We start from the raw sequence: 144,179 nt of genomic DNA, 5'->3' as shown, positions 1-144,179 counted from the left end.
CGTCAGGGGATGCCTGGGGAGGCCCCCAAGTGTCTGCCAAGCAAAGAAACCAGCACAATCCACAACTCCAACAGAAAACTCACAGCCCCAGCGAGACACGCCTTGAAGAGATTAATGCTGAATCAGGTCAAAGTTCCCAGGTTGATGCAGGCTGGGGGAGGTCCCAAAATGTCTGCCGGGCCTAGGGGTCCAGCAGTCAGCCTGATCTGCAACTCCGGCCCCCAAACACTCACCTCAGCCGAGGCAAGCCGTCAGGGGATGCCTGGGGAGGCCCCCAAGTGTCTGCCAAGCAAAGAAACCAGCACAATCCACAACTCCAACAGAAAACTCACAGCCCCAGCGAGACACGCCTTGAAGAGATTAATGCTGAATCAGGTCAAAGTTCCCAGGTTGATGCAGGCTGGGGGAGGTCCCAAAATGTCTGCCGGGCCTAGGGGTCCAGCAGTCAGCCTGATCTGCAACTCCGGCCCCCAAACACTCACCTCAGCCGAGGCAAGCCGTCAGGGGATGCCTGGGGAGGCCCCCAAGTGTCTGCCAAGCAAAGAAACCAGCACAATCCACAACTCCAACAGAAAACTCACAGCCCCAGCGAGACACGCCTTGAAGAGATTAATGCTGAATCAGGTCAAAGTTCCCAGGTTGATGCAGGCTGGGGGAGGTCCCAAAATGTCTGCCGGGCCTAGGGGTCCAGCAGTCAGCCTGATCTGCAACTCCGGCCCCCAAACACTCACCTCAGCCGAGGCAAGCCGTCAGGGGATGCCTGGGGAGGCCCCCAAGTGTCTGCCAAGCAAAGAAACCAGCACAATCCACAACTCCAACAGAAAACTCACAGCCCCAGCGAGACACGCCTTGAAGAGATTAATGCTGAATCAGGTCAAAGTTCCCAGGTTGATGCAGGCTGGGGGAGGTCCCAAAATGTCTGCCGGGCCTAGGGGTCCAGCAGTCAGCCTGATCTGCAACTCCGGCCCCCAAACACTCACCTCAGCCGAGGCAAGCCGTCAGGGGATGCCTGGGGAGGCCCCCAAGTGTCTGCCAAGCAAAGAAACCAGCACAATCCACAACTCCAACAGAAAACTCACAGCCCCAGCGAGACACGCCTTGAAGAGATTAATGCTGAATCAGGTCAAAGTTCCCAGGTTGATGCAGGCTGGGGGAGGTCCCAAAATGTCTGCCGGGCCTAGGGGTCCAGCAGTCAGCCTGATCTGCAACTCCGGCCCCCAAACACTCACCTCAGCCGAGGCAAGCCGTCAGGGGATGCCTGGGGAGGCCCCCAAGTGTCTGCCAAGCAAAGAAACCAGCACAATCCACAACTCCAACAGAAAACTCACAGCCCCAGCGAGACACGCCTTGAAGAGATTAATGCTGAATCAGGTCAAAGTTCCCAGGTTGATGCAGGCTGGGGGAGGTCCCAAAATGTCTGCCGGGCCTAGGGGTCCAGCAGTCAGCCTGATCTGCAACTCCGGCCCCCAAACACTCACCTCAGCCGAGGCAAGCCGTCAGGGGATGCCTGGGGAGGCCCCCAAGTGTCTGCCAAGCAAAGAAACCAGCACAATCCACAACTCCAACAGAAAACTCACAGCCCCAGCGAGACACGCCTTGAAGAGATTAATGCTGAATCAGGTCAAAGTTCCCAGGTTGATGCAGGCTGGGGGAGGTCCCAAAATGTCTGCCGGGCCTAGGGGTCCAGCAGTCAGCCTGATCTGCAACTCCGGCCCCCAAACACTCACCTCAGCCGAGGCAAGCCGTCAGGGGATGCCTGGGGAGGCCCCCAAGTGTCTGCCAAGCAAAGAAACCAGCACAATCCACAACTCCAACAGAAAACTCACAGCCCCAGCGAGACACGCCTTGAAGAGATTAATGCTGAATCAGGTCAAAGTTCCCAGGTTGATGCAGGCTGGGGGAGGTCCCAAAATGTCTGCCGGGCCTAGGGGTCCAGCAGTCAGCCTGATCTGCAACTCCGGCCCCCAAACACTCACCTCAGCCGAGGCAAGCCGTCAGGGGATGCCTGGGGAGGCCCCCAAGTGTCTGCCAAGCAAAGAAACCAGCACAATCCACAACTCCAACAGAAAACTCACAGCCCCAGCGAGACACGCCTTGAAGAGATTAATGCTGAATCAGGTCAAAGTTCCCAGGTTGATGCAGGCTGGGGGAGGTCCCAAAATGTCTGCCGGGCCTAGGGGTCCAGCAGTCAGCCTGATCTGCAACTCCGGCCCCCAAACACTCACCTCAGCCGAGGCAAGCCGTCAGGGGATGCCTGGGGAGGCCCCCAAGTGTCTGCCAAGCAAAGAAACCAGCACAATCCACAACTCCAACAGAAAACTCACAGCCCCAGCGAGACACGCCTTGAAGAGATTAATGCTGAATCAGGTCAAAGTTCCCAGGTTGATGCAGGCTGGGGGAGGTCCCAAAATGTCTGCCGGGCCTAGGGGTCCAGCAGTCAGCCTGATCTGCAACTCCGGCCCCCAAACACTCACCTCAGCCGAGGCAAGCCGTCAGGGGATGCCTGGGGAGGCCCCCAAGTGTCTGCCAAGCAAAGAAACCAGCACAATCCACAACTCCAACAGAAAACTCACAGCCCCAGCGAGACACGCCTTGAAGAGATTAATGCTGAATCAGGTCAAAGTTCCCAGGTTGATGCAGGCTGGGGGAGGTCCCAAAATGTCTGCCGGGCCTAGGGGTCCAGCAGTCAGCCTGATCTGCAACTCCGGCCCCCAAACACTCACCTCAGCCGAGGCAAGCCGTCAGGGGATGCCTGGGGAGGCCCCCAAGTGTCTGCCAAGCAAAGAAACCAGCACAATCCACAACTCCAACAGAAAACTCACAGCCCCAGCGAGACACGCCTTGAAGAGATTAATGCTGAATCAGGTCAAAGTTCCCAGGTTGATGCAGGCTGGGGGAGGTCCCAAAATGTCTGCCGGGCCTAGGGGTCCAGCAGTCAGCCTGATCTGCAACTCCGGCCCCCAAACACTCACCTCAGCCGAGGCAAGCCGTCAGGGGATGCCTGGGGAGGCCCCCAAGTGTCTGCCAAGCAAAGAAACCAGCACAATCCACAACTCCAACAGAAAACTCACAGCCCCAGCGAGACACGCCTTGAAGAGATTAATGCTGAATCAGGTCAAAGTTCCCAGGTTGATGCAGGCTGGGGGAGGTCCCAAAATGTCTGCCGGGCCTAGGGGTCCAGCAGTCAGCCTGATCTGCAACTCCGGCCCCCAAACACTCACCTCAGCCGAGGCAAGCCGTCAGGGGATGCCTGGGGAGGCCCCCAAGTGTCTGCCAAGCAAAGAAACCAGCACAATCCACAACTCCAACAGAAAACTCACAGCCCCAGCGAGACACGCCTTGAAGAGATTAATGCTGAATCAGGTCAAAGTTCCCAGGTTGATGCAGGCTGGGGGAGGTCCCAAAATGTCTGCCGGGCCTAGGGGTCCAGCAGTCAGCCTGATCTGCAACTCCGGCCCCCAAACACTCACCTCAGCCGAGGCAAGCCGTCAGGGGATGCCTGGGGAGGCCCCCAAGTGTCTGCCAAGCAAAGAAACCAGCACAATCCACAACTCCAACAGAAAACTCACAGCCCCAGCGAGACACGCCTTGAAGAGATTAATGCTGAATCAGGTCAAAGTTCCCAGGTTGATGCAGGCTGGGGGAGGTCCCAAAATGTCTGCCGGGCCTAGGGGTCCAGCAGTCAGCCTGATCTGCAACTCCGGCCCCCAAACACTCACCTCAGCCGAGGCAAGCCGTCAGGGGATGCCTGGGGAGGCCCCCAAGTGTCTGCCAAGCAAAGAAACCAGCACAATCCACAACTCCAACAGAAAACTCACAGCCCCAGCGAGACACGCCTTGAAGAGATTAATGCTGAATCAGGTCAAAGTTCCCAGGTTGATGCAGGCTGGGGGAGGTCCCAAAATGTCTGCCGGGCCTAGGGGTCCAGCAGTCAGCCTGATCTGCAACTCCGGCCCCCAAACACTCACCTCAGCCGAGGCAAGCCGTCAGGGGATGCCTGGGGAGGCCCCCAAGTGTCTGCCAAGCAAAGAAACCAGCACAATCCACAACTCCAACAGAAAACTCACAGCCCCAGCGAGACACGCCTTGAAGAGATTAATGCTGAATCAGGTCAAAGTTCCCAGGTTGATGCAGGCTGGGGGAGGTCCCAAAATGTCTGCCGGGCCTAGGGGTCCAGCAGTCAGCCTGATCTGCAACTCCGGCCCCCAAACACTCACCACAGCCGAGGCAAGCCGTCAGGGGATGCCTGGGGAGGCCCCCAAGTGTCTGCCAAGCAAAGAAACCAGCACAATCCACAACTCCAACAGAAAACTCACAGCCCCAGCGAGACACGCCTTGAAGAGATTAATGCTGAATCAGGTCAAAGTTCCCAGGTTGATGCAGGCTGGGGGAGGTCCCAAAATGTCTGCCGGGCCTAGGGGTCCAGCAGTCAGCCTGATCTGCAACTCCGGCCCCCAAACACTCACCTCAGCCGAGGCAAGCCGTCAGGGGATGCCTGGGGAGGCCCCCAAGTGTCTGCCAAGCAAAGAAACCAGCACAATCCACAACTCCAACAGAAAACTCACAGCCCCAGCGAGACACGCCTTGAAGAGATTAATGCTGAATCAGGTCAAAGTTCCCAGGTTGATGCAGGCTGGGGGAGGTCCCAAAATGTCTGCCGGGCCTAGGGGTCCAGCAGTCAGCCTGATCTGCAACTCCGGCCCCCAAACACTCACCTCAGCCGAGGCAAGCCGTCAGGGGATGCCTGGGGAGGCCCCCAAGTGTCTGCCAAGCAAAGAAACCAGCACAATCCACAACTCCAACAGAAAACTCACAGCCCCAGCGAGACACGCCTTGAAGAGATTAATGCTGAATCAGGTCAAAGTTCCCAGGTTGATGCAGGCTGGGGGAGGTCCCAAAATGTCTGCCGGGCCTAGGGGTCCAGCAGTCAGCCTGATCTGCAACTCCGGCCCCCAAACACTCACCTCAGCCGAGGCAAGCCGTCAGGGGATGCCTGGGGAGGCCCCCAAGTGTCTGCCAAGCAAAGAAACCAGCACAATCCACAACTCCAACAGAAAACTCACAGCCCCAGCGAGACACGCCTTGAAGAGATTAATGCTGAATCAGGTCAAAGTTCCCAGGTTGATGCAGGCTGGGGGAGGTCCCAAAATGTCTGCCGGGCCTAGGGGTCCAGCAGTCAGCCTGATCTGCAACTCCGGCCCCCAAACACTCACCTCAGCCGAGGCAAGCCGTCAGGGGATGCCTGGGGAGGCCCCCAAGTGTCTGCCAAGCAAAGAAACCAGCACAATCCACAACTCCAACAGAAAACTCACAGCCCCAGCGAGACACGCCTCAGCCGAGGCAAGCCGTCAGGGGATGCCTGGGGAGGCCCCCAAGTGTCTGCCAAGCAAAGAAACCAGCACAATCCACAACTCCAACAGAAAACTCACAGCCCCAGCGAGACACGCCTCAGCCGAGGCAAGCCGTCAGGGGATGCCTGGGGAGGCCCCCAAGTGTCTGCCAAGCAAAGAAACCAGCCTGCCAAGCAAAGAAACCAGCCTTATACCATCTTTTCATCCTCTCATCTCACAGCCATGATCTTACTGGCTGTTAGAATATAGCAATTGAAGGTTGACAGTTATGCAGAACCATCTTTTGGACCTTCATTCTTCAGGTTCTCAGAGTGGCACATGAGACTCTAGTAGCACCCCAGTTGCTTCAACTGAGATTTGCATGCCTCTGTCACAGAAGGCATTTGAATTATTTTCTTACTTGTAGTCAAAGTCTCCCAGATGTCAATTAAAAGGTATTTGACAGGTACATATGACCTCCTGATGGCTGTTCTTGGTCTCACAGCCCCCTTCTACCATCCTGCTTCCAGAACACTCTTTCAAAAGACTCACTTTGATTTTTTTTTTACTTAAATTAAAAAGAATTATTTTATTTAGTTGCTACTTAATCCCAGGTCCTCCTTAAAAAAAAACGTTATAATTAACTATAAGTGTTATTGAATTGTAACTTTCCCCAAATCATGATTCCAAAGGCAACATCCAGACACTGCTGAGTAGCTAGTCTATGTATGGCCTTTCCTGTTTCAATCTCAAACGTTCCACACCTCAATGGAGAAAAACATTTTCTCTGAAGTTTTCAGTAGTATTCTTTTAGAGCTCAATTTATGGCCTGTTACTGAGAAGGGTCTTCTAACAGGTACACAGCTTGTAAGTGGACAGAATGATGGCAGTGCTGGGGAATCTACCAGATGAGCTGGGCAGTCTTTGCTAGAAGGCCAGGGAGCCTTTCTCCTGGGACACCAGCCATATGGTATGAACAAAGGACTTGCACTTGGCACCCTCCTCTGAGAGCTGCATCCTGATTGATGTCTTTGTGTAGGTTGATTTCATCATTCTGGGTTTTTAGGCTTACTTTGGTTCAAAGTGATGTCAGTGGCTTGGGCTTTGGTTGAAGGATTCTGGATTATCCTCATTCAAATTGATGTAATAATCAAGGCTTTCCTTGATTTTTTTTTTCATTTTGAACATATCATGAAAATCAAAGGATATGGGCTAAATTCTCTAATCTCACACTAAAATTTGCTGAAGCACTTTCTAATATTTCTGAAAGGCCTGTAAAGCCAAATATTAGAAAGGCATTTCCAGTGATCACACATACTCAAGCCCAAAGCCCTGAGGTTGGTGTTCTGCCACCTCCTACTGGAGCTAGGACAGTAGAGCTAATTAAAGCCTGCCATCCAGGAAGCTGCGGTTTAGCTATTCCTTATCTGAAGGACTTGACAGTCCTTCAGCTCAATGCCCTTATAAGATTAGGACTGATATAATAAGGCCACTCCCTCAAGGGATTAAGGAGATGATTTTAGAAAGAAGCAGTTTAACACTCAAAGGAATAGTAATTCACCTGGGGATTATAGATTCTGATCACATAGGGGAAATAATACTTCTTGTTTCAGTACCCACAATCTGAACCTTTAAAAAAGGTGAAAACAGGGGCCAGAGAGATAGCACAGCAGTAGGACATTTGCCTTGCATGTAGAAGGAAGGTGGTTTGAATCCTGGCATCTCATATTGTCCCCTGAGTCTGTCGGGGGTCGATTTCTGAGCATAGAGCCAGGAGTAGCCCCTGAGCGCTGCTGGGTGTGACCAAAAAAAAAAAAAAAAAGGTGAAAACATAGCTCAAATTTTATTACTACCTTATGTTATTCCTGGAAAATCAGAATGCATCAGGCAAAAAAGCTTCATAAGTACTAACCTGAGTCTTCTGCTAATGCATTCATAGTTTTTACTGCTAAGATTAAAGAAGAAAATCCAGTGTTAACTCTTGAAATTCAGAGCAGAAAATTTGAAGGGATGTTTGATGCTGGTGCAGCAGTATCTGTCATTTCTTTAAGAGATTGGCCCCAAAATTGGGCCCTACAAAAAATTCAAAACAGTTTGGAAAAGATAGGAATGGTCTTGCCTCCAAATTGTGCTTTCCAGAGCGCTATGTTTTTGAAGTGCATAGAACTGGAAAAATCAATAGGCGATATTTATGCCTTATGTTGCTCCCATTTCTTTGAACCTATGAGGACATGATTTGCATAAAACATGAGGAGCAGAATATCACATCCCTCGCCAAAACACCTCCCAGTATGTTAATTCAGAGGTTTTGCCTTTTGTAAATTGGGGACACTGGGTTAAAGTTCCCAGAAACCATTCCCATTGAATAGAAATTTGATGTTCCAATCTGAATTCCCCAGTGGCCCATCCACAGCACAAAATTAGAGGCTCTTAAAAACTTAGTCGATGAAATGTTGAAACCGGGACACATTGAAACCTCTTTTTCTAATAGAAATTTCCAGTTTTTATTATTAAGAAGCCATCAGGAAGTTGGAGACTTTTAACTGATTTAAGGTCTGTAAATTCTCAGATAGTTTCAATGGGCAAAATACAGAATGGCTTACCTCCACTAGTTGCCATTCAAAGAGACTGAATTTTGATAGTGATTGATTCAAAGGACTGGTTTTGTTTGTTTGTTTGTTTGTTCAGTTACTTCTCTTAATAACAGGGCCCCTATGTAGCAAGTTCAACGGACAGTTTTGCCCCAGGGCATGACCACCATGTGTCATTATTTTGTCCATGTCATTTTAGGTCCAGCTCATAAACAATTTCCCCATGTATATTTGGTAAATTACATGATAGCATTTCACTGTTAGTTCAGACTCACAAGGACTTGCAATTAATTGCAATGAATGCTGGTTTAATAATAACCACAGAAAAAATCCAGAGTTTATCTCCATTTCAATACTTGGGCTTCGTATTGGAGCTTACTGTAGTGCATTTCCCCCAAATTTCTATTTATCAGAAAAATCTAAGGACTCTTAATGACTTTCAAAATTTTTTTTTTTTTTTTTTTTTTTTTTTTTTTTTTTTTTTTTTTTTTTTTTTGGTTTTTGGGCCACACCCGGTAACGCTCAGGGGTTACTCCTGGCTATGCGCTCAGAAGTTGCTCCTGGCTTGGGGGACCATATGGGACGCCGGGGGATCGAACTGTGGTCCGTCCAAGGCTAGCGCAGGCAAGGCAGGCACCTTACCTCTTGCGCCACCGCCCGGCCCCGTGACTTTCAAAATTTTTTAGGTGATATAAATTGGATCCACCCCTCTTTTGGGATTCTAAACTCAGAAACTTATTTGGTACTTTAGAAGGAAATCCGAGTTTAAAGAGCCCCAGGTGTTTAACACAAAAACCCAACAGGTGTCCTCATTGCTCTCTAATCGTGAGGCAAAACTAGAGGATGATCCACATCTTCCTGACTTTGATGTAGGAGATGCACAGATTTCAGGATCTTTAACTACAGAAAACTGACACCAACAACAGTGACTGTGTGGGGAAAAAATGTTTATTGGCACTATAGACAATGACTTGGATTGGACAGCCTAGTATGCCTGGAGCCTAGAGTTGATCTTATGCCAGAAAACTTCAGGGGTAAGGAGACATTTTCCTTGTATTTAAGCCAAAGCTTTTCCTTTCCATATTCCCCATATTTTGCTGTGCCTATGCAAACAACAATTGCCACTCTAAAAAAAAAAAACCCAACAGGAATTAGATTTTTTTATGAGCCAGCTCCGAAAGTCCTATCTTTCCAGGTTCATACCTGGAGAGAAGGTGGGGCTTTTATTTTTTGCAACCCCTCATTCCCTTATAGGTGCTATTGCTTAGTTGTCAGAGGCTCTAGAATAGGTTTACTTACAACAAGCAACCTTCCACACTTGTGTTCTATTTGTAATTGATCTCTGCTCTTATCATCAAGACAAGTCTCAGAACAATTTTCTAATTAGGTTTTGATCCTGAAATAATAGTTCTACCAATTCAAAAAAATAAAAAAAAATATAATGTATATTACCCTTCAGTGAGCCCTTTAAATAAGCCCTATCTCATTTTGCAGAAATTTCCTCCCATTATCCTGCTGGAAAGGCCTGGGACTTCTTAAAGAGGACACTTTTTTTTTTAATCTCATCCACTTTTCCCTGATATACACAGTTACAAAGTTGTTCATGACTGAGTTTTAGTCTCACAATGTCAATACCTATCCCTTCACTAATGCACATTTCCTGCCACCAATGTCCCCAGTTTCCCTCCCATTTTTCCCCCTCTGCCTGCCTCTGTGGCAGAAATTTCTCTCTCTCTCTCTCTGTCTCTCTGTCTCTCTCTCTCTCTCTCTCTCTCTCTCTCTCTCTCTCTCTCTATATATATATATATATATATATATATATACACACACACATATATATACATACCTATATATGTATACATGGACACATATATATTAGACACTGTGGTTTACAATATTGTTATAATATTATTACATGATATGATATTGTATCATGCATATCACTTCACTAGGTTTATTTTCAGAATGATGGAAAGGTTCTAAAATTGATGGTAGTGACGGTTACACAATATGAATATATTAAAACACTGACTTGTCAAAACATGTTCTGTCTCACAAATTGAGGAGGGTACCAAGACCAAACAGTAGTATGAACAATGAGTAGAAATAAAAAATGATCAGACTTAAACACCAAACCCAAAGTCAACAACAGAATTGATACCCAATCTACAACAAGCTGGACACAGAGGGGAACACTTATACTAGCAGCCCGGGGGACAAAGTAGGGGGAGATGGTATGCATGCTGGAAACAAGGGTGGAGGGAGGACAACATTGGTGGTGGGAATGCCCCTGATTCAATATCACTTTGTACCTAAAATATTACTGTGAAAGATTTGTAATTCACTTTGGTCAAAATAAAAATTATTAAAAAAAACCCACAAAAACAACACTGAGTTGTCCACTTGAAATTTGTGACATATGTGGTATGTGGATTGCATCTCAATAAAGCTGTTAGAAAAATTAAGCTTTCAGGTTGATCCATCTCAGAGAAATGAAGTACAAGTTTATTTCTTTATTATTATTATCTAGCAAGTGGATATTAGATCCCTGTTTGGCATTTGAGGCTTTCTATCCTTGAGGATATTGCCATCTAGTTTAATCCTAATTGTTCACTTAGAATTTTGTTTGCCTTCACTCCTTTAATCCTTTGTTCTGGAACAACCTTTCTATCATCTTGGTCTCTCACAATGTAACTTGGCTTCAAGGTCCAATTCAAATGTTCTCCTCAATTTACCCAAGCAGAACTATTCCTTACACTTTAGAATTCAGAGACTTCAATATGCTAACAGGGTATTTAATCTTGTCCTCTTTTACAGATTTAAGTTATTGGCTGTTTCAGTCTTCACAGTTTTGCAATCCAAAGTTGGGTGATACAGATGTCAGTAAAAAAAAAAAAGTATATCTCAAATCAAGACCATTTTAGAAGCTAGACTTATGTGATTGTGCTATTGCTTTTCCAGTTAAGCACCTGCTCTGTGTTGGATTACATTGATGTGTCCAGTTGCCTCTCCTAGTGTTCTCACCACTGTGTCTGCAATGGATGAAAGAGTTTAACTATCCCTTTTCTCATGGACAATGCAGGTATTAACTTCAAAGGATATTTCATTAGATGCTAAATAAATAATAAGTAGGATGATGGCACAAATATTTTTAAAAACTATGACAGTGCCAGAAAAAAAATCTTTTTTATGAGATGGAAATGCTTGAGATTTACTGTTGGCTCTGCATTGAGGGACCACTCCTACTGGGGTTCAGAGGCTTGTATATGGTGCTGGGCATCAAGTCAGGGTTGGCTAATGTGCAAGGCAAACATTTTTATGGTTCAATAAAAGTTTAGTAAAAAATACCATTATTGATGATATATAAAAGAAACCTGAAATCCTTTCTTGCCCAATCCCAAGCTAAGCAATTTATATAAAAGACTTTGTTTTTGTTTTTGTTTTTAGGCCACACCTGGTGGTTCTCAGGGGTTGCTCCTGGCAGGCTTCGGGGACCATATGGGATACTAGGAATCGAACCCAGGTCTGTCCCTGGGGCATAGGCAAGTCAAATGCCCTACAGCCATGCTATCTCACCAGCCCCTATAAAATACACTTTTAAAGATCATTTGGAATTGCTTATAATACCAAATAAAAAAGCCTAGAAGTTGGAATGGCCTTTGAAAGTCCTACTCTAACTCTTCGAAGGAGGGCATTTGCCTTGCATACTGATGACCCAGGTTCAACCTGGGTTCGATTCTTGGCATCCCATATAGTCCCCCAAGCCTGCCAGGAGCAGTTTCTGAGTGGAGAGCCAGGGGTAACTCCTGAGTAACACTGGGTTTGGCCCCAACACCCCACCAAAAAAAAAAAAAAAAGATGAGACTGTATTGAAAAAAATTCACCACCCTCGCCAAGCTGACCAGGAGGCAGGGGGCAGATGTAGGCACTCCAAGCCTTGGGCATCTCCTGCAACAGCCCTTCTCACACCAGCCCTGGTTCTGCTACATCATAGCAAACTCTGCAACATTCCCTCTTAGCTAGTGGTCGCAGGACACAAGGATGCCTGCTCCAGTCAGTTTTGTAGACAGGGGCTCAGGTTTTCCCATCAGAGCATCTCCTTCTGAGCTGCCCTTTGACATTTGATTAGGATCCCCATCACCTTTCCTACTGTTGTTAACCACCCCAAATACACGCACACAGATGCAAGTAAGCATGATCATGGGCACACAATATGCACATGTGCATTTACACACTAATGCAAGCACACACATGTACAAAGCATGCACATGCAAGCATACATGGACACACACTAATATACCCCATCAGGCTCAGCATTCACTCACAAGAAAACAATGGAGAAGTTTACCCTTACACTTCTGTGATCTTATTAGTGAAAAAGAATAAGCCAATTTTCTTCTTGGCTTTCAATGTGAAGTTTTGAGCTTCTCTTTCTTAGGGGAAATGAAACAGTCCTTTTGTCTATTCATCCAAAATTTAAAACAAATTTTTAAGCTCCAAGAGAAGGCTGAGAAACTCAGTCCTTGGTTGGAAAGCTAGATTCTTTTTACTTAAAAAAATAATAATAATTATAATTATTATTATTATTACTATAGTACTATTACTTTTGTTTTGGGGCCCTACCTGGCAGCATTTGAGGGATCTTTCTCAGCAGTGTGCTGGTGACCTGAAGTGCTGGGGATTGAACCCAGGCTAACCCTTGCTAAGCCTGTACTCCAGCCCTTTGAGTGGTCTCCCCAGACAGCCCAAGAAAGATAGACTTACTAAATGAATTATTCTGGAAGGCTGAGACAGCGACTGTGAAAATATGGAATAGAGAAAAGGAGGAAAAGAGAGGAAAAGGTAGAGTGGTCTACTGCTGGTGCTCCTGAAGCAGGGGTGATAGAGACACATGTTCGAGAGGCCCATGACATGGATGTGAGTGACAGCCTACTCGAAAGCCAGGGGAGGGGTAGAAGCCATAGTTCAGAGGAAAAGGCACTTGCTTGTCCTTCACACAATCTGGGTTCCGTCCTTGCATTCCATTTATTTGTCTTAGCACTGCCAGGAATGATCCCTATTAGGTATGGCCTCAAATCCAATAAATACAAAAATAAAACTAAGTAGAAAGCCAGTGGAGGCAAAAAGCTGTACATTCCTGCTCTAAAGCCTGGGTGAGGTCTGGGTGGGCCTTCCTGGATAATCCTGGCTGAAGAAGTACCTGGTCTGAAAGCCCTTTCCTGGTGCTCTCATGCCCTCCCTGACAAGCAGGCAGCCAAGTAACACAAGCTTACGCAATAACAAAAGTATCATGGTACCCCTAATACCAGCCTCCGTCTGTGAGTGGGACCCTACTTTCGCATTGTCCAGGAGGATGAAAGCCTGGGAATGAAAGGCAGGCCAGGGAAGCATGCTGATGGATCTTGCTCCAGGTGAGGGACTTACAGCAAGTTTCATTTGACTCTGGAGAAACAGTCATGTATGGGGCAGTGTAGAGCCATTTGTATGCTTTTTATTCCTTCCTCTCAAGACACTCTTCCTCTCTGAGAATTCTCACATGTTTAAACAACATGTATATAGTTTAGTTGACAATATGCATGTGTCTTATAATTTTTTTTGGGGGGGGACACACCCAGAGGTCCACAGGAGCCACTCCTGGGAAAACTAGAGGTGGTGCTAGCCACATGCAAGGCAAGTAAGTGCCTTACCCCGTGTACTATTTTTGTGCCCCCAAGTTAGTGGAAATTAGCAGTCTTAGGCTCCTCCTCCTCATTCCACTCTCCATTTCAAACTGAAACAAAAAAACATGGAAACAAGATCTCTGGGTCCTGAAAAGGAGGCAGTGTCTGATAAGGACCCATTAGATGTGGAGGAGATATCTGGAGGTGCAGAGACATCAGAATGGAATGGGAGGTGGAGGGTGTTCTTCTGTAAAGACGAAACCAGAGAGCACTGACTTGGCCATGAAAACACAGCAGGCGGGCCCGGAGAGATAGCACAGTGGCGTTTGCCTTGCAAGCAGCCGATCCAGGACCAAAGGTGGTTGGTTCGAATCCTGGTGTCCCATATGGTCCCCCGTGCCTGCCAGGAGCTATTTCTGAGCAGACAGCCAGGAGTAACCCCTGAGCACTGCCAGGCGTGACCCAAAAACCAAAAACCAAAAAAAAAAAAAAGAAAAAAAAGAAAACACAGCAGGCACAGAGAGGTGCTGAGTGCATCCCAGAAGCAGGGAGTCAACAGCACCCCTACCTAGGGCACTGGGGAAAAAAAACATGTCCTTCCATTTCCTGGGAGAGAAAGGAGGGAGGGGAAAAGAAGGTTCTAGGGACTCAGCGTGAGAAGGGAGATGCAGGATTGAGTACTGGGGGAATTGTGCCAGGCAGGTTGGTGGTTAGCTTTCAAGATTGATCTGGAGAGTACAGAGCAGAGTTGGCACTGTGAGAATCACCTGCTAAGAGTGTTGCTCACAGAAGATGGCAGGTAGACCCTAAGGGACATCCCCAGCAATAGAGATCTCTGGGCTCAGCAATATCGTCTTTGTGAATAAAGCTTCTAGTCTCCTTGAAAAGTCAACTTCAAGACGTTAACATTGGGGGAAATACATGCACAGAACTTACAAAATAACTTATACATTGGTACAATTTATTCCAGCTTGTGAGTATGGGAAAGTGAAGGGACTATTGATAGAGACATGGAAGAGATGGAGCACGAGGAGGTCGGGTGAAAGAGACTGAGTTGTTGGTGTGGGAACAGGCTGCCCAAAGTTGACATCCTGAGGTGTTTGAGAAACAGCAAGTTTGGCTGGTGACCACAGGGTCACTTGCAGAAGAAACAACTGGCTTGTCTCTGAAGACTTTGATGACATCCAAGACAGCTCTGAAGAAGCCAATCTGGATGTCGGTACATGATGTTATTATGGCTGACTCACTGAGCCTGGGTCTTATTTTGCATACTAACTTGTTCGTTGCTTCAAATATACACTTTGATTCATGCCATTTGTTTATTTTGGGGGTGGGGCACGTTTGTGTTCTGGGCTGATTTATGGATCTGCATTCAGAAATCATTTTGTGAAGGGTTCAGGAGACTATATGAAGTGCTAGGGACGGAACCTGGGTCAGCCATGTGCCAGGCAAGCACCTTTCACACTCTTTTCTCTCTGGCACTTATTCATATCTTTAGACCTACCAACAGGCCTACTCAGCAGCCATGTGTGACCAATCCTCTGGAACTCGGGGACAGATAGAGGTGTATGAATGGTGATAATGCAGAGTCACCGTCTCCCTTTCATTCTTCCACTTTCCATCTGAGGAAAACAAAAAATTTGCTGTCTTTGGTAGTTGGCTGAGTTCACTGTCAATTTCCCAGCAGTAGTTCCAGGGTCAGTGTTTTGGCTTTTCTTTTTCTGAGAGAAGTTTCTCAAATTTCTTTAATTTTCATTCCCTTTTTTCTTCTTCGGGAGTGTGGGTTGAGATTTCTTTACAGGTTGGCATTTGCAATGAATATGTCTCTTTAAAATATTGTGACTTGTATATCAGGAGAATTCATGAACTATAAAGAAAAGTCATTGTATTTATAAAGGATAAATATAAAGAAACAAGTGGTGGGGCCAAAGAGATAGTACAGTGGTTAAGGCCTTGCACACGGCCAACTACTAAACTTTGTGTTAGTTTTTGGTCATACACCCAATAGATTTACTCCTGGCTCTGGTAGATCACAGGGTATCATATAGGGTTCAAACCTGGGTGTGCAGCGCACAAAATGAGCAAGCATTCTACCTCGGTTGTTTCTTTTCGGTTGCTGTTGGAGCTTGTCTGTATCTGCAGGTGCTAACTGGGAGTTTCTTTCTCTCCTTCTGCTTCCTGCTCCTTCTCCTGGGTCACTCTTGTGTTTATTTTTATCTTTCAGGCAGTGACCTTTCTTTAAATATCTGGTTGTCTCTACTTTAGAATGACATAAGATGCTCTGCCTCTCTCCGCCTTTCCCCTGCCCTTTGCATCTCTTTCCAGCTGAGCCGTTAACTTTATGGCGTTGTGTCTCAGCCAGCTACTTGCTGTGGCATACATTGGGCCACTCTGAGTGTCTCTTTCAAGAGTTGTTGCAAATAATATATGAATTAGCCAGGAGAGAGAGAGAGAGAGAGAGAGAGAGAGAGAGAGAGAGAGAGAGAGAGAGAGAGAGAGAGAGAGAGAGAGAGAGAGAGAGAGAGAGAGAGAGAGAGAGAGAGAGAATACAGCAGGTTTGGTGTTTGCCTTGCATGCAACCAATCTGGTTCAATTCCCAACACCCTATATATTCTCCTAAGCACTGTCAGAAGTGATCCCTGGGTATGGAGCCTGAGCATTGCTGCATATGACCCTAAAACCAAAATAAATTAACCTAGAATACAATCGGTACAAAGAAGCCTAATTGCCACTTCTATTAGTGTCATGCTGGTTTCTTGACAAAACTATGGATTTAACTGTAAAACTCCTAACTGCCAACAAGTCAGAGGGTCCATTACATCCTGAAAAAATTGGGGCAAGTGGGGAGTAAGTGAAAGTTGGGAAGAGGAGCAGTGAGGCATCAATTCCTCCTTTGTGCTTCATCCATCCCCATAGCTCACTGACCCCACCATCACTGGATCAACTGACATTTATGAATTGTCTGGTGTCCCCAGTTCTGCTTTGCAAAAGATCTCCTGGGCCCCTCCAGTCTCCCATTCACATAATTTATGGCAGCTTCTTTTTCTCATTCTCCTTTTCCTTGCCACACTTCCAGTCCTGCACACTGGAAATTCTCTAAGACCTCTTACTTTACAGTAGCCCAGTCATCACTGGGTATTTATTACTTTTGAAGCACCTTCATAGCTTTTGAGTGAGAACTAGGGGAGAAGAAAATCTGATACACGAATCTAGCATATTTCAAGAAATACCACTGACAAACTCGCAGGACCAGGGTCCATCTTTGATATATGGGCCCTTAGACAGGACAAGATTGAGAGGGGAGAGAATAAGGGGAGGCCAAATGACTTGCTTTCAGGCCCCTAGAAGCTTGTTGTGCTAATATATTCCTTACCCGGGGAAAACACTGCCCATCTGAATTTGCAGGCAACTGGGCGAGGGTTTTAGGCAAGGGTTCAGAAAAGACACTGCAAGTAAAGATAAAAATAAATCACTTAAAGAGAAAGATATGAATTACCTCCAAGTCCCAAGGTGACAATGAGGTTCTCTCATCTCTTTGTAGCTACTATGAGTTATGCTGGCTGTGAGTCTGCATATGCACAAGAACAAATGCAGGCAATTTCTGCAAAATACAGACATCACTCTATTATGAATAGCAAGCCTGCATCGGCTTATGATTCACCGTTTCCATTCTGTTTATCACATGAACATGCCGAGTAAAATTAGGTCGCAGCTTTGAAGATGATGAGCATTTATATGGGAAGTGCCTAGAAAATGCACTAAGCAAGTAATAACAACTTCGATGGCTTAAACCGCCCTTTATACAAATAACCGTGGCTAATCACGAATTAGTGGCCCCAATCCTAATTAAGGAACTTGTTCAACCCGAATGGATGCACATCTAAGGAAAATGTCTCTGAACCGTGACACGTTTCCTACTGCACGTTTTGCCTGAACAATAGAAACCAGGAAGCACATTTATAACGAAGGAAGTTGAATGGAAGGCTCCTCTGCATGGGCAGCAGAGGATCTGAATTCATAGCTTGCCTCTCCTAATCCTGGGTGCTGGGAGCCAATGTGCTGGGTCCTCCTAGCAGGGCTAGAGCCTCAACTAGAAAAACTTTCGAAGGCCAAGAGACCAAGACATCTGGCCCTTTCCTTCCTTTCACTCTTGTGCTTTTCACTGGCCCAGCCTGCCAGAATTCAGGTGACCTGGGAACTCACCTAGAGTGATGGGTCCTCCTAGAAGCAGGCAATGGGGGAGGCATGGGTGGACCCAGGTCCTACGCAGCGTTTGTGTATATGATGAACACACTTGGCATTCCTCGGGATAAGACTATGACAAGGATCTTTGAATAATGAAAACATGTGTATGGATATCTCTGTGCTTTCTGGGTACCTGATTAAATGAGACTCAGTCTTGGCCTGTTGAGATGGAACTCTGTGTGTATGTGTGTGTGTGTGTGTGTGTGTGTGTGTGTGTGTGTGTGTTGGCAGGAGGGCTAAGGGAGCTCATGGTTCACTTCTGGCTATACTGGCCTAATTGTCTGCCAGATGGTTTGATGCTCAGATCAGCACACTGCTGCTGAGCTCAGACCCAGCAGTGCTGTGGTAGGACCATGCAGGTAGTTCCTGAAAGCTATACCCAGGCCAAGAAAGGCTCGAACTCCTCCAGATCTCCACATTCCAGGCACACATGCTGGCCTTTCAAACTCCAGCCCCAGGGTCAGAACTACCTGATAATGTGCAGATCCAAGTGAGATACAAAGTGTTGTTGATCTGGCTATCAACTAGCAGTTATCAATTAAACCATATTTAATCTTTTTTTTAAATCAGGGGGCACACTTGGTAGAGTTCAAAGGCTCAAGGCCTTCTACATGCTAGGCATGCACTCTATCATGTGAACTCTCTGCAATCCAAACATTAAAAAACAATTGTTTTGGTCACACACAGTGATGCTCAGCTCTTTCTCCTGACTGTACACAGTCACTCCTGGGGATGCTTAGAGGACCATATGGGATGCTGAGGATTGAATCCAGGCTGGCCGTGTACAAGGCTGGAACTCTACTCACTATACTGTTGCTCCCATCAGACATTTTAAATATTCTGAACCAAGAAACTCTAAGCACCTCCTTAGGCCATAAAAGACAATCCTTGACTCTAGTTTGAGCCTTGGTCACGAAGCAGGCCTCATCTAAGATACACTCTGAGCCCCAGGATACACAAAGACTGCATGGACCTCAGACTGGCTGGCTTCAGAGACCAAAGACAGGACAGGGTAAGTCTCTGGAACATTTCACAAGACCATAAAAGAATAATGCGCTGACACCAGGCTTCCGAAGCACTGAAGAATGGCTCTGATATTCTTCCTTCTGAAAGCTGACTGCGGAAGTGCTGAACAGTCTGTCTTCTCTCTCTCATTTTCTCCTGGCAGCAGGCAGACACAGACAGGGAGAACAAACAGAGCTTCTTTTAGATGCAACAATCATGGGGCCTGGGAAGAGCTGCGTGTCTTGGTCTCAGAAACACTTTAGGAAAGCTGAAAGCTGGAGGCTGAAACATAATGTCAGTTTGTGCTTTCAAGAAAGTCTGGTTGGCTGAATGGACAGGGCCAGGTGAACAGGTGGTGATGTCCCTTACTTTCTTATTTATTCTGAACCCAGATGTCTCATTGCTTCTCTATAATCCAAGAGGAATTGCACCTGGCCTTCTGCAAAACTATTCAGAGCTTTCACAAATAAACCCGAAAGGTCCAAAAAAATTCTCCTAGTTATCATGAAAAATAGTTATCATAAAAGAAGGAAGATCAGGAGAAAAAGTAGAATAACTGGGGGTTGGAGGGAAGAGATAAGGAAGAAACGACCTCGACCCAGGAGAAGCCAGCCGTGGTGAGCTTTAAGCTGCTCTCCCTCATTCCAGTCCAGCTCAAGGTCATTTTAATCATCCCAAATATTTCTGTAGTTGAAAGAGCTGGAGTAAGAATGTGCAGGCCCCAAGTTGCTGAGTGAGAGGTTCTGAGCCTCTCCATTACCATCCCAGAGATGGTCAGTAATGAAGCCCTTCCAGTTCCCCTGTAGGGCTGTGAATACAACCTACCCAGTAGCTGGATTCTCTACTTCAGAAGGTAGTTTGAGTGTAACCACAGAGGGAAGTCGAAGCTCATGTTCACTACTTATAGCTCCTCAAAATCCTGGGGGATTTGAGGAGAGGGGAAGCATGGTGGCAAGCCCCTGTTACTAATAAAGTGGCTGTAAAGGAGTTCACCTGGCTGATTTTTTGTTTTGTTTTGTTTTGTTTTGCTTGTCTTGTTTGTCTTCTGAGGCCTAATCTGAAGAGATTATTTTCCAAGGCACCCCAGGAAAAAGCAGGGCTGGAACTCAATCCTTTTTTGAATGATCAGCCCCAGGGTGTGAGGATGGTATCAGACTATAAAATATATAAGCAGCCCACCACTTTCTCCTCTCCACCCCAAAGTCCTGAATAGTTGTATTTGGCTCAGGGTGTCATCCTTGTCACTGCGGGTCCGTTGTGTGGGACTTGTTTGGTGCACACTAAGATACCTGCGATTCCAGGGTGCAGATCACCCCTGTAAGCCCCTGCTGACTGCCTCAGTCTGCCAGATGGCACAGTCACTGCTCTGAGCAGTGACTCTAAGCACACATACATACAGGGTGTTCATCACAGTGACCTAGGTAGAAATCCTGACACTGAGCAAAGTTCTCCATGTATGGGGGGTGATCTTGTCCCCAGAATCAAGATCTGGAACTCTGGGGTACCAGGGTGGGGACAAGATTTGCAATGACTGCAATTGTAGCGAGGGAGGGCTTGTGGGGAAGTTCAGATATTTGTGTGTGGGAGAGAGAGAGGGAGGCAAAAAGGCCTGGGAACTTTGAGAGCTTGAGGGAGGAGCGGGCGCACCCGGGACACACATATAGGCCCTCACTCCCAACAACACTTCTGAGTCTGCAGAGACACGAGGAGTCACTGCGGGTGACAAGGGGGAGACAGGGCCCAGGGAAAAGGCACATAAATGGGGCCAGAGAGTTAGTACATGTGAAATGTACTAAGGGTCAAAGCTGATGGCACAAATGAACCCTGGGCAGCTGGGCAGGTGTAGTCTCTTCATGGCTGGAACTACCACCACCACCACTGAACACCATCCTCAGCATAGGATGTCCTGATGCTGCCCAGAGCAGCTTTGGTTTGTCTGGGGATCACACCCAGCAGGGCTCAGGGCTTACTATTGGTTCTGGGCTCAGGGGTTACTTCTGGAGGGCTTGGTGGATTCTAAATGGGGAGATCAAACTAGGATCTGCTCAGACAAGGCAGGTATCTTACCTGCTGTATTATCTCTGCTTGCTATGCTCCACCCCCCCAACTCCCCCCCCCCCAAATCTTTCAGCTGTCCTGCTGAGGAGAAACAAAACTCTTCCAGTAACACAGCAAATATTAGCGATTCATTCCCAGAGCCAAACCTACCACGGTCCTGTCTACACAGGCCTTTTTTGTTTTGTTTTGTTTGCTTGTTTGTTTGTTTTTTCATTGCAAAAATGTCCTTTATTTTTCTTAAAACCCATAGATGACTGAGACTATTCTGCATCTATCTCTCTCCCTCTGACTTATTTCACTCAGTATAATAGATTCCAGGTACATCCATGTATAGGAAAATTTCATGACTTTATCTCTCCTGATGGCTTCATAATATTCCATTGTGTATATGTACCAGAGTTTCTTTAGCCATTTATCTGTTGAAGGGCATCTTGGTTGTTTCCAGAGTCTGGGTATAAATAGCGCTGCAATGAATATAGGTGTGAGGAAGGAATTTTTGTATTGTATTCTTGTGCTCCTAGGGTATATCCCTAGGAGTGGTATAGCTGGATCGTATGGGAGCTCAATTTCCAGCTTTTGGAGGAATCTCCATATCGTTTTCCATAAAGGTTGGACTAGACGGCATTCCCACCAGCAGTGAATAAGAGTTTCTTTCTCTCCATATCCCCGCCAGCACTGCTTATTGCCATGCTTTGTGATGTGTGCCATTCTCTGTGGTGTGAGGTGGTATCTCATTGTTGTTTTGATTTGCATCTCTCTGATGATTAGTGATGTGGAGCATTTCTTCATGTGTCTTTTGGCCATTTGTATTTCTTCTTTGTCAAAGTGTCTGTTCATTTCTTCTCCCCATTTTTTGATGGAATTAGATGTTTTTTTCTTGTAAAGTTCTGTCAGTGCCTTGTATATTTTGGATATTATCCCCTTATCTGATAGGTATGGGTGAATAGTTTCTCCCACTCAGTGGGTGGCTATTGAATCCTGGGCACTATTTCCATTGAAGTGTAGAAGCTTCTCAGCTTAATAATATAGTCCCATTTGTTTATCTCTGCTTCCACTTGTTTGGGGAGTGCTGTTTCTTCCTTAAAGATGCCTTTAGACTCAATGTCATGGAGTGTTTTACCTACGTGTTGTTCTATATACCTTATGGTTTCAGGTCTGATATCGAGGTCTTTAATCATTTTACCTTCGTACATGGTGTTAGCTGGGGGTCTGAGTTTTGGCCTTTCTTTAATAAATGTTCTAGGTGGCACCCCTGGGGCGCTGCTCCGTAACAACCCAGGAAAGTGAACTTCCTCCTCTTCAAGGCAAGGAGTGTTTAGATGCTGGTGAGGTCGCCTACTCTCTTGCAAGGGCAGGAAATGACCTTTACAGCGAACAGAGGGACTCCCCCTTCCCCCCAACACTCAGAAGGTCTACATCCTAATTCCCAGAACCCATGGTAAGGGGTTTTACGAAGGGCTTAAGCATGTGATGAAGGACATGATTTTCAGATGGGGACATGAGGCTGAGCTACTTGGTGAAAAGGAGGCCACCTGGAGGCTTTTTTCTAGCTACAGTGAGAGTGGAAATGAGGGCTGTGAGGAAGAATGGCCTAGGCATGGAATGAGGTAAGCTTTGAAGACCAAGGAGATAGCTATGAGTCTAGGAACAGAACAGGCCCTACAAACTGAGGAGAGCAAGAAAATGGCTTTGGCCCTGGAATGAACACAGCCTTGTCCAAACTTTAATCTCCCTCAGACTGACCTTGAAAACTGTAAGATTTTCTTTTCTTTTCTTTTATCTAAACTTTATTTTTTGATTAATTGGTTGTTGGGCCACACCCAGCGGTGCTCAGGGGTCGCTCCTGGTTCTGCACTCAGAAATAGCCCCTGTCAGGCTGGGGGACCACATGGATGCCAGGAATTGAACCAGTCTCTCCCAGGTTGGCCGCGTGCAAGGCGAATGCCCTACTTCTGTGCTATCTCTCCAGAAAGCTGTAAGATTTTCTATCTGTGTTTAAGCCACCAACTAGGTGGTGACTTGTCAGAAACTCCATGGAAATATAATCCAGTACTGACAAGGGCAGAGTCAATGCTGGCTCTCTTCATGCCTGCTGGAATAATGTGTAGAAGGACACATCTGGGTTCTGAGGTAGGAGGGGCACTTGGGATCCATTTTGTGTCTCAGATATAAGGTTAGACCTATGTCCCCCACAAGTCACACTTCTTTGTGACTTGCTCTTCTGCATTGATGAATGACAGCGCTCTCCATTCTCAGCCAACACTCCAACCACTTCCAATGCACCATCCTTTGCTATGTTTCTTTCTCTGTCATGTTTTATTTGTTCACTTGTCAGTGGAGGGACCTTTGAGTTATTTTCTCATTTTGGTGATGAAGAATAACCCTGCTGTCAAATTCTTGGATCTTGAATGCCAAGTTTCTGAGTAGGCCAAATGTTTCCATTTCTTTAGGGTCTGCTCAGGAGTGGAACTGCTGGATTCTATGGTAATTTTATGGTTCACATTTGGGGATACTGCCAAAATGATTTCTAAAGTGATGTTACAGTTTCACACCCCCACCGGGGGGAGTTCCAATGCCTTCATATCTTTGCCAACACTTATCTTTCCCCAAATGCAGCCAGCCCACAGGGTGTGGAGTGAGAGTACATTGTGTGATTCATGATGGCCCGATGGTTCAGGAATAGAGTATTTTCTTGTCATTATTCTCCTTATGAGAATGTCTGTTTGATTCCTCCTTTGCCAGTCTTTACATAGTTTTTGCATGTTTGTTATTTTATTACTGAGAAGAGTTTTTACATGTCTAGAGACAAGTATCTCCATCAGAAATATAATTTCCAAATATTTTACCCCACATCACTACCTAAAGTCTCTAGTGTGGCAGCGATTCAATAAATATTTATCACATGTCTTTAAATTTCTCTTTGCCTTTTAGGCAAAGTCTTTAATCTTTTTTTTTTTTTTTTTTTTTTTGCTTTTTGGACCACACTCAGGGATTACTCATGGCTATGCACTCAGAAATCGCTCCTGGCTTGGGGGACCATATGGGACTCCAGGGGAGTCCAACCGCGATCCATCTTAGGTTAGTGTGTGCAAGGAAAATGCCCTACTGCTTGCACCACTGCTCCATCCACTTAACCGTTCTTTTTTTTTCAGTCAACACTCAACTTCAATTCCTTTCCTAAATTATAACAAAAACAAAGGGTCAAAAGACTGGAGAGCATGCTTTGAGAGTGGAGACTCAAGTCTGATCCAAGCACCAGACGGTTCCCCTGAACACTGATGAGTTTCAAACCTAAGCACCACAAGGTGTGGGCCCAAATCAAACCAAAATAAAAAAAATAGTTTTAAATGAAGGGGCCAAAGTGATAGTTCAGGGGGTAGGATATACTTGCCTTGCATGTGGCCAACCCAGATTCAATCTTTAGCATCCTAAATGGCCTCTCAAGTCCACCAGGAGTAACCACTGAATACTATCTGGCTGGGTGTGGCCCAAAAGTAGAAACAAATGCAGAGTATAAGGGTCAGAACTACAGAAAGTAGGGCACACCTTTGCAAAAGCTGGCTCCCTGTGTGTGACACCAGGCGGGGAAAATTCGCGAAAGTACACCGGCCCAGTGGGGCCCAACTGTGAAAAACTGTGAGTGTGACCTGTCTCTGTCTGTCTACTGTTCTCTTGCGTGAAACTCTTGCGAGTGGGGCAAAAAGAGGCTCCAGCAGAGCACGGCCGCTCCGCTTCACTACATGGCCGTGCACTCTTTCTAAGGAAAGAACTCCATTGCAACAAGAAGGAAAAATCACACTAAGAACTGTGCTATATCACAGAAGCAAACTTTTCTCTCCGGACTGTCTTCTCTGTTGCATGCTCGGGCCTAAGATTTGACCCAGTGTGAGGCTTCATCCACGGAGGACTCCCCTCCCTTAGAGGCAAGTCAGCCCATCCAGAAAGGGAGGAGCCAGAGGAGTGTGCTGCCTGCATCATATAGACAATGAATACAACCACAACACGTAGAAAAACCCACAATACAAGTGTGACAATGGGGAAACAACGCAGGCCAGCATCAGACATAGAGAATGAAGATGACAATTCTGAGGACCAGATAATGACCAACCAGCTAATCAACCTCTCAGATAAGGACTTTAGACTAGCAATATGGAAGATGCTCAACGGACTCCAAGAAACCATGGATCGAGTTGAACAGAACACTAATAAGAACCAAGAAAATATGAAGACAGAAATCACAAAACTCCAAACTGAAATAACATGTCAACTAACAGGACTGAAAAAGTGAGTAAACGAAGTGAATGACAAAATGGATAAGCTCTGGGACAGGGTATCAGAAGCTGAGAATAGACTTGGTGCTGTGGAAGATGAGATACATAACAATTCCATACAGCAGGAGAGATTGGACAAAAAACTTAAAGCAAATGAGCAGACAATGGAAAAATTAGTCAAAGAATGGGAACAGATGAAAATAGAAGTCTATGATAAGATCAACAGAAACAACTTAAGAATCATTGGAGTCCCAGAGACCCAGGAAGAAAATTTCCAGGAAGAATCAACTGTCAAGAACATCATTAAAGAGAAACTTCTAGAGCTAAAGAATATATGTGATCAAATCCTGCATGCCCGAAGAGTACCAACCAAAAGAGACCCCAGAAAAACCACTCCAAGACACATCCTAGTCACAATGACAAATCCCACAGATAGAGACAGAATTCTGAAAACAGCAAGATCAAAAGGGGAAATCACGTTCAAGCAAGCTTCCCTGAGATTTACAGCAGACCTGTCACCAGAAACACTCAATGCCAGAAAGCAGTGGTGGGATATTGTGACAAGACTGAATGAAATGAATGCTTCACCCAGAATACTATACCCAGCAAAACTCACTTTCCGGTTTGATGGAAGAAAACATGGTTTCACAGACAAACAACAGCTCAGAAACTTCACAGACACAAAACCAGTCTTAAGAGAAAAACTAAAAGACCTAATCTAAGACAAGACTACCCAAAAGACACACGAAATTTTGAAATAAAGATGGCTTTTATTCTTTCTCTCAACATCAATGGACTAAATGCACCAGTTAAGAGACACAGAGTGGCTAAATGGATCAAAAAACTCAATCCAACCTTCTGCTGCCTACAAGAAACGCACCTGAATAGTCAGAACAAACATAGACTCAAAATAAAAGGCTGGAGAAAAATTATCCAAGCAAACAACACCCATAAAAAAGCTGGAGTGGCCATACTAATATCAGATAATGCAAACTTTATACTCAGGAAAGTTGTAAGGGACAAAGATGGACATTTTATATTAATCAAGGGGTACGTAGAGCAGGAAGAATTCACTCTCCTAAACATATATGCACCGAATGAGGGGCCAGCAAAATATTTAATACAACTGTTGACAAATCTGAAAAATAATAACAACAACACAATAATTGTGGGGGACCTTAACACGGCTTTGTCAACACTGGATAGGTCAACCAGACTGAAACCCAACAAGAATATACTAGACCTGAGGAGAGAAATGGAAGAAAGAGGCCTAGTGGATATATATAGGACACTCCATCCCCAGAAACCTGGATACACATTCTTCTCCAATGTACATGGGACATTCTCCAGGATAGACTACATGCTGGCACATAAAACATACCTCCATAAGATCAAGATCAAGATCAAGATCAAGATAAGATCAAGAGGATAGAAATTTTGCAGACTACCTTCGCTGACCACAAGGCTCTGAAATTATTTGTGAACTCCAAAGGGACTCAGAAGAAACACTTTAACACCTGGAAGTTAAACAACCTCATGCTCAATAACCAGTGGGTCCGAGATGAAATCAAGGAGGAAATAAAAAGGTTCCTGGAAACAAATGACAATAAAGACACAAATTATCAGAATTTATGGGACACAGCAAAAGCAGTACTGAGAGGAAAATTTATAGCTTTGCAAGCACACATCAGGAAGGAAGAAGGAGCTTACCTGAGTAGCTTAATGACACAGCTAATAGAACTAGAAAATGCTCAACAAGAATAGGAAGACAGAAGGAAATAACAAAGCTGAGAGCAGAAATCAACGAAGTGGAAACTCAAAAAACAATCCGAAAGATCAACGAAAGCAGAAGTTGGTTCTTTGAAAAAATAAACAAGATTGATAGACCACTGGCAAACCTAACAAAGAAAGAGAGAGAGAGAAACTTGATAACTCGTATCAGGAATGAAAAAGGAGAGATCACTTCTGATATGACAGAGATTCAAAGGGTAATCAGAAACTACTTTGAAAAACTCTACGCTACTAAAAATGAGAACCTGGAAGAAATGGATAAATTCTTGGACTCTTATAATCTTCCACTGTTGAAGGAAGAGGATGTAGCATATCTAAACACCTCCATCACCATTGATGAAATTAAAACAGTAATCAAATGTCTGCCGAAAAACAAAAGCCCAGGTCCAGATGGATTCACTAATGAATTCTATCAAACTTTCCAAGAGGAACTACTGCCAATCTTGGCAAGACTCTTTCATGAAATTGAACAAACAGAAACCCTTCCAAATAGCTTTTATGAAGCCAACATCACCTTGATACCTAAACCAGACAGAGACGCTACCAAAAAAGAAAATTACAGACCAATATCACTGATGAATGCAGATGCAAAGATCCTCAACAAAATCCTGGCAAATAGGATTCAATGCCTCGTTAAAAAGATCATCCACTACGATCAAGTAGGTTTCATCCCAGGAATGCAAGGCTGGTTTAACATCCGTAAATCTATCAACATAATACACAACATCAATAACAAGAAAAATAAAAACCACATGATCATATCAATAGATGCAGAGAAAGCATTTGATAAGGTCCAACACCCATTCTTGATCAAAACTCTCAGCAAGATGGGAATGGAGGGAACCTTTCTCAATATAGTGAAGGCCATCTACCACAAGCCAGTGGCAAATATTATCCTCAATGGAGAAAAACTGAAAGCCTTCCCTCTAAATTCTGGCACAAGACAAGGCTGTCCTCTCTCACCACTCCTATTCAACATAGCACTGGAAGTACTTGCTATAGCGATTAGGCAAGAAAAGGATATCAAGGGAATCCAGATAGGAAAGGAAGAAGTCAAGCTCTCACTGTTTGCAGATGACATGATACTCTACTTAGAAAACCCTAAAGACTCTATCAAAAAGCTTCTAGAAACAATAGACTCATATAGCAAGGTGGCAGGCTACAAAATTAACACACAAAAATCAATGGCCTTTCTCTACACCAATAGTAATAAGGATGAAATGGACATTAAGAAAACAACCCCCCCCCAAAAAAAAAAAAAAAAAGAAAACAACCCCATTCACAATAGTGCCACACAAACTCAAATATCTTGGAATCAACTTGACTAAATATGTGAAGGACCTATACAAAGAAAATTATAAAACTCTGCTCCAAGAAATAAGAGAGGACACACGGAAATGGAAACGCATACCCTGCTCATGGATTGGCAGGATTAACATCATCAAAATGGCAATACTCCCCAAGGCATTATACAGATTTAATGCCATCCCTCTAAAGATACCCATGACATTCTTCAAAGAAGTGGATCAGACACTTTTGAAATTCATTTGGAACAATAAACACCCTCGAATAGCTAAAGCAATCATTGGGAAAAAGAATATGGGAGGAATTACTTTCCCCAACTTTAAACTGTACTACAAAGCAACAGTTATCAAAACAGCATGGTATTGGAATAAGGATAGGTCCTCAGATCAGTGGAATAGGCTTGAATACTCAGAAAATGTTCCCCAGACATACAACCACTTAATTTTTGATAAAGGAGCAGGAAATCCTAAATGGAGCAGGGAAAGCCTCTTCAACAAGTGGTGTTGGCACAATTGGATAGCCACTTGCAAAAAATTGAACTTAGACCCCCAGCTAACATCATGTACGAAGGTAAAATCCAAATGGATTAAAGACCTCGATATCAGCCCCAAAACCATAAGATATATTGAACAGCACATAGGCAAAACACTCCAGGACATTACAGGCATCTTCAAGGAGGAAACTGCACTCTCCAAGCAAGTGAAAGCAGAGATTAACAGATGGGAATATATTAAGCTGAGAAGCTTCTGCACCTCAAAGGAAATAGTGCCCAGGATACAAGAGCCACCCACTGAGTGGGAGAAACTATTCACCCAATACCCATCAGATAAGGGGCTAATCTCCAAAATATACAAGGCACTGACAGAACTTTACAAGAAAAAAACATCTAACCCCATCAAAAAATGGGGAGAAGAAATGAACAGACACTTTGACAAAGAAGAAATACACATGGCCAAAAGACACATGAAAAAATGTTCCACATCACTAATCATCAGGGAGATGCAAATCAAAACAACGATGAGATACCACCTCACACCCCAGAGAATGGCACACATCACAAAGAATGAGAATAAACAGTGTTGGCGGGGATGTGGAGAGAAAGGAACTCTTATCCACTGCTGGTGGGAATGCCATCTAGTTCAACCTTTATGGAAAGCGATATGGAGATTCCTCCAAAAACTGGAAATCGAGCTCCCATATGATCCAGCTATACCACTCCTAGGAATATACCCTAGGAACACAAAAATACAATACAAAAACCCCTTCCTTACACCTATATTCATTGCAGCACTATTTACCATAGCAAGACTCTGGAAACAACCAAGATGCCCTTCAACAGACGAATGGCTAAAGAAACTGTGGTACATATACACAATGGAATATTATGCAGCTGTCCGGAGAGATGAAGTCATAAAATTTTCCTATACATGGATGTACACGGAATCTATTATGCTGAGTGAAATAAGTCAGAGAGAGAGAGAAAAACGCAGAATGGTCTCACTCATCTATGGGTTTTAAGAAAAATGAAAGACACCCTTGTAATAATTTTCAGACACAAAAGAGAAAAGAGCTGGAAGTTCCAGCTCACCTCAAGAAGCTCACCACAAAGAGTGATGAGTTTAGTTAGGGAAATAACTACATTTTGAACTGTCCTAATAATGAGAATGTATGAGGAAAATGGAGAGCCTGTCTAGAGTACAGGCGGGGGTCAGGTGGGGAGGCGGGAGACTTGGGACATTGGTGGTGGGAATGTTGCACTGGTGATGGGTGGTGTTCTTTACATGACTGAAACCCAAACACAATCATGTATGTAATTAAGGTGTTTAAATAAATTAAAAAAAAAAGAAAGTAGGGCACTTGCCTGGTACGCTGCCAACCCAGCTTCAATCCCCAGCATCCCATATGGTTTCCCAAGCATTGCTAGGAGTAATTCCTAAGGGTAGAGCTAGGAGTAACCCCTGAGTACAGCCAGCTGTGCCCTCCCAAAACCCTCCCCTGCTGTCCTCTGTTCAAACCCATCCCATCCCTCCTTGCCCATCATCTTTTACCCCAAACCCCCAACTCTCCACCTGCAACCTAAGTTTTACTGTCAGTGTCCAACGCTTATTTTCCATTCGTTGTTTGGTTTCTTTAGATTCCCACAAACAAGTGAGGTCAGGTGGTATTTATCCTTCTCCCTCTGACTGATCTCACTTAACACAATACCCTCTACTTTCATCCAAATGATAGAAAGAAAGGATATTATTCCTTTTTATAACCGAGTAATATTCCACAGTTTATACATTCATCCATGTTAGCATATGAAATGTTTCCAACTCTTAGCTATATTGCAAACAGCACTGTAATGAACATAGGTGTGCAAAGTATCTTCTTAGATTAACATTTTGTGTTCTTGGGATAGATGCCAGGAAATGAAACCTCTCAGTCTTATGAAAGTTGTGTTTTAACGTTTTTGTAAAATTGCCATACTGTTTTCCCTAGAGACTGATCCAAATAGCCTTCCTACTAATTGGGAATGTGGGATCCTTTTTCACCACATCTGGGTGTTTTGATATAAGTGATTCTCCCTAGTGTGAAGTGATATATCATTGTTGCTTTTATTTGTGTCTCCCTGATAAACCATGACACACTTTTTTCATATATTTACTGGTCATCTATCTTCTTTGAGGAAGTATCTATTCTTTTCCTCACTATTTTTAATGAGGTGTTTGGTTTGTTGTTGATTTCCATGAGGGCTTTGTGTATTTTGGATAGTAACCCTTTGTCAGAGAGATGATTAGCAAATATTTTTCTCCTATATTTGAGTAAGGCATCTTATTTGAAGCGATCATTTCTTTTATAGTGCAGAAACTTTTTAGTTTGGGCACTCCCACTTTGTGTATTTTTTGCTTTTCCCTTCTTTGCCTAGTGAGTTAATTCATTGACGATATCTCTGGGGTTAGTATCATAAGAGTTCTGGCAATGTTTTTCTCTATATATTTTATGAATCTGGGTCTGATATCAAGATCTTTAATATATCTTGAATTAATCTAGATCTAGTGTGAAATGGGGTCAATTTCTTTTTTTTTTCCCCCTTTGTGGCTTAACCAGTTTTTCCAATACATTTGTTGAAGAGGCTCCTGTTGTCCCACATAATGATCTTAGTTCCTCTGTCATAATGCATAGTCTATGCAGCTAAGAGTTCATATCTGGTATCTCAGCTCTAGTAATTGCTCAGGTAACTCCTGTTTTTATTTATTAATTTTTTTTTATTTTAGTGAAACAATTCTGATCTACAGAGTCCTTTGTAGTTGAATTTCAGATATACAATGAGTCATGGCCCTTCCCACCACCAGTGTCAACCTCTCTCCATCAATAGACCCAGACTCAGAGTGTATCCTATACCACCACCCTTTGCTCCCCTGGCCTGCCAGTATAACAGGCCCCTTTAAGTTTATATTGTTAAAGTTTAGGTTCCTTTATTCTATTATCATTGACTTTGGCTTGAATATTTAGTTCTGTCCTTATTTATTTTCTGCCAATATATCTGAGACCCTGGCCCCCAGCCTTTCTTTATTCCTTTCTTCTTAGTTTGATAGAAAAATGTGGGAATATGTGGTAAAATTAAGTAATCTGTGTCCCAAGGTTCTATGAAAAAGACGGGATACCCAATTTAAAAGATAAGAGATTAAAAAATACAATAGAAAAGGTGTGTGTGGCATTTGTTTTGTTTTGTTTTTGTTTTTTGCACAGGCACAGCAAAATATGGGGGGAATAGAAAAGAAAAAACTTTGGCCTAAAAACAGGGAGACCTTATCCATGAAGCATCCTGGCATAAGACCAACTACAGGATCTGGGCACACTAAATTGTCTAACCCCAAAGTCTTTCTCTGTAGTCCCAGTAAAAGCTCTTCACAATCACAGTTGTTGCAGTCAAGTTTCTGTAGTTAGAGATCCTGGTTTTTGTACAGATCCCGTGTCCACGGCAGGTGACATGGGAATCTTCTAGTTTCAGCTCACCATTGCAAAGAACCCTGCCCTGAAAGCAAGTTGTTGCTGTTACCAAGTTGCCAGGGTGTCAGATGAATCCAGTCTGGATCTAGTCCATGCCAGGGCAGCATTAGGACCTTCCTGGGGGAAGTCCAATTCCTAGTGCTGTTGTAGAAAATTGTTCTGGTTTCATAGATGGGATCCAAGGTTCATGGGTGAATGGCCAATGTCCAAACTTCTGAAGCCTAAGCTAAGTCACTATGATAAGTAGATAACCTATTTTTAGACGACTGTTTCAATTACTGTAGCTAGGGCTGGAGAGACAATAGAGAAGGAATGGCACTTGCCTTGCATGCAGCTTCAATACCATGACCCTGGTTCAAATCCCCAGTACCACATAAGATCCCTGAACATCACAGGGGATGATTCCTGAGCACAGGACTAGGAACCGCTCCTGCCACTGCTAGGTATGTCCCCTACTCCAAATCCTATATTCCTATTACTGTAGCTTTATGATATTATTTAAAGCCAGGGACTGCAATATCTAAGAGACAGTATAGTGGCTAAAGTACTTATCTTTTTTTAACTTTTCTTTTCTTTTTTGTTTTTGGGCCACACTCAACTGCATTCAGGTGTTACTCTTGGTTCTGTGCTCCGAAATCACTCTGGCAGGCTAGGGGACCATATGGGATGCCGGGAATCCAACCTGAGTTCGTCCCAGGTAGGCTACATGCAAGGCAAACCCTACCACTGTGCTATCTCTCTGACCCCATTACTTATCTTTTATACAGTTATGTCTGTGAGTCTTTTATACAGTTATGTCTATGAGGTTCCCAGCATTACACATGGTTTCCTAAGCAGAGAGTCAGGAGTGACCCCTGAGCACTGCTAAATATGTCCTCCATCCCCCAAAAAGGCCAGAAATAACAATTCCACCCATGTTTTATTTTCTCTCAGAATTACTTTAATTATTGGGGAGTTTTGAGTTTCATTCACTCCAGTCTTAACCATGACCTAGAAGACAAGCATATGTCCCTGGCTTTTCTCTTACTTTTTTCTCTCTGTCTTACCAATCTAGTCTGTCATTGCTGACCTCCTCATTTTCTCTGAACAATGTTGGGGTGCTCTACCCCTGGGCTTTGGTACTCACTGTTCTCTGGGGGCAGGACGAGCTTCAGCATAGTCCTCTTGTTTCATCCAAGTCTCTCTTTAAATGACATTGCTCCCAGGAAAGCCTTATCCAACATCCTTCTAAAGAAATCACTTCTGCAACTCACTGTCTCCTGATTCTGTTTGGTTTCATTTGCAGAGCTACACCCACCTATGTTCAGTGCTTACTGCTGGGTCTGTGCTCAAGGATGACACTTGGTGGGGATCAAGGGGACTATATGTGATACCAATAAACTGGGTTGGCCACATGCCAGGAAAGTGCATTAGCCTCATACAATCTATTCAGTCCCCATACCCCTATTCTTTTCTTTGTGAATAAGTTCTTTACCATATATAGGGGTGTACACCCGGTGGTCCTCAGGACTTTGTGCTGGCTCTGTGATCAGGAATCACTCCTGATGGTGCTCAGCAGTCCACTTACGATGCTGGGGGATTAAATCCCAGTTGGCTGCATGCAAGGTGAACATTCTACTATTGCTCAACTCCATCCCACCACACTACTCTTAATCTTTTGTTCCTTCCAAGCACTTAATGTTCCCTCAAGGCAGGGATGTATCTCAGTGCTAGAGCCTGGCCTATGTGAGACCCTGAGTTTGATCTCTGGACCATACTACCAGATCAGCACATTCCACTAAAACAAGCTCTGTTTTGTGTAGCCCCTATTTTAAAAAAGAAAAAGAAAGAGAAGAAAGAGAAGAAAGGAAGGAAGGAAGGAAGGAAGGAAGGAAGGAAGGAAGGAAGGAAGGAAGGAAGGAAGGAAGGAAGGGAAGAAGGATGGAAGGGAAGAAGGAAGGAAGACATAAACAAGGAAGAAAAGAAGTTAGCAAGATGTAAACAACCTTTTCATGCATAAAATGATCACCAAAAGTGCCTGCTGAAACCAGAACTCAATGATCAAAAATGATGTTCTGGAGACTAAAAAAAAAAACAAAAACAAATGTGGGGCCCAGAGAGATAGCACATTTGGGCATTTGCCGTGCATGTAGCTGACCCAGAACTGATGGTGGTTCTATTCCCAGCATCCCATATGGTCCCCCAAGCCTGCCACGAGAGATTTCAGAGCGCAAAGCCATGAATAACCCCTGAGTGCTGCTGGATGTGAAAACAAAAACAAACAAAACAAACAACAAAAAAAGGAATAAAAATAAATAAATAACCCCTGAGTGCTGCTGGATGTGAAAACAAAAACAAACAAAACAAACAACAAAAAAAGGAGCCAAAGAGATAGTACAGTGGTAGGGCATTTGCCTTATAAGCAGGCAATCCAGGATGGATGGTGATTAGAATCCCGGCATCTCATATTGTTCCCCAAACCTGCCAGGGGCAATTTCTGAGTTCAGAGCCAGGAGTAACTCCTTAGCGTCACCATGTGTGACCCAAAAACCAAAAAGAAAAAGAAAAAAAATGTTTAGTACTGACAACTCTGGTGGCTGGTTCACGCTCCAGCCAGAACCCCAGGCTTAGAGCTTATATTTTCAATTCAAGACAGGCTTGGTTCAGTGGAAGCAGCAAGTTCGGAGAGAATGATTCAAAATGACCTCAGCTGCTTTCTAGCCTGGTGGCATGACCATACCACAGGCGATGTCTCATCAGTAATTTCCTTTGCAACTCTCTGTTCAGCAAAAGCAACCCTCTCAAAACACACACACACACACACACACACACACGCACGCACACACACACACACACATCGAAGTCTCTCTACATGTTCTGACATGCAAAAATCATCAACACATGTTGAGGAGGAAAGCTTGAGCTGCCATGAAATACAGAAGCAAACACACACCTGCAGACCTCCCCTTGGCAATGCACAGGTTCCAACAGACATGAACGTGCAGAAAAAGGGGCAGCTGCAAGTCAATGGCCATGAGACCGTAGCTCTAGAGTAGATTGCAAAAGAACGTGGTACTTGTTGTTAAAGATTGATCTAAGGGGGTCTGGAGAAACAGTACAGTGAGAAGCCACATGCCTTGCACATGGCTGACCTGGGTTGGATTCCCAGCATCCCATAGGTCCACCTGTACCCTGTCAGAGGAGATCTGTAAGTAGAACCAGAGAATAAGGCCTAAGTAGAGCTGGGTGTGTTTAGTCTTATTCAGCCACAAGGCTCCCAAAGGCCAGAGCAATGGAACTGAATCCCTAGTACCCTTCTCATTGGGCCTCCCTCTTTCACCATTATCTCCAGACAAAGAACACACATTGCCCATTACTCCTTATACCCAATCCAAGCTCTGGAAACAGCAAAGTGAAAGCCACATCTTTGAAGTTAAGAAGAGCAAGAGCAGAACAGGGAAGACACCAACACCCAATCCCAGGGCAGGGCCAAGCATAGGCAGCCACCAGCTGGGGGCCCAGGCAGGACACTGCTCAGAATCCAGGCTATTCACAAGAGAGAAAAATAAAAGCTGTGTGTGTCAGCTATACCACTCCTAGGAATATACCCTAGGAACACAAAAATACAATACAAAAATCCCTTCCTTACACCTATATTCATTGCAGCACTATTTACCATAGCAAGACTCTGGAAACAGCCAAGATACCCTTCAACAGATAAATGGCTAAAGAAACTGTGGTACATATACACAATGGAATAATATGCAGCTGTCCGGAGAGATGAAGTCATGAAATTTTCCTATACATGGATGTACATGGAATCTATTATGCTGAGTGAAATAAGTCAGAGAGAGAGAGAAAGACACAGAATGGTCTCACTCATTATGGGTTTTAAGAAAAATGAAAGACATTCTTGCAATAATAACTTTCAGACACAAAAGAGAAAAGAGCTGGAAGTTACAGCTCACCTCATGAAGCTCACCACAAACAGGGATGAGTTTAGTTAGAGAAATAACTACGTTTTGAACTATCCTAATAACGAGAATGTACGAGGGAAATAGAAAGCCTGTCTAGAGTACAGGCGGGGGTTGGGTGGGAGGAGGGAGATTTGGGACACTGATGATGGGAATGTTGCACTGGTGATGGGTGGTGTTCTTTACATGACTGAAACCCAAACACAATGATGTATGTAATAAAGTTGTTTAAATAAAAAAATAAAAGAATAGCTTCACCCCTGGAGGTGGATCTGGAATGTTCCCCCCACCACCAAAAAAAGCTGTGTGTATGTGTGTGTGTGTGTAAGGGGAGGTGGTCCCCAGGATGCATCTAAGGGAGAAATTGGAGCAAGGGTGGAAAAGCCCTGAGGTGTGCTAGGAGGGTTAGTTGATTGATTTAGTGGAAAAAGGAAGGTTCCAAATGGGAGGATGGGAAGGGGAGCCTTCAAGGATGATAGAGAAAGAAAGTCCAGCCTACCATAATTTACCAGACAGCTACAAAGCAGAGTGGAAACCCAGGGTCTAGAACTGAGACATGGTATGAATGGCTCAGCGGGCAGATGGGACTCTTCAGGGCCAGGGTCATGATATGCTTTTCTGGGTGGACCCATGGCCACCAAAGGCTGCACACTGCAGGGCCTGAACAAAGCAAACTGCTTTTCAGTCCGTGTACCCACTCGCCAAGTACTACAGCACAAGCCTCTTGCTATCACTCTTCTGAGAAGGGTTGGCTTCAGGGCCAGCCCACATGACCTCACCACAGAGGCACCCACATTTCTCCCCACCCCCATTTCCCTCAGCCTCCAAGGCAGCAATCTGGGCCTGCTCCAGAAGAAGGAGCTCATGGGCCATCTTCTGCCATATGCCACTCCTGACACTGTGAAATGGGCCAGGGGGGTTACTCCTGAAGGAGGGAGGCAGACACTACAGAACCTTAGAAAAGGGCTGGCTCTGAGACCCATCTCTAAGCCCCCAGCTCAGCAGGAATTGGCTAAGTCAGAGTTGAGGAAACTATGTATGTCACTACAAAAAAGAGGCATGTTTGATGACACATGAGGCCGCTGCGTAAACCAGAAGGAGGGGCCCTCTGTACAGGACCCCCAGAACTGTGAATAACCCCCAGCTGCAGGAGAAAGGTTCAGAACATTCTTCCTGGCAGCTCCAAAAGGAACAAATAGCTCGACCCTCACTGCATCCAGGCCTCCCACTGCAGAGACTGAGAGATTCATTTCTGACAGTGCCCAGAGGACCCGCCTGAATCCCTTGTGAAGGTGCCTGCCCATCCCACACCTGGCTTGCAGGCTCTGAGCCATTTATGTTGCTCTGAGGGAGGGAAGGAAGGTTGATCAGGCTGGTGTTTGCTCCCTTGCTCATACTGTCGCACTGACCCTGACAACATCAAGAATCCAGAAATGGGGGCCAGAGAGATAGCATGGAGGTAATGCATTTGCCTTGCATGCAGAAGGATGGTGGTTCAAATCCCGGCACCCCATATGGTCCCCTGAGCCTGCCAGGAGCGATTTCTGAGCCTAGAGCCAGGAGTAACCCCTGAGTGTTGCCGGGTGTGACCCAAAATCCAAAAACAAACAAACAAACAAATCCAGAAATACAGGGAGAACACATCTAGGGAAGGGGGGGTCACATCCAGAAGTGGGGAGGACATGTCCTGGGGTAGGAGGACACATCTGGGCATGGGGAAGACACATCTGGGTGGGGGACATATCTGGGGTGGAGGGATACATACGGGGCTGAGAGGACACATCTGTGTGTGTGTGGGGGGACATATTGGGGGTAGGGAGTACAGAGAGGCAGGAGGGAGAGTCTGAAGGTCCACAGAAGGTCCCTGCACATGGCGTATGTGCGAGTATTCCTGGCTGAGCGCAATACTGCAGCTCCACAGGATGGTGAGCAGAGGGGCCTTGTCAGAGAGGGCACAGAGGAAGGACAGTCACAGGCCTTCCCAAGGCTGTGCCTGGCTTCCCGCACGCTCCTAGTTTCTGAGGCTCTAAAGGGCCCCTGTGAAGCCTTCCCGACAGGAGAGCATGTCAGACGGTGACTCAGCATGCTGGGAAGGCCAGACCTCTCTTGGGTCACCTCGGTCATTACACCCCCACACTCATCCCCTGAGAGCTTAAACCCCTGCAAACACTCCGCCACCTCCCCAGAGCTGGGGTCAAGAAAAGAATCACATCCGAATACAAATGAGGCCTCGGTTCCATTAGGGGAGATTGGGGAGCCTCCCTGCTTGCCTTCAGGCACCTGACTGTCACCATCACAGACCTCCACGGTTCCTAGCTGGGGTCCAATGACAGGACATGCTCTGTTGAGAGCCGGGTCCTTCCTAGTGAGAGCATGTATGATAACACATGGTATCACATGAATGATGAATGATATTCTCACAACATTGATGTGACATTCTCACGAAGTGACAACAATGTCCTTCAGGTTTGAGATCCCTCCAAGCAGTATAGGAGGGCATTTCTCTAAGTCCTATCACTGGGCGGCATGAAGGATCAGAAGCTATAAAAGGTTTCTTTAATACAAGTCCTCAACTGTACTTGGGATCGGTTTGGTTTTGGGGCTACACGCAGTGGTACTTTGGGCTTTCTTCTGGTCATGTGCTCAGGGTTCACTCCTGGTGCTGATCAATTTTTTTCTTTCATGGGGGAAGGTACACCTGATAATGCTCAGGGTAACTCTTGGCTCTGCACTTAGGAAATCACTCCTGGTAATGCTCAGGGGACCATATGGGATGACAAGGAACGAGCCTGGACCAGCCACATCAAGGCAACACCTTACCTGCTATACTATTGGTCTGGTGCTCTGGTCTACGTGCCAGAGTTTCAAACCTGGATGGGCCACATGCCGGGTGAGCACATTAACTCCTGTATCTCTCTGAGCCTGTTGCCTGCACTTTCTGAGTATCAATTATGTGTTGGGCATGGTGCTGAGTTCCAGGACATGTTTACAGAATCAGAAGCAGCAGGATAAGTTGACAAAAACTCAGATTCAGGGGCTGCTGACCTGTGTTGCTCACAGTTGGTTTGCTTGTGAGAGTGATGCCCATTAGGAGGGGTGGGAGGGGAAGCAGGGAGCAGCAGAAGAGGGAGTAGGAGTGCCTGGGGTATTCCCCTCAGGTTGCAAGGGGTAAAGAGATTCTAATATGGCAGAGCAAGTGGGAGGCAACCATGGTAAGAAACTGGGAAAGGGGGTTCTAGGGAGTGTGGCCGAAACATAGGAGGTGAAAGTGATAAGAGGAGACATTTCTCTGGGGGACTCAGATTTTTAGCCAGAAATGACAGGGAACACCAGGGAGTGTGAGGAGGTTGGCAGCTACAAGGAACCTGGTCAGGTTTGCCTCAGCGACATCCTAGTGTGGGTTGAGTGGAGGGCAATGGGGCTGGAGGCTGAGTCCCCCAGGCTGAGACACAAGAGAGGGAGGCTAAGATCTGCAACTTATTTGGGAGATAGAATTTGGGCAGTCATGCTTGGGCGGAAGAACTTTAGAGGAGGGGCACACAGTTGGGGTAAGTAGCTAATCTGAGTGGCTGTGGATGGGGGGATCCAAGCACAGGTTGGACAAGTCCTGAGGAGGATCCAAGTAGCATGTGGTGAGGAGTGACTGAAAAGTTCGAAAGTCCTAATTTAGTTACCCGGCGCAGAGAAATGAAGAGGCTTATGAGTTCCAGCAGATGCTTTGAAAAAGTGCTTTAATACTGACCAGTCAAATGGCCAGGGTCAAAGTTCCCCCAGAATAGAAAGGGGACCAAAGACCTCGTGGGTCCCTCGTCACCCCCTTATATAGGATGGGAAGTGGGAGGGGAAGAAGAGTCCTTGAGGGCTGGACTTCCGCTACGATAACACCAATGATTCGTGAGGTAGGGGTAGAGGTGGGGCCGAGGCAGTGACGACTTCCTTAAGGGTGGGGCCAAAGCCGTGACAACTTCCCTAAAGGGCGGGGCACCCACCAAGGTTGGTGGGGGGGGGCTGATTTCCCTTTTCAATCCCCACTTCTTGTACTGGAGGCTTCTAATCCTAGAAGCCAATGTGATTTTGGGGCCTTTACTTTCTGATATTACTGGTCATAATTATTTGCATGAGCTAACCCTGCATGGGCCAATGGCTACCAGAAGTAAAAAGGCTTAGGAGGGGCCCCAGTAGGAGTATTAGATAGGGGAGAATTCCATGCCATAAAGACCATAAGGGACCATTTAATAGCTTTGTATCTTGGCCAGCTACTCTTGATGGTGCTTGATTTTGTTTTACACATTTGAAATTAACTTTTGTGAGAGTTTGTTATTTCTGTTTAGCCCTGCTAGTTTTGCTTTTCCAGTTACCAATTTTCCTGCAACTTCTGAGCCCTACCAGTAGAGTGCTCAGACCTAGGAGTGCCTAAGAAATGTATGCTAGGCAGAGGGATGGGCTCTGTTCCTGGGATGATGTTAATGTTGGGGAGCACTAATGCTGGGATGCATAAGCCAAATTTTTACCACATATTTATATCCGTTTCGGAGGTAAATACCCTGGGCTAGAGGGATCAGGCAGGACTTTTGAGCACTGAGTACCTTCTACCTGACCCAGGTTTACAGATTTGGTGCTGTTATGAATAGCAAACAGAAGATTTAAAGCTAAACGGGATTACCTTTTGACATAAGTACAGCTAGAAGAAGCAAAGGTTAGATTACCTAGTGAGACAGGGACAGCCAGAGGCCAATTTCCCCCACCCCCAAGAGGGAGTTAAAGGCTGAGGTTTTGCTTTACACACCCATTCCGGCTCCCCCAAACCAAGAGAAGCATAATTTTTGCTACCTGCTTTAACCTCTGGGATAGATAGGCATAATGTTATTCTTAGTAGTTAACTTGGCTTATTAATTTCTGCGGCCTTTATTTTCCCCTTATAGTTTTTTTTTTCTTTGATGACCATTTTGCTTTAGAGATTTCATTACCCTAGAAGTTATTAGAGGGAACGTGGTCGAAGATCAATCTTCTGTAGCTACTTCAGGCTGACAGGGGACTGCAGTTTCAATCTCTAGATAGGGTGAAATCTTATATTTTCCTAAAGGAGCAGTTAACTGGTTTACTTTTACAGTTTTAACACCTGAAAAGGATTAGATTAATTATACAGGGGAATATTACTTAACCCACTCAGGCCTTGGAGCAGTAAATAGCACAACTTGAATGGCACAGCTGTTTTTATTGTCTGTAATGATAGCACAAATTAATTAACAGAAAACAAAGCATTATAGCATTATGAATAAACACAGTTTTGAGTTACTTCAGTTAGACTAACATTTGCATTTACAATTTATGATTTGGTTTAATACAACTACTAAGAGCATTTTTACATAAGTTACTTTAAAGAAGTGGGTTTTAAATTAGGCCCACTAGAATTTTAATTAGCTACCAAAAATGGTTTTTCTCTCCACCTTTACCTTGTACCTTACCCGGTATTTGAATAACTTGGCTTTTTTCTTTGCACATATACAGCACTGTTGGAGAAATCTCCATCTGGGGCACCCCCATTACTTACAGAGCTTTTCTGAGGATAGGTTGTGGACACTGCAGGTTTTTCACAGTCACTCAGGTTTGGCTGATGAGTTGGTCGGTTCAGCATGAGGTTCTTCTGGCTGGGCATCTCACCCTCTGCAGGAATTTTTAGAGGTGACTTGTCTGTTCCACTCCTCTCCAGGTTTGGAAGAGACTGACCTCGAATTCTCTTCTGAGCTTGAGGGAGAGAGCAGGGCCCACAGGCTGTGATAATCTTCTAGGAAAATCTTCAATTTCCTTACTCAGGCCATTTATTTCAGTTTCTCGCCGGTGCCTGCTTGTCACACCGCCTCAACTCCAATTATTCCTCTGAAAGAGGGCTTTGGGGTTCCCTTACTAATTTTTTTTGATTTTCTGTTTGCATGAGGACTACTCCCCATGCAGAGAGAAAAGCCATTTGCTTGTATTCTGTGCAAAGCAACATGATGCCATGACATAAATGGTACTAAAAGGTTCTGGGAGAAGAGAAAAAGCAAATATTACTTAAATTACTTAGATAATTTTAGAATTTTTTTCTTTTCAACGAAACATTTTATACATTTTTAAATAAAACCATGACCAATTTTATAAAACCTCCTGTGATACAAATATTAATGTTCTTGGTAACATATAATGAAAAATTGCAAAATAATATTTTAATTATGCTTAATTCTAAATACCAGCAATTTACGTTACACAAATTAATGTTGAAAACCAGAAAGAATGAATGCTTACTACTTTTGGTAGAACATGCTTAAAAACATTTACATTTTTTTAACCTAGAGACATATTAATAATTATTTAGATTGATTATACACATTTTTATTACACATTTTTAATTTCTTTTACACCACTTTCCTTTTTGCATGCAAGGCAAACGCCCTACCATTCGGCTTCTTCTCTTTTTCCTCCCTTTTTTTTTTTTTTTAAGCTTCGCCACTCATTCTTTTGCAGTGGTTCCGCTGCTAAAAATTTTCACGTGCACCGAAAAACAAACAAAAATAACAACAGTAATTTGCAACATTTTCTTATTAATTTTTTTAAGAAACCTTTAAGTTAGAAATTTAAATGCTTAAAAAAAATTTTTTTTTTGACTTCCAAACCATTTGCTAGATTTTTCTTTGATATGTAAATGACCTACATTCCTCAGCCAGGTGGAGCTGGGAGGACAATAGTTTGCCCTGGGGCGTGGTGAATTTCTTCACCACGTGGTGAGTTAAAAAGCATTTTTTTTTTTTTCGGCTAGAAAAAAAACGGCCAGTTGCTCTTTTTGGCCTGAACGCATGGCAGGATAGTTGGGGAATTGCAAAGTTCAGAAATTCTCCAGGAAAATTTATTCCCGATGGCCATTTGAGAAATCTGGGATTTGCAATTTCCAACACCCCCCGCCAAGTCCCTAGTGTGGACCTTGCATGCGCCAGCTTCCTGGTTGGGTGGGGAGCGGGTTAGGCGGGTTTCGGGCGCCCTCTCGCCGCGCCACGGGCGGCGGGGGTTGCGCGTTTCGCTGCTGGGACGACTGACGGGCGAGGGAGACGCGGGCTCACCGGCGGTCGGCCCCTTTCCCCAGGGGTCGGCCCTTGAGAGGGGGTCGGGCTTGCGTCCCGTGGTCAGACCAAAAAAAAAAAACATAGAACACACAGACAAGAAACAGACAGACAAACAGACAGCGTGGCGCCACAAATAACCAAGCAAAATGCGTTCAAGTAATCTCTGCATTCCACAATAAATCCTAGACAGACAACTATGCCAATGACCAAGTTCTTGAGCTCCAAAAATCACAGACAGACAACCTCTTCAGCAGCTCGGAACGTCTTCCAGCTGCTCTTACTAAACCCCTGGGGTACCACCAGGGTCGTGACCTAAGCAGCCAAAGTTCGTCAACCTCTTGCCCATCTGGTATACGCATCAGATGGGGAACCACACACACCTGGAAACGCATCAGGTGGAAGATTCCTTAGTCACCCGGGGGGACTTTAACCCCCCTATGAAACAAAGTCTGCTTCTACTCGGTTTCCACATCGAGCAAAGAGCTCATAACATTTGCCAAACCACCACAAAGCTAGCTTCCCACTGGACACAGAATACAACATAATCTCAGACTAAGACAGACACGAAGCAAAGCGTGCTCACACACACACATACACACATCAGAACTCACCAGACACCTTTTCATAGCTTTGTGCCGGGCAGAATGAGTGAGGACTCCTGGTGGCTCGCCAAAATGAAAGGTCCGGAAGTCCTAATTTTAGCTGCCCGGCGCAAAGAAATGAAAAGGCTTATGAGTTCCAGCAGATGCTTTGAAAAAGTGCTTTAATACTGACCAGTCAAATGGCCAGGGTCAAAGTTCCCCCAGAATAGAAAGGGGACCAAAGACCTCGTGGGTCCCTCGTCACCCCCTTATATAGGATGGGAAGTGGGAGGGGAAGAAGAGTCCTTGAGGGCTGGACTTCCGCTACGATAACACCAATGATTCGTGAGGTAGGGGTAGAGGTGGGGCCGAGGCAGTGACGACTTCCTTAAGGGTGGGGCCAAAGCCGTGACAACTTCCCTAAAGGGCGGGGCACCCACCAAGGTTGGTGGGGGGGGGCTGATTTCCCTTTTCATGACCAGTTTACCTCCTGCTGACCAGTTGGGAGAGGGAAGCCAGGTGGGAATGGCAGGACTGGGCACATGATGCACGTGAAAAACTCGCAGGATGAGTCTATGAGAGACAGGAAGGAGCTGAACCCAAAGGGTGTTAGGATGAGGGAGAGACTGTGTCTGGTTTTCCCCCTGCAACTCCTTCCCCATCCTATCCCCACCCCCAGCATCCATCCAGGGAACAATATATCTGGGAGAGATTAATGCCTCCCCAGAATTGCCATAAAGACTCAATTGCTCTCTAGAAGGCAGCATTGCCCACCTGCACCCTGACTTCCTATTTCAGAATCATTTTAAATTTAAAGAGGAGAGAGAGAGAGAGAGACAGAGACAGAGAGAGACAGAGACAGAGACAGAGAGAGACAGAGAGAGACAGAGGAGAGACAGAGAGAGAGACAGAGAGAGAAGATGGTAATGGTAAAAGAAGCCGCTGAACTTCCAGGCTGCGAAGTCTGTCCATCCATCTGCCCAGCACCCTGGCTGTCATAAGTGAGTCATACGGACACACTGCTGAGTCACAGACACTATTATTTTAGTTTGATGTCCTTGCTGTCCAAGTAACGCATCCGAGACACCCTGTTCATCTCCTAAGGAGACTCTTCATACTGTGAGGGCATCTCCTACTTCCTTGATTGTGATGATCTTGACATTCTGGGGAGCTTGGGTCATTCTGGGTGTGTCCCACATTCTCACAATGATGTGGGAGTTAGTGGTTCCAGGAAGGAAGACTCTCAGTCGAGCCAAGAGATGCATTACCTGTGTCACCAACTGTTGGCATGACCTGACTCATCTGGCTGGGGGTGTCTGGGTTTTCTGAGCCCTGGAGCTGGGAAGATTGCTTTCTGCTTTCACATTTCACTGAAACATCTCCCCACAGTACACAGACCAGCCTGTCCTAGGGCATGACTTAAGACCTTCACTAGAATGGGACTGCTGATTGAGTCTAAATATGAGCACTTTCAGACAGGATATCCTGGGTCAGAGCAATAGCATAGCAGGTAGGGTGTTTGACTTGTACACTGCTGATCCACATTTAATCCCCGACATCCCATGTGATATTCCAAGCCAGGAGTAATTTCTGAGCCCGGAGCCAGGAGTAACCCCTAATGCATGGCCTATCAAAAAAACCAAACAACTAAAACAACAACAACAACACAACATACTGATGAGAAATGTGAAGAAGGCCAAGACGCACCTGCACGGGCCACCATCTCTGATTCCCACACTCCTCAGGACATTTTTTCATGAAGAGAACATTGGACAAAGATGCAAAGTGAAGGTTCATATAAGAAAGTAAAGGCCTAAGAGATACTACAGGGATTAAGGTTCTTGCCTTGCACACAGCCAGCACTGGGTCAGTCTGTGGCACTGTATGTGAAATAAAAATATAAAAAAATCCACAAACTGAAGAGACTGCCCCACGCACCATGTTTTTAACCCCTCAGGCGGATGAGTCTGATAAAGCAATTTAGCAGTGGAGAAATAATAACCAAGCTAATGAGTTAAAGTTTTATTGGAGTTACTCTGCTTTTTGCCTCATAGCCTTTCTCTGCCATGTGCAGCCTCTGGCCATGTGCTTCCTATGCCATGTGCTTCTCTCGAGCCCAAAAGCCAGAAATTCTCTTTATTATCCCGAACCCTAACCACCAGGGTGGAGGAAGGCCCTGTAATCCAGGTGGGCTTTTACATATCAAAATAAGAGGTTAGGGAAAAAGGAAGTTGGGGGAAGTGTTCACTTTACATCTCCACCTTTTCTGTTTTAAGCAAAACAAGACAAAAAGAGAAAAAAGTGGGGGCCAGAGTGATAGCACAGCCATAGGGCATTTGCCTTGCACGCAGTCGACCCAGGATGGACCCCTGGGATCAATTCCCACTGTCCCATATGGTCCCCCCCACAAACCAAGAGCGATTTGTGAGCGCATAGCCAGGAGTAACCCTTAAGCGTCACGAGGTATGGCAAAAACAAACAAACAAAAAACAACAGTGGGAAAGGCTGATACATATTACAAAATTTTTTCTTAGATTTCTCTGAACATAAACATTAGAGCCTTTCTGCAGATACACATATATAGTTTGAAAATAAGTTGCTAAACATTCTTATAATGAGCACTATAAGAATTTATAATATCCAAGTTTCTTTTCCATCTACTTCTGTGGACAAAGAGATTAGAACATTTTGGCAGACATAATTTGAGAATAAATTACTACATAATAATACACAATAAAACATTAGAGCAATCTGAAAACATTCACTAGGATAGCTGAGAATTTTTAAAGCTCTAATAACATTATGCATTTTCCCAGAATTGTGCAAACTAATATTAAACCACTAGTTAGATACATAATTTTTTGTTTGCAGTGGGACTTAGAACAAAACAATAAGATCAATACCAATAAAACACATTTTAACCAGCAATATAGTGACCAACGCAAAAGGGTCAATAGATTAACCTGAAACAAAGTTAATTTCTTGGAGATATCCTGAAAGGTAAAAGAAATAAAATAATTTTTCTCATCAGCTTCCAAGGATTCGCCCTTAATGCCCTGGACCCCACCCCTCCCTACATCCCAAGAACTTGCCCTTGACCAAAAGATATATTTTAACTATTGCAAACCTTGTGACTTGTAGTTATCTAAATCTTGCAAAAATGTAACTGAGCAAATATCAAATGTCACATACTCCCTGAAATGGACCACCCTACTGTAATTTTCCACTGTCTGAAAAGCTATATAAAGGCTTGTTAAATCTGGTTCGAGGCCCTCATCCTCTGGCTTATTTAGGCTACGTTGAGAGCCCCTACATATGCTTGCATAACAAAACCCCTTGCTTTTGCATGATCTCTGCCTCTTGGAGTCATTAGAGGGGTGCGTGGAATTCCCGACCTTATCAATCCCAGGTGCAGGAGGTTCTGAAAACCAGGTTCTCCTCAGTTGAGCTTTGTCTGGGCCTGTATTCTCAATCTCCATCTTCTTCTCCTTCTGTGTTAGGCTGCTGAGGTCTTCTGGAAAGGCCTTCAGTTACAGAGATGGAATCTGGGTGGGAGGACCCACTCAACTGCCTATTGCTGGTCCCTTTCCAATGGAGCTTTCTTTTTGGCTTCTTCCCAGTCAATCCCAACCTCTATAAGTTTAAGGGGCTGAGGTCCTCACACAAAGCACTTTTGGTAGAAGAAAGGTCATAGGACTCGGTCTCTAGGAGGCTGCACAGAGTCTTCAGCTCTCCCTCTTTCTGTACCACCTGTAGAGGTCTCTGCCATATTCAGAACAGATGCCTTGTGCCCCAATGTTCTGGTCATGTGCTCAGCACTCTCAGTCTAGTTCAAGAAGGCCATGATAAGCCACCAGAAGGTCAAGACACTCACCCTCATTGCTGTTTTCTCCGGTCTCTGGGTTCTGTGTTCAAGTGCCAGTTATGAAATAAAAATATAAAAAATATCCACGAGCTGGACACACACTGTATTTCTAACCCCTCTGGCAGATGGGTCAATGAACCAGGGTATCGGCGGAGAAATAATACCAAGCCAGTAAGTTAAAGTTTCATTGGAGTTAGTCTACTTTTTGCCTCATGGTCTTTCTCTGCCATGTGCAATCGCTGGCCATGTGCTGCCTATGCCATGTGCTTTCTCTCTCTTGAGACCGAAAAGCCAGACCTTTTCTTTTTTGTTATTTTGCTTTTTTAGTTTTGGGCCACACCCAGCTTCGCTCAAGGGTTACTCCTGGCTCTGTACTCAGAAATCGCTCCTGGCAGTCTGGGGGACCATAAGGGATGCCGGGAATTGAACATGGGTCTGTCCCAGGTCAGCCACATGCAAGGCAAATGCCCTACTACTGCTATCTCTCAGGCCCCAGACCTTTTCTTTATTATCCTGAACCCCACCTACAGGGGAAGGCCCTGTAATCTAGGTGGGCCTTTACATACCAAAAGAAGAGGTTAGGGAAAAAAGAAAGTTGGGGGAAGGATTCACTTTACATCCTGAGAGATACTACAGTGATTAAGGCACTTGCCTTGCACAGAGCCAAATCTGGGTCAGTCCCTGGCACTTTATATGGTCCCTCGAGCACCCCTAGCAGCAATTCCTAAAGCAGAGCTAGAAATAAACATAGAACACTGCAGATGTGACTCCAAAACAAAATCTAAATAAACAAACAGAAGATTGTAAAAGAAACATACACCTTGCAAGGGTCAAAGTAAAAGGAAAGTATTTCAGAGAAAAGGAAACGAGATGCCCCCCAAAGGGTGAAGATGCCTAAATGGAGTCATCTTCCTTAACTAGAGCCTCTGTCTGGACCTTTTAAATGTTTTTGTTTTGCACATATGCTCCCCCTCCCCTTGCATTCTTCCCGAAATGGGCGGTGTCTGTGGCCTGGAACCATTTCCAGAGGTTGCTATAGCAATTGTACATGTCATGGCAAGGGGGTTGTGTGTGCGTGGAGCGGCGGTTTTACACAAAGCGACACAGAATGTTGAGAACCAATAAACTCCATCAAGGCCTTTCTCCCAGAAATCCTGAGCAAGTACAGTGCTTGGAAGGTCATTCAAAGGCAAGGACACATTTATCTGTTTGGGGCATCTGTGAACTTGTCTTTACAGAGTGGGTCTTTCCTCTCTAGTGCACCTGGCCTTGGCCTTGGCCTTATACTTATGAAGTTAGCCCACAAGGCCTTAGCTGGGTTTGGTGGATTTTGCTGTCAGCTGAGACTGAGTGAACTCCCTTACAAGGCACATGGAAGTGGGCAGCATCTTCTTGCTATCATGCCTGGGACCTGGGGCCCCCCTAGAAGGGAGGCTCTAAGAGCCTCAATACAGACTCTTAGAGCTGTATTACTGGCAGGGCTGGTCCCATCTCTGTTTTATCTCAGGCCCTCAGAAGCTTGTCCAGACCACCTGCCCACCACCTACCTGACAAAACTTCTTCAAAACTAGGGTGTCAGTTTGTGACTGTGTCCTTCTGACTCACTTCAGTGAACCTAAGAGCCTCTAGTTTACCATGTTGCTGCAAATAACATGTCTAGGCAAAGGTAGGCAGCAAAGGTGGGCAAAATACTGACTAGATCACACACACACACAAAAAATGTCAAGGCAGGAGAAAAAGATGGAGAGAATAAGAAGAGGGCTAGGAGTAACATAGAAATATGGGTCAGAGACCTGTCCTCTCTGTGTTGAGACCTGTCCTCTCTGTGTTGAGGACAAAGGTCTGTCTGTATCTAAATCACTAGATTCAACACTGCTGTAACACAGGACCCAAACAACAACAACAAAACTTTTGGAAGTGACAGTCAAAGAGTCAGGCTTAGGGCAGGAAAGAAGCAGGTTATGGGGAGGAAGGTTATGGGGCAGGAGGAATGGGGACACTGTGGTGGGACAAAAACCACTGTACACTATTAAATTAAAAAAATATATAAAACAGGCATGACACCCATCTGTGAAGATGCAAGGCTGGCCTCTGTCATGCAGGCCTGTTCTCTCTGAAGCAAATCCAGAAGGATGCTTTGGCCAAGAGCCTATCTGGACAGCTCTCACCCACACTCTCCCCTCTGTCCACCCTGCCAGTGTCCTGATTGAGGATGGCTCACTTACCAGGGAGGAAAAGAATGGGGCAGAAGGGCTATGAGTTCTCACCACATCACACAGACACAGAAGTGCCCACTCTGGGCTCTGGCAGTGCTCACTTCCATAAGCCAAGAGCCAATGGCCTCAGAATAAAACTCACTACAAAACCAGGTGCTATGTCACCATGGACTGGTGAAGCACAGACCCTCACCCAAGATGGCAGAAAGGAAGGTTGTTATTTGGTGAGATTCCACCAGAATGGTGAGTTAGGAATGGACACAGATAACTCAGCCTGCTAAGTCTGTGGTCCCCAAATACAAAAGCCACAGCACATGAGAAAGCTCAGACTGCCTTCCTGCTCTGGTTCCCTGAACCCCTCCCTCTCCAGCACTCCCTTCCCTATGTCCCAGTACCCCCCCCCCCCCGGGGTATCTCCATCAGGAGAAAAAGCAGGCAAAGAGACACACCTAAACTGATTTTCTCACTAGCTCATGTTCTTCCTTCTCACTTAGGCTTTGAAGTTCCGCATTGTATAAACATTAACTTGTTTCTTAGCACCATGAGAGCATGATTAGCAGGAGCAGCTGACCAACCCCCACACTTTCCCAGGAGCTCCTAGGAGCCAGACCCATGGTCAGAATGTCTCCAGCTTGGAGAATCCCTTCTGACAGCATTTTAACTCAACAGCATCATTCCCAGTTTCAACACATTATTTTGTTTTTGATCATTCTCCAAAGACTGCCTATTAGAAATCATTTTGGGGGGTTTTGGGTCACATCCGGCAGTGCTCAGGGGTTACTCCTGGCTCCATGCTCAGAAATCGCTCCTGGCAGATTCGGGGGACCATATGGGATGTCAGGATTCGAACCACCGTCCTTCTGCTGCATGCAAGACGAACACTCTACCTCCGTGCTATCTCTCCGGCCCTTAGAAATCATTTTGTGTACTGTTATCCACTAATCAGATACCCTGTAAATATTATTTAAGTTAAAAATGTTCAAGTTAAAGAGAAAACATTAGCCAAGTAGTAAATGGTAGAGCAAAAATGATCACTGGCAAAGTCTGGACCCACTGAATACGTGCATCAATCAGCTTCTAGGTCAATTTATTGCTCACAGAATGCCTAATCATCACACGACTTTAGGACAGCACACAATAGTTGGAAGGGTGCTTTTAATTATTTACCACTCTGCCCGCTATTCTGGGTTTTCTTCTTTTCAAATATTTGTGTCGATCATCTACTAAGGTGCCCAGACTTATTTAGACATCCACCCCGTTTTTATAAAAAAAATTATAGAGTCCTCCCTGGAAATCTATTTTTTTTTTCAAGCAAACCTTTGAAAATGTGTCCCCACAATTATTCACAAGCCCCACCCTCTGTCATTCCAGCATCCCTATGGGGTGGGAGCCAGCAGGAACAGTATTACCCACTTTTTAAAGCACTGCTTTAAATCAGGGCTTCTACTCATGATCCCTTTCTACCAGAGGAATTTTTATGAGACCATAGGAAACAGGTATATCAAACAGTTACTGATAATAAGTCATACACTTACATTAAAGCAGAATGTTTACAACCACCACAAGTGATTGAGCATCTAAAGACTCTAGATTTAGAGTCTAAAGGCTAACCAACCCTCAAACCAAGTCACAGGCCTGGCTGAACCTGCCAAGGGTGCTATCAAAAGGAATGTTTCCCTGGTCTACTCTGGAAAGGTTTTTAGTTTTTTTTCCTAGGTTATATTTTATTTTCCCCAAATTAAAATTACATATAACAACCATGATCTTATTAACACCAAGATCTTTAACCAATGTTTCTATCTAAATTGCTAAAGAAACAATCCCTTGTGCTCAAGCTCTTGGTTTTATAAATTTATAAAATTTCCCTCTCCTGCTTCCTCACACAGGACAGCCCTCTGCCATGTTTGTGTGATTCAGAATTGCAGAGTGGGGCCTGAACTGCTAGCCTAGATGATCTCAAAATTAATTAAAGGCCAGTATTAAAAAAAAATAGTGAATTCCCTTCCTTTTACCCTGAAAGTAAGGTGTTTTACCTTGACTAGCAGTTGCTGAATTACATGTGTTTAATCCTTCACTATGGCAGGCAGCCAAGATATTGGTAAACTCAGAGAATCGTTTCTCATGAGTTGGCTTTTTCTAAAGACCAAACTGACTAGCTGGAGCCAGCTCTGCCACCTCTAAGATTAACTTGCCTTTGTCCATACATACATTTCTTTGCTGTTTTTGTTTGATTTTGAGAATTGGCACACCCATAGAATAAAAAACTGTGATGGTTCAGTTTTCTTTAATTTATTTGATGCTATGATTGCTGCTGTTTATTGCTTTCCAAAGCACATTCATTACCATCTACTATTACTCTAGCTTCATAAATATACCCTTCGTTTTGCCAAAGTGACAATTAGTTTTATTGATCTGAGGTGCCAGCAATAACACACTAAGAAAATAAATGTTCACCATTGTATTATTTCTGAAGGACTCATTAATATTCTGCCCATTCATGCCCATTTATTCTCCAATCCCTTCTCTTTCTCGCCTTTCTTCCCTCGCTCCTATTTTTCTTTCCTTCACCAGACATTCCTTAAACATCTGCGTGGGAACTGCTCTGTTAAATACTAGAGAATCAATGATGGATAAACTCTTGGTCTTCCATGTAGCTCACTTTATTGATTTAAAATCATTTCTTCCGGTTTATTCGAAAGGTCATTAAGGGAAAAATACACTAATGGAATTTATGGAGAAGAAAGCAGACATGAACGGCTTGCACTGAGTTGGGGAAAAAGTAATTTACCAACCTTTAGCTGCTGTGGAGCAATCTTTCTTCCATTGGTGTTCTGCTTAGAACAATTCTTCTCTCCCCTCAAGAACTGGCACTAGGGAGGACTGTCTTCCTCCTATGGCATAAACAAGTGGGGGTGGAAATGCTGTGACGAATACCAGTTGGATGAACTCAGTGGCAGCAGGAAATCCCTCCTATACAAGGTAGTTTACCCACACTGAGTTTGTGTGGCTACTTCAGGCCTCTGGTAGAGAGTACTCCTGTAGAAAACCACAAATGCACAGGAAATTGGGGAAAATCAGATAAAAGCAAACCATTAAATGACATATGTACAGAAAGGAAACAGTTAAGAATTAACCCAAATTAATTTAAGGCTATAAGTGCAAGTGGTGCAACGGTTTTGTTAATAAGTAGCTTGTCCAAAGCTGCAGGCATTTCAGTCAAATGACTAAGGGGTTTCGGAGCTGTCAGGGGAGGAAGAAAGGAGAATCTGTGAGAGAATCCCAAATTACCACAGGGAACAAAAGTAGGCCCTGGACCCATCCAGAATTTCTCCAAGCATCATCTGTACACACATCTACTGATCTTGTCAGCAAACACTGGGCTGATTACCACTGTTGTAACTGAAGATGTTGAGGCCCCACAGTGAATGTGTCCTGACCTCAGCAGTATGCAGATGCCTTGAAAAACCAACTGGAATACAGACAAGAAAAATGGCACAGCTGAAACGTGAGTTTGCAGAGTATAGCCAGTTTCTAAGGCTGACCAGGGTCTCAAAGAACCATCCAAAGAACAGCTAGTCTGGGGCTGTCCTTTCCTTGGTCTGGGGCTGTCCTTTTGCCTTTCTCTCAGTTTATTAAGACTTTGTCCACCTCTGCATCCTTAGGCACTGTTTCAGTAGTTTTCTGATCCTACCTGAATGGGACACAAAATCTAACAATCAGAATCTGACATTTCTCATGTCCTAGATTTTAACCTCTTACATATGAATCCAAACTCTAGACTCGGTGTTTTTCTAATATCTATTGTGTGAGACCCACCAAACTACAGGATCTCACTTAAGTCCTCCTGCCCTAAGGAAATGATTTGGGGTGTGATGGTCTGGCAAGAAGAGTGTCGTCAGTGGACAAAGAAACCCAGAAGGCCAGACTGAATGTGTAACCATGAAGATTACAGTCTAAAAAGCACATGGTGCTTGCTTCTAGAAGATCCCCTTTCTCTAGCCCACACAAATAATTTACCCTGTGTTATTTAGTGGCAAGAGGTTTATGTATACATAAACTCAAACAAAGTAAAATGGCACAATGCTCATGGAAAAGTCTGGAGAAGCTCTTCAGGAAGGTTTAATTGTTATGTCTCTTCCCCAGCAGGGAAGGGAATATCAGGTATTCTGGCCTATCCAGAGGTAGATCCGTAGCAGAGATATGTGCCATCTCATTTCACTTAACTCTTGCCTTCTCTTGGGCTTTGTGCTGTTGTTCGTGTGTGTGTGTGTGTGTGTGTGTGTGTGTGTGTGTGTGTGTGTGTGTGTTTTAAAGGTTTTGTTTATAAGTTGGGGTTTATGAAACAAGATTCTTGGGATACTCAGAGAAGAGTCAATCAATACTTTCCAATAATGTCAGAAAAGTCTGATCTCTTGGTTAATTCTGAAAAACAAGGGCCTTTCCAGGAGGAACTTTTAAAATTTTAGTATTTTCATTTTTATCTCCAACTTAGTACTTCTTAATGGAAAAAGGTAGTTTAAGACTAGTCTACCATGTTTATTTCAGTTTCCTTAGCTAGTAGGACTCTCTAGAATAAACAAAATAAATAATAAACATTAATTAAATTCTATTAAATGTTTTAACCAGTTTGAAAATAAAGCCCTTGGACTTAAAAAAAAAAAGGTTCTAAATCTCTAAAGCCAAGGACTAAATACTTGAGCCAAATTAGAAGTAGATGAGAAACCTGATGGATCAGATTTTCCTATCTTTTCTGCCTGATGTATAGCTGATTCAAAAACTTCCCAGGTGGTATGAGAACAAGTCAGTCCCACATTTCCTGACAGACAAAAAGGTGTAGGGGAGAAACATGGCTCCTAGAAACTCAAAGCAAGCACTTCCTAGGAGGTCTGGCAAAGCCAGAGAAGGCAAATTAATTCGAATTCTGCCAGGTCCTTAAGCTGTCAGCCCTGAGGATCCTTGTTTTTATGTACTTAGACTGGCATAATAAAATATCACCTACAGGATTAAATTGTCTGCAGATTTGTTTTCCTTTGAGGAAACCTTCCTTCTTCACTTGCAGGCTTCACTGCCTTCTTGCTATATTCTCATGCAGCCTTTTCTCCATGTGGGCAAGTTCCTGGAAGTTTTTGTGTCTTTTCACATGTTGAAAACTGGGCATGTTGAAACTTTATGGCCTTTTAAGGCCCTCTTTGAAATGCAATTCTATTCTGAAGTCCTGGGTATTCAGGCTGCACTACGAAATGTGTGGGGAGAGGATTTGATCCCTAACTGCCCATCTCTAAGGAAAACAGCATGAACCACAGAGAAAATTGGTGAGCACAGGACCTTTACTTCTTTTTTTGTGTATGTGTGGGTTTTTTTTTGGGGGGGGGTCACACCGGAAAGTGCTCAGGGGATACTCCTGGCTCCATGCTCAAAAATTGCTCCTGGCAGGCATGGGGGACCATATGCCGGGATTTGAACCGATAACCTTCTGCATGAAAGGCAAACTCCTTACCTCCATGCTATCTCTCCAGCCCCAAAAACCTTTACTTCTTACGAATGCCTGTCTTAGAGGTCAGAGAGGTAGTACAGCAGGTAGGGCATGTGGCTGACTTGGGTTTGATTCCAAGCATCCCAGATGGTCCTCTGAACACCATCAAGAGTAATTCCTAAGTGCAGAGCCAGAAGTAACCCCTGAGCACCACCAGGTGTGGCCCCCAAACTAAAAATAAAATAAGCTGAAATAAAATATAAAATAAAGACATGGAGTCTTGGACAATGCCATTATCCAGCATCACTAACTGGGGTGTCCAAAATTTGAAAAAAGAAAACAATGCCTCAGGGGCCAGAGCAATAGTACAGCTGGTAGGGCATTTGCCTTGCACATGGCTGACCCACGTTTGATCCCAGCATCCCAAATGGTCCTGAGCACTGCTAGGAGTAATCCCTGAGCTCTGCTGCTCTCTCAAGTTGAGAGAGAAGGGACCTATGGTCAGATGCATTGCAGAGTCTCCCTTGGTGCCCTCACAGGATTGAGGGCTGACTTTTGACAGACACAAAATGTTTCTTGGTGGGGAGGGGTGGCTGAAATGTCCATGTTGTATCTTAGGTTTATGTAGGAGAGTTGTGAACCAGTGACAGCGGTTTTAGACTAAGCAGGGTTCAAGTGAGTTGCTTTTAAAAACCAACTACAAGGTAATAACGAAGCCAAGAAGAGAGGAAGTAAAGAAGCCCTAAACAGTTGGCAGCACTCTGAAAGTTTGTGTTTCCTGTTTGCTAACCAACTGCATTCTTTTACAGAGCCTTGCCCAACAATAACAGGTCCTGGTAGCCAGAGGTTCTAGCCACTTCACTGAATATCTGTTGCTTTCTCTGTCCACCTCTCCCTTCCTGTCCATCCAGGGCCTTCCAAATCACTCCCAGCCTCAGTGATCCCTGTCCCTGTGTAGACCTAGCCCCTCAGCGTCCTCTCTACTATCTATAAGAGAAGACTGACAGTAGAGTTGTGATGAATGCAACTCAAATATCTGGGAAAAAGTGGGGTACCAATTATGAAGAACATTCCCACTAAATTCTATAAAGAATGATTTCACAAACACCTTCCCCTACCTCATTACTCGTCTGTATTATTTTGGGGGGGGTCATACCTGGAACAGCCTGGGGCTTACTCCTGGCTCTGTGCTCAGGGTTCATTCCTGGCAGGCTCTGGGAACAAATGGGATTCTGGGTATCGAATCCAAGTCAGCCAAGTACAAAGCAAGTTGCCTTCTTATTGTACTACAGTTCCCTGATTGCTCTTTTTAACTCGTTGGCATGTTTTGTGAAAATAAACATTTATTGACAGCTCATCTTATATTTTCTTGATTGCTTGCCTTGTTGAAAATCTCATTTTTTTATTGTTTTCCTGATTTTGTGCACTGTTTTTTCATATTTATTGTTAATTTTTCGATGAATTGCCTTTTAAACATTGATTAATTGAAAAGATAGTACAATGCGCAAAGAGCTTGCCTTGTAATGTCTGACCTAGCTTTGATCCCTGCCACCCCACATGTTCCAAGAGCAGCACAGGAATGATTCCTGAGTGCAGAGCCAGGAGCATAGCTGAGTATGGCCCAATACCCCTCAAATACATGACTGATTTATGTAGAAGAATCCTTCAAATAAGCTCCTGCCGGGGCTTGTGAACCATATGGGGTGCTAAGGATTGAATCTGGATCAGCCATGTTCAAGGCAAGTACCCTACCTGCACCTATATACCTACTATATACCCTTCCTCTATAACTCATTTAGTACATCCCAGTGGTGTTCTTATCTGTAATATAGTGACAGTATATCTGTAAATAGTGACAGTTTAACATATTTTCTGATTAGGTCTATAATTTTTTTTCCTGCCAAGCATCAGTAGTGAACTGCTCTTGGAGGAAAGGCTTTAAGTTTATCACCAAAATTAAACGATGTTAAATATGGATTTTTTTTAATATGTAGCATTTTCTGTAGAAATACATTCTTCTTTCATTTTCCTAAGAGTTCTGTCATAAATGGGAATTGAACTTCATCAATGCTTCTTCTGTGTTCATTGATGGGATCCAAAGATTTTTATTCTCTTTACTGTTGATGTGTTGTATTATATTGATTGCTTGTGTGGAAGCCTTCTCATATCCTTGGAATAAATTCTACTTGTCATGATGTGTGATTCTTTGAGGGGACAATTGCTCATAATTATATATTATTATGAAATTCTATCAAATCTACAGTGAAGCTTCACTTTGCATTAAAAGAACATGAGGGACTGCAGCAATAACATGTGGGGAGGGCACTTGCCTTGCACTTGGCCAACTGGATCCGATCCCTTGCATCCTATATGGTCCCCCGAGCCTGCCGGGAGTAATTTCTGAGCACAGAGCTAGGAATAATCCCTGAGTACAGTGGGGTGTGGCCCCAAAACAAAAGAAAATTGCAAGTGATAGAGTGTGGAGGAAAGGGAATATTTGCACATTGATGGTGGAAATATAAAATGATGCCGTATGGAGGACCCACCCCAAAGAAAGATAAAAAAATAACTGTCATACAATTCAGTAATTTCACTTCTGGGTATTTATGTAAATAATATAAAATCACTAATTTAAAAGATATATGCACCCCTCTCTTCACTGCAACATTGCTTACAGTAGCCAAAATAGAGAAAACATATGATTTGATAAAAAAAAATTGTAATGCCTGTGTGGGTTTGAAATATATGTTCACACACATACATGTACTTATGCACACACACGCTAAAAAGATGAAACTTGGGGGCTGGGCGGTGGCGCTAGAGGTAAGGTGCCTGCTTGCCTGCACTAGCCTTGGATGGACCGCGGTTCGATCCCCTGGTGTCCCATATAGTCCTTTAAGCCAGGAGCGACTTCTGAACGCACAGCCAGGAGTAACCCCTGAGCATCACCGGGTGTGGCCCAAAAACCAAAAAAAAAAAAAAAAAAAAAAGATGAAACTTGCCATTTGTTACAACATGGAGAGAACTTGATGGGACAAGCTGGTTTCACTAATACGTTTAATATAAAAAAAAAACAAATGAAAGAAACAAACGAAACAATCTTTAGACTCTGACAACAAAATATTGTTATCAGGGGTGGTGAAGGGTTAGGGTGTGAATATCGAGTACGGGGAATCAGTTGTATAGTGGTGAACAGTGCTAGTTACTAGAAGTTTGGTGGTAGGTATAAGATATTAGACCTATTTATTGTGTTTGGGCTCCTGAAACAATGTCAAAAGTCAGTGACAAATAACAAATAAAAAAACCCCACTGGATCATCTTGCAATTAGAATATATTCGTTATCTATCCATCTTTGTTTTGTAATATCATGCATTGGTCATTTGAAAAATACTGGCTAAGAGCAATGCTCTTAAATTATGTCCACATATCCTTTGGTACTACTTCCTTTTAGAGGTAGTTAATTTCCCTCTTCTTTAGAGTGTGCCGTATGTAGGACTCTCTTCTAATGTGTACACAGTAGTGAAAACTACAGAGTATTGCTTCTAAGGGTAGATCATAAAATTCACACTTCTATCTTGCTCTTTTTCTTGGAACATTTTCTCCAAGGAAGCCAGCTGCCTTGTGGTGAGAATATTCAACACCCTGAGCAAAGATCCATGCAAGAGGACAAGGGTTCCTTCCAAAGCCACACAAGGGCATGATGTTGAGAGTAGATACTGTAGCTTTATCAAGCCTTCAGATGGAATAATTTCAGGGATAATATTTTATGTTGTTGGATTTGTTTTTTGTTTTTGGTTGTGTTTTGGGGTCACACCCAGCAGCGCTCAGTGATTACTCCTGGCTCTATGCTCAGAAATCGCTCCTGGCAGGCTTGGGGGACCATATGGGATGCCAGGATTAGAACCACCACCGCCCTTCTGCATGCAAGGCAAATGTTCTACCTCCATGCTATCTCTCCAGCCCCATGTTTTCTTTTTTTAATCCAAATGCCCAGTGTTGTTTTATTTTTACTTTTTTTATTGTATATTGGTTTACAACTTATTTTTAGATTTTTGGTGTACAACATTGTAGCTCATTCTGTACAGGCTATGTAAGCTCTCCACCAACAATCTAATTTCTATCCACAGACATCTTGACTGCAATTGCAGGTAAGCCCTAAAACAACTTCCAAAAGCTTCCTCCAGATCCCAACCCACAGAGCTGTTTGTTGTTCTGAGTGATTTGGAAATATAACAATAGATTTCTGCTCAATTGAGGTCTACAGCTATTCTTGATTTATTTTAAAATCTCATTCACACCAATCATCAAGCACATCATAAGAACCCTGCAAACACTGGGATTCTGGCATAATATATGGCAGAAATTTGATAAATTCCAAAAATTCCATACATTCCAAAAATCCTATTTAGATCACAACGATTGTTTCAATAAAATAAAATTTAAATATATTCTAGTTTTTCTTTCAAACCAAATCTTACCATTTTCAAAAAAATCTTTTTTTTTATTTAAATACTTTGATTACATACATGATTGTGTTTGGGTTTCAGTCATGTAAAGAATACCATCCATCACCAGTGCAACATTCCCATCACCAATGTCCCAAGTCTCTCTCCTCCCCACCCGACCCCCGCCTGTACTCTAAACAGGCTCTCCATTTCCCTCATACATTCTCATTATTAGGAATGTTCAAAATGTAGTTATTTCTCTAACTAAACTCATCACTCTTTGTGGTGAGCTTCCTGTGGTGAGCTGGAACTTCCAGCTCTTTTCTCTTTTGTGTCTGAAAATTATTATTGCAAGAATGTCTTTCAGTTTTCTTAAAACCCATAGATGAGTGAGACCATTCTATGTTTTTTTCTCTCTCTCTGACTTATTTCACTCAGCATAATAGATTCCGTGTACATCCATGTATAGGAAAATTTCATGACTTCATCTCTCCTGACAGCTGCATAATATTCCACTGTGTATATGTACCACAGTTTCTTTAGCCATTCGTCTGTTGAAGGGCATCTTGGTTGTTTCCAGAGTCTTGCTATGGTAAATAGTGCTGCAATGAATATAGGTGTAAGGAAGGGGTTTTTGTACTGTATTTTTGTGTTCCTAGGGTATATTCCTAGGAGTGGTATAGCTGGATCATATGGGAGCTCGATTTCAAGTAAAAAACATCTTTTAATGTCAGCAGTTCCCCTTGAAGTGACAAGTCCACTTAATTTATTTTCCAGGAAATGTCTAACAAATCCCCCAGTCCAAATAGCAGCACTGTCAGTCATTCCTGTGAAAGAGATACTGGGGTGGGAATTAGTTTCAGAGATGGCATTGAAAGCTATAGAATTAGCAAATAGCACTTTTCTTGAGCCAGGTAGAATCCTCCCCCTATCGCTCCCCCATATCTGCAGGTGTCTGGGCACTCACAATGAAGGTCCTCATGCAAGCTCTGGAGGGAATTCCTCTGTACTCATACAGACAAAAGGAAGAGCTAAGTCATCTTCAGCAGTGCCTGTGGGTCTTCCATGCCCAGCACTTCTCCAACATTCCTGTGTGGTAGGCAAAGCTTCCCCTTTCTTTTCCAGTGGGCACAGCCAGAACAGGGCAGGTCAGAAGCCACCACATACTTGAGCAAAACAAAGAAGCTTATGTCGAGTCCAGGAGAGGAAAAGATATTCCCTAACAGTGCTCTGCACAGCACAGGCCATAACATTTTCTAGCAGTCTGCAAAGAATATTCCAAGACCAAGACCAAGGCAGGCTCTGAGCAACTGTACAGTGTTTGAAATACTGGCCTCTCCAGGCCATTTTTTTAGGCCTTTTTTTTTTTGTGTGTGTGTGTGTGTCCAAACCAGAATGTGTTCAGGGCTTACTCCTGGCTTGTGCTCAGGGGACCATATGGGTAACAGGGATTAAACCCAGGTCTTCAGCATGTAAGTCATACTATCTCTCTGACCCCTGGTTCAACCATTTTTCTCTAAATGTAGTACTTGGGATGCAGCCAGCTTGCTTTACATCTACTTCCTTTTGTTCCCCAAATAGCAAAAGTAGATGTATGCAAGGTTCAAAACTGGATAAAATGAACATCTTTAGTGTTTTAGTGAGGGAAACAGTGTTTCCTTGGGAAGTGGGAGGCAGTTACTCCTGCCTCTGCTCAAGGGACCATATGTGGTATTGGGTATCTAACCTGGGGCAGCTGCATGCATTGCCGGTGCCCTACTCCCTATACTATTTCTCCTTAGGTCATTTTTTTCCCTCCCCCAGAATGTCCCCAGGACATTCTTAAGAGTAACTTCTCCCTTCCCTGCCTGCCCAGACACAGGTGAAAAATATCTGGACAACTAGCTAGATGTCCCTGCTTTGATTCCTGACAAGAGAATAGGAGTTTCACAGCCCACATTATTACTGGGGGTGTGGAGCTTCAAAGTAGTGTTCAAGGGGCCCAAGGGGTCACTCTGCCTTTGACCTTCAGGTACTGCAGGTGTCAGGGATCACCAGAAAACAGAAACCATTCGGTAAAGGGGTCTGAACTCAGTATTAAAGCCCCGGCCCTGACCACTGAGCGAACACATTTCCTTACAGTAAGGACTGCAAGCACATCTTAGTATGAATGAGAAACCATGCAAATCCTGAAGACACCTGGCAGGGTCTCTGGGACCTTCATATATACCCTCTCCTCTCTTTCCCATCCTCCAGGACTGTGGCATCGGAAGTGACGATGGCTGATCTGGAAAATCAGTGGATTTTTTCTTCCTTTTTTTGTTTGGAAATCAGTGCTTCTTGAACCTGTCTTGAAATACTTAGAGCAAAACCCGAAAGGGACTGAGGGTCACCACTGACTGGAAGCATCCATGCAAGTGAGCACATGCCTTGAAATACTTATAGCAAAGCTAAGCATCCACCAGCCCTGCTAGAGGCACAGAGCTATGAACAGCAAGCACAGAACTGCTCTTCACCTGCCAGCTTGTGCCTACATTCACGTCTTCCATCTGAAACCCAAGAACTTCAGTGTTGGTTCTTTCAGTTCTTCCCCATCTCCTCTTGCCTTTGTTTTTGTTGTTGTTGTTGACTCTGTACTAAGGAATTAATCCTGGTGTTCGGGAGACCATATAGGATCCTGGGGGGATTGAACCAAGCAAGGGCTGCTGTGTGCAAGACAAGAGCCCTAACCATTGTACTATCCTTCCAGTCATCATCTTGACCTTTCTTTATCTGCTCCAGACTCCCCACTCGGTATCAGAGATAGCACAGAAGATGGGGCACCTGCCCTGAATGTATGTAGCTGATCAGGATTCAGTCCCTGGCACCCCAGAAATCCCTAGAACACAGAGAGGAGTGGTCCCTGAGTGCACAGCCAGGAGGAAGCCCTGAGCACTGCCCAGTGTGGCCAAAACCAAAAAAAAAAAAAAGGCTCCCCAACTCAACCATTTCCCCAACTGCTACCATGTTAGGCCATGTGCTCAATGCAGAAGGGGTGAGTGGGTGGGTGGGGAAAGGAGACTGAGGCGTGGGGCTCTGCGAGATGAGGCCGAACCCCCATGATCTCGGGAAGGGGGATCCACTGTCTGTCTCCAAAATCCGAATTCGAGGCTGCAACTGCTAAGTGTTGGGTGAAGAGGCAATGGGTCAGATCCCAGAGTTAGGTGGGGTATGCCTGAAGGGTTAAGTCAACCTCTATTCATTTCACTAGAATATCCGCAGAAACCTGTGAGCCATCAATCCCTCCACATTGCCACAGCAGACAGTGGTGGCCTCCCTTGCTCTTTTATTTGGACTGGCTTGATCTGCTTTCTTCCTTGCCATCTTACCACCCTGTGCCTTCTTCCATCCCTACCCTTCTCCCCATCTTCCCTCCCTCCTGCCACCTGCTCAGCTCCATAGTGCAGGCAGAGCCTCAGATACCTTACTAAAATGAAATTAGTCACATGTTCTTCTGCAGAAGAGCAAAAGTTGGGTGGGATATGGGTGGGGGGCGGTTGTGCAGGATGGGAATACACAAGGGTGACTTAAAATAGGAGAAGAGGACTTGGCAGTTCCCCCCGAATCAGCGGGCACTGGCAGCCAAGGCTTGTCTGATAACAATGCCCAAACCAGTGCGGAAGGGCATTGATTGACCAGGCCCTTTCCCTCCTGCAAGGCTCCGAGCTGCACGACTCGCCGACGACCCCTGGAGGAAGGCACACTGACAGCCAAGCCCTACTTCCGCAGTCGATAAAGCGCATGTCCGGAACCTTCAGGCTTTCTGGGAAATTCCTCGAGGGATTCTGGGAGTTGTAGTCCTTCTCCCCACGGAGGGTTTCCCTGCACATGCGCACTTCTCTTCTCCGGTGTGACTTGTTGCGGCGTAGAAAAGACTTACTGGGCCCGGAGAAATAGCACAGCGGCGTTTGCCTTGCAAGCAGCTGATCCAAGACCAAAGGTGGTTGGTTCAAATCCCGGTGTCCCATATGGTCCCCCGTGCCTGCCAGGAGCTATTTCTGAGCAGACAGCCAGGAGTAAAAAGAAAAGACTTGCTTATGTCTCTCTCTGCAAGAGGGGTGTCAGGGCAGTTACCCGCTGCAATTAGGCTTTTTATCTAATGGAGAGCGAAAGACTGGGGAGGTATGTGATTTAGGGTCTTTGTCACTTGCAATGGCCAAATCCTTATTGGGCTTTTCCAGCGGCCTGTAATCCTCTCCTGGTTGCTGGATGAAGGGGTAGGTTAGATCCTGGAATGACAGGTAAAGCTAGGTCAGACTTTGCAGTAGGCCAGTGCTTCCCAATGATTTTCTGTCATGCCCCCCTAGGAAGAAGAAAACATTTTTGTGGCCCCCGCGCGACTGTAAATAATATCTTTATTAAAAAAAAACTTTAACCTGCAAAACAAAAATATATAAAATAATTTGAGCTGCTTTTTTAATCAGAGGTGATGTCTGGATTTATGGCTACAATGAGCACATTTTGCAATGCATAGATTTTCGAAGCTTTGAAGCAGGACACAGCGACTCTCAGCTCCAGAGACATAGAGACATAAACACAGGGCTTAGCTTAAGACTGTGATTGCCAAGGTCAAATTCGCCCCTCTTTACGAAGCCTCGAGCCCCTTCCCTGGGGGGCATGCCCCACTATTTGAGAAGCACTTGCAGTAGGCCCAGGGGCGATGCACAAATCCCGGAGTCCCAAGAGCAGGCTTATGATCTTGAAAGGGTCCTGGAGCCAGATGGAAGAGAGAGAGGCTGGAAAGGCTGGTGTCAGATGGAGGAGAGATGCTGCTCTTCCCTGAATATGTGAAACTCTTGCTCTTCTGCGGTAGAGCATGTGACACTAATTTCATTTTAGTAAGGTGTCTGAGGCTCTGTCTGCACTATGAAGCTGAGCGAGTGGCAGGAGGGAGGGGGACAGGGGGAGATGGGCAGGGATGGAAGAGGGTACGGGGTGGTAAAGTGGCAAGGAAGAAAACAATGAGATCAAGCCAGTTCAAGTAAAAGAGCAAGGGAGGCAACCACTGTCTGCTGTGGCAATGTGGAGGGATTGATGGCTCACAGGTTTTTGCAGATATTCTAGTCAAATGAATAGAGGCTGACTTACCGCTTCAAAATCTTTGAGTTTCACAAGTGAGCATATTTGTAAATTCATTCCCACCACTGCACATACCCTGATTCAAAAGACCACGCCTTTTGAGCCACAGAGTTAACTCACTGGCCATGCATTCATATACACCCTATCTTTAAGTAATCACATAGCTCAAAGCTAAGCACAAAGTCTTGGGCGCTCCATCATCTCTTTGGAAACTTCCAGCAGCCTCAACCTTTATCCTTTCTGCATCACCGATATCCATAGTGACTCTCTGTGTCCTCCTAGTCACATTCCTGCCACCCTGCCTGATGGAAGAGACAGAGAGAAATAGTTTGAAACCAGATAAGGCCTTTACTGTGAATTCCCAGTGCAGTGGTGTGGAGTGTACTTCTGTGTACTGGACTGTGGAGAACTCAGTGACAGCTGAGAAACGTCCATGATAAGCCTGCCAATGAATACCACCATGACTGGACAAACCCAACTGAATCCATCTGTGGGTTCCTGGTTATGAATCTCATTTGAGAGGCAGGGACTTGGCCTAAAGGACTGGAGCACATGGTTTGCATGCCCCAGGCACCTTCCCTATAACTCTGTACATTTAGGAGTACCACCAAGAGCACTCCTTGAACCCTGAACTGGCTGCTCCTGATATGGCCCCAAACCAAAACAGATTTGTCTTTCTGCAGGTGGTTCTAGCTAGGAGGAGGGTGGGACCCTGAACCCTCAGAAGGGGCAGCCTCCTTCCTCCTATCTAATAGTCACACCTAGTGACCTCTAGAGTACTTCCTTGGTCATCTGCCATATCTAGAGAGCTAGCCAGCCAGGCAATTCAAGCTGTTTTCAGTGAGTTAGAAAGATCAGGGCGGGCCCGGAGAGATAGCACAGCAGTGTTTGCCTTGCAAGCAGCCGATCCAGGACCAAAGGTGGTTGGTTCGAATCCCGGTGTCCCATATGCTCCCCCGTGCCTGCCAGGAGCTATTTCTGAGCACACAGCCAGGAGTAACCCCTGAGCACCGACGGGTGTGGCCCAAAAACCAAAAAAAAAAAAAAAGAAAGATCAGGGCAGAGCAATAGTACAAGGATAGGGATCTTGTCTTGCACACAGCCAACCCTGGTTTGATTCCTGTCATTCTTGAGCACCACTGAGTGTGCCCCCAAATAAATAAATAGATAAACAAAAATAAAGTTCAATCATATGCTGGTAATTTAGAAAATCAGGAGAGTGGGAGCTCATGCAAAGAGTCCACAGGACCTAAATTCAGTCGCCAGTGGCCCAAGGACTGCTGTGCATTGCAACAGCTGAGAAATGCTGCCTCTCTGGGCCCCAGCTCAGATGCTCGGAAGAAGTGGGTTTTTCTAAGGGGCCTGAAAGAGTTTCAGAGTCTCAGCTGAGCCCAGTCCTGAGTGCTCCTGGACACAGCTGTGAGCTGCCTCTATTCTTGTTTCCTTACCTGTAACATGGAGGTGAAAAAACGCCCAGGGATATCAGGTGCAGGTCCTGGTGTGTGCTCAGTAAATGGCAAGATTGGTCCAATAGTCTTCAGCTTTGGGCCATTCCAGAAGTCTCCCTCTAAACTTATGCAGTAGAAAGCAGGCAGGCATGGGACTTTGGGATCAAAAGACACATTAGTTATTTCAAAGAAATGCTCTCTAAGATAGTGCAGGGATTATTCCTACCCATAGAACTGTATAGTTCTCCTAAGCACTGCCAGGGGTCATTCACATGAGCACAGAGCCAGAGTAGCCCTTGATCACCAAGGTGTATGTAGATCAATATCTTCCAGTCCTCCAAAAGAATTATGTCCAGTTTTGCTATTTTACCAATGCAGCAGATCTTCACCCCAGGATTTGCTTCCTGGATTAGTGACTGTGCACAGGAACTTTGTTGAGGGCTGTTTTGGGAACGAAGCAGGGTGAGGCAGGGAGGGTAAGTTGTGCAATCAGAAGGCATCACTCACCCCTAAATACCCTGTACAGTCTTTTATGGGCCCAGCCTGTGCGACTGCAGCCCACCACCAGGCCTGCAGAGGGCGCTTAAAGACTGCAGCAGTTCTAGGGGACCCAGGCAAGAGGCTTTGCTAGACACAAAGATGAACTGTAATGTAAACCCTGATGCACTTTTGCCAGCTGTTTATTCGTTTTTACAAGAACCCGTCCAGCAGAGCTCAGGGACACTGAACCTGGTGATGCTCAGCTGTATGAGCCTAAAGTGTGCTCATGCCTGGTAGTGCTGGGGTTATTAGGGTGGTAGCAGGCAGGACCAGTATATGCAGGAGATGGAACTCATGCCTATTGCTGGGCAAGTGCTCTATGGCTTGAGTCACATTCCCAGTCTTTGGAGTTGTTTTAAGCATATTAGGGTACATTCCCCTTAACTGGTGATGCTCTATCTGTTTAGAAGGCTCCAGAAACAACTACACATGTCCTTGCCTCTCCTTGTGGGGTTATTTGGGGGAAGAGGGATCTAGAGGTGTTTCTTGGCCAAATGGATCCTCAGTTTAATGCAGAATTCTAAGGATGCAGCACTGCTTGGCCTTGTGGTGCTGGCAATTTCCCAGCCACCCCCCCCCATGGTTCTCAGGAGCTTCTAGAACCATGCTTGGCAGTTCTAGGCACCTCCAGGGACACTTCTAATGATGCTCAGATACCACATGGTGCCATGGATAGAACCTAGGTCATGCAATGCATGAGTCTCAATCTCTGTACTAACTCTCCAGATTCTATTTGGGGCTTTAAGAATTATTAGAGCTAGAGAGATAATACAGAGGGTAGGGCACTTGGCTTGCATGTGACTGACCTAGATTCAAATCTCGGCATCCCATATAGTCCCATGCGCCTGCTAAGTTACAGTAAGCCCCGAGTACAGCTGGGTTTGGCCTCCAAAACAAATCCTCCAAAAAGGTTTTACATAAAGGAATAGTTCAGAGCTTCATAAAGGCTTCACAACAACATGAGATTCAATCCAATTAGATGATCACTGGAATTATAGAAAATACTTCTTTGGTATTAATAAGTACTGCAGCCAAGAAAAGAAAAAGAAAAAAACTGGTGAAGGGGGGTGTTCTTTATATGACTAAAACCCAACTACAATCACATTTGTAATAAAATTGTATAAAGATATTTTAAAAAAGAAACTAGAAAAAAAAAAAGGTATTTAACTTCTTTGTTGGGCTAGAAAATCAAAACATATTGCTGGGCTCTATATACCTCGAAAGCCTTGTGGTATTACTAGAAGTTTCCATTTCATTAATTTTTAATAAGATTTTAAAAATATGTCATTCATATGCAGGCATATTTTGCATTGGCTATAAACACAGGCTATTAAGGGAAGCAAGGTATTTTCCAGCGTATAAGACGACTTTTGAACCAAAAAAAAAGTCAACCAAAAATCGGGGTCATCCTATATGCCGAGTATATCCCGAAAAATGTTTCAATATACCGCTAAATGAAACAAACAAAAAATCAGGCCGCAGAGTTTCCAAATCTCTTTCTTGGGGGCTCCCAAACAGTACTCAGGAGATCTGGGGGCCACTTCTGGCAAAACCCAGCTAACCATGTTGGTGGTTCAGTGCTAGGGTCCAAGGATGGGGTGATGTTTGGTTCATGTAGTGAAGGAGATTAACTGACACCACCAGGGAATTGCCAGGAAAGGTGCCTATGATAAGGGACCAATCACTGCCAGGCTGCTTGGACCGCCTCTGACTCAGCCAATCCAAGGAGGCTTTTGATGCATGCAAATTAGACAGTGTTTTGGACCCGAATCTACACTGTCAAAAGCCAGCTCAGATTGGCCAGAGAGAGAGGACGTCTATTACAGTAGAACCTTTGAACCTTTGCTTGTTGTGATTGTCTCACTGTGGTACATCCAGTTGCAGCACAGGAACGTTCTGTCTGATACAGCAAATATAGGCCTAAACCTATGTTTTAACTGCAAAATTAGGGGGTCGTCTTTTACGCCCAGTTGTCTTATATGCCAGTAATAGGAATCAGGAATCAGTTCTCTGATATACAGATAAAGAAAACAAGTGAATAAAAGTATTAAGAAAAGGGGCAGGAGCAGTGGCACTAGAAGAAAGGCATCTGCCTTGCAAGAGCTAGCCTAGGACAGGAGTAAACCCTGAGTGTCAAACAGGTGTCCCCCTCCAAAATAGTATTAAGAATAGCAATGATAAAGCAATACATTGTTAGATATATGTATAGAGCACATATATGCATATTATATATGTATGCATGTAATGAGATTGTTCCTGTTAAAAATGTACATATATTCTATATGTGTATGGCAATTTTCTGGAAGAATATTTGTTAAATAGCTCACAGTATTCTGAGATTAGAGAAGAACTTTATGTGTGTGTTTACATGTGCACATGCTTCTTACACATTGAGCCACCTCAATGGCCCCTTGAACATCATTTGAAGTTGTTTTTAGGGTAGTTTGAAAGTTTTTCCAGTGGGCATGTATTCATTTGAAACATTAGCGAAAGAAATATAAAGATTTTATGAATCTGTACTCACTTTTTACATGAACCAAGTCATTTGCCAGATGCCCAGAAACTAGGATAATTCATCTCCATTTAATACTACTACATAGACCCAAAACCCGGAGAGGGCAAAATCCCTGAGATAGCAAAATCTACACCCGTACTTTTACTGTTGGCTCTTACCCAAACTCTATTATTTTCAAACATATGTTATGAATTGAGATGGAGGGAGGCCACACCTGGCAATGTTCAGGGCTTACTCCTAATGCTGCACTGAGGAATCATTCCCAACAGTGCTTGTGGGACCCTGTGTGGTACTAGGAATAGAAAGTCAAACACAAGGTAAATGCCCTATTCACTTTATTGTCTTTCCAACTCTGTTCTGGGTTCCTTTTTTTTTTTGGGGGGGGGGGAGGCCACACCCAGTGACACTCAGGGGTTACTCCTGGCTATGCGTTCAGATATCACTCCTGGCTTGGGGGACCATATGCGATGCCAGGGGATCAAACCACTTTAGCGTGGGCAAGGCAGACACCTTACCGTTTGTTCTGCTCCAAGTTCTGTGTTCCTTTTTTTAAAAAAAAAATTCAGATTTCCGGCCCGGAGAGATAGCACAGCGGCGTTTGCCTTGCAAGCAGCCGATCCAGGACCAAAGGTGGTTGGTTCAAATCCCGGTGTCCCATATGGTCCCCGTGCCTGCCAGGAGCTATTTCTGAGCAGACAGCCAGGAGTAACCCCTGAGCACCGCCAGGTGTGGCCCAAAAACCAAAAAAAAAAAAAAAAAAAATCAAAGGAAATCTGAAATTTTTGTTTGTTTGTTTGTTTTTGGGCCACACCTGGTGGTGCTCAGGGGTTACTCCTGGCTGTCTGCTCAGAAATAGCTCCTGGCAGGCCCGGGGGACCATATGGGACACCGGGATTCAAACCAACCACCTTTGGTCCTGGATCGGCTGCTTGCAAGGCAAACGCCACTGTGCTATCTCTCAGGGCCCTGATTTTTTTTTTTTTAACTGTAGATTCACTTTTTTTAGTTTCTTTTTTGTTTGGGGGCCACACCCAGTGGCTTACTCCTGGATCTGTGCTCAGGAATTACTCCGGGAGGTGCTGGGGATCTGATATATGTTGCTAGGGATCAAATCCAGGTTAGCCATGTGCAAGACAAGTAATCCCCACGGTACTATCTCTCTGGACCCTCCCTTCTATTTTTAAATATTCAAGCAGAGTTCAGCACTTTTGTATTGCAAATGAAAAGCAAGCCCCATTGTTAACCCTAAACCATAGAAGCTTTAAATGCTAGAGAGACAATACATGACTGTTGAAAAACATTAATTATGGAGTCCTGGATGGAGGTGGATGGTGGTGAGATGGATGGAGGGTGAGGCCTTTCTCTGCACGTCTGGGCCATGCACCTGCAACTCCCTCCAGCCCGCATATCTGAGGGTTCAGGATAGCCACGAGGAAATGATCTACAGGCAGTCAGGTTACAGGAGACATCAACTTTATCAAGGTCCTTGCCACCATGTGTGGGTCCTAAGCTTTTAACGTTTTAAGCACACTCTTTTCAGCTGCCCTAACATCTCCACTTGTTTGTCCCAGCCACCTCTCTTGCTGAAACCTCTTTCCATCCTCCTGTTCAATCTCTCCCCGTCTATCCTCCTGGTGAGCAAAAGAGGAAGCCAAAGACCCCTCCCAGATGTGAGTAGGTCTGCCTCTCAAGGTGCACAAAACAGGAATTTGGGGCCAGGGAGTAACACATAACTTTCAGAAAGAGTTAAGGGACAGAGAAGGTAATACAGCAGGTAAGGTGCTTGCCTTGAATACAGCTGGCCCAGGTTCAATCTCCAGGGCCCTGTTTGATCCCGAGCCTGCCAGGAGTGACCCCTGACAGGTTATGGCCCAAAAATCCAAAGGAAAAAAATCAAAAAAATAAAAAAGTCTAGATAATTTTTTAAAATATTGGTTATTGGACCAAAGAAATAGTACCTGAGTTAAGGTCTGCCTTGAAACCAGGTTCAATCGCTTGCACTACATATGGTCTCCCCAAGCACCACCAGGATTGATCCCTGAGTACAGAAACAGAAATAGCCCCTAAGCACCACCTGCTCTGATTGGCCAATCCAGAAAAAAAACAAGACAATATTCTATGGGTGTTCATTGAAAAGAACAAGGATGTGGCCAGAGAGATAGCATGAGTTGGGCATTTGCCTTGCATGCAGAAGGACGATGGTTCTAATCCCGGCATCCCATATGGTCCCCTGAGCCTGCCAGGAGCGATTTCTGAGCCTAGAGCCAGGAGTAACCCTGGAGTGCTGCAAGGTCTGACCAACCCCCCTCCCCAAAAAAAAGAACAAGAATGATGGATAGGTAAAGACCGTTAGCTGTATGTACAAGTATCTTCAAAATTTATTAATAGAAAGAGACATATTCAAATGCCACACCAGACAAATAAACAAAGGCTTGGAATGTCAAAGTCACCAAGAATCCACCATTGTTTATGTAACCTAGCACCAAAAGTTCAGAAATCACAGATTGAATTGTAATTGCTTTGTCTATACAAAATACCTTATAAAGATTATTGAACTATCTAGTTACAAAGTTCTTCAAAAACTTACTTAAAAATCAATTTGGATTGAACATGTAAAATGAACAGAATGGTTCTAAATGGATCCAATTCAAAAGGTTTATCAGGAGGGAATAAGGTTTAATTCATTTCATCGAATGAAAGCTGCAGGCTTCTTTTCTCATCACAAAACAGGGGCAAACAGGGGAATCATCACATAGAAATAAAACACATCTAAAACTAGTCTTAGAAAATACTTTCCTAGACTATAAAAATACTAAGTGGAATACAAAAATCTTGGCACACGCTGCCAACAAACTACAGCACACAAATATTTCCGATGTACTCACAACTATCTTAGACCACAATCATCGTGAATATCAAGTGATTGTCTAATAATTTAGGTCTGATTCATCCTATCCCATGTTTAACAACCACCTTGAATTTTGTCGACACACTGAATTCTGGATTTCTGGCAGAAGTGACTGGAGGCAGCGCTGAATAATTCTTGGTATTCAGCCGTTTTGCAAAGTTGCTGGCATTATCAATGTAGTAAGTAGGTGATCTTTTGAAATCCTTCAACAGACTACAGTGGATCCTGGATCCACTGCCCATTTTGGGGCTGGGGGTAGGGTGCTGTGAATGCAACCATGGACCCATTCGTTTATATATTTTCGAGGTGTCTTTCAAATGGTAAGAGGTGAGCTGATGACCTGTGATATGGACTCTCTATGGTCATTTGACCTATAACATCTCAAATATTTACCATCTGGCCCTTAGAAGGGGGAAAAAAGTGTGTCACCCTTCCAGGAAGTTTTCATTGAACAGGGATGTGGCAAGAATATCCTGGATGAAGTTTGACTGAGGTTGGTTGGTTCTGGCACATGTGGCCGGCCATATCAGATATACAGATAGGCCTGGATGGTAAGGACTGAGATACTGCATTGGTGTAGTTAAGCGTGTCTTGCTATGCTCATTCAGGTACCATCCTTTTCCCACGGACTGGCCAGATAAAGTAATTCGAGCCCCCTGTGGGAACCTGGTCCTTCCTGTCCCCCCCATCCCACGAAATAAAACCCTGACTGTGTTCTCATGCATAGTGTCTCGCCTTGCCAGGACAATCTGCAGGTACCCTCTCAATAGAAAGAAGTGCAAGTGGGCCCTTCCTTCCAAGCCCTCTCTCCTGCCAGGACCCCCAAAGTACCGGGCCCCTGGGCCTTTCAGAACCCTTCCCTGTGACAAGCCTCATGGTAAGTGACTTTGCCACTGCCCAGGCTCTCCAGCATGTCCCTCCTGACAAAGCGCAGAAAGTTCTCCAGCGGGCACATGGGTTTGGCAGAACGCTGGTGATGGTCTCTGCAAAAGGAGGTGTGGAAAGTGACGTCGGCACCGTTGTAAAGGACACGCACGGAGTGTTCCCGGGGTTCCTCCCGGTCCTGCCACAGCTCCAAGACCAGCCTGGCTGCAAACCTGGGGAACCTGGCCTCCACCAGGCCCAAGGCACTGAGGACTGGGGACAGGGTGACGTCGTGCGCAGAGTACAGAGCGAAGAGCTCCTCGCGGGTGCCAGCCGCTATGCGTTGCATGCGCCCAGCGGTGTCGTTGAGCAGAGGATGCGCGCCCAGGAGCGCATAGGCCTGGTACAGCTGTTTCTCCTTGCGGTCCCTCTCATCTTGCATCTGGTGCGCCCTGAGCACGCGAAAGTGGCCCGCGTCCAGGCAGCCGTGGCGGGTGCAGGGGAAGCTGAGGTTGTGGCAAAAGTGGCAGAGCATGGAGTCGACGGGGTTGGCGGCACGGAGCTGCTTGGCGGGCACGTCCACGACGCGGGCCATCTCCTCGAAAGTGGCCTCCAGCTTGGGGTTCTGCAGGCGCAGCAGGTACTGGCGCCTCTGCTCGCGTTCCAGGTACTGGTTGCGGAGAGGACAGTAGCAGCTTCCCGAGCAGAAGAGGGCACTAGGCTGGTGCCTGAAGTAGACCTTCTTCCAGTCGAAGTCTGGCAGGAAGGCGTAGAGCAATGCCAGCGCGCTCTGCAAGGTGCGGCTCTTGCCCGTGCTCTCCAGGTAGAGCTGCGGAGCTGTCCAGTCATCAGGGAGCAGGCGATGCTTCTTCAAGTAGATGTCCCGCAGCAGCTGGCCGTTCTGCAAGTGCTGCACGATGCCTGCGACCGGGGCAAGAGAGAAGAGAAGCCCCCCCCCCCACTCAGTGGAGGCACCTTGGAAGAATGCAGTCATTCTGCTTCTTCACCTTGGCACTGGGTTGGGGGGTTAGGGGAGGTTTGGTTTGGTCTGTCTCCTTTTTTTTTTTTTTTTTTTTTTTTTTGGTTTTTGGGTCACACCCGGCAGTGCTCAGGGGTTACTCCTGGCTGTCTGCTCAGAAATAGCTCCTGGCAGGCACGGGGGACCATATGGGACACCGGGACTCGAACCAACCACCTTTGGTCCTGGATCGGCTGCTTGCAAGGCAAATGCCGCTGTGCTATCTCTCCGGGCCCCTGGTCTGTCTCCTGACTCTTGTGCTGAGAGAGATCACTCCTGGCGAGGCTCAGGGGATCATTGAGAGTGCTGGGAATCAAATCAGGGTGGGCTTCATGCAAGGCAAGTGCCCTAGACACTATACAATCTCTCCATCCCTGACTTTTTGTTTGTTTGTTTGTTTGTTTGTTTTTTTGTTTTTGGGCCACACCCGGCAGTGCTCAGGGGTTACTCCTGGCTGTCTGCTTAGAAATAGCTCCTGGCAGGCACGGGGGACCATATGGGACACCGGGACTCGAACCAACCACCTTTGGTCCTGGATCGGCTGCTTGCAAGGCAAACGCCGGTGTGCTATCTCTCCGGGCCCCATCCCTGACTTTAGTTGTAGGGGACACACAGACACAGACACACACACTATATATACATACATATATACATATATATACATGTATATATATATATATATATATATATACATGTATATATATGGAAAGTTTGGATTCTGGAGCTTCATGCTTCCAATCACGTCTAAAGCCAAGATCCTATGGGTAGGGGCCGGGTAGGTGGCGCTGGAGGTAAGGTGTCTGCCTTGCAAGCGCTAGCCAAGGAAGGACCGCAGTTCGATCCCCCGGCGTCCCATATGGTCCACCCAAGCCAGGGGCGATTTCTGAGCACATAGCCAGGAGTAACCCTTGAGCGTCAAACGGGTGTGGCCCAAAAACCAAAAAAAAAAAAAAAAAAAAAAAAAAAAAGATCCTATGGGTAGTGCATGAAACTGGAGACCAGAAGAACAAGCTGGTCGCCTTTTTCAGCCTATTTTCTTATTTGTCACTGGCCACCTACAGTGGACAAGGCGTCTCTGTGGTGTGGCTGAGTTGGGTTGGGAACAATGGGGGATCAAACCCAAGCCCACATGCATGCAAGTGTGCATTCTGCTGCAGAGATGCCTCCATTCCTCTCTACCCAATGCACTTTCTCTCAGTGCTATCCAATCTGTGGTCAGGTGACAGGACTGGACCTCCTTTCCTGCATGGGGAAGCCACAAGAGTAACTTCCCCAGTGTCCGCTGGGGAAGAGAAGCTGTGGCGGCACCCATGAAGGACTAACAGCCTCAGGAGCGATCACAAGAGTGATCCCTGAGAATAGATAAGAGTGATCCCTGAGCACACTTGGGTGAGGACCAACTGCCCCCATCTCATCCCCAAAAAAGTATTCTTTTGGCTCAGTGCCTCTCTAGTCTATGGGCTCTTCCTCATCTTCCTTATATGAAAGTTCAGTCTCACTTCCAGCTCACCAAGTTCTTCTGGAAACCCTTGAAATAAGGATGGTCAGCATCAGTCCCAGTTTCCATATTTCACAAATAAGAAAACTGACCTGAGCCACTCACAGCTGAGACCACACAACCCAGGACCCATCATGACCAGCCTTATGCTCTGGGCCCTGCTCACAGTTCTGTTCTGTCCCCAGATATTCCCATGTAGAAACACAAAATTCTAGGGTTTTAGTTATTTTAGATGCTTTCACTTTCCAAACAGAAGCTGGTACCTTCCTTGATGCCTTCCAAATTCACCTTTCTCTGCAGAGTCAAAGGCCTCCTCCAATGGCAGACTCTTCCCTATAGCCTTCTTAGCATAGTCTGCCCTCTTCCTTCCCAGATCAAAAGAACAACCCCTACCTGTACCATCTTCCTAGCCTGTCCTCCAGAACCTTGAACTTCTAGAACTGTCAGTTCATCAAGTCCAACACATTCTAGCCCAATGTTGGACTCTGGACACCCACATGAAATCTACTTTCCCATCAGTCCTGTTTACACTGTTTTTGGTCCAAAGCCTGGGTTTAACTTATAGGGTCCCCCAAACTTTTCATCACACTGTGTCCCTCCAGGTTCCAGCCCTAGCGGTAGGCTCTGGTAGCGGTAGGTTAGGTGATGCTATATTATTGCTTAGATCCTTTAAGTCACATTTTAAATAGAGGATAAAGGTGTGCTATTGCAATTATGTGAGCCCATTAGGAGTGATTCCTGATAACAGAGCCAGGAGTAAGTCCTGAGCAGCTCCAGATGTAGCCCCCAAACAAACAACAACAAAAAACAGGATGCAAGTGATCATTGAGAGAGAAGAGGAGCAAACACTAGAGATATATTAATTTAGAAAGTGAGGGACTTGGAGATTTAGCCAAGTTATAGTTCTGTGTGAGAATGCACTATTTTCTTGAGAGCATAATATCCTGGAGAGAAGGAGGAGGAAGAGAAGAGGGAGAAAGAGAAGGGGAAGAAGAAGAAGAAAGAGAAAGAGGAGGGGTGGGAGAGAAAAAGATTAAGAAGCATAAGAATGATGGTACTGGAGCAACAGTACTGCAGGTCGGTACTTGCCTTGCATGCAGCTGACCTGGGTTTGATCCCCAACATCCCATGATTCCTCTGAGCACTCTCAGGAGTGATCCCTGAGTATAGTCAGGAGTAAACCCTGAGCTATCCCTCAGTAACCCCTCAAAGGAGGGCCAGGTATGGGCCCGCCCACTTTAAAAAAAAGAAGAAAGGAAGGAAGGAAGGAAGGAAGGAAGGAAGGAAGGAAGGAAGGAAGGAAGGAAGGAAGGAAGGAAGGTAAGAATGAAGATCTGGGAGACAGTATAAGGGTTAAGGCATGCTTAGCAAGAGCCCAATCCGGGGTTTGATTCCCAGAACCACAAGGTCCCGAGTACTGCTGGAGATCCCCAACACTGTGGCAGGGGCCCGAGCAGCACATCCTCAGGCTGCACATTGAACTGCCAATCAGGTAGGCTGAGAATTACAAGTGGGACCCCACGGCTCACAGGACAGACCTGGGTTCGATCCCCAGCATCCCATATGATCTCCTGAGCCAGGAGCAATTTCTGAGTGCATAGCCAGGAGTAACCTGAGTGTCACTAGGTGTGGCCCAAAAGCAAAAACAAAAAAGAGGAAGGAAAGAAGGAAGGAAGGAAAGAAGGAAGGGAGGAAGGAAGGAAGGAAGGAAGGAAGGAAGGAAGGAAGGAAGGAAGGAAGAAAGAAAGAAAAGAGGGAGGAAGGAAGGAAAGAGGGAGGAAGAAAGGAAGGAAGGAGGGAGGGAGGGAAAGAGTGAGGGAAGGAAAGGGAAGGAGGGTGGGAGGGAGACAGAAGGAAGGGAGGGAGGGAGGAAGGGAGGGAGGAAGGAAAGAAAGGGAGGGATGGTGGGAAGGAGGGAGGGAGGGAGGAAGGAAGGAAGGAAAGAAAGGGAGGGATGGTGGGCAGGAGGGAAGGAGGGAGGGATGAAGGAAGGTAGGAAGAGAAAAGGAAAGAAAATAAAGGAAGGTCAGAATGAGGGCTGGGGAGTAGCACATTAGTAAAATACCTGTCTTGCAATGTGCCAACTCCAATATATTTTTGGTACTATGTTGTCCCCAGACACTACCAAAAGTAAGTCCTAAACATAGAGCTAGTAGCAGCCCCTAAACACACCTATACCCCCCCCCCAAATAAAAAAAAGGTCAGAGTGAAAACTGTCTCTCAGTTGCTGGACCTAGAGGCTGGCCCTGGCTATCTCTCAAAATCACCCTGATTCCCAGCCAGCTCATACCAACCCTTGAAAGTGCCCCTCAGATTCTCTTTTCAGAGCCTGGTTGGGCAGTGCCTCTTCCTGTTTGTACTAGGATCTACAGAACCAAAGAACTTCCCTGGGCATATCCCAGGTGTGAAGTATGCTCAGACTCTGACCCTCAAGCCTGTCTGCCACCCTGATACTAGAGAAATGCAGTTTCTCTCCTTTTCTGTGTTACCTACAACCAGAAAGTGTGTCTGTAGATCTCAGCAAGCACAGCTCAGGGAGGCACAGGGCTACAGGGACAGCAAGTGACAGGGGACAGATAGCTGGAGAGCCCCTAAGAGATTGTTCTCTGTTCTCTGATTCTGATGTACCATATGTTATGTGACCTTATTAAAAACTCTTGAGTCTGAAATTTCTTTCTGGTGTTATCTATGAACATGAAATTGTCTATGCCTAATACGAATGTCCACCCAATTTTTTTTAGAAGCATAATGTAAAATTCAAGGAGGAGTTGCCCTGGGTTCGGATCAGAACTTGTCACTAGTTAGGTTTAACCAATGCACAATTTCATTCTATTTCCTAGTGTATGGTATACAAGTATTTCTGTGGTGATATGTACAATTACACAGAACAAATTGGCTTACTTTTATTTCTCCTTCATATTATAGTTTGACTCCTTCTAGAATTGTTTTTGTTAAATTGGGGTTTTCTTGGGGAGAGAGGAATTTGGACCATATCCGGCTGTGCTTAGGGGTCAGTTCTGGTGGTACCCGGGACCATATGTGATATCAAGGATTGAACTAGGCTTGGCCACTTGTCTATATTATATTTCCAGCCTGTTTTTTATAAAATGAGGTATAAAGAGTGCTTACATTCTATTTTTATTGCACTTCAAGAGAGTTTAGGCAACACCCCCCCAATACCTGCTAATAAAATATTGTATTGGTTAAGATGAGAACTTTTAATTCTATTTATGTTCTCAGGGATCACTCCTGACAGGGCTTGGAAAACACATGTAATGCCAAGGATGAAATCTAGGTTGGCTATATGTAAGACAAGTTCTATACATATTGTATTATTTCTATAGCTCAAAAAGTACTAATTTTTAATGGCATGGGGGACAGGGGCTGGGTCACATTCAGACTATGCAGATGTTACTTGGGGATCTGTACTCATGTGTGATCTTGGCAGTGCTAAGGGAGCCCCTTAGCACTGAACTTAGTATGAACTTAGTATGAACTGCTGCAGTCACATCAGGGTGCGCTGCACACAAGGTGAGGCCCTGACCCCTCTCCTATTTCTCCCCTCTTCTTTCTTTTGGGGGAACATGACGTTGCTTTTAGTTTTGCTCATGTTTCCTAATTTCTCTTCCATATACACGGTCTGCTTATATCATGGAGAACAAGATTACTCTCAGCTTTGGGAACCAGATGTTTGAGAAGTCCCTATATGGGCTCAGAGCTGCAGGGTGTAGGTGTACCTATCTGAGACCCTGGATTTAGGTGTAGCTACCTGAGACCCACCCATTTTGGGGAGGGGTCTTGGGAACCAGATATTATGTGTGACCTTACCTGCAAGACCCCGCCCATTCCTGGGAGGGGTCTTGGAAAAGATAGATAAGCCTTGGACCGAGGGGATTGGCTCTTGCTGCTGGGCCCTCTGGCTTTTAGGGCTTTGCCTCTTTTGGTCTTTGACCAGGATGGAGGTCAAAGGAAGATGGCTGAAAGGAGTTAAGACTCAGGGCTAGCCTAAAATGGCTGAATGCTTAATTGGTTATGATATTGGCCACACATGTGGTGAATAGGGCATGAGTAAAGCTGATGCTTCCTGATGCCTGCCTGTGAGTGAGTTTGATTCCGGAGTTCACCTGGGCCTGGGACCGGCCGGCTGGATGGGGGTTGCGGAGCCACGTGGCCTGGGATGGCAGAGAGAAAGATCCCTCCATCCTTCACCATCCATCGCCATCCAGCTCCATTATTAATTATTTAATTCAACAGCAGGGGTGTTAAACTCCCTGTAGTGATCCCCTGCACCATACCCACATGGTGGGGCAGCCAGGGGATGGGAGTGAGGGATCACATACCCACCTGTCTGGGTGAGCTCTCCCATCTCACACAGTGCATGGTTGGGATAGAGAGGCAGAGCATGTAAGGGACTCTCAAACGCGGTTCCAGATCCTTTCGACATGTGGGTGATGAAGGCTTCCATTTTGGGGTGGTATGGTTTCCTAAAGAGAGAAAACAGTGCTGGTCAGCAGGTCCCAGAATGGTCCATCCCAATTCAATTTTAGCCTTATTTTTGTTTTTCTTTTGTACTTTGGCCATGCCAAAAATCAAGCACAGATTTTACTTATGCAAGGCAATGTTCTACCACTAAGTCACATTCCAGCTGTCATTAATCAGCAAATTTTTGGGTAGGAGTTGGTAGTGTTCACAATAAATGCTATTAGGGGCCATCCTGGTGGAGGCTGTGTGAATCTTAGGTCCCCAACATGCCAAGCATGTGCTCTGACCTGTCCTGCTCTCTCCTGGCCCCACCTTCAGCCAGAAAACTCCTAACTGTATGTGAACCTTTCTCACCTACTCACAGAGACATGTCTCACGTGCCTGTGTCCTGTTACCTGTGTCTACAATCAAGTTCAGCTAGCACCCTCAAACTCTGCCCTTCACTTTTGGCACCCCAACCTGTGCCTCTTACCTTGAGAGTTCCTGTAGTCAAACTTCTTCATTCTCTTCCCCCATTTTGCTCCCAAATAGCCACTTCCTGCCCATTCCTGCAGTGTGACCCTCCCCCAGCTTCCCCACCCCTCTCCTTCATACTTTATAGTATTCCTAGCTCCTGGCACAAGCAGCTTTTGTACAGAGGGGCCCAGTTCCATCCTTTCTTTGCCCCTACCAGAGGATTCTGGTTTGTTACTGGACTTCCTTTCATCAGATTCCTGTGCACAGCTGGACTCGTCTCCTCTGGTTCCAGCCCACTGGGATCCAGGGGGACCCCAGCCTTCTCCATGCTATCACTGCTCAGGTCTCAGCAGTCAATCCCCTTCCATTCCCTCCACACAACTGGCTCTTCACACTTTCAGACTTCACATGTGTTATCTTTTCCACTTAGAAAATCTCCCCCAGCCTTTCTAGGAATCCTTGACCATCTGACCTTGAAGAAAACCTTTCCTGGAGAAAATGAACTAGGGCCAGAGCAATATTATGGCAATAAGATGCTTGCCTTGCACACGACTGTTTTGGGTTCCATCCCCAGCACCATATATGGTCCCCAAAGCCCTACAGAAATAATCCCTGAGCGCAGAGCCAGGAGTAAGTCCTGAGAACCACTAGGTGTGGCCAAACCCCTCCCCGCAAAGAAAACTAATTGATCCAGACAGTCAGAATTGCTATAAGACCTAACAGACTGCTAGGGTTTTGCACATGCAATACCTTGCTCCATGGGGAATGGCAATAAGCAGCCAAAAGCAATTCATAGATGAGACCAACATTTCTGCTATTTCTGCCATGTCTTACATGTGGAAAATCAAAATATAATTTCTTTCTCCCTTCACTAATATACAATTTCACTGGGTAATGAAATGACATAGAAGTACAGACACATTCTTTCTCTGAATAATGAAGTGACCTATAAATACACATGCCTTTTCTTGGAATAATACAATGGCTTGGGAATATAAATACATTTTCCAAGGAAACGGAAGTGGAGAGAATTAATACCCAATGACACTAAATTGGCCTGAAAAGCAGCAAAGATCAACCATTCACATTCAGACTGTCAGCTGTTTGCATCCCAATTAGCTGGAGCATTGCTTTTCAAATGCCTGACAACATGAGTTTATTATCTTTCAAGCACATAAAACATAAACATTTTTTCCGGGAAAAAAAATCACTCCTAAGCTATGTTATAAAATGAAAGAACGTTAATCGGGGCAGGGGCCTTGAAGAAATCACCCTGGATGGCTTTGAGGAATTATGACTTAAAAAGCAGAGAGGTTGTTATTTTTTCCCTGAGGCAAAAACACATAAATATTTGCAAGCTAGGAAATAAAATTTCCAGACTTGACAATGAGGCTGCCAAGACAAATCTGCACAAAGACTCTCCATCAACTGGTGTCCATGTTGGATGGAGGCTTTCCAGGGGGCGATTTGAGAGATTCTGAGAAAGTTCTGCTCCTTCATTGAGAATTGAAATTTTACTACTGTAAGTGTCACGTTGGCTGAGATAGTGAGACACTGGACTGCTTCTTGGTATGTGCATTTCTTCCCTTTTGGAGTGAGAGGGGTAGGACGGGGCTGAACATATCTAGCAGAGCTCAAGCAATCATGTGGTGCCAGGCATTAAGCTAGGGTCAGCTAGGCAAGTCACAAGACAAGTGACTGGTTTATGCATTTCTAACTGTCCATGAAAACGGGATTTTGGTTTGGAAAGATAATTGATGGGGTAAAACTTTGCTTGAACAGATATGGTGAATCTTGCAACAGGAAAGGACCAAGTCACTGAAGCTCTGGGTCTAACCTGGATCTGCTGGACCAGGAGAAGGGGGTGTCCTTCAATGCGGATCCTCCTAATCACAGCTGGCAAATGCCCCACCTTTAGCTGCTTCACAGAAAGCTGAAACTTCCACAGCATGAGGAGATTGATGAAAATAGCCCCATTTTCAAATTCAGGGACTCAGGAGGAAGGATTTTGATATTTAGCAAGAAATAATGAACAAAGAAACTAGTGAGCATGTGTAGATAATGAGGAAAAGGAGATCAAATTTGAGATTTCAGTTCCTTGGTGATACTGGGCATATATTTCAAGGTTTATGTAACATTGACCACTGTCTTGAACAGCACTAATTTGGAATCTTTCCATGATCAACAACAGTTCTAACAGTGCTGTGGAAGCCTCTGCCATGCATTTATAGCCATTTTAATCCTTAAAAAATTTAATCCTTGGGCCTGGAGAGATAGCACAGTGGTGTTTGCCTTGCAAGCAGCCAATTCAGGACCAAAGGTGGTTGGTTCAAATCCTGGTGTCCCATATGTTCCCCTGTGCCTGCCAGGAGCTATTTCTGAGCAGACTGCCAGGAGTAACCCCTGAGCACCGCTGGGTGTGACCCAAAAAAACCAAAAACCAAAAAAAAAAAAAAAAAAAAAGAAAAAAGAAAAAGAAAATTTAATCCTTAAAAAAATTTAATCCAGGGCTGGAGAGATAGCATGGAGGTAAAGCATTTGCCTTGCATGCAGAAGGTCGGTGGTTCGAATCCCGGCATCCCATATGGTCCCCTAAGCCTGTCAGGAGCGATTTCTGACCGTAGATCCAGGAGTAACCCCTGAGCACTGCCGGGTGTGACCCAAAAACCAAAAAAAAAAAAAAAAAAAAATTAATCCTTAATCCTTAAAAAATTGTAAGAAAAATATCACAGAACTAGAGTGCTAGTATAGCACTAGTATAGCAGGTAGTGTGCTGTTTTAGCATGTGATAGGTCTGAGTTTGATCCCTGTCACCCCATGTGGTCTCCCCACCCTCACCAGGAGTGATCTTGGAGCTCAGACCCAACTGCTTCTCACCCAGAGGGAAAAAGAAAAAAGAAAAATGCGACTAAAAAAACTCAGATATTACTGGAGGTAAGGCTGATCCTTGTGCCACAAATGGCCCCCTGAGTGCTGACAGGTGTGACCCCCTTGTGCACAATGTCAGGAATAGCCTTTGAGCACCACAAGTCTGACCCAAAAACTTCTTTGAAAAACGAACAGAAACCAGAATGAAGCAATAGTACAGTGAGAAAGTCACCTGTCTTGCACACTGTTGGTCTTGGTTCAACCCCAGATGGTTCCTTGAGTACTACTAGATGTGATCTCTGAGCACAGAGTTATAAGTAGGCCCTGAGCACTGCTGGGTATGGCAAACTCCGTCCCTGCTGTACTACTGCTCTGACCCCAGAGTCTATCTCTCTCCTGTCTTCTGTGTTCTACTATGTGGGGGCACAACTCCCACACAGGAACCTGGACAACCAGTCTCTTTCTTACCCAATCCACCTGTCCCAATTCATTTTATTATTCCAAGGCCTCACTCTCCCTCATATTCCCCTCCACTTCCTCCATCTCTGCAGTCTCAATTCCAGTCCCCATCCTTTATGCATTCAACACACTCAGGTCTTGCTCTTCTAGGTATCAGGCCTTTGAAGTGACAGGCACTGATCTGAGATACAACAAAAGAGAATCACTGCCCTCAGGGGGGTTTGTTACAGCCTGAGGAAACGGACAAAAAATAGACAAAGGGGTGTTGGAGTCAGAGGACTCTGACAATGAAACTGCTTGCATGGAAGAGAAGCTGGGTACAGCCTAAGCAGACCTTGCCCCCTTCAGCTCTGCACCGAGTGTTCCAGTCTTACTCAGGTAAGTAAGTACCAGGAGCCAGTTGTCACTTGTTACCTGCATTTCTTGATCATTGTTCTCCATGATCTTTCCTCATCCCAGCTACATCTAAGACAGAACACTCAGTGTAAACGAGATGACAACAGAACTTCTTGGGAAAGAAATCAGGAAACTCTGCTTCCCGTGAAAAATATTCCCTGGTAGAAACACTGCAAAGCTGATACTTTCTGATGCAAACACCTCTGTGGTTCCTGAAGGTCTCAAAACCATTGAACTCTGTTTTAACATGTCAATAACAATGGCACCTCTGTCTTTGATTTCCTGTCTTTGACTGTTTCTTTTAAATATTCAGACACAAGGTCAGGAAACTTAATATATTTTTGCCAAAGGGGCTCAGGAGTTAGACATAGGACACTTGAAGAGGTAAGATGAATGAGGTATGAGAGTCTCTGGAGCCAAGATCAGTTGTCATCAAGAAAATTCAAAATGGAAAATAAGTGGAGGCAGGTAAGGGCACTTGTTTTGCTTGTGGTTCAGTTCAATTTCCAGTGCCCCAAGCCATGCCAGGAGTGATTCATTAGTGCGGAACCAGCAGTAAGCTCTGAGCACCGCCAGGTGTCGCCACTCACCACCACCCCCCCAAAATGGAGGATAAGTGACCCCTGGAAAATGTCCAGCTTCCCTTATAGGCTCATTATAATTTATCTGCACAGTAAAAAGCATATGTGGTGACAGTTGGCAATCGCCATGACAACCCCTGGAGATGACCAAATATGTTAGAATCTTGTCCCAAGTGGGAGTAGGAGGGCTCCCTGAAAGGCTGCAATGAGGAGAGGCTTTTTTCACCTTTTATCCCTTTGCAAGCAGAAGCAACCAGGCAAACAGGAACAGAGGCAGTGATCACATTTTGGTAATTTGAGGGCAGAACAGAGACAGGCATATAAGCCTCTACTTTCTTAATTTTTCTGAATAAGATATGAAAGATGATTATTATGTTGGTCAGTTTAGTCTGACCCAATGGCATTCCATTCATTTTATCCTCCGGGCAATTTCCCTCACTATTACCTATATCAGAAGGTTCAATAAAATCACAGTGGATCAAAGCATTATGGAGGGGTTCAGGCAGTCACACTGGATCGCCAGAGTGACACTACAGGGGATTCTGAGAAAGAAACACTCAGGCCCACATTCAGAAATGTTCCAGAACATTCCACATCTCAGAGAGATAAAGGATTGACCCCAGGCAAATAAGTTCCCAAGGTTTCAAAAGACACCAGGCCTGAGGCGCAATCTTTTGGGACCCTTGGGAAGGAAATGTGTGTGTGTGCACAGAAAGATGGTGTTTCTCACCAAGATCCTGGTTCTTCTGTAACTACCAAGTCTGATAGATAGCTCTTTGATGCTCAATGTCATCAGCTCTTCTCCAGCCCAGCCAGCCATTTCCCCAACCTGGGATCAAAGATACAGATTCCCAGGCAAGAGCCCTGAAGGCACTTAGGCAGGAAATGAAAAGTTCAAGAAAGCGTCTAGTTTCGAAGTGCTAATCACAAACTCCCCTTCATTTCACTGCTATTTATACTTTTGTTTATGGTTTTTGTTGGACTTAGGACCATAGCCAGAAATTATTAGGGGCTGACTTCTAGTGAGATGCTTGGGAATCTCTTCCAGCTGTGTCCAGGGACCTTGTGGTGCCCGGGATGGAAGCCGGGCTTTCCATATACAAAGTTTGTGCTCTAGCTCATTGAACTATCTCCCAGCCCTGTAGTCCATTTTTGTTGTTGTTGTTGTTGTTGTAATAGTAATTATTATTGTTGCTGTTTGGGTAACACAAGGCATAACTCAGGGCTTCCTCCTGGACCACACCTGGCAATGCTCAGGGATTATTCCTAGCTCTGCACTCAGGAATCACTCCTGGTGGTGTTCAGAGAACCATATGGGGTGTTGGGGATCAAACCCAGAGTTGGCCATATGCAAAGAAAGTGTCTTTTTTTTTTGTGTGTGTGTGTGGTTTTAGGGTCACACCCGGCAGTGCTCAGGGGTTAATCCTGGCTCCAGGCTCAGAAATTGCTCCTGGGAGGCACAGGGGACCATATGGGATGCTGGGATTCGAACCGATGACCTTCTGCATGAAAGGCAAATGCCTTACCTCCATGATATCTCTCCGGCCCCAGCAAAGAAAGTGTCTTACCCACTGTTCTATCACTCTATCATTCTTGCCCCGGCAACCCATTTTTAAATTACTGCTCTGGTTATGGGGAGGCAGCATGGTCCCACCAGCTGCTCTTGCTAAGTTCATAATCAATACACACGAATAACAGCCTTCTCACTGGCCCTTTTCTCCAGCTCCTCGCCTGGGCCTCACAGGAGAGTTCTGTGCCACCAAGCACACTGGCTTATGCATGGTCCAGCTGACTATACCTAAAACTAGAACCAGGTCATTTCCCAATGCATTTTCTTAGTTGGCCCTTAACTAAGAATAGGCCTTTACAACTAGGATGCAAAATGAAAGGGTAAGTGGAGAGATGGTTTACAGGACTGGAGTGTATGTAGTAGCACTGTATGAGCTTTTGAGCACTGGGCCAGGAATAGCTCCCTTCCCCAACAACAGAAAGGGAGGGAGAGAGGGAGGAAGAAAGGGAAGGAGGGAGGAAGCTGATGTGTGTCCTGACATTTCTTCAGCTCCATAATTACTAGTGGTCTTTCCTCTCCAGCATCTCACTGTCCCCTTCACCGAGCCCCCATCATCCCATTTTAGAGAGGAGGTTTTGGATGGGAGAGGTTAGGGGATATCTCAGGCATCAACCCAGCAGAGTCAGGAACAACCACCGAGTAACTCCCCCACCCCAAACCTAAATCCACATATCCACACATCCATGCACAAGAAACTCTTCTGAAAAGAGCAAAGTACCTGTTTGCCACCAGAGTGCAGTCTATTTCCGGACGCTTGGTTTTCGGGATGAGGTAGAGTGGATACCTATCCCCGTGGCGGATGAAGACGTGCACTGAGACCAGCTTAAAGTGATGCGGTGCGTGCCCTGGGGGAAGAGTCCACCTGGTTAGTGATTACCCAGAAAACGTCAACTTCAACCTATGCGCTTTGCAGAAGAGAAAGCAAGAGGGAGCTGATGGAAGAGGAAGAGAGTGGTGCAAAAGGGACAGAATTTGTGTCAGACCCCCAGTAATCAGGGGGAGGCTGGGAGAGAGAATTGTGGGCCTGACACCCACCAACAAGGTGGAAACCGAAAGAAAGACTTCTGCTCTATTAACACTCGCACTAGCAGGGCCTCCCACCACTGATGAGGACGTCACCTCGGTTAGGCCTCGGTAAAACCCAACTCATGGGAGAAACCACCAGCCAGAGTCTGTGATCTAGGGAAGTCCCAGGGCAGAGGGGCCCTCTCTCTCCCTAAGTTTCCCTTCTTCCCTTCCCCATCTCCCCATGTGACTGGTAGCATACTAAAAACTAGAAATGGGGAATCCTTAGGAAACCCTCCATAATCTGGGAGCTTACCTGCCTTCCTTTCCCTTCCTCTCCCTTTCCCTAAAGAAAATCTCTATTTGCTCCCTTGTTGAATCAAATAATTAACGATGGATAACTCCCTGATCCCTTGTTTCAGCCTTGACTACTTAAGGAGTGACCCCTGAGCACAGGGACTTGTGTAAACCCTGAGCACTGCTGGGTGTGGTCCCAAAACAAAAAACTAAAACTAAACAAGAATATAAAAAACCCACCAACATTGGGGCTGGAGAGATAGCATGGAGGTAAGGCATTTGCGTTGCATGCAGAAGGTCGGTGGTTCGAATCCCGGCAGCCCATATGGTCCCTGAGCCTGCCAGGAGCAATTTCTGAGTGTAGAGCCAGGAGTAAACCCTGAACATTGCCAGGTGTGACCCCCCCCCCAAAAAAAAACCACCAACAGCTCTGGAATCCACAGATATGTTCATTTCTTTCTACCACTCTATGAGGCTCCCTTTTTCTCTCCTATTTATTAAATAAAGCTATTTTACTTTGTAAAAAATCATGCAAAAGCAGTCTGTGGGTGGAAGGCCTTCTAGGGAGTGATATGCTAAACAAAATGGTCCCTTCTCCTCCTCACTGGTACTCACAAGTACAAAGGATACTCTGGACAGTTTCATTTGATAGCCAAGGAATCTCAGTCCCAAGGATTTGAGCTCCAGTCTCAAGGACATGGTGGGAACTACCTGCTCTGAGTACTGAGCTGCCAGGGAAGAATGAGCTCCAACGTGATGGACCCAAGGTCTGCTGGGAGGCCAGACCTACCTTTATGACACACTTGACCACCAGACCTACCTTCCATGCTACGCTCAGCCACGCTAGGTGTGTTGCAGTACAAAAGGGCTTCATAGATGGGATCCAGGACGGGTGGCTCTGTTGCAGGGTCAGACAGAATTCGCTTTCGACTTTTGCTGCTCATTGCATTCTTAGAGGAGGACAGTGGGATCAGATGGACTGCAATGGAAGCAAAGTGGGTCAGGATCCCTGTGGTCCTTGGAGACTCTTGGCTGGAGGGAGAAAGCCAGGTCTTCACCTTCACAATTAGGGTGGACTTTAGAGTAGCAAGGGAACAGCTTTGCACTTAAGAACTATGTCCTTATTATTTTGATTTGTTTTAATGGTGTATGCTCAGATCATACACCTGGCAATGCTCGAGGATCTGTATATTGTGCTGGGGATTGAAACTGGGTCAGCCACTGGGTCAGCCACGTGCAAAACAAATACTTTCTACCACCCTCTTTCCCTTTCACAATCTCCTCCAGCTTTGCAAAGTGCATCTATTGACATTTACTTTCAACCAACTGAACTCTGATTAATAGACTTAGTCTATGATTTAGAATTAAGCTGTGGGGCTCGGAGAGATAGCGCAGCAGTGTTTGCCTTGCAAGCAGCCGATCCAGGACCAAAGGTGGTTGGTTCGAATCCTGGTGTCCCATATGGTCCCCCGTGCCTGCCAGGAGCTATTTCTGAGCAGACGGCCAAGAGTAACCCCTGAGCACCGCCGGGTGTGGCCCAAAAACAAAAACAAAACAAAACAAAAATAGAATTAAGCTGTGAGTCTATCTTCAGGGTTGGCAGGCCTTGATTTTTCCAGCACCCAAAGACTTTCTAGAACTTTCTAGCGGAGAGTTGTGTTCTTAGCATCTATCACTGAAGAGATACACAGAAAAGTGCTGACCACTAATGGAATTTCTAGAGTACTTTTTGTGGTGGAGGCACACCCAGCAGAGCTCAGGGGCCACTCTTCAAAGTACTTGCAGGTACGGTGCAGTACTGGAGAGCAAACCCTGGATTTCCCAAATGCAAGCATATGCTTCAGCCCTTTGCAAAATCTTCCTGGTCAAACCGTTATTAATCACCGCAACCTATAGCCACCAATATGTGAATAATAGATAAAAGATGGCCCAATCATCAGTCTAGATCCATTTAGATCTCAAAATTTCATCTATAAAATATCTTAAATAAATATTTTATAATGTCTTTCTGGCAAGAAGATTTATATAAAGGTAAAAGACTAGCTAGCATTAAGAGACAAAATGTGCTCAGGACCACATTTCAATATCCCAAATGCAAAAGAGGCTTCCATAATGAAGTCAATAAAGGAGAGATGGATAGATGGTACAGTGAAGAGGGTACCTATTTCATCCTTGGCACCCCATATGGCCCCTTTGAGCCCCACCAGGAATGATACCTGAGCACAGAGCCAGAGTAATGTATGAGTGTCAGTGGGTGTGTGTGTGTGTGTGGCCCAAAACAAAGAGAAAATAGCTAATTAGACAAATAACCACCAATGGCAAGTAAACACAGAAGATATTCCACATCTCGTACATGTAAAGAAACAACATAAAGCAATATACATAACGAAATACTGCTCAGCCACAAGAAAAGATAAAGGTATGCAATTTGCTGAGTCACATGGAAGGACTGGAGGGTATCATGCTGAGTGAAGTTAGAGGGAGAGGGGCCAGCGAGGTGGCGCTAGAGGTAAGGTGTCTGCCTTGCAAGCCCTAGCCAAGGAAGGACCGCGGTTCGATCCCCCGGCGTGCCATATGGTTCCTCCAAGCCAGGGGCAATTTCTGAGCACTTAGCCAGGAGTAACCCCTGAGCATCAAACTGGTGTGGCCCGAAAAACAAAAGAAGTTAGAGGGAGAAAGACTGACACAGAATGATCTCTCATACACATGATATAAAGAAACAAATACCAAAAGACAATGGAAACAAAGAACACAAGAACTGGTCTGCAGTGAGAAATAAGCCCCTTAAGGGGGCTGGAATGGGAGGGGAGTACCTGTGGTTCAGAGAAGTATTAACTAGGAGGAGGTAATGGTGCTGAAAGGTAGTAAAGTGTTGTGTGTGAAACCCTAGAAGCTACAGTACGTAAATCACAGTGCAAAACTTTGTATTTTATATAAAGTGCCTTTTGTAGACTGGTGGGTGGGAGGCAAATGGGGGAGCACTGGTGTAGAGAAGTGGACACTGGTAAAGGAATCAATTGGTGTTGAAGCCTGTATACCTGAAATCCAGTCATGAATAACTTTGTAATTTCACGGTGACTATAAAACGAAATTGTTTTGAATCCTCCAGCTGGCTGGGAAGACACGTTATTACTAGTATTACAGGGACCATATGCAGGGTGTGGGGCCCTCTAGACTCTGTGGGTCACAGCAGCACTACATAGGCCCCACTTTAGGAGTTTAGTCATGACCACCAAAATGCTCTCTGTGATTTGTCCCTTACTCTATGCATCGACATCCTGGAATTTATTTCCAAACATCTTCAGGATATAACTTGATGGGTAGAAGGGGTGGGGATACGGCCTGACTCCATCCCAGCCTCTAGGGGAGAAACAAAGATATCGATTTCCACTATACCAGCATTTTTGCTACACAGATGTGCTTAGGAATGGGAAGCAGAGATAAATATTAAGAAGTATTCATCATACATTGAACCAAACATTGCCACGGCAGTGTGGTGGAATATTCTGCCATGGTTAAGAAGCCTAGGGGGGGAAAAATCAAAGATAAATGAAGTGACTAAACTGAGCCACTGGGTACTTATCTAATCCTCTTCGTGCAGAGAAGAAAGCAGTGATAGGTACAGGAATGTACAGGAATGCATCATCTGACATACAAATGTGAGGACATCCATGGACATGGCACCACCACCGGAAACGGCATCTCCTCAGTAGTGTGGCCAAAATGAGGAGCAACTGAGTATTTTTATTAGGTTTTCTAGAAAAACTGCTGTTTCCTATATTCACACACATACCTGTATCTATGTACTGAAAACACATGCAACCTATATTTCATAGTATGTGTGCCATTCTATCAGGTGTGGACAGACCCAGTTTTCAAACAATAAGCATATTGCCACACGTTCATTATTTGTACTAGGAAAACAATCAGGACTACAAAGTTGGCCCTTTATCAATTCGAACTTGATGCTTCACGGGCTCGTATGGGCACTTTCATTCCAGCAGCTGGAAAAGCCAGGACCACTGACCCCCATCAGATCCTGGATGACAGGGCAAGTGGGTAGAGGCAGAGATGGAGGAAAAAGTAGATGCCCCAGGCTTCATGCTCATGACCCAGTCTCCAACCCTTCCTGCTGGTGGCACTGAAGCCTTTCATTTGTCTCTTGATGCCATGAACATTGAGGTATGCAAATGGCTTTTCTGAAGAGAGTTTGTGAGCCCTTGGGTAGATGCCAAAAAGTAGAATTGCTCAATTCCTATTTTTTTTTGAGAGATGCCCATTTTCTTTTCCAAAAATACTAAACCAGTCAATATTTCCATCAACAGTAAATGAGGGTCCCTTTTCCCCCACATCCAGGCTAACATCGATTGTTTTTGTTCTTTGTGATGTGTGCCCATCTCACTGGTATGAGCGGAGATCTCATTGTCATTTTGATTTTCATTTCCCTGATAAGTGATGCAGTGCAGGATTTCATATACCTTTTGATCATTGATATGTCTTCTCTGAGGAAGTTTCTTCTCCTCTTTTTTTTGATGAGGCCTCAGGTCATTCCATGAGCCCATCTGCTTCTCTTTTTATTTATTTATTTTTTGGTCGAGGAGGAAAAGGGGGAAGCCCACACTTGGTAGTGCTCAGGGATTATTCCTGTTTCTGTGCTCAGAAGTGACACCTGGCTATGCTTGGGGGCCATATGCAATGCCGGGGATTCAAGTTGTTTTTGGGGAGGTTGTTTATTGAGCCCCATGGTTCTGTTGCCTCCTTTTCAGGAGCCTTTCACTTTAGTGCCCTTCTTTTATTCCACAAATAAGTGATCTGAATAAAGCATAGGGAGCATAGGGAGTGAGTCCCTGGTGCAGCGTTGCTTTGCTTCTTGCACCGTGTGGTGATGTGCAGACTGAGTGCTTTGGAGTGCCAGAGTCCGCAATGGCTGAACGCCCGTGGTTTGCTTCTGTTTTTCTACTACATTTGGTATAAGGCAAATACCTTGGTCTCTGTACTATTTCGGTTCTCTGCTTTCACCTGCTTCTTGCTGCCCTTATGACTCACCAGTAGGGGCATCTTCAGACTCTCAGCAACCCCACACACATGCAAACAGTGGGCCTGGCCTAATGTCTCTTTCATATGTGTTTTGTTTGGATGCGGCACATCCAACAGTTCTCCTGGTTCAGGATCACTCTTGATGATGCTTGGGAACCATCCATAGTTTGCACATTGAATCAAGTGCATGTAAGACAAGTGTCTGACTCACTAACCTCACCCTCCATGTTGAATATCTCACTGCCCTGCATACAGCAGGTATCCACAAATACGGATAAAAGCATGAGTCTACTCTGATATAGATACCGTGTAACACCAAATGTTGAGATGCTACCATGCATCCTGTCCTGGGAGCACTGTGGGATGATGCCATCAGGTGAGGAGTGGGGACCATCCACTATCTACTTATGAAGACACATGGGGGGGGCAGAGCGATAGCACAGCAAGTAGGGCATTTGCCTTGCACTCAGATTCAGGGCCTGCGAGAGTGAAGCTGGCCACATGAGGAAGTAGATTCGATGTAGGAGGGCCTCAGAGACAGGAGAGCCAGCATGTCACCAATCAACTCTATGCTCAGAGTCCCCTCGAGAGCTGCTCACAAATGCTAATATATCAGTCTACTACCACTGTTGCCCCATTTGTTGGGTCCCGTTTACTCCTTTGCTGACTGTGTATCCGCAAAGAGCTCCCAGAATGAGAAATTGATTCCCATCCCCTTGTCCCCTTTTGGGGGGAGATCTTGGTAATATTTATCTGCAGCCAATAATCCACACAGACAGAAGGGTTAAGGGGTAAAAGGTTGGGCGAAGAGAGTCCTTTGTCAGCCTGCTGCTAGCTCCAAAACACACTTAGAGCCAGCCAGCCAACTCCAGCAAAAGACCCTGAACACCTCGCTCCCAAACTAGTTATTCGGGTCTCAACAACGCCCCCACCTGGAAGGTCAAGGTGGGACAACAGACAAAGAACAATCTTATGGAAATATTTTCATATACAACACACCACCACTCCCCAAATCTGGTCTTGTAGGAGGGACACAAAAGGTGCTGGCTTTCAGGTTTTAGAACCTCAAGTTTTGGAAGCCTGAAGTTTTGGTTTGATAGTTTTGCTCTTTGGGAGGTGATGGAGGAGTTGAGGTCCAACCCAATGGTTGTTAGAGGCTCTGTGCTTAGACTTGATCCAGCAAGGTACTCAGGAGACCCTATGTGGGGCCAGGTGAGCAGAATGCAAGGCAAATACCTCCACCCTCTTCCAAAAATGGATTCTTCCTCTGGCTTGACATGTGCTATTAGAGCAGTAAAAGGGTTTACTTCTGATTCTGTGCTCAGGGATCATTCCTGGAGGTGATCTGGGGGTCATCTGGGATGCCAGGTATCAAATCCCATATTGGTCAAGTATAAGACAAATTCCTTAGCCACTGTTCTTTCTCTCTGGCCCCTGGAAGATGCATTTTTCTTTGTTTGTTTGTTTTTGGGTCACACCCGGCAGCATTCAGAAATCGCTCCTGGCAGGCTCGGGGGGGGGGGGGGGATTATATGGGATGCTCGGATTCAAACCACCATCCTTCTGCATGCAAGGCAAACACCTTACCTCCATGCTATCTCTCCGGCCCCATAGATGCTTTTTTTTTTTTTTTTTTTTTGTGGTTTTTGGGTCACACCCGGCAGTGCTCAGGGGTTTTTCCTGGCTCTGTGCTCAGAAACTGCTCCTGGCAGGCACGGGGGACCATATGGGATGCCGGGATTCGAACCGATGACCTTCTGCATGAAAGGTAAACGCCTTACCTCCATGCCATCTCTCCGGCCCCCCATAGATGCTTTTTTAAGCAGCTTCTGCTCATGCCCTCCCTGAACTGCAACACAGAAACCCCTGGGATGGGGCAGCCTACCTAGAGGCAGCCAGGCTGTTCCTATCTATTGATTTTCTTGGCTTCTGTTTGACTGTGTTTCAGGGTCAGCTGTGTGTTCCAGGATGAAAGTGGGAGTTCAGTGGCATCATGAATAACTCAATGAGGATGAATGAAAATCTGCGCTTTGTAGAGCGGAGTGCCTCAGGACAGCTTTGGGATATACTGTGGTGCTGGAGGCGGCCTGGCCTTCATCCAGCCTCCCAGACCACAAAGAAAATTCATCTACCTGATCCCTCACTCTACCTTTGAGCTGCCAGAAACACTGCCCTACCTTCTGCCTTGGTTGTCTCCCACCCATCCATCAGGGATAAAGCCAGGCTGGGACTGGAGAGATAGGACTGGGGTTATTTGTTTGTATATAGCCAAGCCCAATTTGATCCCTGGCACCAAACAAGGTCCCCTCTAAGCACTGCCAGAAGTGATCTGTGAGCACAGATGAACTAAACACCACTCAGTGCATCCCCTTTCACCCACACACACACAAAAAAAGCCTAGTTATCTTTTGGGGGGCACACAGGCAATACTCAGGGGTTACTCCTGGCTCTGTATTCATAAATTACTACTGGCAAACTCAGAGGACCATATGGGATGCTGGGGATCAAACTCAGGTCAGCTGCATGCAAGGCAAAAATGCCCTACCCACTGTGCTATTGCTGCAGCCCATACTCATCTCTTTTACTGAAAACACTAATCAACTCTCCAGCCTGGATAAGCTCCTTCTGCCTCTTTTCCATAAATGATTGCAAATTCAGTGTTCTTTTTATTTTTTATGGCACCAAGGTTCACAGACAGCAGAGGTGAGGCTAAAACAGCAAAGTTACCAGGATCGTGTTTGCTGCCAATGGGATGCCAGGGATTTGAACTCACAGCCATAGGCTTCGCAAAGACACAAGGTTCTATGCTGTGTCCTTCCTCAAATTTATCCAGGTCCTTACTCAAATATATATGTTTAATGAACAAAGCCACAGAAAAATGCCTAGGCACCAGGCCCCATTCATCAGCTTACACAATCCTTTACCAAGAGAGTCTCAGGACCACCAACCTACCAGGGAGAAATAGAATGTGGAGCAAGACATTTGTTGGCAAGTGGCAGGGCACGAGTGAACCCTGCCAGTCTAGTTCAAGAAGTCACTTTCTTTCCCACCTTGCCAGGCAGAACACTTTCCACAGTGTTCCCAGCACTGGTCCTCTGTGAGATGGAAAGCCCTGTGCAGCCCTGTAGAATTAAACTCCCAGCCCAGGGTCCAACCAAGTGGCTATGACATGCAATCAGGAATGTCAGTCACATAACAATGCTAAAGACACAGAGCACTGGAATCACAAGGAGGGATTCAAACCCAGATTCAGAGATCTCCAGTGAAGTCAACCCAATGACCAGTTTAACCTTCTAATCTTTTGGGGGAAATGGGGACCATACCCAGTGGTGTTCAGGACTAACTCTTAGCTCTGTGCTTGGAGCTAGGAGCTGGAGCTGAAGCTGGAAGGCTTCAGGATCCATCTAGGGTGTCAGGGATTGAACACTAATGCAAGTCTTTTCTGCTGTTCTAAAACTCCTAAAACAGAACTCAAGGCACTTGGAAGTGGAGGCTGCCCAGCATGCAGCAGCTATCAGGACTGGATGTGTGTGCCATGCAGCCGCCATGCAGGGATGCACAGTAAATATCAGACAAATATGCAGAAAAGGCTGGGATGGGCAGAAAACACACAATTGCACAGGAGCAAAAGACACTGGCACAGCTCATCAGGAATATCTTCATCCATGACCTTTACCTGCACCAGAGTAACTAGAGACATTTATGCCTTGTCCACAGTTCAAGTAAGAGGCATTTCAGAGTGTTCCTACTATCAGTTAAATCATACCAAACATTTGAACACACAAAATGGCTTTCCTTCTTCTCCATCTCTTCTCTTTCTTCTCATTCTCCATTTCCTTCTCTTTCTTCTCATTCTCCCTTATTTTGGATTGGGGAAGGCATATATCCAGTGGTGCTCAGGATTTACTCCTGGCTCTGTGCTCAGGGATCACTCCTAATAGAGCATAGGGGAGGATATGTGATACCAGGGATCATACCAAGCTTGACTGTAAACAAGTTAAATGCTTTTCTGACCCATTTTGTTTGTTTGTTTGGGGCCACACTCGGCAGTGCTCAGGGCTTACTCCTGACTCTGTCCTTAGGGATAATTCCAAGTAGTGCTTGAGGGCCTTATGGGGTGCTGGGGATTGACGTGGGTTGGAAGAGTACAAGACAAACATTTCCCTCTTGTTTTCTCTCTCTTTTTCTCTGTCTCTCTCTCCCATTCCCCAACAAAATGGTTTTCAATAATGGCTGTTAGCACAGCACAACTCTTTAGCATTATTTAAAATGAAGATATTTTGAGAAACTGAGCTGTACCTTAACCTTGCTTGCAGTCTTTCCTTTCTGCTCTCACCCTTTACACAGCAGCATTTAATGAGTACATATGGGATCCCAGATATACTTTCTGTACTGAGAAGACTCCAGAAGGCTTTTTTATACAATCTGGTTTTTGACTTGCAACCCAAGTTCTGAGCTTCTCCTTTTCAAACATTGAAAAACAAACCATTACCAACAAGACTCTTAACAAAACACATAATCACTTCTGAAAACGAAACCGCACTGTTTCCTCAAAGCATAAGCAAACCAAGTTCTATGTGACTCTCAAATATACTGCCTGAAATAATTATATGTGCTGATTTGAAGAGTAGTCAAAAGTAACAGTGGGGTGTCCCTCTATTTTAAGGTTTAAATGAAACTATGCTACTTAAGCAGACGTCTCTGTTCATGCCCTATTTACGCCATAAAAATTAGCGACCGATAAAACAAGAAAATACATGAAAGCAACCGAAGTCCAACTCCACAGAAATTGCATAAATTCCCATATTACATTTTACCTAAAAGGAGAAGACTAGTAAGAAGGTCCATATCTTCGTAATGGCTTTCCGTCTGCCTCCAACGATTCCAAAAGCTCAGCCCCAAGCAGGCTCACAAACCCAGCAAAATTTTCCTTAAAAAAAAAGTATGGAGGGGCCGGGCGGTGGCGCTGGAGGTAAGGTGCCTGCCTTACCTGCGCTAGCCTAGGAGACGGACCGCGGTTCGATCCCCCGGCGTCCCATATGGTCCCCCAAGCCAGGAGCGACTTCTGAGCGCATAGCCAGGAGTAACCCCTGAGCGTTACCGGGTGTGGCCCAAAAACCAAAAAAAAAAAAAAAAAAAAAGTATGGCTGGAAATGGTCTCTCTTCAAACAGAAGAAACTTTCAGCAGAGTTATATAAGCCAAACACACAAGCCAATTCAGCGCTGTGGAAAAACCTCATGCAAGGAAAATACAGTGGACACAAGCACTCACATTCCTGTGGCAGAACCTGCTGGCTGCTGCAAACGAAAATTAGAGTGGACTGTGACACTGGACAGAAAAACTTTAATAGAAAGTTGTAAACAATGAAATGACTGAGAGCCTTTCTTTGGGGGGAAAGGCTCCCCAGTGTTTAGGGACACTTAGCCAGTTAAGCCCTCAATGCTCAGGTTCCACAGTTCATTAATGTCTGGGTCCTCCTGTGCTAAAGTGAACAGAGTTTAGGAAGCTAAGGACCTAATTCAGGGACCTTGCATATACCCTGAACCCCTGAGACCCACGACAGAAGCTTTCTAATTTGGGGCAACACCTGGTAGTGCTCAGTACTTGCTTACTCCTGGCTCTTTGCTCAGGAATGTAGTTCTGGAGATCAAACCAGGGTCAGGCATATGCAAAGCAAATGCTTTAACCCCTCCTCTATCTCTTCAATATCCCCACAGAATCTTAATACTCTTTGGGACTATGAGGCTTTGGGGGAGGAGGGGGCCAAACCTGGCAGTGCTCAGTGCTTATTTCTGGTGCTATACTTAGGGATTATCTGGCAGAACTTGGGGGACCATCTGTGGCACCAGGGATTGAACCTAAGTCAGGTGTGTGCTAAGTAAGTGTCCTGCCTGCTGTATTGTCTCTGGCCCTAGGATCCTATTTTTGCAGCTTTGATATGCCTACCTTTTTCTCCCCATGCTTCTTCTTCCCAATGGGTGAAATGAAGAGCTGTTATCATGGTAACAATAGCTCAGCAGCTGTGCCAAATGTGTGTGCAGGCACAGCTGCAGGTGAGTCAGGAAAATGCACGTGGAACATCTCCCCCCTGACACCCCTGTGCCTACAGACTAAGCCTTTGCTATGCCACTCTGAGCGCTCAGCACTACCAGCTCCTGAGCCACCATCGCTGTCATTCCATACTTTGTGCAGTGACAAAACGCCAGATCCTCCCTGAGCTGTCCAGGGCACAACCAGCGATGACAACCTCTAGTCTCTGGCCTAGCATGAGTGATCAGGGACCCATTAACTCTCTCAGATCACAAACATGAAACATCCATGTGGGGGGGGGGAGGCCCTGCTGGCTCCTGAGGTCCAAGAGAACAGATGGTCTCAGAGAAGTGCCAGATGTGGGTGCATGTGAGAAAGGGACATGGGGATGGTACCTGGAGGAAAAGAGGGGCCGAGGGAGCTGTGTGGGAGAGTTGAGGGAGGGAGTGAAGGGAGAGGGGGAGGCAGGATATGCCCCTGGAGAAGAAGCTGAAATGTAAGAATGCCAATGGGCAGCAGGCGATGGGCTAGAGTTCAAGGCAAGAGTGGGACCATGTTTGTGTTTGTGGGTGGCTGTTTTGGGGGGAGCAAAGGGTGGACAGAGACTCAGAGTCCAGCCTGAGCCCAGATGAACCAAGCTGCGCTCAACATGAGGCTTGTTGCACTGGTTTTAACTGACATGAATATTCCCTATGTGGTAGCTGCTAAGTGGGATGACCTGATTCCTTTTCCCACCTCCAACCACTCCAACTTCACTGAACATAAAATGAACCCCCTACAAAAGAGACCATAGGACCACATAGTGTCCCCACTCTGATACTCCAAGGTCAGAGAGCTAGAACTGTAGGTAAAGCATTTGCCTTTTACATGGCCAAACTAGGTTTGATCTCCAGCATCCCACATAGTCCCCCGAACCCCTCCAGATATAATTTCTGAACATATGGCCAGGAGTAAGCTCTCAGCACTGCTGGGTTTGGGCCCAAAATCAAAACCAAAGAAAGAGAATTCAGAAATAACCCAGTTTAGGGGAGTATACAGAAGCCAAAACCATATCAGGAGGTTCATTTCTGCTTATTTCTGGCAGCCAAAAAGGCATAGCCCAAAGAAAGTCTGTGAGGTCAAACCTCTTGCCTTCGAGGCTGATCCAGGTTAAGTCATCAGCACTGAATATAAGTCCCCAGCACCACCAGGAATGATCCCTGAGCATAGAACCAAGAGTAAGTCCTGAACATCAAAGGGTGTGAACCCCCACAACTTATGGTGTGAAAAATAGAGCTTTGACCATGATGATTCATACAACCTTAATTGGGAAAAAAAAAAAGAGAAGCTAATTTGAAGTCTACTGATTCCTCTCCCCCAAAGGATCATTTGTTTGTGGGGGGAAGCCCCCTCCCCACACCACCACCCTCAGCACCCTGGTCACACTCACAGAATTGCAGGCTGAGGCTCACGAAGGCCAGCAGTGCAGCCAGGGCCAGTAGCAGCAAGAAGCGATTGCGGAAAAGCATTCTCCTTCCTTCTAGCGGCCCCTCATGGCTTTGCCTGTGATCAGGAAGAACTCATCCTGTAAACAAAGCAGAGGCAATAAACATGTGTTCAGAGTGGGGGAAACTGCAGTGGCTGACAGAGAAAAATCAGATTTTCCAGTCCCCGTAGGGAGAATCACGATCTTGGGATGTCAGAGGCAAGCAGAGTCAGCTCTGTGGTTTGCAGGTTGTGCCCCAAGTGAGCCCCTACAAGAAGGTGCCCTTGAAATATACACACAGAAAAGCCAGCACTGAGGAAATATGCTTCCTTTATCAGATCTCAACAATGAAGGAGAGACTTTGCCGACATGACCTCTCAGAGAAAGGAGGCGGATGGAACAGTGTCCAAGGCAACCAACCAGGTCTTTACACGGATGAGGAGGCCCTTGTCCTGTTTCTGACCTCCCATGGCTGACTCCCAAAACCTCCCATTGCCATTAAATGATTCTGGCCTTCTACCTGAATTGCTGACAGGAATGTCAGTTCCTGCAATGCAGCTCATGGTGCTGACACAGCTTTAGAGACAGGCCAGCCAAGGGGGATTCTTTCCCTCTGCTGCTTACAAGAATTTTTCCCCCCTCCTAGACCAATGGGCCAAATTACAGGTATATTCAAGTTCTTCCGAGTACCAAGAGTAGCAAGGAGCAATGGTTCCTCCAGGCACCCGAATTTTCAACGGCTTCACCCCATCCCTTTCCTCTACCTCCCACTCACTGAACTGAGGAGAAGCCAGATACCGGGGATGAGGTCCACAGGTCACCTCATTTATATCCTACAGATGGGTCCCAACTCAAGAGCAGCCTAGCCTTGAACCTGACCTGTAACCCTGAATGGTGGTGACAAGACACAAAACAAGATCTGGGCACCACAGACTAGGAATATGGCCCTAAGGAAAGAAAATCACCTAGTATGAGATGGTACCTGCTAACCTGGATGACCTAGCCCCTGCCGGATCCATCCAAGCATCAGAAATGAATCATCTCAACATCTTTGCCCCTGTCTTAACAGCCAACAAGTACAAAAATGCTCACCCATGCACCTTTGTTAAAAGGGTATAAACAGGGCTGGAGAGATAGCATGGAGGTAAGGCATTTGCCTTTCATGCAGAAGGTCATTGGTTCGAATCCCAGCATCCCATATGGTCCCCCAAGCCTGCCAGGAGGGATTCCTGAGTGTAGAGCCAGGAGTAATCCCTGAGCACTGCCAGGTGTGACCCCCTTCAAAAAACCCCAAACAAACAATAAAATAAAATAAAAGGGTATAAACAATAGGAATTAAAAAATAAAAGGTACAGCACAGCAGTAGGGCTTTTGCCTTGCACACAATATACCAGGGACAGGCTCGGGCTTGATCCCTGGCATCCCCTTATGGCCCCAGAACCTGCCAGGAGTGATTTCTGAGCACAGAGTCAGGAGTAATCCCTGAGTGCCACTGGGTGTGCCCCCCCCAAAAAAGGTATAAACATGGTTCCATCTTTCCCTCACCTTTCCAGGTCCTGTTTCAGGGATCCCTCCCATAATCGGGGAATTTCCCTGCTGCCTTCTTTTCCCTTTTATTTAAATAAAGTCTTTCCTGAATTGGCCATTTACTCTCTAGTCCTTGGCTTTCCATCTCTATTGCTTGAGAACAAGAGACAAGCATTGGTATCCTCTTGGACAATTCCTTTCCCAAATCCTGCCTGTTGATCACCAGTCCACTCTCTGGCACCTCCACACTGGCCAAGATCCTCCATTGTGTGGGCCTCCCCAGGGCTGACTCAACTCCTCTCCAGCAGTTTTCAACCCAAGAGGAAGGTTCCTAGGCAGTTAGCTCTGGTTCAGTGGCCCCAGATCATCCAGTCCTTTCTCCCCCGTTTTCCTTTTCCCCCTTCCTAAGGAAGAGAAGAAGTTACTCAAGAAGTCACTCAAAATCTGCCATCCTAGGGGTCTTTCCGGAAAAAGGAAAGACTTGGGTTAGCTTCTATGCTCCTCCCAGGGTCTATGGCTGCTGCAGACATTCAGATTTGTCTGAGCATAGAAGAGTCCACACCCTCCAGCACCCAATGGCAGCTCCCTCGGAAAGCAAAAGCCCCAGAACAGTCACAGCCACAGGCAAAGTAGAGGCACTGTGCTTAGGCATCCCAGGTTTGAACGCTCCTCAAGTTCCAGCACCTTCCATGGAAAAGATAGTCCTAATTCCATAGGGCATCACAAGCAAACCTAGTCAGAGCAATGGTACAGTGGGCAGGGCACTTGCCTTGCACGTCGTTGATTCCAGTTCAATCCAAGCACCCTATATAGTCTCCTGAGGCCTGCCAGAAGTGATTCCTGAGTGCAGAGTCTCCTGAGTACTGCCAGATGTGGCCAAAAACAAAGAAAAACAGAACATACAGAGAGAGAGAGAGAGAGAGAGAGAGAGAAAATGAGAGAGAGAAAATAAGAGAGAGAGAAAATAAGAGAGAGAGAAAATAAGAGAGAGAGAAAATAAGAGAGAGAGAGAAGAGAGAGAGAGAGAGAGAGAGAGAGAGAGAGAGAGAGAGAGAGAGAGAGAGAGAGAAGTTGCTTCTGTGGAAGCAACTGTGGCACTTCTAAGCAGAACACAGAACTGCAGCCAGGCAATGCCTCATTCTCTGTGCTAAACCTATAGGGTTAAACACATTATCCATCAAGAAATAAGGTCAGGGGCCGGGCGGTGGCGCTGGAGGTAAGGTGCCTGCCTTACAAGCGCTAGCCAAGGAACGGACAGTGGTTCAATCCCCCGGCGTCCCATATGGTTCCCCCAAGCCAGGGGTGATTTCTGAGCACATAGCCAGGAGTAACCCCTGAGCATCAAACGTGTGTGGCCCAAAAACCAAAAAAAAAAAAAAAAAAAAAAAAAAGAAATAAGGTCAGAAATAAATTAAAGGGACCGGAGAGATAGAATGAAGATAAGGCGTTTGCCTTCCATGCAGAAGGACGGTGGTTCAAATCACAGCATCCCATGTGGTCCCCCGAGGCTGCCAAGAGTGATTTCTGAGTGTAGAGCCAGGAGTAACCCCTGAATGCTGCCACGTGTGACCCAAAAACCATAAATAAATAAATAAATAAATAAATAAATAAATAAATAAATAAATAAATAAATAAATAAAAGGGGGACTGTAGAAGCAACAAAAAAAGAAAAGACCAAACGTGACCAACAGAGTGCGACTTGACAACAATCTTGAAAAGCAGAAGAAAACGCTTTGGCAGGGAATTGTGAAGCACACACATTCACATTCAAGGCAGTTGCTTGTTCTATGACAGCAGATACCATTTCAGAATTAAGAGGGGAAGGCAACATCATTTCACTCCCTTACAAGGGCAGTTTCGTACTGTCAGCCAGCAGGAAGCAGTTCTAGAAAGAGGATCTCCACCCACAAACTCCTAAAAAATGTACGTAGGTGAAATCTCTAGGGAGGTAATCTGCAGGCAGATGGGGAGGGGCTGGTAATGAGATTTTTGGGAAAAAATAAAACTAAAAAGACAATATCCCTTAGGTATGGTGAGATGCAAATCCTGAACTCTGCAGATAAAAATGGACACATCGCCCATAGAAGGGCAGACACCCTCAGAAAAGGAAAAGCTAGTTAAAGTTCATGATAAGAATATGAAAGGACTAAGCCATTATATTTGCCTTGTATGTGCCAACCCGGGTTCAAACTCTGGCATCCCATATAGTCCCTGAACCCATCAGGAGTGATACTTGAGTGCAGAGCTCAGAGTCAGTCCTGAGCACCGCCTGGAGTGGCCCTCACAAAAATATAATAAAATAAAAAAAAATGGAGCATTAAGAGTCCAAGGTTTTTCTTGTGACAACACCCAGGTTAAGTTTCATCCAGATGCAGAGAACCCCAGGCCAAAATAATTTGGAGAAATTGTATCTAGATCCTCCTCCCAAAAGCCTCTCTCTGCATTTCCCCCTCTTGAACATATATAATTCTTTCTTTCTCTCACCTCACCTCACATATCTCTACATAAAACTATTTTTCTTCACACAAAAATATATTTAATTAATACAATTTAAAAAGCAACACAGTGAGACCTTCTGCTCATCAAGTCATGACCCACATATGGCCTTGTGAGCTGGGAAGATCCTGTCTAGTCACTCTGGTCTCTGGTTCCCTGCAAAGAACAGAATTGAGGGTTTTCAACATGACTGCAACTGCTGGGAGGAAAATGTGCATTCAATGATCTTTCCTCTGTGTCATTTCAGCTAAAATACCATCACCCAGAATAGAAAGACAATTAAGGAAAAATGCATTTGGTGTAACCTATACTTGCATTTGGGGATTGGGGAGGGGGGCAGGGGCAGCCCTAAGAAAACAGAACACTCACTAAAAGAAACCCTTTTCTCTTTAATTGTGAACATCTATAGATCTCTACTGAGTCAACGTGGCCCTTTCCATGGCTCCCTGCTCAATGTCACCTCAAAATTGAGTTTGGGGGCAAAATCATAAAGAGCCTTGGCTGAAAATAAAAAGCATAAATATCTGTTGAAAAATATAAGGGTGGTTCCAGAGCCTCCAGAAAGCAGTGAGATAAATACCCAAGTGACTGCAGACTTTCCATAGAATGCTTCACATTCCAGGGACCTCCAGGCTTCTACTAGAGTAGATAGAGGCTATTTATTCAATCTGTTGATTCAAAACGAACTATTTGGGGCTGAGGCTCTTACCTTGCACACAGCCTATACCAGTTTGATTGCTGGCACCACATCCAAGACCCCCAAGAGTGATCCCTGAGTCCAGAGCTGGGAATAACCCCTGAGCATTGATGAGTATGGTACAACTCTCCTCGATACTCCAATTTTTTTTTTTCTGGAGCCAATATGTGCCAGGAACCAGCCAACACACAGAAGAGTAGAGATCAATGGGCAGTTTCTACCACCTGGATGCTCTCACAGCTTAACTGTATAGAAGGATTTATGAGAGATATTGGGAGGGGGGGGTATGCCTAATCTACACACAGCTAATCCCAGCCTTGCATGGCTTCTCAAGCACCACCAGGTTTTGTCCTCATGATGGACCCCCAGCACCACTCGAGGGAACTCCCAAAATAAAACTGGTGTGTGTGTGACTTTGTGCAACCCTAGAACTCAGGGGCTTGTCAGTAGGCATATGCTCTGCCACCCTGAGCCATGATCCTAGCCCTTAGGTTTCTGATTTTTATTTTGCAGGGGTTTGGGACCACACCTGGCAGTGCTCAGGTCTTTAGTTTGTTTGTTTGTTTTTGGGCCACATCCGGCGTTGCTCAGGGGTTACTCCTGGCTGTCTGCTCAGAAATAGCTCCTGGCAGGCACGGGGGACCATATGGGACACCGGGATTCGAACCAACCACCTTTGGTCCTGGATTGACTGCTTGCAAGGCAAACACCACTGTGCTATCTCCCCGGGCCATCTCAGGTCTTACTTCTGACTCTGCACTCAGGAATGACTCCCACTAGGGCTTAGGAGATCATATGGGTTGCTGGGGATCAAACCAGAGTCAGTCATGTACCTGGAAAGGGCCTTCACTCTCTGGGCTTGTAGCATATTAAATTTTTTTTTCTCATTTATGTACTACTAGTTCCTACCAGTCTCTCCTTTGACGTTTTGTTTTATTTCCAGCTCTACAGAAGATAACTTTTTCAGGACTGTTGATTGTTTCTCAGGGCCAAAACCAAATGGTGAAGAAGGAATTCAGGGAGCCCGGCCCTTCATGTTTACATCCTTGTCAATCTTGTTTTTGTTTTCTTATTCCTGACATTTGGGGGGAAAGTCTGTGTTCAGCTAACTTTGCTGCTTTGCTCTTTCTTCAGTTTTAGAAATAGCTGCACCCCTCGAAAAGAGGAATTCTTATTATAGAATGGCACAAGCAACTCCAAGTCCCTCACCAGAAAAAGAACACGCAGTTGGCACTCCCCCCTCAAAGACAGTTTTTTTTTTTAAAAAAAGCAGCTCCTTTTTATTCCACAAGTAAACTGTGTCAATTAAAAGGTTCTTAAAATATCAGGAAGAAGCTTAGAGGATTAATGAGGCAAGGTTGCAAAACAGGAATTCCAGGTGGTATTACAATACATGCTGGGGCATAGAAGCTGAATTTTTCAAGGTCATAGAAATTTCAAGATGCCAAGAGGCACATTATCAGTCAGGTACCCCTGAAAGCACAGCTTGCAGGACTGCTTCCCCATTCACGACTCTGCTCGACAAAGGCACACATGGGAACTCTGCTCCAAGGTGCCCATGTTCCATGGGCCCACATCACAGCATTTCATGCCCCAGTTCCTGGGCCTTTGGGTGGTTGCTGTTTAACACATCAGTTCTTTTCCCTCTTTCCCTTGGTTGGAAGGGTAAGTGCGATCGCACGTTTGACTGTAGTGCCCCCACATTCTTATTTGTGTTCCTGAGATCTAAAATGGCAGAGCCCTGGGTTAACCCTGACATGCAGAGTTAGGCCAGGGACGATGCTGCAATGCAATGCCATGCCCAGGATTCTCATGGAGCTATTTGAGGTCAGAGGCATACTAGCCCTTGCTTACTGCCACCCCCACCAGGACTGTCATAAGGAGGCCCAAGCTTGTCATCAGCAGCAGTGTCAGAGTCATTAGGCAGGAAATTGATGCTTTTATAAAGGCCTTTAGAAAATTGATGATGGTTCAGTGGGAGGCTGGCAGCATGGCTGCAGGAGAGGGGGGAGTAGAGGAGGGCAGGGCAGAATGAGCCAACTACCTATGATGTGGTTAACTGTAGGCAGCAGTTTGTTGAGTATGGGGAGGGGTGTTAAGTGACATGGGTGACTTCTGTGAACCTTCAAATCTGATCCCTGAGGGTTCCCTCATTCAGATTCCCAAACAAGGGAACAACTTTGGGAGGTGGAGGGCTCCTTTGCGTTTGAAAGAAGGGGCTAAAGATATAATACAGCATCTTACTTTGCATATGGCCAACCCCTATTCAATCCCTAGCATCCTATATTCCTGAGCCCCAAATCAGATCAAAGAAGCAAAACTGGACTGGAGAGATGGTTTAACAGTAGGGTACTTGCCCTACACATGACCTACCCCAGTTCAATACCTTTGATCCCATATGGTCTGATGAGTCTTCTAGGAGTAATTCCTGAGTACAGAGCCTAAGAGTAACCTTTGAGCATCACTGGGTATGCCCCCCAAAACAAACAAACAAACCAAAAGGATAAAATTATCAATTTGCATATTATGCCTAGAGGCATATTATACCTAAAGACAATACTAGAAACTACACTGATGAAGGGATTGCTTATTGAAATATTATATTCCTGAAACCCAATCATAAATAACTGTGATTTTCAAGGTAACTAAATTTAAAAAATTTCATAAAGTAAGCAACAACACACTAAACTATTAGAACTAATAATAAATTAAATCAGTAAGTTACAATGTGATGTGCCCATCATTCTTAACAATAGTGGGGAAAGAAGGCTATACAGACTATATTAAGTAAATATAAATATGTATGTTAAAAATGCACAAAATAGCCACAAGAAAAAGGTCAACCACATGTTTCAGAAGGCAGGGATCCCCAAATATGTGTGGAGCAAACCATCAACCCCATTATTTCACCGCATCCTTGAAACCATTGTCCTAGAACCAACCTAGACTGCTTTTGTACAGAAGAAAAATCTATTGTTGTCATTGAAGTTTGGGGTTTTATTTGTTACAGCAATTTGATCCTAAATCTGATGAATATGTAGGTTTCAGCAAAGGATAAACAAATTAAAATCTATGCAACATATGAAAAAAATAATAGCTCAATAATGATCCAGTCCTCTCCATCCACAACATTTTTTTTTATTTTTTTGGTATATTTCCAAGTATAACTACCAGGAATATAGATGTGGCACAAAACAAACAAACAACAACAACAAAAAGATCAATAAGCAAATACTTAACTTGTATTATTATCATAAAATTGAGTTTCTTTCTTTTGGGGGGGTGGGGCATACCCACCAATGCTTATAGTTTATTCCTAGCTCTGTGATCATGGGTCACTCAAGGCGTTGCTCAGGAGCCCATACACAATGGTAGCAGCAAAGAAAGCAAAAATAAATAAATAAATAAATAAACACATGGGATTCTATCAAATGGAAATGTTTTAATAAAGTGAATAACAGAATCATCACTGGCCAAGAAAGTGAAAGCAAAAATAAACAAATGGGACTGAAATTTAAAATCAATTAAACCAAGAAGCTTCTGCACTTCAAAGAAAACAGTGACTGTAATGCAAAGACTACCCACAGAATGAGAGAAGTTATTCACCCAATGCCCATCTGATAAAGGGTTAATATCTAAGATATACAAGACCCTGGTAGAACTTAGTAAGAAAAAGTCATCTACCCCATCCAAAAACGGGGGGAAGAAATTAACAAACATTTTCTCAAAGAAGAAATACAGAGGACCACAAAGGCACATGAAAAAATGCTCCACAGCACTAATCATCAAGGAGATGCAAATCAAAACAGCAAAGGAAGTATCATCTCATGCCACAGACACTGGCACACATCAAAAAGAACAAGAACAATCAGTGCTGGTGGGATGTGGAGAGAAAGGAACTCTCATTCACTGCTGGTGGGAATGTTGACTGGTTTAGCCTTTTTGAAAAACAATATGGATGTTCCTTAAAAAACTGAGCTCCCATATGATATAGCAATACCACACCTCTAGATATACCCTAAGAACACAAAAACACAATACAAACGGCTGGAGTGGTGGCCCAGGCTGTAAGACGTCTGCCCTGCCCACACTAGCCTAGGACAGACTACAGTTCGATTCCCAGATGTCCCATATGGTCCCCCAAGCTAGGAGCGATTTCTGAGTGCATAACCAGGAGTAACCCCTGAGCATCACCAGGTGTGGCCCAAAAACCAAAACCAAAACCAAAAACAAACAAAACAAAAAGAAAAGAAAACCACAATTAAAAAAATGCTGTCTGCACTTCTATGTTCATCACAGCACTATTTACAATAGCCAGAATCTAGAAACAACCCAGTGCCTGAGATCAGATGAATGACTAATGAAACAGTGGTATATCTACCCAATAGAATACTATGCAGCTATTAGAAAAAAATGGGATCATGAAACTTGCTTATGAATAGATAGATATGGAGAGAATTATGCTGAGTGAAATGAGTCAGAGGAGAGGGGCAGACATAGAATAATCTCACTCATTTATGGAATATAAGAAAAATAAAAGAGAGCATGGTAATCATATCCAGAGATAATAGAGAGGAGGGCCAGGAGGACCATCCATGGGAGGAAGCTTGCCACAAATAGTGGAGCAGTGCAGTTAGGGTAGAGAAAGGACCACTATAACAATGATAATTAGAACTGATCACTTGAGTCAATAACTAGGTGTTGGAAGAAAATAAAGTGACATGCGTGGTATCTGTTCATTAACAGTAGTGCAAATTACAGTGTCTAAATGGAGAGAGAGAGAGAGAGACAGAGAGAGAGAGAGACAGAGAGAGAGACAGAGAGAGAGACAGAGAGAGAGAGCAAAATGCCTGCCCTACAGGGAGGCAGGCAGGGGGAGGATGGGAAGGAAACTGGGGACAATTGGATAAAGGACAATGGATAAAGGGTGGGATACATAATAAGAATGAAACTCAATCATGAACAACAACTTTGTAATCACAGTATTTAAATTTAAACAAAAAAGAGAAAAGAAGATAAGGTCCAAAATTGAATAAAGTGGTTTAAAATAGGGGTGAGACGTTTTGTTGGATATTTTTAGAATTGTGAACTTAATGTTGTTTTTTTTTTATGTATTTGTTTTGGCGGTACTGAGGATTTATGGCTATTTTTAAAAAAAGGAATGGGTGGAGTGGGCGGTGAAGCTTGGTGGTAGGGAACAGGCTTTGCCTATAAGAGGCCCTGAGTTCTATTCCCAACACACCCCAGAGCCCTAAATTTAAAATGAAAAATGTGGGGAGGGGAGTGAGAAATATTTCAGGACACTTCTTTTTTTTCATTTATAGCATTTACCAAAGTGTCTTAAGTAAACATGTCTCATTTTTCAAAACAGGGAAAAAGCAATCTGTTTAATATAAATAGATAATTTATTTTATTAGAGCCTTTAGCACTACCTAATATGGGAAGAAGAAGGAGAAGGGGGAGAGGAGGAGGAGGAGGAGAAGGGATGGAAGAGGAGCAGAAGAAGGTAGAGGAGGAAGAAGTGAAGGAGCCAGAGCGATAGCACAGCATGTAGGATGCTTGCCTTGCACACAGCTGACCCAGGTTCAATCCCCAGCATCCCATATGATCCCCGAAACTTCCAGGAATAATTTTTGAGTGCAGAGCCAGGAGTAACCCCTGAGCACTGCTGGGTGTGCCCCTTCCCCCCCCCCAAAAAAATAAAAAGAAGAAAAGTTGCCCCGCTTTTAAAACTTAATACCTGAAGTATCAAAGAGATAAAAATCTATTGACTTTGAGCTATCCTACCCCCTCAGCAGAAATGCATTCCTGCTGTAGACCCAAAGTTCTGGAAATAGCAAGAGACGCAGGACACTGCAGTGGGCAGACATTTCAGAGAGGATTGTGGATGATATAAGGTGGGGCCTGCACACAGTAGTGTCACAGATGACTCAACTGTGAAGAGGGTGGAGTGGGGCTGGTGCCAGACTAGATTCCCACAGAAGCTAGGGAGTCATAGGAGGTTCCTACACGGGTAGATGGTATTGCAAAACAGCCGGGGTTTTTTGTTTTTGTTTTGTTTTGTTTTGTCATGAGGAGCAGTGCACAGCAAGAGCAGGTGTTTGTTTTTGTTTATTTTCCGGTCAAGCAAGTAAGTCCAGGCTCAGAACTTACTCCAAAGGAGTGCCAGAAATTGAACCTCATTGGCTTCATGCAAGGCAAATGTCCTACCTGCTGTACTATGCTCTGATTCATGCCTATATTCCCAACCCCCAAGTGACAGAAAGAAGATAGACCACCTTCTGGGCTTTGACTTTCAGGAGCTTTAGAACTCCTGGAAACATAATCAATAAGCTTCCCCAGGGCTAACTGGCTGCACTTGGTCAGTGTCAAACCAAGCAGGGTCTACACATCTGACACTGCAATCCTAGAACAAACCCTACTATCAAGGCAGCAAGCCCAGGACACCCAGTTTCATCTAATGGTACTGACTTGGCACTGAGAGCTGAGCCTTTTCTTCCTGGGGCAAGTTCCTTCATCCCTCTGAGTCTTGGTTTCTCCTGCAACGTGAGTCAGTGATTCATTCAACAATCACACAGCACTTCCTCAAGACCAAGGACACTACAGGGAATCAAGAATGAGATGGGGCCGGCGCAGTGGCGCTAGAGGTAAGATGCCTGCCCTGCCTGTGCTAGCCTAGGACCACGGTTCAATCCCCCGGGCATCCCATATGGTTCCCCAAGACAGAAGCGACTTCTGAGCGCATAGCCAGGAGTAACCCCTGAGCGTCACCGGGTGTGGCCCCAAAAAAACAAAAAAACCCAAAAAAAAAAAAAAAAAAAAAAAAAGAATGAGCAAATAGTACTGGAAAGATAGTACAGCGGAGTAGTACAGTGGATTTGATCCCTGGTACTCCATATGTTCCCCCAAATCCCACCAGAAATTATCCCTAAGCAGAGTCAGGAGGAAGACTTGAGCACCCCCAAACAAAAATAAATAAATAAATAAAAGAATGAGCCAACAAATCCCAAATTTCTGCCTCCTGAAGCTTACACTTCAACAAAATGTGAAGTTTTTAAGCATGAAAGGGATAGCAAGGTTGTTCCAGAAAAGTCCTTAAGGTAGTAGCAATTCTTTTATTATTTTCCTTTGGGGGTGGTAGGCATACTTGGAACTAGTGCTCGGGGGACTCTGCAGTGTTGGAGATAGAGCCTGGGGCTCTTGTACGCACTCCAGCTCTTGGCACCATCTCCCAGGCCCAACTTCTTGCACTACTGTGCACTAGGAGAGCACAAATAGACACCACACCACTAGGTTGGGGGGTGTAGTTTCCACTTCTATGTTCAGATTCCCAGACCTGGAAATAAGCCATCCTCCATCCCTGGAGCTACATCTCACCAGAAGGGTCCCCTCTGCTCTTTACCCAGTGTAGTGTCCAATGAGGCACAGCTACATTCAGGACGCAGCATTAGAAGAGCTTGCCTGTGTACTCACAGGCTGGGTAACACACATTCCCTGGGCATCCTCTAAGCCATAAAGCCAAATGTCTTGATGTGACTTGAAAGAAAAAAAAAAAACAACACATCAATGAGCCGACTTCAGAGCTCCATCCTTGAGACTCTACTAAGATCTTACTGGCACATACACAGTCGCTGTGAACTGGCAGCTCAGACTCTCCCTGCCAACTCCAGGCTGGTGTTCAGTGCCAGCCTCTATTTTTATAGGCTGAGTAATGCCGAGGCGAAGGGCCAGACAAAAGTTGTAGACAGAGTGACGGGGCATGAGAGGTGACAGCATGGTGTTCGACGTGGCCTCTGGGAGACCAGCAGCCAAGTCCCTCCCCCTTGGCATCTGTGGCTTGGTCCCCTAATGTGGCCCAGAGCCCTCAGTCTTGGCCCTCCCTGGCACTGCCACCCCCACTCTCCTAGTCCGGAGCCTCAAAAACTAGTTAACTCTTGCCCAGCTTAGGCTAAGCTTAATTATAACAGAGAGAAGAGGGAAGGTATTTGTCTCACATGCTACAGATCCCAGTTCCATGGTCAGCATCTTATATGGTCCCCCGAATACCTACAGGAGTGATCCCTGAGCATAGATCCAGAAATAAGCCCTGAGCACAGCCAGATGTAGTCCAAACCCTCCTCCATCTTACCTCCCCCAGGAAACCTTACCCACCCAGGGTTGGTTGTTTGCCCCAATACTGGGTCCTCCTGCAGGTGCCTTCCAGGTTTAACCCTGACATCACACCTTCTTCAGCGCTGAATAAGCAGGAGGATGGGGATGCAGAAGGAAACCCTGAAGGATGCTGGGATGGAGAAATAACTGCCACAGAACCTTCTGGCACAAAGCATAGCCACCTAGTAGATCAAGGTTTACTAAGAACAAACAACAGGATGTGAGGAATATTTATCAAAGGATTTGAGTGGTCTTTCTGCAATGTCTTCTGCAGATGTGGATGTGGGCTGGGCTGTGGGCTAAAGAGTCTTCACAACTGGGGAAGTGGGCAGAGGGTGGGACTGAGAGTCATTTCTCCAGGGGTTACCTCTAGCTAAGGATCCCCTTGAACTTATTCCCATCATCTATGAGAGCCATGCCCCAGGTCAAGTAGGAGAAAGGGGTTATCCCTGGTCTGGCAGAAAGAAGGCTTCAGTCCTGTTGTCACAGGTGGGAAGAGAAGTGGGGGTTAAAACAGATGAACTGGGAATATAGACTATTTGGGGCTACAGCCTTCTTAGCACATAATTTCCTTCTGAGACAGATGCCTGTGGTTGCCCTCAATATTTGTTCTCGCCTCCTTGCTAAGAAAATCCTGATTTTGCCAAGACAGCAAGGCAGAGATTGCTGCTCCTCTAACTCATTTCATCCTACAGGAGCGGGACCGCATTGCCTGCCTCCTTTGCTGCATACGAATCCACACCAGCCAATGGAGGGTGAGCAGTAGCAATTGCCCACCTCCAATCCCAGCCCACTCAAGACCCTCAATCTGCCACATCTCCTCTCCTGCCAATGGATGCAAAGGAATATGACAGTATTAAAAGCTTGAGTCTCTGAATCAGCCCTTGCAGTAGCAGAACCTTTCCACACTCCAGGAAGACCCATATAGGGCTTGGTGTGCACAAAAAAACTAAATGTCTATTCTATTGGAGTTGTTGGTTTGTATAACATTGAGTCCACTCAACTCTAGGCAGCAATGAAACCAACAGCCAGTCCTTCAACGATAAGTATGCATGTGACAGATGTCAAGGAAAGAAATTTTGTTGGTATTGAGGGAGGAGCGACATCTGGTCTCCTAATAAAAGATACCAATGTTTGGGGGATAAACAGATGCTAAGCAGGTTAAAACATTTGATAACGGGGCCGGAGAGATAGCATGGAGGTAAGGCGTTTGCCTTTCATGCAGGAGGTCATCGGTTCGAATCCCGGCGCCCCATATGGTCCCCTGTGCCTGCCAGGAGCAATCTCTGAGCCTGGAGCCAGGAATAACCCCTGAGCACTGCCAGGTGTGACCCAAAAACCAAAAAAAAAACCAAAAAAAAAAAAAACATTTGATAACCCAAGTTCAAATCTTGAGCACCAATTATTGGTACCTAAACCACTAGGGATAGCTCCAGAGCACAGAGCCAGCAATAGCCTGTAAGCCCTACAAAACAGAAAAAAAAAAAAAGACCTCAAAACAGCAAAACAAAAGGGACTAAGGGTATCACTGTGGACCAGGGATGTAGCTCAGCAATACAGAGTGCCTGTCAAACGTGTGTGAAGCCCTGGCTTCAATCCTCGGCACAACAGAAATAAATAGGACTAAATTAAAAGGTACGGATGCGGCTGACACATCATTCCCACAGCAATACTTCTGCCAACATGCAAAAAGGCCACCGAAACAACACAAGTGTCAGTGTGGACATAATCAACCACTGATATCAAGGCCAGAGAGCACCAGTGTTCAGGTGACTTGTTAGAGAAAAATCAACCATAATCTGCTCAAGCCACTCCAATAGAATTCCAGTTACTTTCAGCCAAACACTCTTCACTACTTAGACCAGAGGGACAGTATAGAAAATAGGATCTTTTCCTACCATGTGGACAATCCAGGTTCAATTCCCAGCATCCTAGCCCCATTAGGAGTGGTCCCTTAGCACAGAGCCAGGAGTAAACCCTGAGCACTACCAGGTGTGGCCCAAAAGCAAACAAACATATCCTCACTGCTTGGCAGCCATTCACTTAATTACTTCCCTAACCATTTCTTCCCACCAAGCATAGGACCCCCTTATGCTAAGGGCTAAAGCTGCTGAGAGGAGATGGGCGTGGGGCTGGCCTGTCAGTAGGTCCCCATCTTTCTGCGGCACTGGGCCCATAAGCAGACAATCCCAAAGCAGTGGGCAGGGGCCCTGGAATGACATATCACATCCCAAGAGGGTGTGACACAGTGCAGAAAACAGGCACTAAAGCAAGGAGTTCCCCACTTCCCTCTGGCCTTCTGAAGTAAACACTCCTTCAGCTAAAAAGCAAGTCAAAAGAATGAGCTGAGCTCAGCTTAGCCAAGCCAACTGCAATTACTTACTGTACGTCCTCTTTAAACATCATCAATCAATGCAGCTGTTTACAGATAATCAGCAGTCATTAGAGCGAGATGCACAATGGAAAATCAAAAAGCATATGCCACTAACTGAGAAATGCTGGAAATTATGCAAACCAGGGATGAGGAAGATTGCTTAGCCTCCCCTGCCTGCTGACATTAGCCAGCTCCCAAAATGTACTCTCTTGCAAAGAAGACTTGGTAATTATTACTTTCCTTGACAACAGAGCTTTAAAAAAAAAAAAAATCCTCCAGCTAACACCAGGACCTTTTGACCATCAATGTCCGGGCTTTGATTTTTCCAGGATTGTGTTACCATTAGCAACTGGGACAGACAGAGATGAGTTGGCAACAAGAGACAACTGGTCTGGGAAATCCAGAAGCAACCAAGACTAGAGAAGTGAGTGCCCCAGGGGAAAGGCACAAAAGTAGAGCAAAGGCTTGATTCCATTTTTTCCTAGCAGGATAAATATAAATGGATCATAATAAATGGTTTGGAAAGGAAAAAAAATGAATGAATGGTGATATTTGCCACTACTTTATTTCCCAAGTGTAGGACAAATGTTAAAAAAAAAAAAGAAAAATGCCTCATTGAGATCCTCATTGACTTAAAAGATGATAAAAGCAAGCAGGGTCCCTATGAAGAGGCCCGATCATGTTTTTGGGCTTTTGGTCACATCTCAGCAGGTAGCAGTCCATAGGAACACAGAGGTTTTCAAAACACCTACTCAGGGTGCTCTAGGATTTCTGCGAAGTGATCGCAGGTTTCTCTACTTCAGGCCATGGCAGGAGGCCAGTGTCAACTCCTCTAAGCCAGTGAGACTGGACATAGTGCCAAGGCTGGGCTTCCCTGTCGGAGGTGCAACAGCTGGGAGAGGCCTTCCTTGCCCAGAACAGCTATTAAACTCGGGACTCTCCACCAGGTTTCTGGTAGTCTGCAGGGCAGGATGGGTCCCTCTGTGGCAGACAAAGGATGCTCCGTTTGTTGTGGCCTAGTCTCCCTGATGAATTAATGACATTCATTCCTCATTCAGAGAAAAGGGGCCCTAGTGGTCATGGAAGCTTTTGCTGCTGCAGGAAGGTCAGTCCTGGACAGCAGCCAGGGCAGGTCCATCAGGACCAGTGTGAGGATACTGGAAGGCTGTAGGATCTAGTCACAATTCTCACTACCAACCTGTGGGCAAGAGGGATGAGACAAAGCAGTGCAGTACAGGCTGACACAAGATACATAGTGCATGGAGCTGGCGAGGTGGTGCTAGAGGTAAGGTGTCTACCTTGCAAGCGCTAGCCAAGGAAGGATGGCGGTTCGATCCCCCGGTGTCCCATATGGTCCCCCCAAGCCAGGGGCGATTTCTGAGTGCTTAGCCAGGAGTAACCCCTGAGCATCAAATGGGTGTGGCCCCCCCCCCAAAAGATACAGAGTGCAGCATGGATGACACGGGGACAACCAAGAGTGCATGGGCCATATCACACCAGAGCCCATATCCCATCATGGTCACTTATTATAGGCCACAGCAACAATCATTTGCAGCCACCAGAGAAGGCCTAGAACCTACTTGTAATGACTAGCCCACGAGTTTATGCTGTCTCACTCAATATATCTGTGCAGCTGGCTGTATCTTTAAGGAAAGGGCACTTAGTAGTAATAGCTTGTGCCAGAGACTAGTACAAAGGGTAAAGTGCTTACCTAACTGTGCCAATCTGGCACTTCCTAAGCACCACCACCACCACCACCTTTCTGCTCGTTCGACTTGCAGAACACGTTCTTGGAAACCAAGACCTACTTTATCCCTGAGCACAAAAGAGAACCCTTGTCATTTTCTGTAACTTTGGGAACCATGGCATGGAACCATCACTGGTTATGTGTCATGGAATCATAGCATTCAGAATATCTGGGTTTGTAGAGTATATCTCTGCTCAGAAGACTTGAAATACAATGGGGGCCTTTCAAACAGCCTGGGATTTGTAACCAGGGTGCCTTTCAAACACCAACCTCCATTCTCTAAGATTCCAGACTAACTGGAAGGCCTGAAAGAGATCATGGGTGAGGATCCCTGTTTATATGATCCTAATATATCACCATAAAATGGCAGTTCAAACTTTTATATGGATCATCTATTCTTAACAAGCTGTCCTTGTCAAACTCCTATACAAAGAGTTTCTTTTTTTGTTTTTGTTTTTGAGCCACACTGGCTGTGTTCAGGGCTTATTCCTCGTTTTATGCTCAGGGCTCATACCTGAGAGTGCTCAGTGGACCATCAATCTGAGGATGGAACCTGGGTCAACTACATGTAAGGCAAGCACCTTAACCTTTGTATTACCTCTCTGGCTCCTGCAAATGCCTATCCTTCTATGAAATATCCTGTGCACCTGTCCCCACATTTTAGTAACTACTTCTAAAATTGACTCATTGGTTTCTATACGTGGTTTTTTTAGGCCTCCAGACTTTTTCTGTTACAACATTAATAGTTTATCTATTTTCAATCCACAGCTTCTTTCATTTTAGGAGCACAAAGAGCTAAGAAGGGCATAAAGATATGGAAAAACCGCACGGGGCGCACTGCTTGTGTTAAGAGTATTCCTTATCTTTATGTTATGTTTTGCGTATCCAGAATGTCCATTTTGTATTCTGCCCTTTTCCACACCCCTTCAAAGTTCATTTTTACTCCTTAACTCTCTCACCCAAACATCACTAATCCACATTACTCTTTTTAACTTCAGTATTGCACAATCCTAATCACAGACCTAAGCCGTGCATTGTGTGTAACAACCCTGAACTGTTTCAAAAGACATAAAATGGACACGTATGTCTTTAGAATATTTTGTTTTTCCCTGACAACTATAAGTCTTACTAAATATTCTCTTATACAATGACAATTCTAACCACTTTTTATCTTCTCTTTATGAGCTTTTCAACAAGGAATTGTGATGAAAGAGTCCCCCAGTTTAATGCTTATGATTGAACCATGTCATGGGGATTATTGGACTTGTTCTTATATCCCCCAGATGCACCAATAACGCCCCGTGGCATTGCTCCTTTTTTGCATAGGCACATTAAAATGAGAAAATACTATACATACAAATAAGATCCTATCTAATAGAGATTGGAATACAGAATACAGGGACCTTACACCCTGAACATTGACATAATGAGCTGGCAAGGCCTCAGAAGAAAGGACATTTTCCATTCACCCCTGAACCAGGGAAGCCATCCATGAAACATCCAGGTTTGTCTATAACATCACCTGGAAGTAATCCTCTACCACGGAAGACCCTACCACTGCTCAGACATCGACCTGCTCAAAAGAGACTTCCTTTAACACTGAGAAGACTTAACAACAACGACCTGCTTACAGGACAGGGCTTCCTGCATTGCCCTTTAATGGTGAGGTGAAACGAGAAGATGCTCCACATCATGACTTCAATGTAGGATATGCATATTCCAGGATATTTAATACAGAAACATGATACCAACAACAGAGACTGTGTGAAAAGTGTGTTGGCACTACGGACAATGTCTTGGATTGGACGATAACTTGCCTGGAGCTTAGAGTTGATCTTATGCCAGGAAACTTCAGGGGTAGGAACTCTTTGTATTTAGGCCAAGGTTATTCCTTTCCATGCCTCTCATATTTTGGTGGGCCTATGCAAACAACAATTGCCACTCTAACACCATTTTTGACTGTGCTCCTTTGACTCTAATCCTTAAAAAAAAAACCACTTAAAATTTGAGGTTAACTTAAGCTAATACGCATGTACATGGAAATGTAAAAAATCCTATGCCTCTAATGTTTAAGGAGTTACATAAGTTCTATGGCTTTAGATTGCCTTGTGTGCTGTTAAGAAATATTATAATGTGTTACAATCTGGGGACTTGAGGGACAAAGTAATTGTACATGGATTCTGTTTTATTTATCTTAACGTTCTTTGGCTGAAAGTTCAAAGTTAAGATATCAGCAAGGGGACTTCTTCTGAGAATTATGTTATGGGTGATTGTCCTTCCACTGTAACTTTACCTTGTCCTCTTTCTTTGCATCTTTGTTCTCATAATTCAAAATAAAAAAAATTGAAGAAAAAAATAAGGGCATAAAGGTGTTTTTTTTTTATTCTCACTTTATATTTTCCTTTATAAGCAGATGTTAAATTGGCAAGCTAGCACTTCCTTTATTTTATAACTAGGGAGTTCCAAATGACAAGTCATCCTCTAAAGGCCTGAAGTTTGGTGCGGATCCCAGTATGCAGTTGATCTTAGGAAAGGAAGCTGTGGCTTTGCTGGTTGGAAAGATGCACATCTCCATGTAAGTGAGGGAAGGGAGACTAGGGAAGGGAGAGGGTATGCAATGCACTGCGATGGTTGTCATCTTCATCTAGAGCTTCTGTGCTATTGTTGCTGCTTCTAAGGAAGTCAGTTATAAGGGGCAGAACAGAACAAGCAGAAAGCACAGGGCTGACTGAGAATATAGACCCATGTTTGCCCATGCATAGTGTGGAAAGAGACTCTGCAAACAACAGCATACTTTTCAGTTCCCATCCCTTGTTTTAATTCCCCAGCCATCAGCACAGAGGCAGGAACAGGGGTCAGAACAGATGGAGGGACATGGGATGTATAAATGACCCAGGCAACAGGAGACAGCAGAGTTGGCCTCCTGGCCCCCCCCCCCCCCCAGCTCTTTCTTCAAAGCCTTTCAATCATTAGCTTCCTCTGCTCCTGGGGAGTTCTCTCTTCTTTGCAGATGGGCTTGAATCTTTCCAAAAGCTCTGTAAACAAGGCCTGAAGCAACTAAGAAGGTCTGGGCCAAAACTCATCTTCTTTTCATTCCCTCTCCAGCTGCTATTACTTTCAGACTCCTTCTGCCTCTCCAAGGTGTCCAGGGGCGGGCGAGTTCAGGCCAGTCATGGTGGGCTCCAGGCACCAATTGGAAAGAGACTCCACATCACTCAGAATTGCAGATAGTTTGTGTCTTCTTTGCTAAGTCCTGCTGGTTTCCTGAGTCTTCTAGAAACTAGAACTCCAGAGAATGTGACTGCAGGATTTCGGGGGGGGGGGGTTTGGGGGCCACACTGGTCCCATCTCTAGGACTGCTCCCAAAGCGGATCCCTATCAGGAGAATGTGGGCACAGACCCGTAACCAGCAACCAACAGTCAGCAACCTCTTCTCTGAAGCCTCACATTATTAGGAGCTCGGAAAAACGCATCTTCTCCCCCTATCCCTCCACAATAATTTATCTGTCTGTCTGTCTGTCTGTCTCCCTGCCCCATTTTGTTCTTCCTTACAAACACAGGCATTAATTAAACCTCTTCTAGAAAACAGATTACACACCAGGAATTCTGGGTAAGAGCCAGTGCTGCAGACAGAAATGGTCTGGGCTGGAAAGATAAGCCCCTGATGGCAGAACCTGAAAGCAGTGTGGCATTCTACCTTCAAAGGACATTCCTGCAGACAGGGTCCCTGGGATGCTGGGGCCCACAGCCTCTATCCCTCCATCCCTAGGCCAGCCTCTAACAGGAGCAGAGAGGCCATTCTCTTGCTCCCTCTGCCAGGGGTCCTAGCCAGTTCCAACAATCACCAGTGCAGCTCTCCAACACCAGTCTCCCTCCTGACAGATCTTCAGACCACAGTGCCCGAAGTGCATCAGGGAACACTCCTGGGTGGGGGTTGGGGTGGGCAGGCAGTGATGATGGCTCAGGGGCTTTGCAGGTGTGGGCCCAAGCCCTAACATGAAGGGGTGTAATTCTTCAATAAGCACTATGACCGCACTTGCAAGCTCACATCCTCTCTGCCTTGTCACCACAATAACGAACAAGAAGAGGGGAAGAAGAGGGAAGGAAGAGACACACTATCCATAAGACTAGAGTTCTGAGGGGACAGTATCCCCAGAGTGAGGACATGCGGTGTGAAGTAGCTGGAAGGACCCAAAATTCCTGGGTCTGCTCCACTGGGGGAAAAGGACGCGACCACACAAGGGAAGCAAGGGGTGGGAGTGATGCCTACAGCTTGGGGCCCTACACCAAACAGCATCAGCTCCTCCTGCAACCTTGTGACCCCATTCTAAGATAAGGACAACTGTGGGTCTTTGTGGGAATTCTGGGGTCCCCACTGAGCTGACAAGTAGAGCCTGACCCACATACCAAGCTCTTAAAAACTGTCACTGGGGAGAGTTCATGCGTTTCTTCCAACGTGAGGAACTACAGGATGATGTAGACAGACATGTGCAGGCAGGGTGACCCCTGATAGAAACATGTATGTGGCATCAGTCTGGATTCATGTCCCTTTGCAGAGCCAGGAGATCCAGCCCAGGGACATGGCCAGAGCCACAACAGAGCATTTCCACCCAATGGGTGAATGCCAGAAGTCTCTCCTCCAGGCCTGGGCTGGTGGGTACCTGCCAACCAACCAACAGTATATCCCCATGTATTGAGGAGAAAGCCTGGAGGTACTCGGATGGTACATTGGCACCCTGGGAGCCTGCTGACCCCCAATAAGACCTCAGGCTAATAAACCATTAATGTTTAGCGTTAAGCACATGCAGAGCTAATTCTGACTCAAGCCAATCAAGAGACAACGGTGGCTGCCCTGTCCCTGCAGGCCCTGGGCCACATCCACAGCACTGGAGTGGGTCGGCCACCCAGGAGCTAGCCTCTAAGAGACAAGAGCCGACTACAATTCTTTCTCAAGGGTCAGGGAGAAGAATGTTCAGCAAGTAAGGCACTTGCTTTGCATCCTGCTGACCCTGGTTCGACCCTCCCCCCAATACCCCAGAGGGTCTCCCTGAGCCCCACCAGGAGCAATCACAGAGCCAGGAGTGAGCCCTGAACACTCACTGCCTGCTGTGGCCCCCGCCCCCAAACAAGCCACAAACAGCAAAATAAACACAAGCTTTTTCTCTGAAATAGATTATTTGTTTCTCCCAAGACTTAAAGCCAGGGGAGGGAGGGGGGGCATCCATTGGGCCTATGGACAGAACCTGCCTGAAACTCTGGCTTGGACACACCAGTACCTCTGAGTCAAGGTGTTAAGGCTGGAAATAGCAAAACACACCCCAGAGTTGGGCAATTCTCTTAAAGTTCCCCTGTATGCCATGCACTTCACACTTCCCCCATTAGATCCCACCCCTCATGCCTCCTGAATGTACCTGTTTGTTTTTGGATCACACCCGACGGTGCTCAGGGCTTACTGACTCCTGAGTATGCGCTTAAGGAAACACTCCTGGCAGTGCTTGGAGGACCATATGGAATATTAAGGTTGGCACTCGTGGCACTGAGCCACGTGCAAGGCAAGCGCCTACGCCACACTGCACCGTCTCTCACAGCCTCCTGGATTCACTTTCTGTTTTACAGAAGCACAACCAGAGGGATTTGGGGGGAAGCACCAAGGTCATACCTGATTTGCACACCAGAACTCGGGGGGCACATGCTCTCTCTCCTCTTGGTCTGGTTCCAGCCCTGGGTTGGTTACTCGGTGCAACCCACCCACCCACCCACCCACACCCGAACCCGCCTCCAGGAGGACACCGCGACAGCAGGGACAGCAGGGTTCCTGGGAGGCCACCCCAATGCCACCCCTGGCCAGGCCCGGGATGCGTCGCCGGAATGCCACCTGCAAGGCAGGCGCTGAGTTCGCCTGCAAGGGCAGCCTGGGGGCGGGCAGGCTCATTCTCAAGCTGCCCGGGAGGGTGGCCACCTCGAATTTCTTGGGGTGCCCTGCCTGGGAGACGCGCGCTTGCAAAGTGCCCAAGGGGCAGCCGGGGAGGGCGCAGGGACCAAAGCGCAGAGCCTGGCAGCGGGGCCGGCTGGAAGGGCCAGGCTGTCTCGATCAGGGCGCAAGGGGCGCGGATAAAGGGGTGCGGGACCGTGCCAAGATCGCCCGGGCCGCTTCTGCACCGCGCACCCACCCAAACCCCCAGATCTCGCCCGCCCGCCCGGCCCGTCCCGCGCTCACCGCCCATGGTCCGGCACCGGCTCTCGGCTCCGCCGCTGCCCCCGGCCCGGTGCGCTCGGCAGCTCCGCCCGCCGCGGGGGAGTCGGGCGCCGCCTGTCGCCGGGCACCGGGCGCGGGAAAGGCGGAGCCGCCGGCGCGCGTCGGGCCCACGGTTCGGTTCGGTTCGGTTCGGTCCGGCCGCCCCCGAGCTGCCCTTCCGGCGCCGGCCACATCCGGCCGCGCGTGCCAGCGCCTGCCCGGCCCCCGGCCGCCCGCGCCACGCCGAGACGCGCCTTGGCGCTCGGGGGCTCCAGCCCGGTGGGTGGGAGCTGAGCTGGCCACGGCCACCGCCTTCGAGGGGCCGTCTGTGCCACTTCGGGGGCAGCGCTGGCGCGGCCGTGCCACCTACCCGAGGCCGCCTTGGCCCTTTGTCACAGGCAGCTGGCGTCCAGATGTGCCTCTGCCTGCCCTCCCTCCTTGCTTCCCTCCCTCCTTGCTTCCCTCCCTCTTTCTTTTCCTTCCTTCCTTCCTTCCTTCCTTCCTTCCTTCCTTCCTTCCTTCCTTCCTTCCTTCCTTCCTTCCTTCCTTCCTTCCTTCCTTCCTTCCTTCCTTCCTTCCTTCCTTCCCTTTCTTTCCCTCCTTTCCTTCCCTTTCTTTCCCTCCTTTCCTTCCCTCCCTCTTTCTTTCCCTTCTTCCTTCCTTCCCTCCCTCCTTCCTTCTCTCCCTCTTTCCTTCCCTCCCTTCCTCCCTCCCTCCTTCCTTCCCTTTTTCTTTCCCTCCTTTCCTTCCCTTTTTTCCCTCCTTCTATCCTCCCCTCCCTATTTCTTTCCCTCCTTTCCTTCCTTCTTTCCCTCCTTTCCTCCCCTCCCTTTCTTTCCCTCCTTTCCTTCCCTCCTTCTTTCCCTCCCTCTTTCTTTCCCTCCTTTCCTTCCCTCCATCTTTCCTTCCTTCTTTCCTTCTCTCCCTCTCTCCTTCCTTCCTTTTTTCCTTCCCTCCCTCCTTCCTCTCCTTTCTTTCTCTCCTTCTTTCCTTCCCTTTCTCTTTCTTTCCCCTTCCCTTCTCTCCCTCCCTCCCTCCTTCCTTCCCTCTCTCCTTCCTTCCCCTTTCTTTCCCTCCTTCTTTCCTCCCCTCCCTCTTTCCCTCCTTTCCTTCCTCCTTTCCTTCTCCTTCCCTCTTTCTTTCCCTCCTTTCCTTCCCTCCATCTTTCCTTCCTTCTTTCCTTCTCTCCCTCTCTCCTTCCTTTTTTCCTTCCCTCCCTCCTTCCTTCCTCTCCTTTCTCTCCTTCTTTCCTTCCCTTCCTTTTCCTTTCCCCCTTCCCTTCTCTCCCTCCCTCCCTCCTTCCTTCTCTCCCTCTTTCCTTCCCTTCTTCCTTCCCTCCTTTCCTCCCTCCTTCCTTCCTTTCTCCTCTTTCTTTTTTCTTCCATTCATTCTTTTATTCTTTCTTTCTTTGTTCTTTCCATTCTTTCTTTCCCTTTCCTTTTCTTCCTTTTTTTTTTCTTTTCTTGATTTTTGGGCCACACCCTCGGTGCTCAGAGGTTACTCCTGGCTCTGCACTCAGGAATTACTCCTGGTAGGCTCGGGGGGCCCTATGGGGTACTAGGAATTGAACCCAGGTCTTCTTGTGCAAGGCAAGTACCCTACCATCTGTACTTTAACTCAGGCTGATAAACCCTTTCCACCCTGAGTAGGGACACAGTCCCACCCCATCCACACACCCTCATCTCCCCACCCCATTCAGAACCCTCCACGTAGTCCTCTTCCTGCTCCTTCCAGCTTTCCTCCGATTTGGCCTCTCATACCTCTGCTTGCCTCTGTCCCCTGTCCCCTTCATGCACTGAGGAAATGTCTACAGCCACCCGCTCCACAGTAGTCTCAACAAGAAAGTATTTGTTCTTCTGTGTCCATGGAAGCCCAGTCCTGTCTGCTCACGGGCTGGCTCTCCTCCCAGCGCTCACAGTCCTCACAGACGCTGTCCCATCTTTGAGCCTGGCTTCTTTGAAAATTCACTTCTCAAGCCTCCCCACACCAGGAAATACCCCACCCCAACCCCCATCCCACCCATCACCAGGAGAGCCAGGGGATACTGGCTCAGAGACACAGTTTTGTCTTTGCCGCCAGCTCCACTGGCCTTTCTCAGGCCCAGTTAACAGTGACAAACAAATGGTGGATGGGGGCGGGTTTGGCAATGAGTTTTTTGGAAGTAACAAAATCTAGGAGGGAGGGAGAGAGAGAGACAGAGACAGAGAGGAAGACAAAGAGACAGAGACAGAGAGGAAGACAAAGAGACAGAGACAGAGAAAACACATCAAGTAAGTCACATGTAGCTGGGCCAGTTCAATCATTGGCACCACATAGGACTCCCTGTAGCCCACGAATGATCCCTGTGTGCTGAAATAGGAGTGATTCCTGAGCATTTGCCGACGAGGCCCTAAAACCAATAAATAAATAAATAAATAAATAAATAAATAAATAAATAAATAAATACATACATACATACATACATACATAAATAAATTCAAACAACCAATGCGGACTTTCTGCTCATCTTTGGCTTCCTCACCTACATTGAATTTCTGTCTCTTTTTCCACTCTCTTGGGGGTCATTGAGCATAAAGGTGCCTCAGGCCCCCACAATTCATTGTGACCTCCTAAATTTATTGCCTGCTGCCTCTAGGAGAAGCATGCTCTCACTCCTTCCAGTGGACTTAATGTTCCTAGGCTTACCCTCTCCCCAAGGTCGGGGGTGGGTGGGGAAAGGGTACAATCATGTCTCTGCCTTGTGGACCATGAAGGATTGTGGGATTGACTTACAAGGAAAGGGAAAGCAGAGGTTTCCTTATGGAAATGACTCAAGAAGCATCTCCAGCCCCCAACCCATCTGATCTCTTTGCTGGGGTGGGAGGTTAGGGCATCTGGAAGTCTTGATGGGACCAGAACTGAGCCAACACAAAAGCAATCAGTGAGAGACCAGCAGCTTCCTGCAGCGCCTGAAAACAGAAACTGAATGGTCACCCTGACACATCCAGTTACTCTTCCACTTTTCTCAAGCAGATCAGCTGGACTTTTGCCTCTCAGATGCTGCAGAGAGTGGGTAGGCACTGACAACGTATGGAGAGAGAAAAATAGTCTGGGAGCTAAACCAACCCAAAGGTGTGAAGGCCTTTGAGACATAGGCCCGATCTGGCCCAGAAAACCTCTGAGATACAGAAGTCCAATGCCTGGCTGGATCCCTGAAAGAAACTAAGGTAATGCTAAGGGGCCGGAGAGATAGCATGGAGGTAGCACGTTAGCCTTGCATGCAGAAGGACGGTGGTTCAAATTCCGGCATCCCATGTGGTCCCCTGAGCCTGCCAGGAGCGATTTCTGAGCATGGAGCCAGGAGTGACCCCTGAGTGCTGCTGGGTGTGACCCCTTCCCAAAAAACAAACAAACAAAGGATATGCTAAGAAGATCAATAGTTCCATGTTCTCCCCTGGGCAAGCCCCCAAGAACAGATTTTGGGGGACAGTCTGGGGAAACTAAGCAGAGGCAAAGCATTTCCCTTATGGAGACAGGCCCTCCCTGTCTGTGATGCAGGATTTTCCCCTCATGAGCAATTGCCCACGTCTCTACCTGCCTTCCAGCTGTGGAATTTGCTGCTTCTCTTTTTGAAATAAATACTTGGCTTTTTTCCACTCTGTTGTTTTTTTTTTTCTTTTTCTTTTTCTTTTCATTTGTTTTGTGTTGGGGCCACATCCAGCAGTGCTCAGGAGTTACTCCTGGCTCTGCACTCAAAAACTCCTGAAATCATTTCCAGCAGGCTCAGGGGACCCATATAGGATGCTGGGAATCGAACCTGGATCTCTCCCAGGTCAGCTGCATGCAAGGCAAATGCCCTACCACTGTGCTATTGCTCCAGTCCCAACTCTGTTATATCTTTGGTTTTTTTTGGGGGGGGGTCACACCCGGCAGTGCTCAGGGATTACTCCTGGCTCTGTGTTAAGAAATCGCCCCTGGCAGGCACGGAGGACCATATAGGATGCCCTGCCTTCCTGCTATCTCTCCGGCCCCCTCTGTTGTTTCTTGACTACACATCTCAGTATCACCCTCCTGTCATTTATAAAACAAATGTCTAGTTTTACTATTTATCTCCTGCTAAAATTGTTTTGTTTTTGGTCACCCCTGGTGGAGCTGAGGGCTTATTCCTGGCTCTGTAATCCCAAATCTTTCCCGATGGTGTTCAGGGATCCATATGGGATGCTGAGGATTGAACCTAGGCTGGCTGCATGCCGAACAAATAAATCACTCCCTGTACTATCACTACAAGCTCAGCTTGAAATTTTTTTTCTGTGAAGGAAGGCGCCAGACCTGTAAAGGCTGGGGAGGGCTTACGTCTGACTTTCCTACATAGAGTAATAACTCCCTTCAGCCCGGATCCCACAGCTCCTGAGAACCAGGTGGCAGGAAACATTCCCCATGTCTGACTGCAAAGTGGAGCCCAGATGCGGCTTGAGAACTGCCTCAGGGGGCTGGTGAGAGGCACGGTAGCAAGGTCTATACCATGCGGGCAGGTGTCTCACCAACCTCCCCTGAAGATAAATAGGGAGAGAAGGAAGAGGAAGAGAAGTCCCTTCTCGGGGCTGCTGTCTCTCTGCTCTCCACTTAACATAAGCCTCCTGGGGCTGGAGAGATAGCATGGAGGTAAGGCATTTGCCTTTCATGCAAAAGGATGGTGGTTTGAATCCTGGCATCCCATATGGTCCCCTGTGCCTGCCAGGGGTGATTTCTGAGCATACAGCCAGGAGTAACCCTTGAGCGCTGCAGGGTGTGACCAAAAACAAAAACCAAAACAAACCAAAACAAAAAAACCATAAGCCTCCTGAGGACCCCGCTGCTGCTCATAATCCTGCCATGACACTGACAAACAAGAGCCCCAAAGTGTCAAAGCCCAGCTTGGCACCAGGAACCTGCAGGGACACTCTTTTTGCCTGAGAGAGAGAAGAAAATAGGCAGGAGAGGGCTGTCCATGCAGCAAGACCTTTGTCTCTCTCTCCTGGGTGGCTGCCTGTCTCCCATGCCACCCCCAAACTCCCTATCCTGCTCTTCTCTTCCTCTACCACTACCACCATCACCACCACCCTCCGGGAAACTCGGTAGTCACTACAGGCTCAAAACCCTGGAACCTTGCTCTCATCTTTGGGAGATTGTTCCCGGCTCCTCCAAGTCATGAATATTCCGGCCTGGCTCCTAGGCCAGTGTCCAGGCTCAGCTGTCCAGGCTCCACTCAGGCTGTCTAGACTGTGCTCCTGGGAGCAGGTTCTCATCTGCAATTCTAGTTTAACCCCTGACGCCAGCAAATATGTGTCCGGCCTCTTCTGCTCAGCTCTATAGGCTTGGAGGAACAAAGTGCCGCTGTCCTCAGCAAAGGGACTTTACTCTGGGGAAGACGAGGCGTGAGGAGAGCAGCTGAGTCACAGATCACAGGGACCCCTGCTAGTGAGAAGGACTGGCTGATTTACATCTGTTTCTAAGTTCCAAAGACTTGGCCTTATGTCTCTACTCCAGACACTTCAACCCTGTCCACCTGACAGTGATATTTGAAAAAAAAATCTATTCTGACACTCTGAATCTAGAAGAATTCCCATACATTGTAGAAATTGCACTAAGTACATGAAATAAAGATCCAAGTCTAGCTCTTTCGCTGGGACTCTTGCTGCCGGCAGGATGGGTAAGTGTTGCAGTCTTCGTACAGCTCGCAAGCTCCACAGCCACCGGCGAGATCAGAAATGGCACGACAAGCAATACAAGAAAGCACATTTGGGCACAGCCCTGAAGGCCAATCCTTTCGGAGGTGCTTCTCATGCCAAAGGAATTGTGCTGGAGAAAGTTGGTGTTGAGGCCAAACAGCCAAATTCTGCTATTAGGAAATGTGTCCGTGTTCAGCTGATCAAGAACGGCAAGAAAATCACAGCTTTTGTACCAAATGATGGTTGCTTGAATTTCATTGAGGAAAACAAAGTTCTGGTTGCTGGATTTGGTCGCAAAGGGCATGCTGTTGGTGACATTCCTGGAGTCTGCTTTAAGGTTGTCAAAGTAGCCAATGTCTCTCTTCTGGCCTTGTATAAAGGCAAGAAAGAAAGACCAAGATCATAAATTGTGATGATGAAAATACAGTAGTAAAATTTTCATGTGCCCAGAAAAAAAAAAAAAGACCCAAGTCTAAAGTCAAAGAGATAGTACATTAGGTAGGGTGTTTGCTTTGCATATGGTTGACCTGGGTTCAAACACGCCCCCTGCCCGAGTCTATCAGGAGTTAGGAGTCAGTCAGGAGTAACCCCTGAGCACTTCTGAGTGTGTCCTCTAAAACAAACAAGCATACAAACAGCAATATAGTCCGCAGAAATATAGGTGAACATTACAACTATGAGAAATTCATCCATTGCTAAAGGGGAGAGAATACATCAATAAAGGACACATTACACTTCAATTTAATTATAAAGGGAGAATTAAAATAAAAGGAAGTGAGGGGCTGGAGAGATAGCATGGAGGTAAGGCGCTTGCCTTTCATGCAGAAGGTCATCGGTTCGAATCCCAGCGTCCCATATGGTCCCCCGTGCCTGCCAGGAGCAATTTCTGAGCATGGAGCCAGGAATAACCCCTGAGCACTGCTGGGTGTGACCCAAAAACCGCAAAAAAAAAAAAAAAATAAAAAAATAAAAGGAAGTGGACAGGTTTGCTTTGCATGTGGGAAGCCTGGCTTCAAACCTGGCAGTACATATTGTCCCCAAACACTGCCAGGATCAATCCTTGAGCACTGAACAGGAAAAGTCTCTGAGCACTGATGGGGGTGACCCAAAGAAAAAACAAAAATGGAGATGATTGTCCTTGTTACAGGCAATCCTGGGGGATTTCGGGATGATACTTTGCAAATGACTTCATTTCATTGATGGCATTCTTGCAAAAGAGTTTGCACTCTATCACACAGATATATATTTAAACTGCAGTGGGGGCTTGTGGCGCCAGGGAGATTTGCTCCCTATTATTCATGTATGCATGCAGCCTTTACTTACTGCCAGCTGCCAGCCAGTTCCCATCCCCGGTAGGCTTATTAAGCAAGGGCCTTCCCTCCTGAGAGCAGCTGGGAAGGGCAAACTCATTTTACCATCTATCTGGGTGAAATATAATTAGAAAGGCAAATCTGGAAGAACAGGATACAAAATAATGGCATTAAATAAAAACAAGAGATGGCTCAGAATCTGACCCTGAGCCAAAAAATCACCAAGAACTGTAGTAATCTGCTGATTCACCCACTTACATATTCATGCTTGTCTTCTAAACTCTGAGCTCAACAGGGATAGAAAGTAGTTCCACAGAAGGAACATATATTCAGTGCAACACACAGCAACCTGCTCCAGAAAACCTAAGTCTATCAGAGTAATAAATAGAAAGTTTTCTGTTCCTATAGACCAGAGAACTGAAAGAAACACCATGATTTATGATGAAACTAGATGCTTTCCTACACTGTGGTTGTTGATGCAATTGCTGGCTCTGTTAATAATTGCTGGTTTGTCAAAGTGCTATTTTGCATTTAGTCCTATCTTAAACCCTTTCATACCATGTCTCCAATTTTTTTTCCAGTACTATGTCACAAGTGCAAAACGTTTGGAAGCCACCTGCTTAGAAGCATGATTCCAACTACACTAATTTTACTTAAAAATTTCTATAAATGGGGCCGGAGAGATAGCATGAAGGTAATATTTGCCTTGCATGCAGAAGGTTGGTGGTTCAAATCCCGACTTCCCATATGGTCTTCCAAGCCTGCCAGGAGCAATTTCTGAGCATTAGAGACAGGAGTAAAAGCCTGAGCACTGCCAGGTGTGACCCAAAAACAAATAAAAAAAAATTTCTGTAAATGGCAGACCCTCAGATCAGTAGAATATGCTTGAATATCCAGAGATGACACAGGCTTATGAACAATTAATTTTATTTTATTTTTTTGGTTTTTGAACTATACCCAGTGATGCTCAGGGGTTATTCCTGGCTATGTGCTCAGAAATTGCTCTTGGCTTGGGGGACAATAAGGGACGCCGCCACCGGGGGATCGAACCACGATCTGTCATAGGCTAGCATGCGCAAGGCAGATAGATGCCTTACCACTTACCACTCCAGCCCCAACAATTAATTTTTTGTATGTGTGTGTGTGGGGGGTCACACCCGGCAGTGCTCCTGGCTACGAGCTCAGAAATTGCTCCTGGCAGGCTCATGGGACCATATGGGATGCCGAGATTTGAACCACCGTCCCCCTGCATGCAAGGCAAATGCCCTACCTCCATGCTAACTCTCCAGCCAACCATTAATTTTTTTTATAAAGGAGCAAGAAATACAAAGTGCTGCTGGGAAAGATGGTCAAAAACATGCAAAAAGATGAGCACAGACCTCTCCTTAACACCATGCAAAGAGGTCAAACAGGGCTTACTTCTGGCTCTGCTCAGAGTTTAGTCTAAGCAAGATGTGCCTCCCCCCAAAAAAATGAAATAAAAGTTCCTGCCTACCCAAGAAAATAAAGCTATGTTAGATAGATCTAGTAGCTATATCATGCCCAAGCTCCTGGCACTTATCTTACAGGTAATAGCCCTGAACTTTCCTTCCTTTCCTCCTTTCTCATCCATCACACTAACTCCAGTGCCTCTCTCACTGCCGGGGACCCTTCTCCGGTGGCCACACGACCCTGACCAGTGAAGCTGACTTGAGCTGTAAGCTGAACTGGAGGAAGGATGGAAACTGAGCTGGGACAGTTTGGGGGTGCTTCTGAGTGTTGTAGAGAGCCCAAGTGGCTTTAATCTGACTCTGGAAGTGTGAGTCATTTGTATCAGGGCAGCGCACAGAGTTGGCAAAGAATGGAGCAGAGGGGTATTGGAGAGACTGAACAATAAGAAAGCACTTACCTTGGCTTTGATCCCAGGCATCCCATGATTTCCTGAACCCCACCAAGGAGTGATCCCTGAGTACAGAGCCAATAGTCAGCCCTGAGCTCAGGGTCTCCATGGGGGGTGGGGGGTGGGGGGAGAATGGAGCAGAGGGAGAGGGTGGAAGTGCAATTTGCATCCATTTATGTGCAAGTTGCCAGGACCTGCCCAGGGCTGTGTTGGTACCAAGGATGGGAATGAATTCAACAAATGTTGCTACTGCTGTCTGAGCAACTCTCTGAGGTGACATATGGCCAAACAACAACAGACTGTGATGTGCTACTGGCAGGCTCAATAAGAAAGACCTAATTCCACTCAGATTCAAGTAAGGGTGAGTGGGGGAAGTCACGCGAATATTTGGTGACAGATGCACAGAATTAAGGTCCCAAAGATAAAGTAAACAGAAAGATGATCAAAACGTGTTTCCAGGGGATGGGAGCTGTGCTGCAGTGGTAGGGCATTTGCCTTGCATGGGACTGATCCCTCGGCATCCCATATGGTCCCTCAAGACAGGAGCGATTTCTGAGTGCATAGCCAGGAGTAACCTCTGAGCATCACTGGGTGTGCCCCACCCCCCAAAAAAAACAAAATAAGAAAAACTTGTTTTCAATTTTGTTGCATGCCTCTATCGTTAGAAAACTCACATCCTCCATATGTTTATCAGAACTTCATAGTTGGGAAGTTAGATCTGATGTGAAAATATTATATTTTCTCTCATGACTAACCTGTGTCCTCCTCTACTTTATTTGTTTATTTGTTTTGGTTTTTGGGCCACATCCAGTGACACTCAGGGGTTACTCTTGGCTATGCATTCAGAAATCGCTCCTGGCTTCAGGGACCATATGGATGCTGAAGATCAAACCCAGGTCGGACCTGGGTCAGCCACGTGCAAGGCAAATGCCCTACCGCTGCTCCACTGCTCAGCCCTCTCTACCTTAGTTTATAAGGTTCACTTCCACCTTGACAAAAGATTCAATACTTCCCTAACATAAAGTTAGGTGGAAAAGGGACAATGAGACCCTTGGATAGGGGTGGGGGGTGGGGGAGTTATAGGCCCTCTAGTGGTGAGGCAGAATCACAAACATGAAGCAATTGGATCAGAGAGATGGTACTGTACAGTGGCAAAGGCGCCTTCCTTGCATGCTGCCCACTTGGGTTCCATTTCCAGTGCCGGAGTCTTCCAGTAGTGATCCCTGAGCTTAGAGGTCTGAGCACCACTGGGTAAACAGAACAGAAACAAAAACCAATGCAATAGTATAAAGCAGTGACTGGAGAACTATTAGCAGTCATCCTATCTCAATACAAATAAAGGAAAAGATTCCTACTGTGAGAATTTAATACTCCAAAACTTTAAAAAACGGGTGCCTTTTTCTTATTATATCCACATGTTGTTTTACAAGGATGCATACTGCACAAAACCTAAATAACATGCTAATGTAATGTTATTTTAATAAAAATATTTTTAAAAATGAATGTCCAGTGTAAGTTTTATCAACACTTTCTTATTAAGTCAGCCCCCCTCCAGATCAAGAACCTCCTACAGTGGAGAGTCAATACAGTCTACTTGCATGTCCTTGTCCCCCTTAGTCCAGGCTTCTCCACCTGCATTCTTACCCCACACACCTTGCCACATACACACACACCTGGCAGTGCTCAGGGCCAACTCCTGGATCTGTGCCTCCTAGTGAGGCAGAGGGACCATGCCTGTGCCAGGAATGACTCCAGTCCTTATGAGTCCTTTGGGAATGGCACAGGTCCTCAAAGGAACAGCACCAGGCAGACCCGGGCTCTGCGGCCTCCAGGGTTGGGACTCAATTCTGCAATAGCCCATGCGCTTCTTTCTCCCAGGGCCTTGCATGGCGTGGTCCATCGATCCCACTGGTGATCAAGCTGATGAATGGTGACAGCTTCATCATTCGGTATTGATGGATTTGGGACTCCTGCCCCTACTGGTCAATGCACAAGGATTTTTCTCTTTCTCTCTTTCTTTCTCTTCTTTCTTTCTTTCTTTCTTTCTTTCTTTCTTTCTTTCTTTCTTTCTTTCTTTCTTTCTTTCTTTCTTTCTTTCTTTCTTTCTTTCTTTCTTTCTTTCTTTCTTTCTTTCTTTCTTTCTTTCTTTCTTTCTTTCTTTCTTTCTTTCTTTCTTTCTTTCTTTCTTTCTTTCTTTCTTTCTTTCTTTCTTTCTTTCTTTCTTTCTTTCTTTCTTCTTTCTTTCTTTTACCAAAAGGAGATGGAAAAGAATTCCAATAAGCTAGCTGCACTTCAGGCCCCTTCATGGACAAATCTATAATTGATTCAGGACCTGGGATTGGGGGTGGGGAACTGCTCTGTTGTCATAGTAACTCAAAGGGGGGAGAGAAAAGAGACAGAGAAATAAAACTTCTTCAACTGCCTCTGAGACATCAAGACTCTGCAAGTAATGGCCCTTTTCAATTGAATCATATTAATACGATCTACCCAACTGAACAATATCTTTCTTTCCCTTCTTTTTAAATATTAGGCGCATTATTAACTGTACTCGCAGCAAGCTCTTACAAATGCAAAGCATCCCTTGATGAAGAACTCCATTCCCAGATTGCACTGCGTCGGGATGCAGCTCACTGATTCTGTAGCTCAGTTTAGTTACGCTTTTTTTTTTTTTTTTTTTTTTTTTTTTTTTTGGTTTTTGGGCCACACCCGGTAGTGCTCAGGGTTTACTCCTAGCTGTCTGCTCAGAAATAGCTCCTGGCAGGCACGGGGGACCATATGGGACACCGGGATTTGAACCAACAACCTTTGGTCTTGGATCGGCTGCTTGCAAGGCAAACACTGCTGTGCTATCTCTCCGGGCCCTAGTTACGCTTCTTAAGGTTCAGGGGAAACATGTGGGATTCTAGGGTTCGAGTCCTGATCATGTGCAAGGCTATCCACTGTACTATCACTCAGGCCCAGGGAGGAGATTCTAGAAGGACTTGTTTGTTTGGGTGAATTGCTTCTTTAGATGATTCCTCATAGCCAAGGGGAGCCAGCCCACAGTTCCATGTCAGCCAACCTCCTCACTCCACACACAGAGTGTTCTGTTCACATAAGCAGACAAAGAACAGGTACATTGCATAGAAGTTCTACATTGTGCAAGAGATTGATTGCCAGAATCTTGAACCTTGGGCTGGAGAGATAACAAAAGAGCTGGACTGCATGCCAGGTGAGACAACATTCTAAGATTAATCCCAGGCACTAAGTGTCTCCGAAGCACCTCTGGGGTGGTCTTGGTGATGCCCAGGCTACCAGGATGATACACAGAAATATGTAGGTCTGTATTACTACTACACCTAGGCGTGAGTGATCCCCAGGGACTCCGGTGGCCCTATTCTCCACACCCAGACCTTTTCATTTGTTTGTTTCTTTGGGGCCACACTCAGAAGTGCTCAGGATTTTCTCCTGGCACTGTGCTCAGAGATCACTCCTGATAGAACTCAGTGAACCTGATTAGCCACATGCAAAGCAAGTGTCCTGCACACTGTATCATCACTCCACACAACACCCCCCCCCCCTCGTCCCTTCAAATCTTTTATTTATTTTTGAGCCACACCAAGGGATGTTCAGGGCTTACACTTGGCCAGGGGTCTTCAAACTGCGGCCCGCAGAGGAGTCTGATCCGGTCCGCCAGTAGTGAGCGCTGTTTGGTTGCCAAGATACCTGCCAGCATATACACTCAGTGTATATCCAAATATCAGGAACCATGCACTCAAAATGGTAACCATCTTTGGTAGCACTTATGCCTGTGAACAGACTTTTCCAAGAATGAAACATCTGAAATCTCCAACCAGATCAAGATTAACTGATGCCCACTTGCATCACTTGTTACGGCTGGCAGTGACAAATATGGAACCGGACATTGACCATCTCATTAGCCAAAAGCAGGCCCACAGTTCCCATTGAAATACTGGTGCGTGATCTGTTTATTTATGAATGGTTTTCATTTTATTTATATAAGATATGTGCAGTGTGAGTAGGAATTAGTAGCTCATTTAGTCCGGCCCTCCAGCTCTCTAAGGGACCGTAATCCGGCCCCCACTTTAAAAAGTTTGAAGACCCCTGCTCTTGGCTCTCCATTCAGGTATCACTCCTAGCAGGGTTTGGGGGACCACCCCAGATCAGCCACTTGCAAAGCAAGCGCCCTACCCGCTGTGCTATCACTCCAGCCCTGCATCAAGTCATTTTGAATTTCACAAGTATCTTACCCCAGACAGGAAGGAAACCAAATATCTGTGTCTGAGGTTCTCTGGGGAAGAGTGCCTTTGTACCCTTAGGTACAAAAGTACTTTAGGAACCCTTCTGCCGCCTTCATCTCCACTTTTGGTTATTGCTCATTGATGCCATCTAGTGGGAAGAGGCCAACAATTGCTACTGCTGCTGCACACATAAATCTAAAATCCTGCTGGGGTGAGATGCTGAGAAACCCTGCTGAAGGGCCAGTTTCCCTTCTGAGTGACACATAGTCCAGACTCCAGGGCAAACTGTTAGCTGCTCCTGAAGGATGGTAGGTTCCCACTCTGGATAGATCCAACTAATATATTTTAACAATCATCAAAGCACTAACAACCGACAGCCCCTGCCCAGCAATTCCATTCCTCAACACAGATCCAAGCAACACAAAGTACTGATGGGAAAAGAGGTGCACACGTTTATGCCCACAGTAACGCTAATAACGCTAGCCAAGATTTGAAAACAACCCAAATGTCTAATGACTGATGAGCTGATAGAGAAATTGATTGGTACCAGCTTACTTCCACCTTTTTCATATCTGCAGGCAACATACTAGTGCAAGGAGCCGAGGTTATAACCAAGGCTCCTTTTCACCTTCCTATGCCTACAGACCAGCCACTGAAGGATGCTCTGAACACTTGGGCATAGGCTCAGACAAGAGAAAAGATAAATCCTTGAGCTTTGCAAGGGTCATGCTCAGCAAACTAAATGAGAAAGAGAAAGACAGAGGATGGAGAAATAGTAGGAGAGGAAGGCACTTGCTTTGCATTCATCCAACCCAGATTCCATTCCCGGCACCACATATGGTCCCCTGAATTTCCCCAGGAGTGACCTCTGAGCACAGTCAGGGTAGGTAGGTCCTGATGACCACTAGACGTGACCCGCCTGCACAAAAATCAAACAAATAAAAAGAGAAAAAAAAACATACTGAATGATCTCCCACCTGTGGAGAACATGCAGAAATAAAGCTTGAGAACTATTGTTTATTCTTCCACGTGGCCCCTTGGCTGGTGGCAGGAAAATAAACTGAGCAAAGGACAGGCAAGCAGACAGGAAAGGGAAAGGTTTGTCTTTCACATATGCAATCAGAGAAACACACACATTAAAGCACACAGATTGGTTTTTTATAGCAGCTTAACCACAGGGGTGCTGGGAGCTCCTGGGAGCCGAGAGAGTGGAAGAGATTCTTGTTTCTGTTTGCTTATTGGTTTGGTTTTGGTTTTGGTATTTGAGGTGCATCTGGCAATGCTCAGGGGTGACAACTGAATCACTCCTGTGAGCTTGATATGTTTTTTTTCTCTCTCTCTCTGGCCTCTTTAGGGCAGTCTCTCTCCCTGTACTAAGCCACAGAAACTCCTTGGAGAAGCCTATGGTCTGTTGCATTTAGGACCAGTTAAGATTTTTTAAAATTTAAAAATGGTGGCGGATGGGGCAGAGTACAGAGTATAGCAAGAAGACACTTGCCTTGCACAAGACCGACCTTGTTCAATCCCCTGCATCTGATCCCCTGAGCATCACTAGAAGTGACACCTGAGCATCTCCGGGTGTGGGCCCGCCCCCAAAATGTCAGTGAGCCTGAGCTAGGAAATGGGTGTTAGCGTCTCCTTTCCTGCTCTGCAAAACTCTTAGTGCGCCAGGTGGCGCCTGAGGCAACTTTCAGGTCAGTGGCACTAGGTGAAATTTTGGTGGAATGCTCATGTTAACCACCAGGGGACAGACGTGGGATCACAGGATGGGTGAATAACAGTAGGCAAAACCATTATCTCCGGTCTGGAAAAAACCACAGCAGCTGAGCTCCTGGATTATTTACTTTAAGTGTTATATGTTCCAAAACTGTCACCAAAATCTTTCTCCATTGTATAGAAATGCCATAACCAAGCTGATCTTTTCTATTTTTCAGTCAAAAATTCTCAATTAGAGGGACAGAGCAATAGCACAGAGGGTAGAACTTTTGCCTTGCATCTAATTCCCCATATCTCATGTAGTCCTCTAGCCTGCCAGGAGCAACCCCCACATGCTGGAGGTGTGACTCAAAACCAAAAAAAAAAAACAAACAAAATTGTCAATCAGAAGAACTAGGTCAGCGAGTAGGACTGTTACATTGCATGAGGCTGACTGGGTTCCATCTCTGCATTCCCTGGATTTCATATGGTCCCCTGAGCACCGCTGGGAATGATTCCTGAGTGCAGAGCAAGAAGTAAATCCTGAGCATCGCCAGATGTGACCCCAAAACAAAAACAAATTGTCAATGAAAAGTTAGAATATAAAAAATAAAACAGCTGGAGAGAACAGAATCCTATCTCTGTGGCTCTTAAACTGGAGCAATGATGAAAAGCTCCATAAATTTACATCCCTTTATGTGCTTCATCTCATTAATCTTTACAGCTCTGAAAAGCATCTGAGAAGAAAGCGACTTGCAATGATGTTCACTCAGCAAAGACATCCATCCCTATCCAAGACCCTGTGTCTTGGACTGGTGCCTTGAACTCTCCAAGTTTCCACTGCTACCTCTGTCCTACAGGCATAAACACGGTGGTCGTCCTGAGGTTGGGTGAAGGTAATGTTTGCTATAGGAGCCCGGACGAGCTGGCTCTGGAATGCTATAACTGGAGGGACCAACGATGTGCACTGACTGCAGGCTGTCTCAGAAAGTTTTGAGATAGGGCCTTATGGACAGAGTTCCACATCCCCCTTTGTCCAGCTCCAGTAATACTATACATTTTGAGGGTAGATGTTTTATGTTTCAGGGAAACTGAAGCCCAGGAAAGGGAAGAGATATGGCTGAACTCTCTGAATATGCCTTTGCTAACTCAATACCTTTTGATTCATATCTTGACCAACATTCATTGAACTTTCCTGAGAATCAGATCTGTGCTAGGTATTAAGAAAAAGCAGTAGGGCCCGGAGAGATGGCACAGCGGTGTTTGCCTTGCAAGCAGCCAATCCAGGACCTAAGGTGGTTGGTTCGAATCCCGGTGTCCCATATGGTCCCCCGTGTCGGCCAGGAGCTATTTCTGAGCAGACAGCCAGGAGTGACCCCTGAGCACTGCCGGGTGTGGCCCAAAAACCAAAAAAAAAAAAAAAAAAAAAAAGAAACAGCAGTGGCCGGCAAGGTGGCACTAGAGGTAAGGTGTCTGCCTTGCAAGCACTAGTCAAGGAAGGACCGCAGTTTGATCCCCCGGCATTCCATATGGTCTCCCCAAGCCAGGGGCAATTTCTGAGTGCTTAGCCAGGAGTAACCCCTGAGCATCAAATGGGTGTGGCTCAATAAACCAAAAAAAAAAAAAAAAAAAAGAAAAGAAAGAAACAGCGATAGCTTAACTATGTGGAAACCCCATATGTCAGGTTCCATAGCCTAGGGAAAAGATGACTGTCCTCACAAGGACTCTTCTCTCTCTCCCCACTGCCCTGAGAGGTCCTCTCCACTCACAACCACTCATGGAACCACATACCCATTCCTTCTTCTACCAACCTCTTCATACACACAACTGTTTATCCTCACTCACACAACAATCTAGTCAGTTATCCATCTATTCTTTTGTTTATTTTTTCTTGGCCACACCTCGTGTTTCTCAGGGCATACTTCTGGCTCTATTCTTAGGGAATAGTTTTGGTATTGCCAGAAATATATAGAAGACCATATATATAGAGTGCTGGGAACTGAACCTGAGTTAGCCCTGAACAAGGAAAGGCGCATGCCTACTGTACTATCTCTCTGACCCTCCCACCTATTTTCCTCTATTCATTTATCCACCTACACACTCATCCAGAGGTATTTAATTGAAACTTCTCAATCACAAAACCCTGATTCACCATCCCCTGATAAGCAGTGGATAATGGGGCAGCTGATGTATTAAGGGGTCCTGCAAGCTCCCAAGAGGTCATTGAGAAGTTTGCATTCCACTTTGAGGCTTGTTCCCTTGTTTAGTTTGGGAAACACATCTGTCTCTTGGCTCTGTGGATGCCACAGACAGTGTGGAACGAATACGAAGGGGGTTGTGAAGGGACTCCGATGTCCATGGCATGTGCTCAGAGATAACTCTTGGTGGAGCGCAGAGGGTCATATATGGTGCCAGGGAGATCAAACTTGGGTTGGTCACGTGCACCTCTCTGGCTGAACAATCTCCCCAGCACTTCAGTGGCTTGTTTTAATGTGCCTTCAACTATTTCCTGTGAGTCCAACAGAAGCTAGAGCTCTGCAGTGACTGCCTATGTGTTGTCTCAGAGATGTGATACTGCTGTTCTTCCTATCCCACCGCTGTTACTTTCTGGACTCAGTTTCCCCTAGAATCCCATATCTTCCTATTCTTTTTATTTTTCTCCCCATTCTTAGTCCATGGCTCAACTCAGCCCCTGGCCCCATGGATCACCTTTCTCCCAGGAATATTTCCACCATCAATAGCAGTTCCAGGGCCATCAATATGCCTCCATTCAGGTCCCCCTGCTGATTCTTGGAGAACCAGAGAAAGCTTCTGTCAGCTGCTGGAAGTTGGCTTAGAAATGTAGAGGCCATCTCAGAAAAAAAGAGCCACCAGGACAGAAAGGAGAGTAGAGCCGATCTCAGCTCCACCAACATTGGTGTATCTAGATCAAGCTCTGCATAAAGTCTCACTCCTTTTTTGGGTTAGAATGGTTAGTGTGTGGTGTCTCTTCCTGAAATCAAAAGTTGTGGCTAAATCAGTGAGCAATCTCTCTATTTGTTTGGAACCCTGGCTGCAAGAACAGAATGTTCAAGCATTAGCACAGAGTGAGCAACCTGCTTTGGGTCTATACATCCCCACAAATTAGCAATGTGATTACAAGGTTTGAATAAGGTCATCTCTAAAATTTCTCCAACTCTATAAAACCATCTGAACATCCTGTTGAAATTAAACAATAGGTGAGGGACCAGCTTAGGGTAGGATCACTGGCCAGAGGTCCGTGGCTGTTTAAGTGTCTGGTGGGCTGTTTTGTGAACATGGTACTCTCACCTTGCATTGGGACAGAGCCAGGCTTGGAAGTCAGACTGGTTTTTGACTCTCTTTAAAACTGCCTTTCCAGAGTCACTGTCAGGACTTCATAGAGCACCTACTCCATGTTCTTGGTTCCTTCCCTGACAACAGCATCTTTGCTGGCAGGAAGAGGATCCCTCTTTCCCCAAACAGCCTTTCTGTAAAAGTCTCATGCTGACTCTGAAGAGAGCCTCCATTACTGGCAACACACTTCCTCCACCCCGTCCATTGCTTCATAAATGACATTTAAAACTTTTTTTTGATGAATAAGCTATTCATTGTCTGGTGGGGTTGTTTCTAAAACCAAGTGTGAGAAAATGGCCCTTTCTATGCCCTTTTTGTTGATGTCTCATTTACACCCTTTAACAAGACCGCACCATGGAGACGAAAACTCCTACCTTCCTCGAATTCAAATGGCCTATTATCAAGATAAACACTTATTATATTAAGGTATGCAATATGAGTGTGTCATATTTTGTATGTGCTTGCTTGAAGCATAGTTCAGCTTGGGGCCAAGCCCGGATTGAATTATTTAAAACCATTTCTCCCCGGGTTATTAAAAAGTTCAGTAAAATATATATTAGCACATAAAATTTTAATGAGGAGTTCACATCACTGTGTGTGCAAGCTCTTGGCCTTTGCAGGAGAAAAACTCAGCCCCTAACAGACTGTGGCTTTTCGAAAAGGTTCATGGCATAGCTGAGGCCCCCCTGGTGCTGGGTCTCCGCAATAACTTTCAAGACTTCAAGGTTCTCTATGAAAATCGTGTTTGTGACCATTGGGCTTAAATAAAAATATGAATAAACAAACAAATCGTGGCCATGTTCCAGGTAGCTCTGAGATCTTCCTCAGTACCCATAGCTGATACTCTTGCTCACATGAATCCAAGGAGAGTGTCACTAAAGCTCTTTGCTGTATAAGACCCTAAGAATCTTGGGTCCCTTAGGTGGGCAAGGAGGCTGAAGTTGGAAACATCACAAATTGTCTAGAAGAACCAGAGACCCTGATATAAATGGATGGCTTGAAGCAGCCCCCCAAAGCCCTCTTCGCTGTCTAGAACTATTGAGTCTGGGCCACAGTGCCCGGATCAGTGTCTGCTGATGGCACGCTGTTCAATTAAGCAGATGATTGTATTACTCAGAGTCCCAATTCCTCCCCAGTAAATCCCAAGGCTGACCTTGGGACGCAGTCCAGACTAACTGCCTCATCATTCATTCCCCCTTCACTGAGGTCTGCTTTCCTCTCCAAGTCCTGGGCATTAGTTCCGTCTCAACTTCTCTTCTTTCTCTTCCTGATGGCTGTAGGTCAATCTGGATATGCTGCTGCTGTCCAGCAAGTTTTGGTTGTGTGGCCAGAAAGTGTATTGGTAACTCACCCCTTGAACGGTCCCTGAGGGAGAAGTTGGTCTCTTTCCTCTCTCCTTGGTCCTTATCAGACATGGATGGATGGAGATTTGGTCTCTCTTGTCTCTGAAAGTGTAGTCTCGGAGCTTCATTTTCCAGAATTGAAGGTAACCAGAGTCTTAATTGGTTTTTTTTGTTTTTATTTTCCTTGTTTTGGGGTCATATCTGGAGGTGCTCAGGGGTACTTCTAGTTCTGCACTCAGAAATCACTCCTGGCTTGGTGTACCAAATGGGATACCAGGAATCAAACCGAAGTTCATTCTGGGTTGGCCGTGTGCAAGGTGGTAGGATCCGCAACACAAGGCAAATGCCCTACCACTGCGTTATCACTCCAGTACCAGTCTTAATTGTTGTCCCCAGAACTGATGAGATAATCCCTGGGGTAGGTGGCTAATCAATACTGATAGTTCAATGTTTGGGACCACCAGGGTCATTATTACTGTCATCACCATCACCAACAATGTTGTCACCATTCCTGTCATTGTCACGTGAGATCACACTACCACTATTACCAATTTCACTATCATCTCCGCCATAGTTTTCACCACCAACACCTCCACCACCAGCATCATCAACTATCACCATCACCACCACTCACATCACCAACTATCATCCTCACAATTACACCATTGCCACCAGAATTATCATCACCTCTACCAATATATTCATCCCCAGCATCACCAAGTATCATCCCCACAACCAACACCATCACTCATTTAAGCCATCATCATCTCCCCCAACATTATCCCATCAAAATCAGCACCACCTACCACCTACCACCTTCATCACCATGATTACCACCAGCAGCAGCAGCATTTCTCCTGACGATCTGCCAATACTTGACTTCAGCGAGTGGACAACTGAGGCCACCAGCTCCCCGGCTCAGAGTAGCCAAGAAGGAGACTGAGAATTTTCACATGAAGCACAAATACTAGGGGCCTCATGCCCTGACAACAGCCATGCCTATTGTTCCCAGATGCCAAGGATTGGGGCAT

General features: G+C 45.6%; 2 protein-coding genes across 2 annotated transcripts; one reads left to right on the top strand and one right to left on the bottom strand.

Moving 5' to 3' along the window:
* Positions 1-73,121: 73,121 nt before the first annotated feature.
* Positions 73,122-115,732, bottom strand: PXYLP1 (2-phosphoxylose phosphatase 1). Its single transcript, XM_049785339.1, has 6 exons — positions 115,667-115,732; positions 100,377-100,511; positions 88,700-88,858; positions 87,296-87,422; positions 80,110-80,249; positions 73,122-74,170 (listed from the first exon to the last, which is right to left on the bottom strand). The coding sequence occupies exons 2-6, from the start codon at positions 100,453-100,455 to the stop codon at positions 73,233-73,235; spliced, it is 1,443 nt and encodes a 480-aa protein (XP_049641296.1). The 5' UTR covers positions 100,456-100,511; positions 115,667-115,732; the 3' UTR covers positions 73,122-73,232.
* Positions 115,733-129,289: 13,557 nt separating this feature from the next.
* On the top strand, positions 129,290-129,789 carry LOC126025565 (40S ribosomal protein S23-like). Its single transcript, XM_049785370.1, has one exon. It carries the CDS (start codon positions 129,304-129,306, stop codon positions 129,730-129,732), a length of 429 nt encoding a protein of 142 aa, XP_049641327.1. The 5' UTR covers positions 129,290-129,303; the 3' UTR covers positions 129,733-129,789.
* Positions 129,790-144,179: the final 14,390 nt, after the last annotated feature.

The sequence above is a fragment of the Suncus etruscus genome, chromosome 13, assembly GCF_024139225.1.
Source record: "Suncus etruscus isolate mSunEtr1 chromosome 13, mSunEtr1.pri.cur, whole genome shotgun sequence".
In the NCBI taxonomy this organism is placed as follows: domain Eukaryota; kingdom Metazoa; phylum Chordata; class Mammalia; order Eulipotyphla; family Soricidae; genus Suncus; species Suncus etruscus.
Note: the sequence above shows the minus strand (reverse complement) of the source record. Positions and strands in the feature narration are given on the sequence as shown.

Coding starts and splice junctions, on each gene's coding strand:
- PXYLP1 (XM_049785339.1), bottom strand. CDS start 100,455: ATGCTTTTCCGCAATCGCTTCTTGCTGCTACTGGCCCTGGCTGCACTG. Junction 88,859..100,376: donor GAGCCTCAGCCTGCAATTCT/GTGAGTGTGACC, acceptor CTTCCATTGCAG/TCCATCTGATCCCACTGTCC. Junction 74,171..80,109: donor GGGAGAGCTCACCCAGACAG/GTGGGTATGTGA, acceptor CCCCGGTCGCAG/GCATCGTGCAGCACTTGCAG.
- LOC126025565 (XM_049785370.1), top strand. CDS start 129,304: ATGGGTAAGTGTTGCAGTCTTCGTACAGCTCGCAAGCTCCACAGCCAC.